This window comes from Mus musculus, chromosome X, assembly GCF_000001635.26.
Source record: "Mus musculus strain C57BL/6J chromosome X, GRCm38.p6 C57BL/6J".
In the NCBI taxonomy this organism is placed as follows: domain Eukaryota; kingdom Metazoa; phylum Chordata; class Mammalia; order Rodentia; family Muridae; genus Mus; species Mus musculus.
The window spans coordinates 135,519,077-135,643,812 of NC_000086.7; the positions used below are offsets into that span (position 1 = coordinate 135,519,077).

A 124,736-nucleotide genomic window follows, 5' to 3' on the forward strand; every position below is an offset into this window, starting at 1 on the left:
CTCTCCTGCAATGGCCTGGCTTTTAAGTCAAAAAAACGTATTCTCTCTCTCTCTTTTTTTAAAATTTCATATTTTTGGTTTTTGAGACAGGGTTTCTCTGTGTAGCCCTGGCTGTCCTGGAGCTCACTCTGTAGACCACACTGGCCTTGAACTCAGAAATCCTCCAGCCTCTGCCTCCCAAGTGCTGGGATTAAAGGCATGCGCCACCACTGCCCAGCTAAACATTTCTGCTCTTTTGTCCACTAGATGTGATCTTAGTTCTGAGTTTGAAGTCTCGCTGGGAGAAAGTCAGGCAGTGCTTAAGTCATACTCATATTTTCCACGTAACTTTTCTTGAAAAAAGATGTAGGCAGATGCGTAGGTACCTAAATGTGATTTGCCAGTCAGGACAGGGCCTCGTAGCCTCGAGAACAGCAGTGAGCTGAGGTGAGAGAGGTCAGCTGACCCAAGCTAAGCCAATAGGAATCCCCCAACTGAGCACTAAGTTTGAAAAGGAACCGTTGGGGTCCTCAGAGGGGCTTTTGAGGACCCGCGCCCTTGCACTTGCGCGTGCTTTCACACGCCCCGCTTTTGAGGATCTCTTGACTAGAAATAAGCTGCTGCCGTGCGACAAAGGTGCCGGAAAAGTCAGAAGATTCTCCCTTCCCTCTCACTGAGGTACATGACAGACATTTCTTTTTAAATTGAACTTATTTGGGCTGAATGACGTAGACACGAGGTTTGGGACTTACCGATTTTACAGGTTTTTACGGGTTCCGCCTAGGATGCTCGAAGGTCAATTTTGTGTTACCGTCTAGAGGCATTGGTTCCTGAGGTGTGGGTCACTTCGATTTTGGGACCAATCGCTTCACGGTCTCTATTTAAAATATTCCACACATCGTTTCACCTCTTCTTCAAAGATTTACTTTAGGCGAGGTGTGATGGTGTTCTGGAGGCTGAAGCAAGTGGATTTCGCGTTTTGGCACAGCCAGGGTACAGAGTTAGGTTTGTCTCAAAAACAAACAGACAAAACAAAAAACAAAAACAAACAAACAAAAACAAAACTTTTTTTCATCCTTTACTTGAGTCTAGTTCCACAGTGAAGCCTTGGGGGGGGGGGGAGAAAATCCCAGCCAAATAAATAAGTAAAACCAAAACCTACAGAACACCTTTTTTTTTTAATCTTTTTTTTTTTTTTTTTTGTATTGCTTTGCATCAGCCTGGGTTCATCGTAAGGCCTTGAGTTCCTGCCCTGGTTAACTTGTAAACTAAAATAAACTCTTTCCTCCAAGAGGAAAAACTAACCAAGAAACAAATTAAAAAAACTCACAAAAAACATTATTTTTTTTCCATTGAGTCAGTGTGGGTACATGGTGAAGCCTTGTCACAAAGACAAACAAACAAAAAACAAAACCAATTTTTCTTCCTTTGCCTCTTAGTCTTACTAGTTTTATATGGCATGCTTTTTAAAGTAGTAGAAAAGTGAGCAGTGGAGATAATTTCATCATTTCCCTTTTAGTTTATTTAATTTGTATTTTAAGATACTTTTGCATCTTAGACATATATCTGTTCATTTACCTGTTGGAGAGAAGTGTGATTTCATTTCCAAGGCATTTTGAATTTGTTTTCAGTGCTGTGCTGTGACTGGTCAGAAACTTTGTGATCTTTTATCTCTGCATTCTGAGAGTAAGAGTTACAAGGATTTTCTTCCATGCCTGACTTTTATCTTTAAAACATTTAAAAATAATTTTAGGGTTCTAAAATATGTTCTCTCAGACATCTCTACAGATATCTCAGACATCTTACAAATATCAAATCTAGGAGATTAGCATTGAAATACAAAGCTATTATGGATTTCATTTTAATTTTTCAGTGTTTTTTATTTTATTATAAATTTCCCCTATGGAGAATTTTATATATGCGTGCAATGAAATATGACCATATTCACCCCCCATTTCTCCTCTCCAAGTCCTCCTACATTCCCTCTCTAGCATGTCCTCTTCCAAACTTTGTCTGCATGTCTTTTTTTTTTTGATAACCCACTGACTCCAATTAGTGCTGCATATATGTTATTCTAATTTATTCACTTTGTATTTCAGAACACCATTCGGAAGACTTCGCTGAATTTAGTTGTCATTTCTCCATAATCCCATTCTGCCGTATAAGCCTGAAACATTTGAAGAGGATTGGTAAGAATTTTTTTCAAGTTGCTGTGGGTTCATCCTTTATAAATATTATACAACGTGTTGTTATATTATTACATTTTCAGTATGTATATCCTGCCCCTTTGCTCCTGTTCTCTCTCAGTGCCCACTCCTTCATTATTCTCCTTCCTTCAAACAGACTCTGTTTTGCTCTCGTTGCATATTTTTGTGTAAGTATGAATATATAATAAATCTAGGTTCTTCCTTAGAGAAAGTATGTAATATTTATCTCCTTTTCTTTTTTGAGACAGGGTTTCTCTGTGTAGCCCTGGCTGTCCTGAAACTCACTCTGTAGACCAGGCTGGCCTCGAACTCAGAAATCTGCCTGCCTCTGCCTCCCGAGTGCTGGGATTAAAGGCATGCGCCACCACACCTGGCTGATTCTTACTCCTATGTATTTTCCTACAAATGCCACCATTTTGTTTCTCTTTCCCACTTGGTTTCAACTCCAGTGCATGTGTACACCTTACTTCTAGAATCTGTTCACAGTTGATAGAATTCTAGGATGACTTCTCTCCTGGATTATTGTAAAAAGCAACATAAGAAAAGTGAATGTGCAGGTATTTCTATGGTGTGTTCTTTTAGATTTCTTTGGATGCTGTGTGGGGAGAGTAAAATAGTTCTAGATTTCCTTTTCTTCAGGAGCCTCAATAAGGATTTCCATATTTTCACCAGCATTGTATAAGAGTTCTTGTTCCCCACATCATCACTAGCATTTGTTGTCACTTAGCATCTCAAATGTACTTTTGATTATCAGTTTTATTGGGGCTAAGGAAGTTAAGCATTTATGAATACATTCATTAACTATATTTCTTCTTTTGAGCCAAGTCCAGTTAATTTGTCATTTACCAGTGTGGCAGCTTCTATATTTGATATTTAATGTTTTAGGTACTTTAAAGTGTCTATTAATTCTCTATAAAATATTTATAGCTAGAAAATAATATTCCCGTCATGTTGCTTGTTACATTGCTGTTTCTATTGCTGTGCAAAGCTTTTAATTTCATGCAATTTAATTTGTCAGTTCCTGCTATTGTTTCCTGAGCTGTTTCCAGAATGTATCTTAGGGAAGCTTTACTATGACTGTGCCTTAAAACTGTTTGTCTTGTACGTATTCTTTTAAAAGTTTCAAGATGCTGCATCTTACATTAAGAATTTTCATCCATTTTGAATTGATTTTTGTAAATAGAGACGGGGATATGAGTTAATCTCTCCACATTTAGATAGCTAGTTTCATTAGCTCTTTTTGTTTAAAAAGGTTTTCTTTTCTGTCATTGTATATTTTGGACACTTTTTCCCACAAATCAGGTGATTGTGGATGTATAGTATTATTTCTGGGATATTTATTCTATTCTAGTAACTTGGACATCTCCTTTTGTGGCACTAACATGCTATTTTTGTTTCTATTGCTCTAGGATATAATTTGGACAGTCTTACTTTTATTCCAGTGAAGAAATTGAAGAAGACAATAAAAGAGGAAAAGACCTTTTACATACAAGAACCAGTGAGTAAATATTAGCTGCTTTCAAACTATATCATAGAACAATAACAACAAAACAGCATGCTACTGCAATGAAAACAGATGTGTAGATCTGCATAAGAGAGATCACCAATAACGTGACAGAAAATACTGGGTTGTCTTGAAATCTTCTCTGTCAACACTACTAGTCTAACACTCCTCAATGTAGCCTCTGGCAGGTTATTTGGACAAGAGCAAAAAGCAGCCACATTCTTTGCCAAAACATCTTAAGTGTAGTCTCTAGGCTAGTTGCTATTTTTACCCTCTCAAACCTCTCCAGCTGAGACTATTTTTCTCTTTCAAGTTTCTACTAAGATTCCCATTGAACCTCACTTAAAGAGTTTAACCACTTTCCTAATCGAAAACCCCAAAGTACACATTGGATCCATAAATAGCATGGTCAGGCCTGTCACAGCAGTATAGCATTGTCTGGTACCCACTTCTTAGTTACTTTTCTATTGTTATGAAGAGACCCTATGATCAAGACAGTATAAAAGAAATTCACTTAACTGGGGCCTTGCTTATAGTTTCAAAGGGTTAGTTTTATGACCATCATGGTAAGGAGTATGGCGGCAGTAGGCAGAAAGACAGGCATGGAGCTGGAGGATTATCTGATAGCTCACATCTGAAATTTGCAGGCAGAGAGAGGGGGAAAGAAGAGACAGAGACTGAGACTGGGTCTGGCATGGGGTTTTGAAAACTCAGAGCCAATGACACTCCAAGAAGGGCAAACCTCTTAATCTTTCCCAAATAGTTGTACTAATTATAGACCAAGTATTAAAATTTATGATTCTGTATGGGGCCATTCTTATCAAAACCACCATTTTATTTTAGTCTACAACTTATGAATGTTGGTTCCTATAATTTTTACCCTTTCCATTTGAGATATGAGTTTGGTTCACAGATAACAATTAAGCTATGGCAGCAAGACAACTCAGCAGGGCTTTTGTTGTTTTCTGTAGCCAGGGCATACTATCAAAAACTGTTAATAAGTCACAGCATATGCAAATGTAAGTCATGGAGAGGGCAGGTTTTAGCCCAAGCAAGCGGAAGTTGTTAGCTTAAGCCATGTGGCTGTGGTTTTATGAAGGAAGATATGAGCAGAAAGAAGTTTTGGAAGCTTGCTGCATCCTTAAGGAAAGCTGAGGATATAGTCAACAACATGTGGAATTGTGGGATATATAAAGATCCATCCATCTAATAAGCCCTTTAACATCAGACACAGAGATAGCGAATTTGCACTGCTAGGTTTCAGTCTTTCTTTGATCCAGTATTTCCTCACCATGTCCCATTCCTCCTCTCTTTTGGAATAGTAATGTATATTTTGTGACATTATATGTTAGAAGTATGTGATTTGAGTTTTGGGTTTTGAATTTACAATGGTTACTGTTCAGAGGTCGCCTTGAGTCTCGGGAAAAAATAAAACCTTTAGGCCCTCTCCTCTACTTTTAAGCAGTCTTTAGACTGTGGAGACTTTTGAAGTTTGACTGAATGTATTTTGCATTATGATATAGCTCCAGGCCTATGGGAGCCAGGAATGGAATGTAGTGGTTAGGATGAGAACAGCCCCCATAGACTCAAGTATATGAGTATTTCTTTCCCGTTGGTAGACTGTTTAGGAAGGATTAGGAGGTGTGGCCTTGTTAAAGGAGACTTGTGTCACTGGGGAGTGAGTTTTGAGGTTTCAAAAGCCAGTGCCAGGCACCTTCTCACTTTCTATCTTCCTCCTGCCTGCAGGTCAGGAAGTAAGCTTTCAGCTACTCCTCCAACAACCATGCCTGCTTGCCTGTCACCATACTCCTCACCTTAATGGTTATGGACTAAACCTCTGAACTGTAAGCAAACCTTTTATTAAATGGTCTTATATTTTTCCTTGGCCATGGTGCCTCTTCTCAGCGATAGAAGTGTAACTAACACAAGAAGCTTAAGGCTACTTATAACTATTGATTGCTTTTCTCCCTCACATTGTGTACACCATTGAATAAGAACTCATCCTTAGGGAAGTGACCTGAAGGCTGTTTCAAGCTCAGTTCTCTAATTCCTGTGCCTGAAATGTGTGTTGTCTTCCAAAATAGGTTCATAACTTTAAGTCCTGGTAGTCAACTGTGGGTAATGACAATAGCATATATTGCTTGTGGAATTTCTTATACTCCCCTAAACTGATATCAGGAATTTTCAAAATCCTCCCTGATCTCTTCACAGAGCTATTGATCTTTAGGGTGTAATGTTTAATTTTATTTAGATTGTTTCATTTCTGCGATTTTTCTTTATGGGGATTTATAGTTTTACTGCTTTCTGATCAAATGAGATCAAAAATATATTTTTTAATTTTATATATATTTTGCCTGCTCATTGACCTAAATTATCATCTATATCACAGAATACCCCATGTGCTGTTGAGAAGCTGTGTATTATGTAGCTATTGAGTATTCTATAGATATTTGTTTCTGGTTTGCTGCCTTGTGATGAACACCATAACCAAAAGGAATGTGGGGAGGAAAGCGTTTATTTCACCTTCTAGCTTTTAAGTCCATCATCCAGGGAAGTCAGGGCAGGAACCTGGAGGCAAGAACCATGAAGAAATGATGCTTACTGGCTTGTTTCTCCTGGCTTACTCCAGTGCCTTTTTATACAATCCAGGACTACCTGCCCAAGAGTGGCATCTCCATCAGAGAGCTGGGCAGGCCCTCACACATCAATCACTAATCAAAAATATGCTCCACAGCCTTGCCTATAGGCAGTGTGATGGAGGCAACTCCTGAGTTCCTTCTTCTCATATGACCCTAGCTTGTGTTAATTTGATAAAAACTAAACCAGCATAATATCTAACTCTATTGATCAATAGTGAATTGTGTCTACAGTAAACTGTCAAATTTATGTTTGGCTTATTTATCATTTGACAAGATTTGGGTATTGTCATCACCCACTGAGTAGCTACAGGATTGTTTGTTTTATATTATATACATCAATATTCAGTGCTTACATATTTATATTGATAATAGCATATTGGTGGGTTGTTTTCTTTATTAATATTTCTTGGCTGTCTGTGTCTTCTGAAAAATTTGTTTTGACTTGACATCTATCAGATCGGAGCATAGTCCTGGGTGTTTCCTGCTTCCTATAGCTTAGTATATTAACTTCAGCCCTTTCATTTTCAGTTTTTACTTTTTTGACCAAAAGGTTGATTTCCTCCAGGCAGCAACCATCTATGCATATGTGAAATGCAGTCAGTCAGTTTACATCTTAAATTCAATATTAAGAACTATTGTAATTAAGATTATTATTGAGAGCCTTTTTCATTCAGGGAAATCTTTTGTTTATTTCATGGTTTATTCAATTGTCCTTGTTATTCCCTCCCCCCTCCCCCCATTGTACTGGGCACACGATGGTTTACAGAATTGTAGGGCTTTTTCTACAGTCTTTATCTCATACGATCATGAAATTTTAGTCTCTTGTTTTCTCACAATTAACACTGTATTTATTCCTCTCTTGTATGTATTTCCTTAAATGCACTTCGTATATGCCGGCTTAGTAGCATATATAGCTTATGCTATCAGGAAAATCTTTATTTGTTCATTATTTATTTATTAGGATATAACTCCTAGTTATAATTACTCTTGACATTTATTTACTTTAATGCTTAAAATACATCATTTGCTATTTTCATGGCTTTTCAGTTTCAGCCAAGAAGACTGGTGTTACTAGGTTTGGTCTTCATTTTTAAGTGAAATAGATGGCTTTTTTTCAGCTTTTAATGTTGTGTCTTTGTTCTTTTGTCTTAGTATACTACCCATGGTTTTATAGCCTTACATTTTATTCTTAAAACATAATACAAAAGTTATTTTCTTGTCATGCCTGTTTTAGAGTTTAGGTGCCTCTTGTGCTTAAAGTTCATTTCTTTCTGTAGAATCAGGAAATTTTCTGGTATAATTTAAGCGACTATATTTTCTATACCTTGAGGTTATATTTTGTCTTCTGGTCATATTCCAGAGCCTTGTGCTAAAGAGTTTTTTTTCTTTATTCATGTATAATTGTGTAATTTCTTTCACCTTTTCTTCAAAGCTTAACTTATTAATGACAGGCTCTGTGGTTTTTAGCGATTGGAATTTCAGAATTTCTGCTTGTTTTCTTTTAAACCCCTTAAGACTTTCTCATCTATGTTTCTCACCTATACACACATGTTCTAAGTTGATTTCTTCATTTTGTTCATATGTGTGAAGGTTTCTGAACTTTTTTCAAGTATACTTTCCTTTTTTAATAATTGATTTAATTTTTTATGTGCATTTGGTGTTTCCCTGCATGTACACCTGTATGGGGGTGTCAGATACTCTGGGAGTAGAGTTACAAACAGTTATATAGTACTGCTATGTAGGTGCTGGGAGTTGAACCTAGATCTTCTAGAAGAGCAGCCAGTGATTTTAAGTGCTGAGCCTTTCTCCCTCTAGCTCCCTCAAGTATTCCTTCAAACTATTTGTCCAGCATTTTAAACACTTCCGTATTTTTTTGAAATGGTGTATGAGTATTTGTATTCATTTGCCCAGTTTTTCATAATTTTTATATTTTTGTGTTATGACTCCTATACTATTTTGGATGTGGATATCTTCAAGTTTACCTTTCTCACAGTGGAGGGCTCATTCTCAAATCCAAAAAGAAGAAAAGAGGCCACTGTAGTAGCTAACTAAACTATATAAAGAAACACAGAGAAAGTATTAAAGCCAGCTAATGTGCCCCAACAAATATGAAGCAGATACTGACAGAAATTATTATTACTGTACAGTAAACTTTGAATTTAAACTCAATTTGGTTAAAAGTAGTTTTCATTGCACCCAATGGCTAAGAAAAGGAGCACATAGAGTTGGGAGGAGTTTAGAGGTGGGGTAGATCTAGGATTTGGGGGCAGGAGTGGTGTCAAATATGAACAGAATACACGGTATGCATATATGAAATTTTCAAGTAATTAATAAAAATGTTCTATTTTAAAAGTAGAAGTAATAATGAACTATAAAATAAAGAGTACAGACTAGGGGAAGGAAATAGAGCACTGAGATTTGTGTTGGAATTTTGGTCTCAGAGAACGCATTTCTCACCCAACAGTAGAGCATCTGTGAGAGGAAGGAGGCTGCTGCAACCTAAGGCCTTTGTGGGTCTGGAACTCAGGAATCTCAGTTTCTGCGATCTTGACCCTTACTGAAGGTAAGTGGCACTACACGTAGAGCTGCTCCGTGGTCTCAAGCATGGGATTATCTGAGTCCTCAGGTGTTACCTGGTGGTGGGGTTTACTCATTGACACACTGGTGGTATGGCGTCTGAGCTGTGGCTCCTGAGAGTCTGCTGCCAGCACTGTTTTCAGTGTGTTCTTGTCTGTCATTCACCAAACCTCATCACTGCCTTCTACAGGTGTCTACCACAAAGCCAGTCTTGCAGCCTCTCTCCAGTCCTCATTTTGCAATTGCTCTTGGTTTCTTATTTACCAGAGTATTTTGCCCCAAACAATTAGCCTCTCTCAAGATTGCATCTCTGAAACGCTAAAAACAGGAAACATACGGGTTTTTTTCTTTATTTTGACTAGTGCCAAGAGCAGCTTCACTGTCGATACATTTCTGAGATTGAGTTAATGCTTATGAGAATCATGGGCTTACCTCGGGGCCAGAGTGTCCATCTTGTTCTGTTTTGTTTTTATCAGAAGCACATTATATTTGGAAGTGAATTTTCCTCAAACCAACTACCCCCACCATGGAACTAGTGTTGGAGTTTTGAGAGCTTGCTACTCTTGGATGAATCACCTTTCTGTGTCTCAAATGCCTTTTAGTTGTCCTAGCCCTTCCTGGTGTTTTAATGCTTGTCCATTTCAATAGTCTTATCTTTCCTTACCCTGACTTCTCTTTTGTTTCTTTGTATAGATTTGGATTTTTAAAGATAGGATAGCATGCAGCAAAGTGAATTTTTAACTCACTGTATGGTTGTGAACACCTTGAACTTCTTAGTCCATCTGCTTCTGTAAGACTCTGATAAGCCTTAGCTTACCAGGAACCCCCAGAGTGAACAACATGGAGCCAGGGATTGATACAAAAGCAAGAGGAATTTATTGTTACAGCTTGCTGGAGTCGTCATCTTGCACCCAAAAGAGGCGTGGTGACCCCAAGCAGCCTTTTCGGCAAGTTTTTATATGGTTTCCAGGAAGAAAATAGAGCATCAGCAACTAGGCACAGTATGAGTGTTGGAACAGTGCACCCAATAAACTGATTGGTCTTTAGGGGCTGAGGCAGTAGGGGCTTCATTAGCCTCTTCCTTCCTGCCCACATCCTCTCTGACCTGCATCTTCCAGGAGGAAAGGAGTATCTGTGTGCTCTCTGGCCTGTCTCTTCTAGGAGGGGAGGGGTGTGATAAAATTTTCCATCTGCTCTGAGCTGACCTCTTCATTTTCCTCTTTTTCTTGTGCTTGCTTTAATCCTGAAGCTATTGTGGAGAGCCATGCAGCTCATATCCCTGGTCCTCTGTACTTAGCTCTTGATATTTTTGTCTCAGGACCATCAACTGTACTTACCTATATGATCTTTAATAAAAGCAACTAAGAGATTTAGAATGTAGGGGCCAAAGGTCAAAATGATCAGGGGGTCCTAACAATGCAGAAATCCATGTAATAAACCAGGGGGAGCTGTTAAACCAAGACGAGAACCATCCCTTAGCCCAGTCCCATTTCCCAGCCAGTGTTTCTTGCAGGCCCATAACCAGGATAGGCCTCCTGCATAGCCACTTCAGGAGCCACTTGATCTGCCTGGTTATTTCCTTGGGCCACTGAGTCCCTTCCATTCTGATGTCCTGGGCAATGACTAATACTCACAGTTGCCACTTTCTTTGGGGGATCCAAGAGATTCAAGATTTCCTGCTTGGTTTTTATTTCTTTTCCCCGTGATGTGAGCAGTCCTCTCTCTAGGTATATATCCCTGTGGATGTGGGCTGTGGCAAAGGCATACCTGCTATCCGTGTAGATGTTGATCTTTTTGCCTGCTCCCAGGTCCAAGGCCTTGGCCAGAGCTGTTAGCTCTGCCTTTTGGGCAGAGGAAGTGGTTCCGCCCAGACCACCTGGCACCCATCCACAATGGTGCCCCTCCTACCTGGTGTTGTCCCTGTACCAGGTAGCTGCTGCCATTATCTAACCAGGTCGCCTCAGCACTGACGAGTGGTTATCCAACAGGTCCTTTCGCCATCCCTGATCCTCAGCTAGAATCTGCTGGCAATTATGAGCTGGTAGATAGAGGTGGAGTCAGGTAGCTGAGTGGCTGGGTTGAGGTCCAATTGTGAAGTGAAGTTCATGTGATCTAAGTTTAGCGACAGTGTGTAATAATGAGTCATGTGGGTGTTAGTCAGCCATTAATCCAGAGGCTGGTGAACAACACTCTCCAAGGCATGGGGAGCTCACAGTCAGGGTCTGTCCCAGAGTCAGTTTATCAGCATCTTTAACTAGAGCTGCCACCACTGACAAGCTCTCACACACATAAAGGTGGAATGGTCTACTAGCATCAGGCAGGCCTAGTGTAGGGGCCTTGAGCAGAGCCTGCTTAATCACATCAAAGCCTGTTTCTCTACTTCCTCACAATGGAAGGGCTGTCCATTTTTATTCAGGGGGTAGAGGGGAACAGCCAGAGAAAACCCTGGGATCCATAGCTCGCAGAACCCAGCCATGCCCAGGAATTCCCATACCTGCTTGGGCCTCTGCAGAGGAGGGGTGTGCAGGATGCTCTCCTTTCAAGCATAGGAGAGCCAGCACAGCGGGTAGCTCAGATAATCTTTTCTGGCAGATTTGGATTTTCTTGGCTGAGGATCTGTATCCAAATCCTCCCAGCTCCTCCAAGAGGAGTTTAGTCCCCTCTAGACAGTCAGTCCTTCTTAGTCTTGGGTCCCAGGTATCTTCACAGTCAGGAGGGAAGAATTCCAAGCTGATTGTTACTTCTGCAGGATCCCTTGTTCTAGGAGCCCAGTAATGTTGGCCCTGATTCCATCCTGGGCCTCCCTTGGCATTGGGTATTGACACACAGACACGGGGGAGGCTTGGGCTCTGAGCTCTACATGGATGCAGGGCTTTGTTGGTGGCCCTACCCATCCCTTCTGTCTCAGCCCAGGCCTAGGGAAAGGCCTTGAGCCACCAGACTGGGTTCTGGGGTGCCCTCCGGATATCTCAAACAACTTGTTTGCATCCTCTAGCCTGGGTATCAGGACTTGGAGTTGTTCTCCCTGACTTTCTCAGCAACCTACACTAAATCCCTCAATGGCTTATCCTGTAGTCCCCCTAGCCTCTGAAGCTTTTTCCTGGTATTTCTACTGGTCTGGTCTATAAATGCCATAGTCACAGTAGCTTTCTTTGTGCTCATTGCTGCTGGTGTCATTGGGTGTATACTGACAGAATGTCTATGGGTCTCTCTAGAAAGGCAGCAGCCAACTCCTCTGATCCCTGTCTAAACTCATATACCTCGGTCAAAGTTGTGGATCCTCATGTGCCCCTCTTGAGACCTGTCAATGGAGTCTGGCGGTAGACCTTCGGGTGCTCCTTATCTTCTGCATATTGTAGTCTCAGTCAGGTTTGATCAGAGGAAACCTGCTATTGATGACAGCCTGGTCAATCGATGGTGCCTCTGTGTCTGAGGAGACATTCTTTCTGGCTTCCTACATTATAAATTAAACAGTCTCAAAAAGATTAATTGGCCCCTTGGAAGGGGGTGGGGGGCCGGGCCTTCCAGTTGTTCAAGTCGTCCAAAGAGAAGGGCCAATACATAACTTGATAGCCCTTTTCTAGAGGACCATATGCCCTCAGTGTGAGAGCCACTGTGGTATCAGGGGACGTAGCTCTCAGACTTCAGGTCCCCATGACGGTACCAGGAAGTTGGGGAGGGGTCTCCTCTGGCTTCTCCCTCTTGTAAAGGGGGGTACAATGGCTCTGGTCCCACATGGACTGAGGATCCTGGATCCAGTGCTGGCATTGTCAGGGCCATGGAGCCAAGGGTAGGGGGATTTGGAGGAGGAGGGTCTTGGTACAACAGGTTCCCTCTTGAAGTGTCTCGAAGGATCTACCTCTTCTCAGGTCCCCATCCCCCCTCCTCTGTTTTCTTTTCTTCCTAATGGCCAGAACCTATGAGGTGGGTCTTGGGGAAAGAAAGATTTCTGTCCATGAGGAGAGGGTCCTCCACTAGAGTCTTTCAGGTAACTATATAGGGTACTTGGTCTAAGTGCCTGAGGAATCCTGGCCTAAAGACTCTTCCCTCTACTGCTTTGATCATCTGCAAGTCGAAGGTCCCTATGGGTGGCCACCCTACTCAGAAGGTGGGACATTCAGAGAAGCAGAGAGTAACTAACTTTCCCTTCTTTACTACTACTGAAAAGTTTCCTAGTGGTTATCTAGGGTGTTTAATGGGGTAGATTCAGTCCAAAAAAATATCATCAGTTCAAGTCTAAGAACACAGAACGAGATACCAACAAACACATAGAAAGATAATCAACACAGACAGTTTGTCTCTGCCACATATTGACACAGACAAGGAGAAAGACAGTTAACATGTTCCACAGGCACAAAAACCAGGTTATAGCAAGACTCAGTCGGCTCCCACAGCTAATGTGTCTTGCTGATTACAGACAGTTCACCCCTTCTATGTATAGTAACCAGGTTATAGCAAGACTCAGCTCCCACAGATACTGCCTTGCTGTTTCTAGAAGGAGCAGAGCCCTTCCAGCTCCTTCCATGGTCTCTGGAGTGTTCCCCAGATTTCCCGTGGTCATGATTTTAAAGCACATCTGCGTGCTGTACTTGACTGCATCAAACACCGAAGGCTCTCTGAGCCCCCAGACACTTCTAAGCAAATCAAAACTTCAAACAGACTTACAGACTCAGACTTTGACAATCAAGAGCCAAGGTACCTGCTTGAGACCTCTTCTGATCCACTGCTCTGGTGTGTCCCCACAGGGGATCGAATTCCCAGCCAATGCACCAAATGTAAGACTCTGAAAAGCCTTAGCTTACCAGGGACCCCTTCCCCCCACCCAAGTGAACAATGCGGAGCCAGGAATCAAGGCAAAAACAAGATGAATTTATTGTTCCACCATGAAGGTATCGTCATGCTGTACAAAAGGAGAGGCAGCAATCCAGTGTGGCCTGTTTAGTGAGGTACATACATACACACACACACACACACACACACACACACACACACACATATATATATATATATATATATATATATATATAATTTCCAGGGGCAGAATAGAGCATCAGTAACTAGGCACAATATGATTCATGGAACAGTGTGCCCTTTAAACTGATTGGTCTTTAGGGAATGAGGTAGTAGGGGCTTAATTAGCCTCTTCCTTCCTGCCTACATGCTCTTTGATCTGTCTCTTCCAGGAGACAAGGGGTGTGATAGAATTTTCCAATGGCTCTGAGCTGACCTCTTAACTTCCACCTCATGAGTCCTGAGATTGCAGGCATATGCCATGACACCTAGGTTTTGCTCTAACTCTGTGTTTACCATGCAGTATGTATATAGCTGCTAAGGTTATTTTACTTGAAATTTCACGCTTTTTTATGACTGTATTGAAATTAATACATTTGTGATAAAAAAAATACCTGCTCTAATGGCATTCATATTCCCCTATGCTCATTTTGGTGTGAAAATTATATTCACCATAATTTTTCAACAATGGCTTATATATGATACCTGACACTAGACATGAAGCCTTCAAAAGATGCAAGACTGCTATTATAGAAATCCAACTGTGTTTACATTTTGCGTATGGGAAACATTATTATCACACGGATATTCCAATATAAACATGTGTCTTTGGAAAGGTACCATTTCTTCCTCCTTTTCTGTGCTCTGTTCTCATTTCACATTTAGTTCTCAGCCTTCATTACAGGAATAACATACCCCTGTTTTACACAAAGGAAATGTAACATGTTTTCTTACATTGCCTTATCACATGAGAGATACCATAGGATGCACATTTTTATTTTTCGTTTAACAGCACTTCTTTTTTCATTGAAAATAGTTTTTTAAATACAATTATTATGATTTTAGTTTCCCTCTCCCAACTCCTTCCAGATCCTCTCCACTTCTCTGTCTACCCAAATCATCTCTTTTCTTTCTCTATCATTAGAAAACAGATATCTAAAAGATCAGTAAAGTAATTAACCTAACAGAATAAAACAAATGTTCGTACATATTTGTCCAGTTGTGTGGCTCTCCAGTTTCTGGGATCTCAGTTCCTGAGAATTTGCCTGTCTCAGGTTCAAAGTGATGGCAGTGCTGAGATGTTAGAGTACAAATTTAAGAAGCACTGCTCACAGCCTACGTGTTCAGTTTGGTGACATTTTGGAAACCCTTGGGCAGTTTATAAAGCTGTCCTGATGTTGGGTCTCATCCCCAGAATTATGGTCAATGTCAAACTCTGCAGGTTAGGACATACAAACAGGCAAAAAAGAAAAGCAGAAAAAAAGGGACAAGGAACTCATAAATGCAGACACACACAGAGACACATACAGAAAACCCATTTAAAAAAAACCTGGAAACCATAATATACAAGCAAAAGAACTGTAAATTTTAAAAAGAAAAGACCCCAGACAAAGCATTATTAGACAAAACAAATAAAGAGAAAACCTTCAAATTACCATTGTGTTAATTTTCTGTTGGTCATCTACTGCTGGCTTACCCTTAAATCTGGTTTGTATAACCAGTGAGACTCTTGGAGAAAAATATTTTTTCTTTGTGAGCTGTTATCACTTAAAAAGCCTCTGAGTTAGGAATGGGAGCTTGCTTCCAATTCTGCAGGCCCCATGCATGCTGCCACAGTAGCTGTGAGTTCATAAGTGCATCATCAGTCAGCTTGTGTCTAGAAAGCCTTGTTTCTTTCATGTCTTCATTCCCAGTGTCTCTTCTAATCTTTCTCCTTCATCTTCTGGAGTGTTCCCTGAATCCCAAGAGGGGAGGCATTTGATGGAGACCTCCCATTTAGGACTAAGTATACCAAGTTAATAACTTTTCTTAAAATACATCGCTAACATTTCTTTTTTAAAAACATTGTTGTTGTTGTTATTATTCTTTAATCTTTTTTTACACTCCATTCGATATCCCTGTCCCAGTTACCCTTCCAACAGTTCCTCATCCCATTCCTCCTACTCCTGTCTCCAAGAGGATGTCCCTCCCCACCCCACCAGGCTTCCTCATTCCATGGGGCCTGAAGTCACAAGCGTTAGGTGCATCTTCTCTCACTGAGGCCAGACCAGGAAGTCCTCTGCTGTATATATACCAGGGGCCTCATATCACCCAGTGTATGCTACCTGGTTGATGGCTCAGTGTCTAAATGATCTCAGGGTTCCAGGTTAGTTGAGACTGCTGGTCTTCCTATGGGGTCAAACTTCTCCTTAGCTTCTTCCAGCCTTTCTCTAATTCAACCACAGGTTTCTGTCCATTGGATGGGTGTTCAGTATCTGAGTTTGACTCTGTCAGCTGCTTGTTGGGCTTCTCCAAAGGCAGCCATGCTAGGCTCCTGTCTGTATGCACACCATAACATCATTAATAATGTCAGGCCTTGGACCCCCACCCCTTGAGCTGGATCTCAATTTGGGTGGATCACTGAACCTCCTATCCCTCTTGCTCTTCTCTATTTTTGTTCCTTCAGTTGTTTTAGACAATTCTGGATCAGAGTTTTTGACTGTGGGATGGCAACTCCATCACGCCATTCAATGCCCTGTCTTCCTAGTGGAGATGGACTCTACAAGTTCCCTCTCCCCACAGTTGGGCTTTTGACCTAAGGTTCCTCCCTTTGAATCCTGAGCATCTTTCACCTCGCAGGTCTCTGGTACATTCTAGACGGTCCCCCCACCTCCTACCTCCTGAGGTTGCCTGTTTCCATTCTTTTTACTTCTGGTCCTCGGGGCTTCACTTCTGTCACAAACACCCCCCAATACCTGATTATGTAACCCCTTCTCCTCCCTGTTGCATGTCCCACCCAGGTCCCTCTCTTGCTCTGCCCAGACCCCTGTGATTGCTTTCTTCTCCATCTCAAGTGGGATTGAGGCATCCTCACTTGGACCCTTCAGATTGTCAGCCTTCTTAAGTTCTGTGTATTGTATCCTAGGTATTCTGTATTTTTTGGACTAACATGCACTTATTAGTGAGTACATACCATGTTTCTTAATAGATTTTCCTTTTGCTGTTTTATACTTGCAACAGACACATTTCTATGGCTATAACGTGACATTTTAAATCAACTTATGTGTGGTTTTAAATTGTTATATTTTGACATTATATATAATTGTTTTGGGGTGTTTTTATTAGATATTTTTCTTTATTAACATTTCAAGTATTATCCTTTTTCCTTATTTTCCCTCTTAAAATCCACCATCCCCTCCCTACTCCCCAAGCTCCCCAACCCACCCACTCCCATTCCAGGTCCTAGATTTACCTTATACTGGGGCATAGATCCTTCACAGGATCTAGAGATTCTCCTCCTATTGATGAGAGACTAGGCTATCCTCTGCTACATCGACAGCTACAGACACAAGTTCCGCCATGTGTTTTCTTTGATTGGTGGTTTAGTTCCAAGGAGCTCTGGGGGATATTTTTTAGTTCATATTGATGTACCTCCTATGGGGCTTCAAACCCCTTCAGCTCCTTGGGAACTTTCTCTAGCTCCTTCAGTGAGTACCTTCTGCTAAGTCCAGTGAATGATTGTGAGCATCTACTTCTGTATTTTCCAGGCACTGGAAAAGCCCCTCAAGAGAGAGCTATATCAGGCTCCTGTCAGCAGGTTCTTCTTGGAATCTGCAATAGTGTCTGGGTTTGGTGGTTGTTTATGAGATGGATACCCAAGTGGGGCAGTATCTAGATGGCCATTCCTTTAGGCTCTGCTCTGAACTTTGTCTGTGTAACTCCTTTCATGGGTGTTTTGTTCCCAATTTTGAGAAGGAACGAAGTATCCTAACGTTGGTCTTCTTGAGTTTCATGTATTTTGTAAATTTTATCTTTGGTATTCTAAGTTTCTGGGCTAATATCCACTTATCAGTGAGTGCATTTCATGTGAGTTCTTTTGTGATTGGGTTACCTCACTCAGGATGATATCCTCCAGATTTATCCATTTGCCTGAGAATTTGATAAATTCATTGTTTTTAATAGCTGCATAGTCCTCCATTGTGTAAATGTACCACATTTTCTGTATCCATTCCTCGGTTGAGGAACATCTGGGTTCTTTCCAGCTTCTGGCTATTATAAATAAGGCTGCTATGAACATAGTGGAGCATGTATGTGTCCTCATAAGTTGTAACATCTTCTGGGTATATGCCCAGGAGACATATTGCTGGATCTTCTGGCAGAACTATGTCCAATTTTGTGAAGAAATGCCAGACTGATTTCCAGAGTGTTTGCACCAACTTGCAATCCCACCAGCAATGGAGGAGTGTTCCTCTTTCTCCACATTCACGCCAGCATCTACTGTCACCTGAATGTTTGATCTTAGCCATTCTGACTGTTGTGAGGTAGAATCTCAGAGTTGTTTTGATTTGCATCTCCCTGATGATTAAGGATGTTGAACATTTTTTCAGGTGCTTCTTAGCCATTCAGTATTCTTCGGTTGAGAATTCTTTGTTTAGCTGTGTACCCCATTCTTTAATAGTCTTATTTGATTTTCTGGAGTCCAGCTTCTTGAGTTCCTTGTATATATTGGATATTAGTCCCCTATCAGATTTAGGATTGGTAAAGATCCTTTTGCAATCTGCTGTTGGTCTTTTTGTATTATTGAAAGTGGCCTTTTGCCTTGCAAAAACTTTGCAACTTTATGAGGTCCCATTTGTCGATTCTTGATCTTACAGCACAAGCCATTGCTGTTCTGTTCAGGAATTTCCCTCTGTGCCCATATCTTCAAGGCTTTTCCCCACTTTCTCCTCTATAAGTTTCAGAGTCTCTGGTAAAATGTGGATTTCCTTGGTCCACTTGGACTTGAGCTTTGTACAAGGAGATAAAAATGAGTCAATTTCCATTCTTCTACATGACAACCGCCAGTTGTGCCAGTACCATTTGTTGAAAATGCTGTCTTTTTTCCACTGGATGGTTTTAGCTCCTTTGTCAAAGATCAAGTGACTATAGGTGGGTGGGTTCATGTCTGCATCTTCAATTCTATTCCATTGATCTACCTATCTGTTGCTGTACCAGTACCATACAATTTTTATCACAATTGCTCTGAAGTACAGCTTTAGGTCAGGCATAGTGATTCCACCAGAGGTTCTTTTATTGTTGAGAATAGTTTTTGCTATCTTAGGATTTTTGTTATTCCAGATGAATTTGCAAATTATAACTCTGTGAAGAATTGAGTTGGAATTTTGATGGGGATTGCATTGAATCTGTAGATTGCTTTTGGCAAGATAGCCATTTTAACTATATTAATCCTGCCAATCCATGAGCATGGGAGATCTTTCCATCTTCTGAGATTTTCTTAGATTTCTTTCTTCAGAGACTTGAAGTTCTTATCATACAGATCTTTCACTTCCTTAGTTAGAGTCACACCAAGGTATTTTATATTATTTGTGACTATTGTGAAGGATGTTGCTTTCCTAATTTCTTTCTCAGACTCTTTATCCTTTGTGTAGAGAAAGACCACTGATTTGTTTGAGTTAATTTTATATCTAGCAACTGTAATGAAGCTGTTTATCAGGTTTAGGAGTTCTCTGGTGGAATTTTTAGGATCACTTATATATACTATCATATCATCTGCAAATAGTGATATTTTAACTTCTTCCTTTCCAATTTATATTCCTTTGATCTCCTTTTGTTTTCTAATTGTTCTGGCTAGGACTTCAAGTACTATACTGAATAGGTAAGGAGAGAGTGGGCAGCCTTGTCCAGTCCCTGATTTTAGTGGGATTGCTTCAAGTTTCTCTCCATTTAGTTTGATGTTGGCTACTGGTTTGCTATATATTTCTTTTATTATGTTTAGGTATGGGCCTTGAATTCCTGGTCTTTCCAAGACTTTTATCATGAATGGGTGTTTGATTTTATCAAATGCTTTCTCAGCAGCTAAGGAGATGGTCGTGTGGTTTTTGTCTTTGAGTCTGTTTATATAGTGGAATACGTTGATGAATTTCCATATATTAAACCATCCATGCATCCCTGAGATGAAGCCTATTTGATCATGATGGATGATCATTTTCATGTGTTCTTGGATTCCGTTAACGAGAATTTTAATGAGTATTTTGCATTGATATTCATAAGGAAAATTGGTCTGAATTTCTAATTCTTTGTTGGGTCTTTGTGTGGTTTAGGTATCAGAGTAATTGTGGGTTCATAGAACTTATTGGATAAAGGACCTTGTTTTTCTATTTTGTGTAATAGTTTGAGGAATATTTGAATTAGATCTTTTTTGAAGGTCTGATAGAACTCTGCACTAAACCCATTTTGTCCTGGGCTTTTTTTTTTTGATTGGGAGTCTATTAATGACTGTTTATATTTCTTTAGGGGATATGGGACTGTTTAGATTGGTAATCTTATCCTGATTTAACTTTGGTACCTGGTATCTGTCTGGAAAGTTGTCCATTTCATCCAGGTTTTCCCGTTTTGTTGAGTATAGCCTTTTGTAGTAGGATCTGATGTTTTTTAAATTTCCTCAGATTCTGTTGTTATATCTCCCTTTTCATTTCTAATTTTGTTAATTAGGATACTGACCCTGTTCCCTCTAGTTATACTTGCTAAAGGTTTATCTATCTTGTTGCTTTTCTCAAAGAACCAGCTCCTGGTTTGGTTGATTCTTTGTACAGTTCTTTTTGTTTCTATTGGTTTGATTTCAGCCCTGAGTTTGATTATTTCCTGCCTTCTACTCCTCTTGTGTGAGTTGGCTTCCTTTTCTTCTAGAGCTTTTAGGTGTGCTGTCAATCTGCTAGTGTATACTTGCTCCAGTTTATTTTTCGAGGCACTCAGAGCTGTGTTTTCCTCTTAGGAATGCATATATTATGTCCCATATGTTTGGGTGTGTTGTGACTTCATTATCATTAAACTCTAAAAAGTTTTTAATTTCTTTTGTTATTTCTTCCTTGATCAAGTTATCATTGAGTAGAGTCTTGTTCAGCTTCCACGGGTATGTAGGCTTTCTATTATTTACGTTGTTGTTGAAGACCAGCCTTTGTCTCTGGTCATCTGATAGGGTACATGGGATTATTTCAATATTTTTGTGTCTGTTGAGGCCTGCTTTGTGACAGAGTATATGATCAATTTTGGATAAGGTACCATGAGGTGCTTAGAAGAAAGTATATCCGTTTGTTTTAGGATGAAATGTTCTATAGATATCTGTTAAATCCATTTGTTTCATAAGTTCTGTTAGTTTCAGTGTGTCTCTGTTTAGTTTGTGTTTCCATGATCTGTCCATTGCTGGGATTGGGGTGTCAAAGTCTCCAATTATTATTGTGTGAGGCGCAATGTGTGCTTTGAGTTTTAGCAAAGTCTCTTTTATGAATGTGAGTGCCCTTCACTTGGAGCATAGATGTTCAGAATTGAGAGTTCTTCTTGGTAGATTTTTGCTTTCATAAGTATGAAGTGTTCTTCCTTATCCTGTTTTGATAACTTTGGGTTAAAAGTTGCTTTTATTTGCTATTAAAATGGCTACTCCAGCTTGTTTTTTTGGGACCATTTGCTTGGACAATTGTTTTCCAGCCCTTTATTTGAAGTGCATTTCCTGTATATAGTATAATGCTGGGTCCTGATTACATATCCAGTCTGTTATTCTATTTCTTTTTATTGGAAAATTGGGTCCATTGATGCTAAGAGACATTAAGCAATAGTGATTGTTGCTTCCTATTATTTTGGATGTTATTTTTATGTTTGGGTGGCTATCTTCTTTTGGATTTGTTGAAAGAAGATTACCTTCTTGCTTTTTCTAGGGTCTAGTTTCCCTCCTTGTATTGGTGTTTTACATCTATTATCCTTTTAGGACTGGATTTGTTGAAAGATTTGTGCATATTTGGTTTTGTCGAGGAATATCTTGTTTTCTCTGTCTATGGTAATTGAGAGTTTTGCTGGGTATAGTAGCCTGGGCTGGCATTTGTGTTCTCTTGTGAGGTCTGTATGATATCTGCCCAGGATCTTCTGGCATTCATAGTCTCTGGTGAGAAGTCTGGTGTAATTCTGATAAGTCTGCCTTTATATGTTACTTGACCTTTTTTCCCTTACTGCTTTTAATATTCTTTCTTTGTTTAGTGTATTTGGTGTTTTGATTATTATGTGACAGGAGGAATTTCTTTTCTGGTCCAAACTATTTGGAGTTCTGTAGGCCTCTTGTATGTTCATGGGCATCTCTTTGTTTATGTTAGGAAAATATTCTATAATTTTGTTGAAGATATTACTGACCCTTTAAGTTGGGAATCTTCTCTCTCTTCTACACTTGTTATTCTTAGGTTTGGCCTTCTCATTGTGTCCCGGATTTCCTGGATATTTTTAGTTAGCAGCTTTTTGCATTTTGCATTTTCTTCAACTGTTGTGTCAATGTTTTCTATGGCATCTTCTGCACCTGAGATTCTCTCTTCTAGTTTTTGTATTCTGTTGGTTATGCTTGCATCTATAACTCCTGATCTCTTTCCTAGGTTTTCTATTTCCAGAGTGGTCTCCCTTTGTTTCTTTTTCCAATTTTAGATCCTGAATGGTTTTGTTCAATTCCTTCACCTGTTTGGTTGTGTTTTCCTGTAATACTTTAAAGGATTTTTTTCTTTCCTCTTTAATGTAAACAAGCTGTTTACCTGTGTCTCCTGTATTTCTTTATGGGAGTTATTTCTGTCCTTCTAACAGTCCTCTATCATCATCATGAGATGAGATTTTGAATCAGATTCTTGCTTTTCTGGTGTGTTGGGATATCTGGGGCTCACTGTGGTGGGAGAACTAGCTTCTGATGATGCCAAGAAGCCTTGGTTTCTATTGCTTATGTTCTTGCCCTTGCCTCTCACCATCTGTTTATCTCTGGTGTTACCTGGTCTTGCTATCTCTGACTGTGGCTTATACCTCTTGCAACCCTGTCTGTCGTTATTCCTGGGAGACAAGTTCTCTCTGGGAGGAATGTGGGTATGGAGAGCTGTGGCACAGGGTCACCTTCGGGGTGCAAAAGAAAACCTGCTGTTACTTGGTTCCTGTGTTCTGATGGCTATGGGTGGATCCCTCCTGGGCCAGGAATTTGGACAGAAGTGTTGGCCTTACCTTTGCTCACAGGTGTATTGTCACTCTGGAGATACCAGCTCTCTACAGGAGGTATTCAATTGGGTATGGAGTGCTTTGGTACTGGATCACAGACAGAAACCGGAAGGATCCAATACTACATTTTTAAAGCACAGATCATTCATTTCTTGGCCTAGAAACGTGTAGTGCAACGAATTTAAGCTTATCCCCAAATAGCTTATAAATAAATGAGACTCAGACTATGTTATTTAATTTGGATTTGACAATTACTCGGCTGTAACTCCTAATCTATTCTTCTAATTGCTGGCATAGCTACCTCCTCAGTGGAACCCCAGGTACTTGCTCTTTCTCCTGGCAATGTGTTCATCATCAATCACCCCTGTGGAGGTTCCCTCTCTCCTCCTTGCGTGAACTGTTAATTTGTATCTTTTCTTCATTTTTATATCTTTTTGTCCTTTGTTTCCTTAGTTTTTGAATTCTCTGTTTAAGAAACATAATTTCAGCCAGAGCACCTGGGGGAGCCATCTTGGTTCCCGGATCCCTCCGAGACTAGTTTGCTCAGGTGAGAGTGTGGACTGCAGAAGCTAGCAGATTCTGGGACAAGTGGAAGCAACACAACTTCTGAGGCAGACCCCGTTTCTGGCTCCAGACAACCAGACACCTTCCCTGCCAGAGGAGAGGTGTCTGCCCCGCCTGGGAGGGCTCTGCCAGAGCACCTGGGGGAGCCATCTCTGGTCCTGGATCTCTCAGAGACTAGTCTGTGTAGGTGAGAGTGCCAACTACAGAAGCTACACAGCTTCTGGGACAGGACCTATTTCAGGCCTTCATCTTCTGCCAGGAAGAAACTAGAGAGAGCACACACTAGCAGCTTGACAACACACCTAAAAGCTCTAGAACAAAAGGAAGGAAATTCACCCAAGAATAGTAGTCGGCAGGAAATAATCAAACTCAGGGGCGAAATCAACTAAGTGGAAACAAGAAGAAATATTCAAAGAATAACCAGATGAGGAGATGGTTCTTTGAGAAAATCAACAACATAGACAAACCCTTAGCCAGAATCACTAGAAGGCACAGGGACAGCATCCTAATTAACAAAATCAGAAATGAAAAGGGACACATAACAACAGATCTTGAAGAAATCCAAAACACCATCAAATCCTTCTGCAAAAGGCTATACTCAACAACACTGGGAAACCTGGATGAAATGGACAAATTTCTAGACAGATACCAGGTACCAAAGTTAAATCAGGGTCAGAGTAATGATCTAAACAGTCCTATATCCCCTAAAGAAATAGAAGCAGTCATTAATAGTCTCCCAACCAAAAAAGCCCAGGACCAGATGGATTTAATGCAGAGTTCTATAAGACCTTCAAAGAAGATCTAATTCCAGTTTTTCACAAACTTTTCCACAAAATAGAAGCAGAAGGTACTCTACCCAATTCATTCTATGAAGCCACAATTACTCTGATACCTAAACCACAGAAACTCCCAACAAAGATACAGAATTTCCGACCAATTTCCCTTAAGAATATCGATGCAAAAATTCTCAATAAAATTCTCATTAATCGAATCCAAGAACACATCAAAAATCCATCCATCCATCCTGAACAAGTAGGTTTCATTCCAGGGATGCAGGGATGGTTTAAGATATGGAAATCCATCAACGTAATACACTATATAAACAAACTCAAAAACAAAAACCACATGATCATCTTGTTAGATGCGGAGAAAGCATTTGACAAAATCCAACACACATTCACAATAAAAGTCTTGGGAAGATCAGGAATTTGAGGCCCATAACTAAACATGATAAAACAATCTACAGTAAACCAGTAGCCAACATCAAAGTAAATGGTGAGAAGCTAGCAGCAATCCCACTAACATCAGGGACTAGACAAGGCTGCCCACTTTCTCCATACCTATTCAACATAGTACTTGAAGTCGTAGCCAGAGCAATTTGACAACAAAAGGAGATCAAGGGGATACAAATTGGAAAGGAAGAAGTCAAGTTATCACTTTTTACAGATGATATGATAGTATATATAAGTGACCCTAAAAATTCCACCAGAGAACTCCTAAACCTGATAAACAGCTTCAGTGAAGTAGCTGGATATAAAATTAACTCAAGTCAATGGCCTTTCTCTACACAAAGGATAAACATGCTGAGAAAGAAGTTAGGGAAACAACACCCTTCACAATAGTCACAAATAATATAAAATACCTTGGTGTGACTCTAACTAAGGAAGTGAAAGATCTGTATGATAAGAACTTCAAGTCTCTGAAGAAAGAAATTAAAGAAGATCTCATAAGATGGAAAGATCTCCCATGCTCATATATAGGCAGGATCAATATCGTAAAAATGGCTATCTTGCCAAAAGCAATCTACAGATTCAAGGCAATCCCCATCAAAATTCCAACTCAATTCATCAATGAATTAGAAAGGGCATTTTGCAAATTCATCTGGAATAACAAAAAACCTAGGATAGCAAAAACTCTTCTCAAGGATAAAAGAACCACTGGTGGAATCACCATGCCTGACCTAAAGCTGTACTATAGAGCAATTGTGATTTAAAAAAAATGCATGGTACTGGTACAGGGACAGACAAGTAGACCAATGGAATAGAATTGAAGACCCAGAAATGAACCCACACACCTATGGTCACTTGATCTTTGACAAGGGAGCTAAAACCATCCAGTGGAAAAAAAGATAGCATTTTAAACAAATGGTGCTGGCACAACTGGCGGTTATCAGGTAAAAGAATGTGAATTTATCCATTCCTATCTCCTTGTACTAAGGTAAAATCTAATTGGATCATGGAATTCCACATAAACCAGAGGCTCTGAAACTTATAGAGGAGAAAGTCAGGAAAAGCCTGGAAAATATGGGCACAGGGGCAAAATTCCTGAACAGAACAGCAGTGGCTTGTGCTGTAAGATCAAGAATCGATAAATGGGACCTCATAAAATTGCAAAGCTTCTGCAAAGCAAAAGACACAGTCAATAAGACAAAAAGGCCACCAACAGATTGGGAAAGGATCTTTACCTATCCCAAATCAGATAGGGGACTAATATCCAATATATATAAAGAACTCAAGAAGGTGGACTCCAGAAAATCAAATAACCCCATTAAAAAATGGGGCTCAGAGCTAAACAAAGAATTCTCACCTGAAGAATACCTAATGGCTGAGAAGCACCTGAAAAAAATACTCAGCATCCTTAATCATCAGAGAAATGCACATCAAAACAACCCTGAGATTCCATCTCAAACCAGTCAGAATGGCTAAGATCAAAAATTCAGGTGACAGCAGATGCTGGCGAGGATGTGGAGAAAGAGGAACACTCCTCCATTGTTGGTGGGATTGCAAGCTTGTACAACCACTCTGGAAATCAGTCTGGCGGTTCCTCAGAAAATTGGACATAGTACTACCGAAGGATCCCACAATACCCATATCCATGGGTAAGGGAGTGTGGAGGGGAGTGTATTGGGAACTTTTGGGATAGCATTGGAAATGTAAATGAAGTAAATACCAAATAAATAAAAGAAAGAATCATAATTTCCACTTATCTGCTATGTTACACTACATCATTTTAGTCTGTAAACTACCTTTGGTAATACTTGCATTTGATATTTTTTAATACTTTGGTTTTTGTTTGGTCAGATTGCATATTGCTTCTTTTCAGTACCTCTGGAATTTTGAGTGCCATTTAAAAAACCCTTCACTATAATAAGCTTAAAGAATACCTGTCATGTTTTCTTCAAGAAGCTGTGAAATTCAACATTTTGGTTAAGTCTTTAAATTTTCATCTATTTTACACATGGCATGTGTCATGGATTTACAAGTATTGTTCTGCACATTGCATGTCTGTCTTTCCTCTAATGATTTGTCCATTTCACCTTTATTTCTTTATTTATATTATTTTTTATGTGTATGGGGTTTTGCCTGCCTGTATGTCTGTGTAGCACATTTGTGAAATTCTCACAGTAGCCAAAAGAAGGCATTAGATCTTCTGGAATTGCAGTTATTGGTTGCAAGGATTGGAAATTGAATTTGTACCCTTCAGTAGATAGCCAGTACTCATAACTATTGCTAAGCCATTTCTTCAGCCCACTGCTTTTATTAAGCAATAATGTCCATTGGTGTGATGACTTCTATTTCTAGGATTTCTATCCTACTTTATTAAACTATTTGTCTATTCTCGTAGCAGTGACATGATGCTGTAATTACAGTTGTCCACAAAGTTTATGTTTTCTTATTATGGTATCAGAAGTCCCTACTCTGGTGTCTTCTTTCTTCTTAGCTATTCTTTTGTTTTAAAAAAAATGTTTTTATTTATTTACATTTCAAATGTTGCCCACCTTCCACGTCCCTCCTCCCAGAGTTTTTACCCCATCTCCCCTACCTTTTACCTCTGAGAGGGAGTTCCCCTACCCATGCCACCCACCCACCTCACAACCAACTTACACGCCCCCACCCCTTGCATCACCCTGCCCTCGGACATCAAGTCTCTACAGAATTAGGCACATCCTCTTCCACTGAGGCCAGACAAGCTCATCCTCTGTTGTATACATGCTGAGGGCCACCAACCAGCTCTTTGGTTGGTGGCTTAGTCTCTGGGAGCTCCCTGGGGTCAGGTTAATTGATTCTGTTGGTCTTCTTATGGGGTTGTCACTTCAATCCTTCCCCTAACTTTTCCATAAGGGTCCCCAATCTCATTCCAATGATTGGCCGTAAGTATCTGTATCTGTGTCAGTCAGATTCTTTCTCTGGTTAGGGCAGACCTCTTGTGTTCCTTGTTCAAGCAATCTTCCTGCAATCCCGTGTCCTTGGCTAGGGCAGACCTCCAGTGAGACAGGCTGACTTTGGTGTCCAGGAGCAAGCATATTGATCTGCCAGGGGTTCCATCTGAAAGATGAAGATGCAGACAGGAAGGATGATGGGTCTCAGGCAGAGCAGGATAGCTGAGTGGGGAAAGAGAAGCTAAACTGTATGGTTTAGGAGTCTTAAGTCTGATGAGGTAGGGGGAGGGCAGCTAGAGAACAGAGGTCCCCCACTCTGGGATGGCAGGCTGCTCAGGGCAGCTTAGCTTTACCTAGAGGGCTCAGCCAGCAGAGAAGATGGGTGGGGGAAGGGAAGCTTACCAGTATGGTTCAGGAGTCTGGTAAAGGTGGAAGAGAGTCAGGGAGAGAAGGGAGATTGGTGGTACCCCTAGGCTGGCAGTTGCTCAGGGTGGCTTATCTTCTTAGCTTCTTCCATACGGCTCATCTTCTTAGCTACTCTTATGACTTTGCAATCAGGCTGTCTAACGCCATAAAATTTTGTAGGTATTTTTGAAATTTCATTAAATTTATACATCAACTTACTCAGAGTGGACTGGTTGTGTTTGTTTGTTTGTTGTTTTTTTTTTAATGTTGAGTTTCTCAGGGAAAAGTCAAATTTGAATAACATTGCTCTACAATCTTTACAATGGAATCCAGAATCCTTATTAAATTATATCAGACACATTCACAAATAAATTTTAAACCAAAATATTGGAATATTTTCAGATAATCCTGGGAATGCAGTGACCTTGTAATATAGCACAAACAGCAAATTCTTGAATATGTTTTACTAACGTTTATAACAGTGTGTGAAATAAGTCACTTTGCTTTCTGAGACTGCCCAGTCCCTTTGTTTCAAGGCTTTTCGATTTTTCTTTTCACACATAAGAAAGTTTGTGACAAGTAGGTTGTAATTAAACTATCTTGCACATTGAGCTCTAACAAAAGACCATCTCTTAAAGACATGGAACATATTTTGAGAGCTATTGAAATGCTCTCTTCCTGAAATTGGAATCCCTGAAGTATCAAGAAAATGTAACATTTCTTTGTTTTTAAATATGATAATTTTATCTTAGTCATCAAGTTATTTTATCTAAGGACAGTGGCATAATATGTACTGTGGCAAAGTGCCATACTAGGTAGGTGATAAGTAACAATAATCTTATTTTCTGGTGGTTTAATGTCTCTGCCTGGAATTTTACTTCATTTTCTTATTCACATAATACTATATTTTATAGTCTATCTGATTTAATCATGCCAATTTCTGTTCTTCAGTGTTATCTAGGTATTTTAGAGGATTTGTTCTTGCTGCTGCTGCTGCTGCTACTGCTGTTGCTGTTGTTGTTGTTGTTGTTGATCCAGCAGTAGAAGAAAAAGGCAGGAGCATTTGGACTCTTTTATGTTACAAAATTCCCTCCTTTGGTGTCTTTTCTCATCATTAACAAATGTTCTTGAATGTGTTTCCTATCCACATTGACTTATTCTTCCCCTCAGTCTGTATGTTCCAGAGATAGCAGTTTTAAGCCATCTATATCACTTATTTGATATTAATTTGTTATTTAATATTTGTAATACGTATTCATAATACATCTTAAAGAGATTCGTTGTGATATGTCCATATTAGCTCTAGCTTACATGAATCATATCTAACTCTCTTTTTCCACCCTAACCCCTGGAACCAATCGCAAGCCCTAGAAGTCAGTAATATATTATCAGATTGACTATTTCTTACTTTTCAACATGTGATGCAAAATTTTGAACAATTTCTTTTACGTCTTTGCCCTAAACAGTATCCCATTCTTTGAATTTTCTGTATTCTTTTTCATCTTTGGGCTTAATTTTGACTAGACTAGTTTTATTGAATATGCTTAAGGTCAACTTTAAGTTCTTTTTCTTTTAACTTTAAGTTCTTAACCATCTTCTTTCATGTGTGTCTTGTGCACTTTTGGTGTATCTTCATCTGCTGCAAATATAGTGATGCAGATAAGCTAGAATGTCATTTTTTTCTCTTTAAAAACAATTTGGTATTTTAATATTTTCTATTGTACCACTTATGTGCAGATTTATCTTTTATTTCATTATGGCCTATATTCTAATGAAGAAAAATACTGGGAGCTCTGTACTCAGTGACCAATATTGATTTCTGCTTATTTATGACCCACTTTTAATTGTATTTTATCGTATACACATTTCCAATATACATGTGAGGGAGTAGATATTCTCCAAGGGGGTAAAGAGTAGCACATATCTAGTGCTACTATTACCTTTTATACTCATGAGTCAATTTCTAGTCTGTGTCTACAGTAGAAGTATATAATAGTGGCCATCTGATTCACCATTTAGTCTTTAAATATTTCCTATTTTGCTAACACTGTATGTATTTTCCCAGAACTTCTAATGTTTCTCATCCTGGTGCAGGTTCACAAAGATGGCTGGAATGACCCCAAACAGACTGTTGGATCTTGCTATACAGAGTCTGCTCAGCAACGAGTCTGCAGCAATTCAAGCTCTGGAGGACATTCCAAGAGAGCTTTTTGTTCCATTGTTTATTGCTGCCTTCAAGGGTGGGCATAAGAATACATTGAGTGCTATGGTGAAAGTTTGGCCCTTTTACTGTCTCCATATGGGGTCGTTGAGTATACAGGAGCCTCAAAATGAACTCCTAAAAGCCATTATTGAGAATCTTCCAGTACATCCAGCACAGACGTCTGCTTTTTGGTAAGACTGTATAGTAAAGTCATGGTAAGACACAGAAGGGCATACCACAGCCTACTACCCTCCCAGAAGTAGTATCTAGTGAATGTTGAAGATTTATGTGTGAGGCTGGTGTCCCAACACTTGAGTTGAAGACTGGTGTCTTCAATGTTTGTTATGAAATCTATTCTATTGAGGGTTCTCTTGATTGGTTTAGTAACAGGTGGTATTACATAGAGGAAAGACAGGAACTTTAAGACTGGAGACAGTTTAAGGTATATAAAGAATGGGGGAAAGGAGGTTGGATTTTCATGGGAAAGGATTGTTGGTAATTAGTATGAGAAGTGCCAGCTGTGGATACAAGGATTTGTCATCCTTGTGTCATTTGTATATACCATCATTGATCCTACTGGGTTTCATTACCATTTGCTATTTCTCATACATTCTATCTCCTCTTATCCTTACAGGAGACCTAAATTGAGGATCCTAGATTTAAGGCAAGACACAAACTGTAGGATCACCTGCCCTGAATTCAGCACCAAATCACCTTCGTGTTTTCATTCTTGTACTTATTCTGACTCCTCTATCACAAAAATAGAAAGACAGCTTTGTTTCATAAATTCAGGGTGTAAGACTCTCTTACCCAGGCCTGTAGAACTAATATTGGATCTTTCCCTCAATGGCTCCTTAATTGAAAAGGATTTTTTGATTTTGCTTATGCATAAAATTGAAGAGAGTTTAGGGTTTTTGCATGTGTGCTGTCGATATTTGCAAATTTATAAGTTGTGTAAATGCAAATGCACACTGAGATTTCTTGATCTCCAATGTGTTAATCAGTTGTCAGTTGATAGAGGCTCACTGAGTGATATCACCAGCATCCTGTGCCAAATGGGCCACCTAGAAAGCCTGAGTCTGTCTAATGTCACTTTTAGATCTCTGAGTGGGAAAGTCTTTAAAATTTTTCTCAGTCACTTGCAGCGTATGGAAAACCTTAAGGAACTCAGCTTCTCTTCATTCCGCCTCAAAAATCATCTGGACAGAGTGCTCAGGTAAGAGTTTGGGGTAGGGCTGGAGAGATGGCTCAGTGGTTAAGAGCACCGACTGCTCTTCTGAAGGTCCTGAGTTCAAATCCCAGCAAGCACATGGTGCCTCACAACCATCTGTAAAGAGATCTGACTAGCTCTTCTGATGCATCTGAAGACAGCTTAGTGTACTTAGATATAATAATAAATAAATCATAAAAAAAGAGTTTGGGGTAGGTCCCTGGGCTTCCTGTATAGTCTATTGAGACAGGATAGAAAGCATTCTCGGGTATTCCTAACTCCTCAAAACCTTTTATGCTTTCCACTTCCATCGCTTCTGAGAATGTGAAACTGGAGAAAGACAGGATTACAAAAATTAAGCAGCCAGCAATGCATAGATACTATAGTAAGTGCAGAACTATAAAGGTGAAAAAACTCACTAGCCCTCTAGATAGGAGGAAGAGGAGGAGGGAGAGGAATTGAGATGTAGGAAGACATTTTTTGCCACTGCACTGTTGTACATGATCTACAGGTGTCCATAGTTCATGATGTCAGAGTACTTTGCTGGTCTATAATCTCCAAGGTAAAGACTATGAAAGTAGAAGTAGTTATTTAGGTACTGGCCCAAAGGGAGTTTTCAGGTGCCTGCTCTTTCTGCTTCCTTCCCACTAAAAAGGAGAACTAAAATCTACAATGGATATTATTGTAAGTACTCAGTGGATTAATTTTTTCTTTTAATATTTCTTAGAATCATCTGGTATAATATATTGTACATGTTTTTAAGATGAAAAGAAATTGCATTTCAGTGTTGAAAACTAAACTTTCAACAGGGCCTGCTGGCACATGCTTTTAATCTAAGCACTTGGGAGACAAAGGCAGGCATATTCTGAATTCAAGGCTATCATGGTCTATATAGATCAAGGATAGCTATAGCTACATAATGATAGCCTGTCTCAAAAAAAAAGAAAGAAAGAAAGAAAGAAAGAAAGAAAGAAAGAAAGAAAGAAAGGAATGAAGGAAGGAAGGAAGGAAGGAAGGAAGAAATAAAGAGAAGAAAGGGAAAAAACAAGAAAACTAACTTTCTCAGAGTCACAAAACTATTAATTGAACTGAACATGTTGACACATTGATGGTTTATTCTAGATAAAACAGTATAGTGTTCCTAATACAATCTTCATTCTCCAGGAAGTATTTTTGTTTCTCCCTACAGAGTCTTACCACCTGGTTTGGATTTCTTGTATCTGCCATTCTGTGGTCTTTCATACAGAGACATCAAATTTATGTCCCAGAGTCCTCATGTCACTCACCTAAAGCTATTAAATCTTAGTAACAACCTGATGTATTGGGATGACTTTGGGCCCTTTCACAGTGTTCTGTCAAATCTCTCTGGTACTCTTCAGCATCTCGCGATAAATCATTGCCATATAAGTGATTCTGCAATCTCTGCTCTTATCCCTGCCCTGATTAGATGCACCCATCTCCGAGTGCTGGGCTTTGCTTGTAACCCCATCACAATGCCTATGCTTGTGAATATCATGCATCATTTAACACCCATGTTGGAGCTAAAATATGTGATTTATCCTATTCCTGTACATTGCTATGAAAGATGGCATTTTCATGGCAGTTTAGACAGACAGAAACTTGCCATTGTACAACTACAACTGAAAGCAATGCTACAACTTGCACAGGGAGAGGACATGAACTGGGTCACTTACTGTGAGTAAATGTCACAGTCCAACACATTTTTAAACTGATGTGTACCCTTTAAGTACTAAATGTTATTTCCTGGACCCATAAACTCGATCTATAAGGCTCTTACATTTACAGAATTGCACTTAGGAAGGATAGGTTTGTAGCTGAATCCTAAAGAGGATAACTTAGCAAAAACTGAGGGACTTCAAGAGTTTCTGAATATTTCTTGTCACTATTGCCAGATTACTGACAACAGTGGCATTTGTATTTTCAGGACGATCAAGTCTTGCTATGCTATATCCCTGGCCATCCTGTTTGGTTTGCTTGTGGGTACATCACACAAATCAAGACAATGACAGCCTTTCAAACTGTCTGTGTTTGTGAAAATGGCAGTGGAGTTTGAAGACTGTTAACATCCCATAAGTTAGTTTAGGCCATTTGGGGTTGCTTATGGAAAACTATCAGGATTTAACAGTGGACCAGGAAAGAAGATAGCACAGGCTCTGAGATTTAGATATACCCCCTCAAGAACATAAATACAATGACGTACTTCCTTAATGTAAGCCCATTGTAAAGTTTCCACCACTCACCATGAAGTCTTCAGCTGAGTATCCAGCCTTTGTCCCATAAATATTGTGGTAGTGTTTAGGATCCTTGTCACAATATTTCTCCTATTTCCTCTAGTTCTCTTGACACTGTACATTTAGCAGTATAAATCATTGCATATATATATATATATATATATATATATATATATATATATATATTCTGTCCCTCATTTGATATAATCATACTAGCCACGTGTAGAAACTGAGTACAACATACTTCATTCTCTGAAATATGACATAATTAAGAATTCAGTTTGCATATCCTAGACTTACTTAGAAATGATGTTTGCCACATCAGTAATTAGCAATTTACACAGGGCTAAGGAAATGCCTTATTTATCCTGTTGCTTCCCACACAAGCACACCAGTGCTCTGATGCCTAGCATACATGTAAAAAGATGAGCACCAAAGTCTACATTTGTCACTCCAGGACTTAAAGGGTGGAGGAATGAAGAGCCTTAGTTACATGACCAGACATTCTAACAAATTAGTGGATTCTGGGTTCAGTGAAAGATCCTGCCTCAGAAAACATGTTTAAAAGTGGTTTAAGAAAATACCAGATAGCAATGCCCTGCTCCCACATGCATATACAGAAGCATATGTATCTTCCCCCTCACATGAACATGGAATCAAAGAGATTTTACTTGTATCGTTAATTTCTTGAGACAACAGACTGCATTGCAAAGGCATGCTAAAGATAAAAAATAGCACTTGTCCCTTTCACATATTGAAATGCCAAAATGACTACATTTAAAGTACTGAGTAACAAAAAGAACAGAAGTAACAACTTATACATAATGTTTTTCTGCTGAAATATCCTAGTAAAAGCAATCACTTATATCTTTTTTTTTTTTTACTTTTTAAAGTGAAATCATACTCAGTTGTAGTCTGACCACAGACAAAAAACAATAGAATTTTGTTTTTAGTAGTAATACTGGCAGATAAGTCAAACTATATTTTATAGGCTTAACATAATAAGAAAACTGTCAAGGCAGTTAACATGTTTTTTGATTTTCCTTTGGTGGAAAGATATTGTATTTATATATTAGTAAGGAAAACATGTTAAAATATGCTATAATTTTGTGTCATATTTCCCTTGTGATACAACATTTAATTTTGTTCATGTTTTTTGTAATGCTTGCATTATGGGATAGTGCACAAAACTATAAATATCCATTAAAATGCCACCGTAATAACCAATTTCCCTTACCTTGTTTCCAATTTTAAAATTACAGGGTTTTGGAACTTTCTATTAAATAAAGTGCTGTTATTTGAAATTAACATTATCCGTTTCTTTGAACTTTTGTTTTTCGTTTTTACTTTTCCCCATCTGACTCTTATTATATATTCTCGAATAAGCTGGGTTCTTATGCTCTCAGCAGTGCAATCCTCACTAGTGTGATAACAGGAGCAGAGCACTGGGAAAGGTGCAACTCTGTCCATATTGGCGTAGTTTTGCCCTGTCCTCCATCCTTCCTTGGTGCCATGTTTCTGTCAGGGACTGTACCCTGATGTGAAAAACACACCCCAAAATGAAGAGAGAATTTGTATTCATTGTTGTATGACAATGTGAATGATATTCTAGGGAATTCCTATTGCGTGACGATGTTCTCGATACTCTGTTTTCAATAGATTTGGAATATAAGCTAAGTGACTGTTATAAAACAGGTCCAGATGCAACTGAGGGAGGAAAAGGTGTGTTTGGCTTAGAGTTCCAGTCCCAGCCCATCATTGGAGGAAGGCAGGAAACTGAACAGGAGCAGAAGCAGGAAAACATGGAAGAAAGCTGTTTAGTGGGCTTTGGTGGCTTGCTCAGCTACCTGTCTCATACAACTTGGCCCAGTAGCTCATAGTAGCCTGGGCCCTCCTTCACCAACTCTTAACCAAGAAAATGCCCTACAGACTTGCGCAGAGGCCAATCTGATGGGAGGTAGCTCTTCCTCCATGACTCTAATTTGGTGTCAGGTTGATAGAAAACTAGAAGTACAGTTGACCCCTGTCAACTTGACACACATAACTATTAAACTATAACCTTTGTTTATCCCCAATATATATAATATATACATATATTATATATAATATATATAAATCAGAGTATGACTTTTTAAAAATGCCAGTCTTTAAGTTTTTCAGTACATTAAAAGTCCGAGGTCTCTAAAAATTCAAAGCCTCTTCACTGTGATTTCCTATAAAAATGAAAAATAAGTTCTTGAAAATTCCATAATTAAATATATTATTTTGAGTGGTGATTTAAGTGTGTGTGTATGTGTATGTGTGTTTGTGTATGTGTGTGTGTGTGTGTATGTGTGTGTGTGTGTGATTTTACCATCTATCAAAGTGTTTCAATACTTTGTCCCATTTTGTATGCAAGAATATACCATTTATTTAAAAGATATTTCTTTGAAACTTGTACATGTGTGGCCTTCAGAAGACAACTTGCAGGAGTTGGTTCTATCTTTCTGTTGTGTGACTTTGAGGGATTGATGTCAGGTTGTCAGGTGTGGCTGCAGGGTGTTGTGGGACTGGCTGTGGAGTTAGCACCCAAGGTCTGCTCAGGGCACTACCCCAGAAGAGCAGGATCCCGTGCCACTGGTAAGGCAGAGTTCCTGCCTGCCTGGGTCCCACTGGTCCCAGTTACTTCCGGTGTTGGTGCAGATGTTGTGTCCTCCTAACCTATGATCCTATGATCCTGGGCATGTTTGGGCACCTGGGAGTGCAGCTTCCTCTGGGTGTTGTGGGATTGGCAGTGGAGTTGGAACCCAAGGTCTGCTCAGGGCACCAGAACAGAAGAAATTCATTCCACTGGTTGGGTGGAGTTTCTGGGTGCATGGGTCCCTGTTTTGACATTTTATTTGGTATGTGTACATGGATATAATATGTTTGAAGTGAATGTATCCCCATTACCTTCCCTCCAGTTCTTTTCTCATGGTACTGTGTCCCTGAGTCTCCAGCGCTGACTGATATGGACAGGTTGACCCCAGGACCCATTTGCTAGGCACTGCAGCAAACATAGAGAGCTGTAGATTCAGGATGGGACCCTGTCTCACAATAAGGAGAAGAAGTGATAAAAGGAGACACCTTAGTTTCAGTTTCTAGCACAAACACTCACATGTATACATACAAGTGTATGAGAAAATTTTCTTTAAAATGTAGCCCTCTTATATTTGCCCTGGATTCCCAGAGTGAAACATGCACATAGAGATGTTACCCTTTAGAGTTGTCTAACCATCAACTCAGCAGAAGTATTTTTTAAAATAGCTTCCTGCAGGGCTTGGTGGCTCACAACTTTAATCCCAGTACACAGTGGGCAGAGGCAGGCACATCTATGTGAGTTTACTCTTTCCGTGGTTTATGTAGAGAGTCCCAGAACTCTCTCAAAAAATCTTACCACTGCTCTGGTGAAATGCCAGATGGGTGGCTTTTCCCAAATTTTGTGCCTACCTTGGTATTCCCTGTCTCTGGGTGATTCAAATCACTGTGAGTTTTGGTAGTGCTCTTTGAATCTGTTCTGATTTTTGTCTTCTCTCATTTTTTTTTCTGCCCCTTTATCCTCTGCCATCTACATCTCCAGACATGGGTCTTTTCTGTCTCTGTCCCTCTTGCACTCACTTTCTCTCATTCTCTCTCACTCTCTTGCTCTTTATCTCTCAGCCACTCTTGCTCATGCCCTCTCACTCTCTGTCTCCCAGTCTCGCTGTGTCTCGATGTGTGTGTCTGTCTCTCTCTTTCTGTTTCTGTCTATGAAGATACAAGATCAAAAATGGATTACTCGACTCTCTTTTGGGATTCTAAACATCCCAGCAACTCTCAACTCCACATCTGTCCCCCAGTTGCAAAGGGTGTTTTGGATTTGTCTTTGTTGTTGCTGTTTTGTTTTAAACTGTCTTTTCATGTGCTTATTGGTCGTTTTAATATCTTATAGAAGTGTGTAACTGAGTCCTTCATCCATATTTTAAAAATCACGTTGCTGGTCTGGGCCCAATGTGATCACAATGGGGAGGTGGCAGCTCCATAATCTTTGACATCTCTCCCTACAAGGATGTCTGATTGCATGAGTCCCTCCAATCCCTCTCTCCACACTCAACCCTCTGGACAAAATGGCTTCAGCCATCCTGTACCCCTCACACCTCCCCCCAAAAAACAACCCTAAAATAATTTCTTCACTGTTGATACTTTGTTTACACATTCTGGATATTGACAAGGAAAGGGACCTCAGAGCAGACACAACCAGATACAAAATTCTCAGCACAAAGGCCATTCATTTACTGAAAAGGGGGCAGGCAGAGGGAGGAGGGCTGCCTCTGGATCAGGTTAAAAACAGCAGGTGTCTCATTGGGAGCAGTTTGTGAGGAGAAAATGGGGAAGTCTGTGCTAAGATAGGTTTGTATGTCCTGACTGGACATTTTAGTCAGAGTACCCAAATAATGACATTTGATTGCTAGACCTTAGTGATTGACAGCTAGACCCTAGGGATGAGACTCAGGAATGCATTAGGAATAGGAAGGTTTCCAAATAAGGGAACAGACCTTGGTGGGTAATTATAAGAATGTAATCTAGTGCTGGAGAGATGACTCACTTGTTATGAGCACCAACTGCCATTCCAGAGATCCCGAGTTCAATTCCCAGCAAGCACACGGTGGCTTACAACCATCAATAATGGGATCTGATGCCCTCTTCTGTGTGAAGACAGCTGCAGTGTACTTATATACATGAAACAAGTAAATAATTCCTGTACAAACAAGTAAACGTTATACTAATAAATAAATGTAATCTGTTGATTTACCAGGGGAGAAGAACAGTGGAGGGCCTGCAGGCACCATGTTTGCAATGGTCTGGGCCTGTTAGAGACCCTGTCAGACACTCACTATATTAGACATATGGTTTACAAACACTTTCTCCCATCTGGTGTTGTAACTTTCACTCTCTGTAGCGTCATGTGAGGTACTGAGTGTACTAATCTATGGAGTTCAGCAGCAGATTACATGGTTTCATATACAGGAGAAGTCATTACCAAATCCAATGGGCAACTTCCATTTGTACATAGTAGGTAACATGGTTAAGGTATGCAATGCTTACACTATACAGCTAAAAATATTCTACTATTTTAAGGAGGTTTTTATTATATTATAGGAAGTTGTATTACATTTTATTGTATAAGGGTTGAGAACTTGAGCCTAATTTCATGAAAAGAATGGAAATCTGTGAAGTAGATGTCAGGAACTCTAATGATTTCAGTAGGCAGCAGGAGGCTGAGGTCCTGATGTGATGTTGCTTTGCTACTGCAAGGGCTGAGGAGTCCCGTACTGGGGATTATGGGTGTGTTGAATCTACCTCCAGCATCCCATGCTGTGAGGGAGCAGCAATTAAGCAAACCCTGTGTTTTGTTTCTCAAGTGTGATCTGTTACAGAATGTGCCAATCAGGGTAATAGACTCAATCAGCCATGCTCTTATTTTGGGACCTTTACTTTGGTTTCCTCAGAGGGACTATGTGAAGGAGTCCTTGCCATGAACCCATGACTCAGAAACTTGGCTCCAAAACGCTGAATTCCAGACATCCAAAGGCATGGTGCTTTAGTGTACCAATCTGTGTTCTCCTTAGGAGAAAGAATAAGAAATGGAAGTCACGTGGTCAGCAGGACTTCAAGTCAGTACTAGTTAAGATTATCACGGGGTCAGCAGGACTTCAAGTCAGTACTAGTTAAGATTATCACGGGGTCAGCAGGACTTCAAGTCAGTACTAGTTAAGATTATCACGGGGTCAGCAGGACTTCAAGTCAGTACTAGTTAAGATTATCACGGGGTCAGCAGGACTTCAAGTCAGTACTAGTTAAGATTATCACAGGGTCAGCAGGACTTCAAGTCAGTACTAGTTAAGATTATCAGAATGAGGTGCTGATTTGGGGAAATTTAGCTCATTAGGAAAATGTGGGGTCTTTTTCTATCTGATTAACATAAGATTCTGGGCTTTTTACTCTTCTCCATTTAAATTGTGGTTTTTATTAATTTCTTGAGTTGTCTCAAGAATTTGGAGAAACTGGACTCACCCACACCCCCACCTCCTGGAAAGCTTTTTCGGACTTCCCTTCACTCTGGGCTCTGAAAGGAATCACAGCTGTAGGAACTACTAGTAAATCTCCCTTGAGGTAATATGAAATTTTTCAAAAGAAATCAACTTATAAGTTCTATGTCACAGTAGTAATATTACTGGAATTTAAAACTACATTCAAACAGTATAATAACTTTGGATTGTATCAAACAAGGGAAGCATACATGCAAGAGTATTCTAACTCCTGGGTTATTCTCTGTTATCTGTGGGATTCACTCACTAACAGGGAGGATAGGAAGTAATTTTATCATGTATTCATACAACATTTTTAGCATGTCAAAACACAAATACTGGTGAGTTACAGATGAATTGTGAGAATATTAAATGGAAAAGAATAACTTTGATGTTTGCTATGGTTCTCCTAATGGAAGACAGATTGGATGTGTGGAAAGACATAACTCTCTGTAGACTACAACACTGTATCAGAAGCGTGTGTGTCATTCTAGGGCAAGAATCACCTTTGACTCAGGAGGAGGGAACTGGGCCACTGAGAAAATGATTTCCCTCTAAGAGATCATTTTATCAGATTTTTAAACTTCTGTAGTCAAGAGAATCATAGTTTCACAATTTTAAAAAAGTCACAATATTGTGAGCAGATTAACACAAATATTTTGGATAAACAGACCATTGAAAAAGCATTCGTTGTAGTCAGTGCTATGGAGGAACACGTGTTTTATTAGCATGACTGCGCACATGCCCTCCTGTTTGAGCCTGTGATAGTGTCTCCTCTAGCATTATACACTACCAAGTACACTTTCTCTCATTACAGAAAGTGCTCGGCTTGCCCGTTCAGGCTAAATATCCTAGAAATGGATGGTCAAAAGCGATTTCTTCTAGTGATGAAAAACTTCCCTAAAGCTCAGACTGATACCATCCCCACATGTTCCTGGTCTTGGTCTCTGTCCAGGCTACAGTCAGCTGTGCAGCCTCGGAGAGGTAAAATTCTGACTCTGGCCACTAGGTGGCAGCACAGCTGATTCCTTGTAAGTTGTTTCCAGTTAATATCTGAAAAACGGTTTGTTCACTGTAACAGCGGTTCTGAGCAGTAAATCTTCAGGCACATTACCACAGATCTGTTTGCTGATGATCCCAAAACCTGCATTCCATTCACTGGTTCAGGCGCAGAGTGAGCTCTGCACACGGCAGAGATTTCTCTCTGGCAGTAGAGTGCTTGTTCTCCAACATCCCACCCTTTCACAGGTTGCTCCAAATTTCTGCAATCATTCCGAGTCTCTTCCTTTCTGGTATATTCTGCACACAGCTGCCAGGTCCTGAGCGAGCATCTCTACCTGCTCTCGCTCTCCTCCTGCGTTCCCTGACACAGGCTGCCATTTCCCAAGGGTCTCCAGGAACACCTAGTCTTTTGTAATGTGGACACTCAGCATAAACAACTCTAGTATATGTATGGGATTGAACCTTGGATATTCTCCAATGATCTATGTGTTGAATCTCTGTTGTCAAGGTAACACTTCTGGAAGAGGTAAACAAGTTATTCTTACTTGTCATAGGCAAGGCTTTGCCAGAGCCCTATGACATCAGACCTGTGCTTTTGAAGGGAAGGGCATAGGGACCCTGTCCTGCCTCTTTTAGCCTATGCTCCCTAACCATGAGAGAGAGTTTTGCTCTACTGTACACTCAAACCAAATGGTGCAATACCAATAGCCACAGAGTCAAACAGTTGAGGACTGGAGGTTTGCACACTAGGAGCAAAGGTGTCTCTTTTCTCCTTATAAGCAATTAGAATTAGATACTTCTTACTGCAGAGGAGACCTGACTGGATGGTCTTGCCTTACACCTATCGGGGTTTTGAGAATAATTAAATTTTGCACTAAGGTTTATAAACGGAATTATTAGACAGAGCCTTACTATGCCCTCAGTGGCCTGGAATTTGCTAAAGATGAAAGGCTGGCGTCAGATTCTCCAAAAATCTGCCTACTTGTCTATCGTGAGAGTTTAAATTAAAAGTGTGCAGTACCATGCCCGGTTAACTTGGTTTTTTAAGGAATCATTATACGTTCATGTCTGTGGTGTGGACAACATAAAACCTCAACAAAGTCTATGCTACTGAGGGACACTCCTATACCAGAACATTTTTGCTGTTACTGAGTCCATGCAAGAAGATAATTCTGCCACCCCGTACATACATCCCCAACACCTAGATCATTCTTTAGATCTTTCTGAACACTAAGCTTCTTCGTGCCTTAGCGCCACCTTGTGGCACAGCCCTGAAATGCACCAGAAGACAACAGCAATCCTGGATGGAAGGAAGGGACCTTGGTTCAAACCATTGAGAGAGGGGCTCATGGTGGCCTCTTGGGAGAACTTAAAGTCATTTTCTGTATCGAATAAAAATTTCTATACTACTGGAAGTGAAAGAGTTTCCTGGCTATTGTTGCTGTTGTTATCATTACTTTAAAACAGGTTTCACCTTAAAGGGATTAAAGAGTAGTTAATGCTGGAGCATTATGCATGACCATGGCATGGAAACACGTGTCTACCATATCTCAAATTCCGTGTTCTGGAGAAGAAACAGTGTCATGTGTGTATTGTGGGTGTGTATGTTGTGTGTGTGTCTGTCTGTCTGTCTGTATATGATTACAGCATGTGTGTGTGTCTGTGTGTCTTTCTGTCTGTCTGTCTGTATATGATTACAGCATGTGTGTGTGTCTGTCTGTATATTGTTACAGTGTGTGTGTGTGTGTGTGTGTGTGTGTGTGCATGCTTACAGCACAAAGAAATAAAGTCATAAATCAAGGCAAGTTTAAACTGCATTGGTGGGTAACCAGAGAAGCAGATACATAGAGATGGGAGAATGTTTATAAATGTCTGAGTCACTATCTGACGACATCCTCAGCTGTTGTTCTGGAGACAGCTAGTAGTCTGCTATGTTGATAGCTTCTGGGGGCGTTGTTTATTATTCCCAGATGTTAGTTCAAACTTAATAGCTTCTACAAAGCTTTTATTCTAAGAGGCAAGTTCAGATGCAGAGTGTGGCAAGGAATGGCTGTTTCTGAGGTTGAAAACCTGCCCATGATAGCTGGCCTCTGAACCTAGGAAGTTCCAATCTCTGCAGAAATGACATTCCAACCTGTCCCCCAGCCTGTGAACATGGAGGCTCCTTACAGGAGTCTTGTGTTTAACATCACCAGGGACTGTGTATTTATGGCTTCTAATCTGGTGTTTTCTTTCTCACAGCTGATAAGCTGTGTCAGCTCTTTACTTGACTACATTTACATGAGACTGGGTTTATATGGCACCATTTTAAATGTTGTCAGATTTTCCTGTTTGAGTTTTATGTCAACAAAGAGATCCAGGACAGGGGTGTGGTAAAATATATCACACCAGAACTCAAAGGATGGGAATTTAGTTCCATTGCCATGCTTTCTGTTGCTACAGCGGTACACCGCGTAAACAATTGTCTATAATGGAATGTTGAAGGTGTTCCTTCCAAATCATAAAATCTGTATTTTATATTAAAAGTTTGCATCAGAGAGCACACTGAAAAATTATATTCCAGACAAGACATTATGGAAGTGTCTACTCTCTCACACTTTGGAAATCATGCGAAGCTCTGATACCTTGCCTGGCTAATACTCATCTTCAATTAGTTTTTATTATAATGTGTTTTCAAACCGTGCCTAGAAGTCAATAACATTAGGGATGATACCAGGTTATTTAGACTATTCTAACTGTCTCTAGTAAGGATAGCATTTGGCTATCATCCTTTCCACGTCTGTACCCTCCTAAGAGCAGAGTTCATGCCGTCACTGACATCTGTGGGGACCCTTGTGTGGATGCCAATTTGTACTGAGGAAATCGGAGGTCCCTGTTTTGAGTTCTTAGCCTTGTTCATAAATTAACTGAGAAATGGAGTCAGAAGGAAGCTCAAGGACATTTTTTATTCAATTTAGAGGGGCAATCTTCAGGGGAGGCAGGCAGTAGATCTTGGCAGCTCTCCAGAAGAGGAAGCTAGAGAAGAGGGAGAGAGAGCCAAGTTGTTACAAAGTTGTCATAAGGCAAAGGAGGGTGGGACAGCTACAGAGAAACAGCAGGCAAGCCAAGGGCATCAAACAAACAGCACGCTTAGTGTTGGGGAGAGATAGGAGGCAGAGAGATGACAAGTTACACTTTTCTGAGCAGGTTCTGGAGTGCTGAGGGAAGAGAGCTCTGCAAGGCTCTGCAGAGTCAAGGGTGGGCTTTCTGAGAGCAACAGACACAGCACCACGCTAGAGGGTAACTGTTCTTATCTCCTCAGCATGGTTTCAGGAAAATGAGCCTGCTGGAAGTTTTGTCCTATTGCCAGGTGACTGACAGGCCCAGCTGATCTAACTCTTAGGGACAGGAAGGAACATTCCTTCTTAGAGCTGTTCACAAGGTCCTGTTGCAAGCCACACTCAGAGGTGGATTCCATTCACTTAATCATACAGAAATAGCTTTCCCTTAAAACACACACACACACACACACACACACAAACAAACCCATATCGTACAGTCTCTAATATTCTTTAAGAGAAGAGGGAAAATGGGGAGTGGATACATGCCTATTTTACCATGAAATCCCAGATCAGTTTCAGAGGTTATCCCTGCAGGATGAGTGTCTCCACAGGAGCCTCAGGCATGCCTTCCTTCCCTTACATATCCTTCAAGCAGGAGTGCTCACTTAGAAGGAGGGGAAAATCCCGAGTTTCGCTCTGGCATCTCTGGTCATTAGGACAAGGAAATTTCCTACTTGGAAAGGAGTAAGTGTATTTTCATTCACAACTGGCAGGTCACTGGATGTTAGGGCAGGAACTCAAGCAGGGCAGTCATCAGAAAGTGAACCCTGAAGCAGAGCCCATGGAGGAACCCAGATTCCTCCTCATGGAGTGCTCATTCCAGTGTCTTACACCACAGAGAACCACCTGTCCAAGGATGGCCTCTTCCAGAGTGAGGAAGATGCTCCCACATCAACTGTCAATCACGAAAATGCCTCCACAGACCTGCCTACATTTAGACGGGGACATTTTCTCAATTGCAGTTGGACTTCAAAGACAAATATAGCTCATGGCAAGATGACAGATCAAAACCAGATCATGTACAGAGAACATGATCTTAGTCAAAGTCATTTTTCTTACACTTGTTTGTCAGCATGCTCAAATACGTGAGGTCAGAGGTCACCGTGCAGGAAGTGGTGCCATCTTGACAACATATGGGTGCAGGGTATTGAACTCGGGTTGTCAGCCTCGGGGCAGTGACTTTACACATTGATGCAACTCTGGCCAGTTTCTAGTAGGGTTTAAGGAGTGAAGACAGCGTCTGCAGACAGTATAGACATACCTGGTGAGTGAAAGGTTAGTAAAATCCTAATTCTGTCTGGTGGAATAAGATAATCAGCTTCTGTGTTCATTGGCTGGCATTCATGTGGCTCCCTGCTTTGGAAACCTGGAGTGACTCTGGATTTTAGCTCTCAGCCTAAACTTCCAGGATTAACCTTTGAAAGTGCTCAACCTGGTACACCACGAGGGGGCTCAAGCTATTTTGGTGTTCACATTTCAGTTTGACCTAAGATAATGAACTTGGAGAGGAAAAACAAACACCACCACCAACAACAGGACAGGGTAGCAGTAATCCTGGAATTCCACTTAGCGTTGTCTTGAAGAGACATGTCAGGAATAATCTAAGTAGGCATGTCAGAGTAATTTTAGAGTGGTGGGAACATTAAACAGTCAGTAGAAACTAAGAGCACTGGCTGTTCTTCCAGGGGACTTGGGTTTCATGCTTAGCACACACATGGACCTCATACCCATCTGAAACCCTACTTGTAGCGATCTAACACCTGACCCTGGCCTCTGAGGGCAAGGACAGGGGTGACATGGTACATAAACATGCATGTAGGCAAACACCTATGCAAATAAAATAAATAAATCTAGAATAATGCACTAAAATGGCCAGGGTGTACATACATTAGTGATTTTGGAGATTTCTAGAGATACATTTAATTAATATCGTTAGGGCTCGTGTTATACGTATTCATTCACTGGAGTCCTGCACCTGCACAAGCCTGCTGGGCCCTGAAGTCTGCATTTCTGGGTGACTTCATCTGTGCCCTGGGACTCTTATGCCACATTCTGAAAGCAGCAGCGGGAGATTGTCTTCTGCAGGCAGCCAGGAGGGGGCTGTCACTCAACACTGAGTGGAACCTGAGCACTAGGAAACCTCAAAGCCCGCCTACAAGGAGACACACTTCCTGCCACAAGGCCACACCTCCTGAGTTACCCAAGTAATGACTGTTTGCCTGCTCTTCTAGCTGAGTCTCCTCACTGAACCTGAACACCCCACTTAGACTCTCTGGAAAAGATGAGCTGCGAGAAGAACAGCTGTCATAGGTACAAACAGAGCGAGTCACCATTGCTTTCTCTTTATGTTTTAACAAGCCTTCAGCACAGTTAAGTTACTGTGTTATTTTCTTTTAACTTCTTCTATTCCATTTCCCATGAATCATTTCCTTGTTGAGATCTAAGTTTCTATTCAATGTCCCTTCTGCCTAGAGAACTGTTCCCGATAATCTTGAAGAGGGCCTTCTCCAGTGTTCTAGTTGGCTTTTTGGTGCTGTGAGGAGACACTGACCAAAGCTAGCCTGGGGAGGAAAATGTCCATTTCATCCTATAGGCCCAGGACACAAGTCCTCATGGAGGGAGGTCAAGGCAGGTCTCAAGGCAGGAGGTAGGAAGTTAAGCAGACAGTATGGATAATACTGCTCACCAGCTTGCAGATTGCTGCTCCAGCTGCTGTGTTTGATGCAACACAGACCCACCTGCTGCTGATGAAACCTTTAATAGTGGACAGGATCTGCCACACCAATCAGTAATCAAGATCATTTCTCACAGACATGGCTACAGGACAATCTAATCTGGGTACTTCCAAAATGAGACACTCTCATATGACTAGACTATGTTAAATCTACAGCAGTAGCTAAGTGGAATACCTGGTAAAGAATTCTCCAACTCTTGTTTGAGAAAGAGCCTCATTCTCCATATATATATATATATGTGTGTGTGTGTGTGTGTGTGTGTATGTGTATTTATATGTATATGTATATGTACACACATAAATATACATATATGTGTGTGTTTATTTAAATTTGTGTACATGTTTATAAATGATTGTATGTTTTATTTATATATCTTTTTGACTGTGTTTGATGAGAAATCATTGAAAATTCTCACCATGGAAAAGATTTAGGCACAATCACAAGATGATAAACGGTGTAACTATCATCTCCACATCAGAATTCAGTCCATGTGCCCCCCTGTAGCATAGAGCATAGCGCTGCTCCTCTCTCTCTGTCTCTGTCTCTGTCTCTGTCTGTCTCTGTCTGTCTCTGTCTCTCTGTCTCTCTGTCTCTCTCTCTCTCTCTCTCTCTCTCTCTCCTTTCCTCCCTGCCTCCCTCAGAGTGTTAATAATGAAACATGCTGTGTTTTGAAACGCCTTCTTTATACTTGATTCTGCAAAATATGTTTATGGTCCTAAACAATACCTAGGAAACATCACAAGGCTGTTGTATTCCTTAACTCATAACAGCAATGGCTGCCTGCACAAGCCATAGCTAATTTTCGTTCTAGCCTAAGGGAAGACTCTTTAGTCCCACCACTGGATGAGGCCCTATTTTCGATTGTTGATGGCTTTTGGGGAGGCAGAGTCAATTAAGCTTAGGCTGTAGTCCCTAGTAAGTTGCCTTTGCTCAAGTGAGCAGTCTCAACCCACTGGATCTTACTGGGCACTTATAGGACTCAAAGGATTGTAGAAAGAAAGAGAGAGAAAAAGAGAGAGAGAGACAGACAGAGAGAGAGAGAGAGAGAGAGAGAGAGAGAGAGAGAGAGAGAAAGGGAGAGAAACAAAGAAAGAGAGAGAAAGGGGGAGAAAGAAAGAAAGAAAGAAAGAAAGAGAGAGAGAGAAAGGGAGAGAAAGAAAGAAAGAAAGAAAGAAAGAAAGAAAGAGAGAAAGAAAAAGAGAAAGGGAGAGAGAGAGAAAGAAAGAAAGAAAGAAAGAGAGAGAGAGAAAGGGAGAGAAAGAAAGAGAGAGAAAGGGAGAGAAAGGGAGAGAAAGAAAGAAAGAAAGAAAGAAAGAAGGAAAGAGAGAGAGAAAGAAAAAGAGGAAGGGAGAGAGAAAGAAAGAAAGAAAGAAAGAAAGAAAGAAAGAAAGAAAGAAAGAAAGAGAAAGGAAGGAAAGGAGGGTGAAGGGAGGAAGTGGGAGGGAGGGGAAAAGAAGGAGGGAGAGGGAGAGGGAAGGGAGGGTGGGAGGGTGGGAGAGGCAGGGGAAGGGAGGAAAGGGAAGGGACAAAGGAAGGAAGAAAGAGAAGATGGAGCCGGGCGTGGTGGCGCACGCTTTTAATCCCAGCACTCAGGAGGCAGAGGCAGGCGAATTTCTGAGTTGAAGGCCAGCCTTGTCTACAGAGTGAGTTCCAGGAGAGCCAGGGCTATGCAGAGAAACCCTGTCTCGAGAGAAAAAAAAGAGAGAGAGAGAGAGAGAGAGACAAGATGGGAGATTTGGACAGGAGTGGTGGCAATGCCACTGAACAGGGTCTAAGAAGGGAGTAAAGACTGGATATGACCAAATACAATGTTTGAAATTCTCAAATAATAAAAGTATAAGGATAATTTCCCTTCAGTGTATACTTATATAAATTGGACATGGTGTTACATGCAAATAATCCCAATCCCAGCCCTCTGAAACCTAGGGCAAGAGGATTGTTTGTTGAAGCCATCTTGGGCTACATAATGGACTGCTGTCTTAGAATAAGGAAACTCACACTGATACACACACACACACACACACACACACACACCTAACATATGCATGCATACACACTTGCACCTAACATATGCATGCACACATATACCCGTAACATATGCATTCATACACACACACCTAACATATGTATGCACACACACATCTAACATATGCATGCACACACACACCTAACACACACACACCTAACACACACACACACACACACACACACAAACCTAACATATGCACTCACACACAGACACCCACACCTAATACACTATACGCATGCTTTCCTGGTAGTTTCTCTCTTCTCCACTTCCAGGACTGCAGTGGTGAACACAGTGCTCTATGACTTGTCCACCAGGCTTCTTGATTCCACCCCCAAGAATCTCTAATTTTCCTCCGTTCCTCCTCTGATGCAAATGGAGCGATTGGGAATACTCTTCACCTATTAAGTCCAGTAGCTCTTTCCTTTTCCTTTGTGGAGACAGATATACAGCTCCTGGCTTCTTGTGTGGAGAGAAACCACATCATCACAAGCCACCCACCAGCCTGTGTGATTCTTAGATTTGGAGTGTGAGCAGCAGCTCATAAAGAGACCTTGAGCATTCCAGTGAAATTCTCATTTTGTTCCTTTTAGGATACTGTATGTGTCTGCTGACAGTCTCCATCCAGTCATGCACTGTGGACATCTAACAGTTGGTTTTGTATCGAATCTATTGGTAGCTGTTTCTTCTCTGTGGTTTTCTTGGTTCCCACATCTCTAGCGTGTATCTGTTGACAGACAGGTCCCTTCCTTAGTATGTGTCACAGTTTACTCAATCTCTACATACAAACTTTTTCTGACTATAAGCAATGACTGCTACTCTGTCCCACACAGTTTGTTGAAGTGAGCCCAGGCTGCTGAATGGGCTTGGCTCTCCACAAGTCCAGTTTAAACCTGTTTAAACCTGGTTGGCATGTATATGTGGTGTCCTTTTCTCTGAGGGCTAGAGGTCTCTTCCTGCCCACCTTCTTGTTGAGTGCCCACAACTTCCAGAATGTATTTATACACTTTGCTGCCTGAGTGGGAGGCAATTCTCAGCACTGAGGGACATCAGGGGTGTTCTCTGGAGACCCCAAGATGGCTTCCATTACACAGACAGAGCTTGGAGGTCTCAATGCGTTGTGCATTTCTGTATCTCTACACTGTGCAGCCTCTCTCCTCTGATTCTCTGCCACCAAGGTATCCACCTACCCCAGTCTCCCCAAGGAACACAAGGGAGAGACCTCTTGGCTCCATCTGGTGGAATTGAAACTCTGGCAAACAGAAACAGTGGAGAATGTGTGGCTCTTTGGGATAATACTGTGCTTCCTGTCAGCTGCTGCCTGCCCTGCACTTCTTGGGTTTGTCCGTTGCTAACTGCTAGTTCTGCTGGGGATGGCCATTGCTTGTGACTGGCAGAATGTAAGTGTGTATTTTCTCTTTCACAACAGGTTGTGTTCTCTAGATCTGGCTCTGCTGCTTTGTACCTAGGTCTTTAAATTCTTTTAATTAAAGGAGAGTTGCACCATCCCCCACTCCTCTCTCCAACCCCTGTCCTGTCACCTCTGTTCCTCCTAAAAATTGATAGCCTCTTACCTGCTGTGTGTTCTTAGTGCTGTTGTGGGTGTAGCTTCCCTGACATGGATAGAAGGTCCAATCTTGCACCAGACCTTCCTGGTATCTTACACTTTCTGCCTTCTCTCCCACTATGGTCTCTGTGCCTAGCATATTAGGGTTGTGTTGTATGTGGATGTATCAGTTTGGCCTGGGCAACCAAAATAAGTTTTTCTCTGAGTTTGGAGCACTACAGATTTCAGCAATGGTCTCTGTGTGAAAGAAAAACAATTTACATTTTAATTTTTTTTAGGTTTTGTTTTATTTTATCTTTTTGTGTGCATGGGAGTTAGGCCTGGACCAAGGTCTCTGTACTCTGTGCATGGACATGCAGTTCCCTAACATGCCAGTAGAGGGAGGCAGACCCCTTGTTGCTGCAATCTCACAGAGATGTTTGCCAACATATTGGAGCTCAGGCATTGAATACAGGTCTTCTGGAAGAGCTGCAGTGCACTGAACTGCTGGGCCATGTCTTTGGCTGCCATCACCCGAAGAGAGGATATATTTAATGAGTAGCGATATCAGCACTTGTCTGTGGCTATAAGTATTTGGAAAGCAGTGAGGAATTACCCTGATTCAAGAAGAACCAAGAGAAACAGGAGAAAGTGCCTGTAGCATGTTCTCCTTTATGGGGCATAACCTCAAAGGACAAGAGTAGTTGGCTAGTAGCACATGTGATCTGTCTCCTATTGATCAAGCCGTCAGTCCAATTGCTGCTTTTCCCCATGATTTAAATGCCACTATTGCACATTTAGGAAAATGCTGTTTAAATGCCGCTATTGCACATTTAGGACAATGCTGGTCATTGTTAAGATTCATAGGCAACAATGCTGGGGTTATTGCTTTCTGCACGTGGCTACTTGCATAGCACCTTCTGATACTGTGTCAGCTAGACCCACAGGAGGATGCTTTTAGTCAGACCTAGCTTGAGTCCTCGCAGCCCTATGTCCAAAGTGCCAGGTGTCTTCAACAATATGGGCTTTTCTTAAATTCTGGGAGGCAAAAAAAGGGGAGTGATGATAAATCATATTGTCTGTGGCCGTCTCCTGGACTCCTCTGAGCAAAAACTCGAAAGGAGATTATTCATGCCTGGTACTGTGCATTTATTTTTCAGCAGTCTATGGCTCTTAGAGGAAGAATTTTATTTAAAAAATGAATGTTCATATGTACATGTAATGTTTTGTAAATATAAAATAATAAGTGCACTGTGGATATCTCAAGTGTCCTTATTGCTATTTATGTCTGCTCCCTCTTTAAGCTCACCCTATTTTTTTTTCAAGTTTCCTTTTCATATTGCATGTTCAGCACTATGGTCCTTTATGCTTTCATGGTTTCTATGGTAATCCAAGACATATACTCACATCCAAGGCTCTAGAGTTAGGAACCACAGACAATTGGGAACCTGTGGCATTCATGTTTCTAGGTCTGGGCTACCTCACCCAATGCCTTTCTTTTCTAGTTCAGACCATTTGGCTGCAGCGTTCATGATTTCATTTTTCTTTCCAGCTGAACAGTATTCAGTACTAGCAGGCAAGTACCTGTAACTTCCCCAACTCAGCCTGATCAGGATTGACTGTTAGCACTAGGAGAGCATGGGGGTGGAGCCTGCCACCCTATCCATCTGCCACTCCCCCTGCTACTACCTGCTGCCTAGCTGTTCCGGAGACAAATCGTGGTCACCTGCAACTGGACTCCAAGGATGATTTGGCAGGAATGGGCCCCTCCCCACTTCTTCATAACCCGGTGCTCCGAATAGTAAAATTGAGCTTTGATCAGGACATTTGTTGTCTTAGCTCCCTTCTTTCTCTCGTCCATCTAGTTCCCTTTCTTTCAGCTCCAGTCTGCCACTTCAGCCAAACCCCATTCCTCGAGAGCTGCTGGACGGCACGCAACAAGTACCAAATCATCATTGTCCGTGGATCTGCTGAAGGACATTAAGGGTGTTACCTTAATGCCTTAGATAGTGTGAATCAAGTGGTAAGGAATATGGCTGAACAAATATCCGTGGGGTAGGATGTTGGATCTTTTGGACATGTGCCTGCCAAGGAGTGGAATAGCTGGATCAAGGTCACACAGTATATTCATATGTAGGTTGCTGAGAATTCTGAAACCTCACTATCTCCTAGGCACAACACAAAGGAACACAGCGAGCTTCCTGGTGCTTTATGACTATCCAGTGACACATTGTGTGCCTGACTCTTGGTTAAATCAGCTGGTGCATGGAGACACTGACATTATACTATCACTAGTGACACCAGTGGAGACACTCTTGGTCTCCTGTTCTTCCCATTTCTGTAAAGTCTTGATCCCCCTGCCTCGGTTTTCAAAGTGTTGGGATTAAATCTCTACCTCAGGGAAACTTGAAAGGACATGGCCAAAGAACATTACACATGCCCTTTGGTTACCTCTTGGACACTCTGCCCTTTGGTTACCTCTTGGACACTTCCCTTTGGTTATATATTGAACACTCCCTGTAGCAGAATACTGTCTTCCACGGGAGCTCGACCATTATTCCATATGCTGTCTGCATGAGTGAGAGGAGAGTCCTCTGCAAAGATAGGCAGAGTGAGCAGACTTGGGGTAGAAGGGACCACACTGAGGGAAGAATGCCACATTTCAGCAGCTGGAACACATGCATTTGCCTTCCTAGAAACTGGGCTTGGTCTATTTGACACATTCAGAGGCCACCTGCTTTTCCATGTTTCTCTTGCTGACACTGGGCTCCTTGTGTGTTCCTTTGGCCTAGCACTTTCCTTTCCTAGAAGGTCACACCGTCATCCAAGCTAGCCAGAAGCTCTTGATCTTCCTGCCTTTCTTGGTTTTTCAAGTGTTGCTGTTATAGTCTTCCATCACCACATCGCCACTATCAGATTTGCATCCTGTACACAGCTCCGTTCGTTGTATGTCAGAAACATGATATGAACAATACACATTCTCTCTTTGCCCGGTGCCTCTCTTGAATTTTCAATTTCCTTTCTGCTACTTTCTCAGACTTGTGTGTAAGAATATAAATTCATCTGTCATTACTCCCACCAGCTTCCTTTATGAGTTCTGGTTTTTCTGCCGTATATAGAAACCTTTCCCCAATGGCAGCTTACAAGGGACTCCCAATTACAAATTATCAAGTCAGTGTGTAGTTTCATTTGCTATGTACAATCTGTAACCTGTCGCTATTTGTTTGAGATACACCAGGAAGTTCAGATCGATTCTTCACCTTCAAATGTCTATGCCGTTTTCCCAGTACATTGGTCTTAACCTGCACCTAGGAAACAGGAGAGGCTACCCTCCCTCTCCCCTGTGTTCTGCAGGCAAATGACTACAAAGACTCTCTCCCAGTGACTTACAGCACACTGTTAACCCCTCCCACCTGACACAATACTAGACTCAGACCCTGCAAGTATAAATACTTAGATTCCCTGAAGATGAACTGAAGCTCTCCTTCCCAATGCATCATCAGAAGGAAACGGCTGTGAGCTCAACTCTGAGCCATCTCTCCTTCCAGGCCTTGAGAAGGGGCTCACTGGATCCTGAGAGCTACACCCCCAATGCCACCTGAGAAGAGGCTTCCCGAGGGAAACATGTCCTTCTTCCATACTGTCCTGAGATCCTTGATGCCGATGTCCCCACACTGTTCCTTTAACTGCCTGTTTATAGTAGGACAACGGCCTCCAGCTGGGAACCCAGAGGACCTCAAGGTCACAGCACTGGCCTAGGCCACTGACCCCACCTTACACAAGCCCCGCCCACTGCATCGACCTCTTCTTCTACAGTGCTCCCTCCACACTTCAGCATCTCCTCCCACTCCCTTACTTGCCCCTCCAATAAGCCACCACCTGTCCCCACTACAAGGATTCCTCCTGGCTCCCTTTAAATAATCCTCTCAAATGAATTCCCTCCTGTTAGCCCAGATAGCTTTAGTTGAGGGTAGTGCCATTTATTAAAGTTCTTCTCTCCCCAGGAACCCAATTGCCCTCCACAAATTGTATACAATTACCGCACCCCAGGCTTTGTTCTCATGTGAGCTTACCTGACTCAGTATAGTTTATGTACAGCACGTATCCAGAGCAGCACACGCTCCAACTTCTGCAGAAGGGTTTCTGGTACATTCTTTGTTTCTCCAACCCAGATGTAAAGTGTCTTTAAGACACTATTGTAGCTGGGCAATGGTGGCGCACGCCTTTAATCACAGCAATTGAGAGGCAGAGGCAGGCAGATTTCTGAGTTTGAGGCCAGCCTGGTCTACAGAGTTAGTTCCAGGACAGACAGGGCTGTACAGAGAAACCCTGTCTCGAAAAAAAGAAAACAAAACAAAACAAAAAACCAAAAAAGACTCTATAGAAAAGTCATGATCAAGTTGAAGGTGTCTGTTGATTTGTACTGTTAGTTGTGGGTGAGTTTAGAAGGTAGAATGGTGTTTTAATTGTTCAGAGTTATGTGTTTATCTCCTCTAATAGTTATCCTCTGTTAAAGAGTTTTCTAGAATGCCTCTGTTTGGGATTGAAGCCCTATAGAAGGCCATAGGAGATCCCTAGATGCATCCTACCTGGGGTGGTCTGCTGTGATCTCCTTACCCACTCAAGAGGAAGCCCCATATTAGAGGGTCTCTGGCAGCAACAGCTGCCCCTCCATCAGAATGCAGGTAAGGGGTAGCTGCCCCCCTCTTCCCCAACTGCTCCCCAGGAACTTGAGATGATTCTCCAAGGAAAGGGAGGCAGTGCTTGCTCAGGCTCTGTCCAGGAAGGGGGGGTGAGGGTCTTCAATCAGTGCTGTGAGTCGCCCATGCCTTTGAAATATGAGTTTCCTTGATAAGCATCAAGCAGTTTCATGGCTTTGTCCAGGCAGCCTGAGGCAAGCTTGCAGATGGACTCCAAGGAGGAATTGTTTGTTGAGTGTGGGCCTGCAGATCCTCAGTGACAGTCATTGTTGGGCTATCTGCAGGGCTTAGGGGGTTCTGGGTCATGGAGACTAAAAGGCTTTGCTGCTAATGTTCTCCAGAATTGCCATGAGTGTGATAAGTAAAACCACTTTCCCTGGCTGTGGGCAAGCTCTAGGGAGGTGGCTTGGCTGTGTGTGGAGTGAGTAACCTGACCAGTTGCAGTTCTTGCCCAGCCCCTTTGCAGACCACGCCTCCTGTGGCAGTCTTGCTCTGTACATTTGCAGACCCCACCTCCTGTGGCAGTCTTGCTCTGTACATTTGCAGACCCCACCTCCTGTGGCAGTCTTGCTCTGTACATTTGCAGACCCCACCTCCTGTGTCAGTCTTGCCCTGCCCCTTTGCAGACCACGCCTCCTGTGGCAGTCTTGCCCAGCCCCTTTGCAGACCACGCCTCCTGAGGCAGTCTTGCCCAGCCCCTTTGCAGACCACGCCTCCTGTGGCAGTCTTGCCCAGCCCCTTTGCAGACCACGCCTCCTGTGGCAGTCTTGCCCAGCCCCTTTGCAGACCACGCCTCCTGTGGCAGGAGTGCTTTCCAGAGAAACTGAAGCTTCTTGTCTCTCTTTTCTCCACAGCCCCTTTTATACCCCCTCCTCCTTACAGGTCGCTTTCCCACATTCATGCAGTCACGTCTGTTTTATTTCATGACAAAACCTCTGTTTTTGACCAGATCTCTCTGTGTGGTCAGAGGTTTGGCACTGTCCATTAATACCCGAGTGTGCATTTTCTGGTACACAGCCCAAGCAACAAGTGTCCAGTCCTGGAATCTTTCAGTTGGCCAAAGTTCACCCACGAGGGGCAGAGCCCCCTAGAGCAGTTCCTCATTCTCTGCTCTGCTGCTGGCAGGCCCTGCTTTGTACCTAACCAGTGAAGGCAACCGCCACAGCTGCTGTGAGTGAGAGCATGCTCAAAATGGCTGTGTGATAGCCTGAAGATAACATTTCACATCCCTCGCATTCTTTCCACTCCTTCTGCAGTGCTCTGTAAGCCTTAGGCTAGGGCTGATCTGTGAACAGCTTCACAGAAGGAAAAACAGGCCTGCTACTTTAAACACAGTCTAAAACCCAGGGGAAAACACCCATATGCAGAAGAGTTTTAAACTTTCAAATATTTTTGAGAAAATAACATGGAGTACGGTGGATGGTACCCACCGGCAGCTGAAGGGTCTGATACACAATCTCATTGCCTCCTTCTCAGAAGACTGGCTTATCTGCCCAGTCCTGACGCTGTTCTGTGTTGGTTCTGCCTTTCCTTTTGACCAGGCGATGCATTAGCTCAAGAAACCATCAAATCACCCTGGTAGCACGGGAGATTTTCAATCCTGGGAAACTACTACTCAGTAAGGGTGAATTTACATCCAAAGGGTAACCAGCAACAGAACAGTGGTATTGGTGTGAGTGTATTAAAATGTACCCATGGAATCTTATCAACTAGCAGAGCCCAAGTAGACTTCAGAGCATAGTGCCATGAAGGAACCACTGTGTGTAGAGTCTGAGGTGCATTGAGGAACCCTTCAGTATGACAGAGCTAACCATTGTGTCTGGGATCTCAGCTTCTAGCCCAATACATGGTTACAGAAGGGAAAAACAGATCCAGTTTTAGAAGGGATGAATCAATTCTATCACCACTGTTGGATCTGCTGAGTCCGTACATTCCATACTGAGCGGGAATTTTCAGGGTAATTGTGCTGTTGTGTGTGAGGGCCTGGTTCAGCTGTGAGAGCTTCATGGAGATGGCAGGGGAAGAAGATTGCTTGATGTTTTGGGCAGTGCTGATTGTTACCTTGATAGACTCTAGAATCACTTGGGAGATGGGCTCATAAACATGCCTTGTGGTACTATCTTGATTACTTTAATTTGTGTGAGAAGAATCATCTTAATTGTAAGTACCACTTTGTGCCTCCAGATCTTAGCCTTTTGTTCCTGTACTGACTTCCCTGGATTATGAAGCAGACGTTATAAGATGAAAATAGCCATTATTCCCCACTTTGCTTTTGGTCACAGTGTTGTGTCACCACAATAAAAATCCAAACTAAGACATCAAATTTGCCACGCGTTTGTTGGCTTCATTTGTTCTCTGTAACAATGGTTCAAGACTCCATAACCCCTCACCCTCCCCCCCCCCATATTCCTTGTGTGAAAAACAGTGCCACATGTGACTCTGTCACATTTCACTGCTACCTCAGAACAGAGTCTTATCCCCTTGGATCTCAACTGCTTCCAGTGTAGCAAACTGGTTGATCATATATTCATTCATCAACAGAAGGCAGAGAGGGAGAACAGGAATGGAGTGAGGCTATAAGCCTTCAATACCAGTGGCATACTGTTTCCACCAAGGCACTACCTCATAAAAGTTTCATAACTTCCCCTGACGGAAGCTATCTAGGAAAGGCTATGGTAAATGAGTTTCCTGGAGATGACCCACCATCTTGCATGGCTGTGATGGGTGCACTCTGAAGTGGCACAGCCCCAGAGATTTGCAGCTGATATGCCTTTCCTGGTACTATTACCTCACCCAGTGATTCCTGGTCATCTGCCCACCCTATTGGGCAGATTTCCTGAAGAATCAATATGAAGACGTACTTTCATGTAGTAAGGCTGTATAGATGAATTGATGTCATAATTCCTGTTAGCAATTTTATAGAATTTATAAATTGATACAAGTAATCTCGGGCTCCCTATAGAATAAAATCGGCAAATAGAGCTCTGTAAACTTTCAGATATAAGCTAACAGACCTAGGGAAGGAAAGCAGACTTGTAATAAACATTTGATCAAAGAAAACATTCCTTCTAGGTTAGGAATGAAGCCACTGTCTGGTAACTAAAGATCATAAACTGGGAATGGGCAATTTACTGTAGGTGCAAGGACAGAAAATAAATGATGGACTAGTCTGTCCCTACAAGAGTTCAAAATAATAAGACACAAGGCAGATATTTGTCTCTGAACAAAGCTTTACTAACTCATGATATAAAATTATTGCTTTAAACTTATAATGAATGTATGGGGCTGGAGAACAAGTAATGAATGCTTAGTCAGGTTCTAGTGTTAACGGAAAGATGTAGAAAGAATTCTGCTGTAACTCCTTAAGTTTTATCAACCTACGACATAAAACTACTGCCTTAAACTTACTATTAATTTATAGAATGTAAAAGAACCATGTGATCAATTATCTTGAGAAGGTATAAAAACAAAGAACAACAATAAATTGGTGGTGTAGACTTTTTCTGATTAATCCAGTACATGCCTTGCCTTGCCTTACCTTGCCTTGGCCAGAACTTCTCTCGTTCATCAGTACCTGATGGTCAGGGGGCCCCGGCACACCCATAAACAGTGTCAACAGCTAAGGAATCAAGTGTTCAAGTACATGAGCCATCACATTCTGCCCCTGCATCTCATATGTTCATGGCCATCTCATGAGGCAAAGAGCACTTACAATTCTCCAACTTCAAAAGGCCCTTCAAAAGGTCTTTAATGCTCTTAACAGTGTTCAGAAGTCCAAATTCCACTGTCTCTTTGAGACTCAAGGTGATCTTTTAATTTTAACTCTCTGCAAAATCAAAAAATAAGCTACATATTTCAATACATTACCATTCCCCAAAAGGGGACTGAGGACATCATGAGCGAAGACTGGAGCAAAGCAAGGCCAAAACACAGCAGAACAAACACCAATTCCTGTAGCCCTATGTCTGGTTCTGGAGCTTAAGTTTTCAAGGGCCTTAGATGACTCTGACCCTTCGGCTTTTGCTATCCATAAAACACATCTCTCTCTTTGGCTTGTTGAACTCCCTGTATGCAGCTAACCTTGATAGATGTCACATAGTTCAAGCATCTCTATCAAACTGGGCTTCACCTTCACAACATCACTCAGTGTAATCTAAGGGATTCTGATCTTATCTCCTGTGTCTTGGCCTCAGTGGCTTTCTAAAACCATAGAGGAAGACTCCATGACAACTGTCCCCCCAACCTCGCCACATTGTTGCATCTTTCTGTTCTCCAAAACCAGTACCCTGTGAAAGAAACTTCCAAGTTTGGCTGCAGCATGGGATGGACCCTCATCACCTTGGGCCATAGTCACACTAGTTTCTGAATACACCTGCTTTATGGGAGCATGAAACTAATTAGACCCCTTTCCTTCCACAGTACTCAAATGAAAAACTACAAATGGTCAATAAACATTTTAAAACCCATTTAATATCCTTAGCCTTAAGGGAAATATCAAGTTAAAATACCTTTTAGATTCATTTTCATCCCAGTCAGAATGACTAATATTAAGGAAACAAATGCATACAAGTGCTAGGGCAGATGTGGTGGTTGGAATGTAACATGCTTACTATGGAATTCAATGTGGATGCTAATTGCAAGAACTAAAAATGGAGAGGCCATGTCGCCAAACTCTTAGAGCTGAGCATAAAATCCAAAGAACTCTTAGGCACGATTCCAGATACACTTGCACAACCACATTCATCATTGCCCCATTCAAAATGGCCAAGAAACTGAGCCAGCCTAGATGGCGATCAACAAAGGAATCGGTAAAAAAGGGTGTAGCATATACACAGAATGGAAAATTTTCACACATAATGAGCAATAAAATCATGACATTGGCAGGAAAGTCAATGGAAATGATGTTATGTTAAACAACTTAGATTCAGAAAGTCAAGCAGCACTATTTTCTTTCACCTATCTATCTGTCTGTGTTTGTGTGTGTGTATCGCATCTAGAATAGTTGTTTTCCCTCCTTTTTCTCCTCCCAGTCACTCTCCCAACCTTCCCCCTCCCCCCATCCACTCCTCCTCTGTTTCCCTTCAGAAAAGGGCAGGCTTCTCAAGGATATCAGCCATGCCATATCACGGTATAGTAAGACTAGGCACCTCCTCTCCTATTATACTGGGACCAGGGCAGCATGCAGGCAGACATACTGCTGGAGAAGTAGCCTAGAGTTCTACATCCAGAACCACGGGCAGCAGGAATACAGAGACTGGACCTGGCTTGGGTTCTTGAAACCTCAAAGCTTACCATCAGTGACACACTTCATCCAAGGCCACATCTATTCCAAAAAAGGCCACACTTTCTAATTTCCTCCTGAGTAATACCACTCCCTGATGATTAAGCATTCAAACAAGTGAGCCTATGGGAGACAATCTCATTCAAATCACCACAGTGTCCATAGAAGCAAGCCCTGTGAATCTGCTTCAGGATGCCCAAGAATGAATGTGTTGAAAGTGGATGTGTGGAGAGAGGTGCAAGGTAGACGCTTTCATTCCTGTCCCTTCTGGCTCATGGCGACTACAGGCAAAGAAGAATCCAGGGAACAAAGTGCCAAGTAACTTTTATTATGAAAATAAACTGGCTTTTCTCAAGAGAAATACACAGAGCAAGTTACCTAGTTGGCGGGGGGGGGGGGGGGGATGGCCTATGTTGCCTGGCTTACATGATAACTTTGGCTTTGTGGTTAGCCAGGCTAACAGCAGGGGTCATAAGTAAGAAACAGAGAAACAAGAATGTGAACAAGAGGAAGATAACATCCAGCCGTGTGTTTTTATGTCATTGTTTGAAGAATTCCTTTGGGATCTTGCACTTGGTCTGGAACAATAGAGTTAGGATGTCAGAGGCGCTCACTGCCCTGAGTTCCATCCCCTGGTCACCTAAACTCTATCTTGTTGAATGCTTAGAGAGAACTTATCTGTTACCCACTTGATTCCCAGACCTCACCTGAAGCATAGTGAAGACTTCAGCAGCTCTGGCATAGTCCCACTTGTTATCTTCAAGGCACCTGGGGTGGAAGACAGACAGCTGACTTCCAATACTACTGTAGGAAAGATTCCCTGGCTGCAAGTGCCACCATATGACCTATGCTACTCACTATTCTGGAGTGTGTGTGTGTTTGTGTGTGTGTGTGTGTGTGTGTGTGTGTGAGAGAGAGAGAGAGAGAGAGAGAGAGAGAGAGAGAGAGAGAGAGATTTAGCACCATAATAATAGTGGGGAAAGTGCTGATAGAGATTAGGAGAATTTAAAGCAGACACATAAGGGCATTCCTATGAGCAACGAATATCTATCCTGTACCTCTTTTTAAAAAGAAGCTTAACATAGTTTCTAAGTCTAGAAAACCTATCTTAGACATGAAGCCACATGGACTTTGGAAAGAACTTCAATGTAAACATGTCTTAAGCATTGTTGTATTCACAGGGTTGAGTGAATCATTAACAGAAGAACTGTTTTTCCAAAATTGTGCTATGCTTAAATATGGAAAAAAATAAAATAAAATAAAATAAATAAGCTAATGTCAGAAAAAAATAAAATAAAAAGAAGCTTAAGAAAATAAAAAGTGGAAATTAAAAAGAAAATTCTCTACCACGGTTTTAAAATTAAGATGTATGACAGATCTCAGGATGTTTACTATTTCAAGTGCATGTGTCTCAGTCATTTTCTAGTAGATTCACAAGAATCTCTGCTAGCCCCAACTAATTCCAAAACTGCTCTGTTGCTGCAAAAGAAAACCCTCTACTAGCTGGAGGTCAGTCCCTACCCTCCCATGTCACCCAGTGACTGGCAACTTCTACTGTGCTTTCAATTGCTACTAATTTTCCCATCCTAAATATTTTTAATAAACAATCTTAAACAAATAAAACGGCCCTAGGTGACTAGGATTCGTCCACTGAGTCCAATTACTTCTAAGTTTCAACATGTCAGATCTCATGTTGGGTCCATATTCACTTTTATGACTGAACAGTATCCTACTGTGATGTATACCTTATTTATTTATTCATTCATCTTGGAAAAACAGTTGAGATGTTTGCCAAATATAAATAACAGTGCTATAAATATACAAATTTGGACTAAAGAAGTTTTTGTTCTTTGTAGCCTATATTTCATAGTGGGATTATTAGGCCATGTGGCAACTCCATGTTTAACATTTTGAGGACTGATATGACAGACCCCACCCCTACCAGAACCCCCAATCTCACTCTCTCCCTCGCTGTCTCTCTCCCTATTTTTATCTTTGTCTTGTTGTCTCTTTTTCTCTGTTTCTGCGTAAGTGTGTGTGATTTAGTAATCTAAGCATCTCTTAATTCAAAGAAGGTAGCACTCAAGATGAACCATGACATTCTGATTTACATTTCTCTAATGACTAATAATGAAGAGGAAGAAAATTATGTGCTTGCATATCTTCTTCAGAGGAACCAATATCTGTTCAAATCCTTTTCTCACTCTCAGCTGTGTTGTTTGCCTTTTTGCTGTTGTTTACTAAGTGTTCTTCCTGTGTTCTTATCTGATATGTGATCTGCATGTCTTGCTTTCATTCTGTCACATGTCTTTGCACTTCCCTGACAATTGCAATGCACTGATTTGAGATGGAGTCCAATGTGTCAGCTTTTCTTTAGCTGCTGGAGGGTTTTGCAGCACAGATGGTACTTGGCTGACTGATTCAAGGCCATATAGATCTATATCTATGTTTTGTTCTTTGGGCATTGTATTTGGGATAACACTTAATTTTTGGATCCTCAGTCTATGCATGGTCAGTGTTTACACAGGGTATGTGTAGGGAGTCAAAAGTCCCTGTTCTTGGAGTGAGTATCCAGCTCTCTCAGTACCCTATGCTCAAAAGATACTATTAGTTTCTGTGGAAATATGATAGTGGGACAGACTTGGTAATAAGTAATCAATCAACTGATCATCAGTGTGATAATGATATTGTTGAGTGCTTAATAATCCTGTGACACTGATGCCAGCAGCACATAGGCCCCTTTAACTTTGGTCTTTACATTTAATGTCATTTGGGGCAGTGTAGGCCCTAATGCATTTTCACATGAAGTTTGGGATCACCCGGTCAATTGAAAGCTGTTGAAATTTAAAGTTATTTTATGTATAGATGGGTGCTTTGCCTGGGTGCATATCTGTTCACCACTAGCCTGCAAGTACCCACCAAAGCTATAAAAGGGTGTTGGATCCCTTGCAACTAGAATGACATTCATCGGTGAAAAAGTGTGTTGGGGGTGGGAACTGAAGCCTGGTCCTCAGAAAGAGTACCCAGTGCCTGTAAGTGCTCAGTCAAATCTTTAGACTCTCTCTTTCAATTCTTGCAAAAAAACCATTTGGCACTTTGAGTAAAATTTCAAGGACAGTGAAGATTTCTCTGGACAGTATTTGCATTGTCATACCTGTGAACATGGAAAAAAATCCTTTCCCATTATTTGGGTCATCTTCCTTTTTTTAAGACATTTTTCAGACATGAGAGTCTGAGCTCTACGTATGCTGCAGGGGGATAGATGTGGGGGTGCTGAGCACACATAGCCACCTGTCTCAGTGAGTGCAGATGTGTGAGCACAATGGTGCATGTGTGGAGGTCATAGGGGTGTGGTCCAGACCCATGTGCAGCAAAGCAATTTTACACACAGCTACAATTCCCTGCTCTCTTTTGTTTCATTTATGCTGAAGTGTTTTCCTCATTTGGATGTTGTTGTAAATGGTCCTGCTTTTCTCAATTCACTCTTGGTGTATTTACTCCAAGTATATAGAAGCGTAACTGATTTCTGTACATTAATCTTACATCCTGAAAACATGCTGAACTTGCTTATTAGTTTTAGGGGGTTAATGTAATGAATTCCTTTGGATTTTCCAAGTGGAATGTAATGCCATTTGAGATATGGACTATTTTTAAAAAAATTCTTTTCCTACACTATTATAAAATGATGATATTTTTCAGTGTGCTTCCCCCCACCCCCATTTTTAAAGGGCAGATGTAAAATATAGTTTGGTTTTTACATGTTGTATGAGATTCTATTATTCTTTTCTAATCCCAGCCCCACTCCCATCCTGTCCACATTTATAGCACAAACTTACTTCTGAGACCATTCAAGTTTCATCCCCGACTGGGTGGAGAAAGCCTGCACCATTCTTTGCTGCTCTTGAGAAAGGACAAGCTTGAAGTTGGAGTATGATGTGGGCGAGGGTATGACAAAGGCACTATTGATCTCTTCAGAGCTTGGATTCCTCACAAAAAGCTGGTCATTCACAATATACATGCTGGAGGAAAATCAGTCCCTGAGACAACTGGATGGGTGGACACTCCACCCACATAGCCCCAGACAAGATCCTCTTTAGCCAGTGAGAGTTAGCAACTGGATTCCTCCTATGCGCCTGCTTAGTCTGCCTAGTGAAATGCTTTGCTGGTACCCAGAGAACACCACCCCTACCTCCTCCTAGGGAAGCATTGTCTCCCACCTTCATTGGATTTGGAGATTAATCCCCAAACATTTCTCCTACACAAGAGAAAAACAACCTGGTTAACCTCATTTCCATGTTTAGAGGAAAAAATTCAGTCTCCTGAAGAGATCAGTTAATTGGGTCAAGGTGACAGTGACTGTTCCACTTAGGAAGAAAACTGGGATTTCAACCCTGGAGCCTCTAATCTTAACTGCTAGGCTACATTGTTCCTTGGATCCACCTCTTTGGGATTTCCACCCACAGTACTGCACTTACTTTGAACTGCCAAGGAGAGCAATGAAGATCCTCATAAAGGCACGAACACATTCCTTGGGGGTGCCCTCTATTTTGTGGACCAAAAAAAAAAAATCCTTACTATAGTTACACACATGTTTTGCACCCTCACAAAACATTCCTCAGTCAGGGCCTTATGCTGAAAGGGCCCAGGACCACTCAGCTATTGGCTTGGAGTAAGGGGGCTGTGGGGGGAAGGGGGGACAGGCAACAAGGGGAATAATCCACTCATATTGATGGGTCTCCTGCCACATTCTGGACCCTGTGAAAAATAACTTCCAATGTTCACTTGGGCTCTGATTCCCATCTGTCTGGGGTGGAGGGCAATTGGCACCATTTGCAAATGGGGAAATGCAGAGGCTAAGCAACTGGCCCAAAGTCACAGAGTAAGGATCTGGACTGAGAGCCAACAAACCCTGCAGCCCATGTGCTCTCCCTCACCCAGGAGCTGTGCAGCAGACAAGCACAGACCTCGGTCAGACCAGGATGGTCATCGGGCAGGAGATCACCCAGGAAGGCACACAAGGAGGGGTGCTGGGGGATTTCTCAGAGATGCACATCCAGGTCAGGAAGCAAAAAGGAATCTGGAGAGAGGATTCTACAAGCACTCACCTTCCTTGAACAACCCACAAACAGAGAAGCAGAGCATCGTTTCCTAATAGGGAAGAAGGCACAGACAGGCTTAGGGTGCTGTATAACTTTCTAACCATGTAGGAAAATGTCTCAAGGCAGAAGCTATTGCTTACCATCTGAAAACAGATGTTCACTTGGAAAGAGCTGAAGGCATGTAGAGTTTGGGGAAATCCCCTCAGACACTCCACAATATCTTGTTTTGTGTACTTCAGTAGCTGCCTCTGAATGTCTACACAGTAGTGAAAACACAAAGTCTATTATGCTCTGTGATTACCTCCTTCACACCCCAAGTTCATGGACTCTACCAGGTCTTTGTCAGCACACACTTACGGAACTCCTTGAAATTCTTCATATCATTTTCATCCTTGAAGTAGACATACATGCTATTCCTAGAAGAAAAGAGCTTAAGGGAGGGGTCCAGCCAGTGCAGATACTTCCTGGGGGTCACTTGTGTCTACTTGGTACTGGGAGAGGGGACTGGATTCACAGTGCTCTGGAACAGAGCATCAAGTGTGATACTCACAGATCTGGATCATTGGGGTTGAAGGGAATGGTCAGGGAGAAGCAGGCCTGGTCATGGTAAATGTTCAGGAGACCCTGTCGCTCTTCAGAGTCGTACATCAAGTAATACCTGTGGAGTATAGACATGGGTAGAAGAAGCTATTTCAGTGGTTTGGACAACAGATGTGACCTAAAAAGGCCTCTGAGTAGATCCATGCTAAGGTGGCCCAACCCCTTCCCTTCCTCAAGGTCCCATGCACACTTACTCTCGCAGGAATCTGTGTACTTGATTCTTTATCACCTCTGAACCCATAAAGATGTCCTAGAACACAAAGTCATTTTAGACAATGCATCTACTAAGCTACACAGGCAATAGCATAAATCTCTCTTGGTCTTTCTTCCCCACCTTGCAGGGCTTCATTAACTTGCGTTCTTGAGTGTTCATTACAGTTGGAAGTAATAACTTCCTGCCATCCTGAGGAGAAGAGGAAGAGGAGTCTGCAATGCATGCCAGGGAGGTACCCCTGGATATCCATGGAGATGAAGAGACCCAAGGCGGTAACCTTGAGTCACAGACCATGTGTAAAGTGGCTAGGAAACTCCCTGGGCTGTGAGATTATAGTGGCTGTCTGAATTATGGGGTACTGCAAGCATCTTTCACATGTGGTTTGTAGGAGTATTTATGTGTGTGGTTGGGGGCGGTCTATGTGGGTCCTGTGGTTCGTTTCTGGGACAACATCCAAGTATTGTTTTTCTTTAGAATCTATGCCATTGAAAATGACCAGCTGCCTCAGGCATAGATTATATAGGCAAGATACAAATGGGGCTGGGATTAAGTGTGCAGCTCTATCATGTGAGGAAGACAAGACAATGATGAAGGCAGGAACATACCAGGTATGACAACTCCGGAAAACATTCCAGGACTGCTCTGTTAAAAAAAAAAACCACAGAAATGATTGACAGTTCAGATTTGTATAGCATTGCTTCCCTGCTCCTACCCCACCATTGGTTTTCCCTCCAGTTGTCTTCCAGCCCATTCCCGACCAACAGACCCCTGGGCAGCTTCTACCTACATCACACTGGCCCCCTCTCCAGGGCCATTAGAAACTCTCATTGAGAACCCAGTCTCCAGGGCTTCCTCCACCCCCTGCCTCCCGCCTCTTTCTCACTCTCCACAGAAGGCCCTGCCACTTTGCAAGGTGTGTAGGATTCTTAGAGATGCTGAGAGATGAAGGTGGGGGGGGAGAGTCAAGAATCAGGATGGAGAAAGGAGATGTCAGTGGGGTGGTAGATGGTGACAGAAAGGGAGTGAGGGGTAAGGGAGGTCTGTGAGAGACAGGAGAGAAGAAGAAAGGGCACAGAGGAGGCAGTGGGAATGAGAAGGTGCTGGCTGGTGTAGTGGGTTGAGATAGCAGGGGAGAAAGGGATTCACCTGCTGCTATGCCTTCCTTTACATGTGCCTGGCTAGCCCAGGGACCCAAAGCAGCAATGAAAACATGCAAGCTACTGAGGCTGGCATGAAGACCCATACTGCTCTCTGAGTGATCTGGGGACTGAGAGCTTCCCTGGAGGCAAGAGCCATTTCCCAGAAGCTGAAGAAGTGATAGATGAGTCCTCAACTCAGCATGCTATGGCTGGGCTGTGGGCTTCTCCTAGGAATCAAGTTGCTTGTTTCAGACTACCCAAGGCTCCTCTTATATGCTAGGTAGGATGATGATCAAGGAAGGTTGGCCCATAAGGAGGGAGGGACAGGAGGAGGAATGGAGGTTTCTAGGAAGCCAGGGGCTTCTTTCTCCTCAACCTCTTCTGCCCTCTCCCTTCCCTTCCTGCTCCAGGAAGCAAGCCTTCAGCTCCTCAGTCATGGCCCACTTTTGGATCCCAAATATAGAGAGCAGAGGATCCCCAATCCAAAGGAAGACAGAGATCCCACCAGTAGTCTAGAGGAAGTGATGTCCATATCAGCATCACCCAGGACCTCAGCCCTCAGCTGGAGCAGGACAACCTCTAGGGCATCCTGGGACAGATGAGGGGACCATTCAGGAACAAGATCAGAAGGAAGGCTCCTCTCAGGATTGGGAAGGAGGCCTGGTGCTGTTGAGATGCTCAGGAGGGCTTTCTGGAGGAGGCTGAAAACTCACACAAGTGAAACACAACACAACCCATGCTAAGTGAGGGGGTGCAGAGGATAGTCGCAAAAAAGCCTGTGAGCAAAGCTAGGAGTACAGAGACAGGGAAGACATCAGGCCCTGTGGTCCTCCCAGAAGACCAGGGCTGCCTCTTCCCACAGAGAGTCTCTCAGGCCACCTGGGGGCTATGGTATCCATGAGGGGAAAGAGATGTACCTTACACAGCAGGTATGTACCTTATATAGGAAGATCGGTCTGGGAAGGTGCTGCACAATGGGTTCCCTTCTAGCCACAGCTGCTCCAGCTTCAGCCCTTTCATCTTCTCCAACTCCCACACTGTTCTTAGCTGAGGAAAATGGGAGCGAACTGGTAAAGGTGTTCCAGGCCAAGACAGCCATTAGAAGTTCAGAACCCATACCTCCCAGCTCCCTCTCACGGTTTGCTTCGCCTGTCTAATGCTGTCAAGTACCATAGTCTACACTACTACCTATCCTGAACCCCAATCTCTTCTTCTCACCATGTTTTTGGAGAGGTTCAAGATCTTGAGTTGCGGTGCCTTCTTTACCACATCAATCAGGCTATCTAATTGGAACAGTTTGTTGCTGCTCAAGTTCAAGGATAACAGCTTTGGGGAGCAAGAGTTAAGAGTGATCTTTACTGTTGAGAGCCTTGGAGACATACTTGCACTTCACCCCTTCCTTTCCGTCATTCCACACAAACATCAACCAATACCTTAGGAAAATTCTCTTGGATGATCTGAAGGGTGGCAGCCATGCAGCTTCTGTGATTTAGGATCATGTGGATGTTGTTTTTCATCAAGTCTTCAGGAAGAGGAGAAAAAGGAATCAGAATGTAGAGAGGAGCTTGTCTGAAACCAGAACCAGCACAGTCCTCTTTCCAGACTACCACATGTATATCTTCTTCCTAGGTGGATCTGTGATCCACAAATATCCCTGTCAGCCATACCTGGATCAAAGCGGAGCTTTTTGAGGCAGAGAGCATGCTGGGAAACATCATATCTTTTCCTCATGGCCAGCTGCAGAGACACAGATGGAAAGGGTGGCTATGTGGTGTCATGGGTTGTGGTGATGGGAACATCATGGACTTGGGGTGGGGGGCGCAGAAGGGGAGACCTGGATCTGGGATGTGAATACACACACAGGGTCTTCAGACTGCTTTACCTTCAGCTGTTCCATTTCTTCTTTTGTGAATCTATTCTGCACAGAGTAGGGTGCAACCGAGGGATTGACAAAAATAGGAATCTATGGGGAGGAGAGATATAGTGAACATTAGGAACTCCAATCCCAAAGATAATTCTCCCGTTCCATGGCGTGTGTCAGGGCTAGGTACAGAGATTGCCTCCAGCACAGACCTTCTGAAAGTACTCATTATGTATCTTATAGCTGATATCCTTCAATGCAGAGGCAATGCGAAAGTCTGGGACAAAGAACTGGATCCGGTGTTTGTCACAATGGAACTACACAGAGGAAAGAGCAGATGCGAAAGTGTCAGAAGCCACTGATCCCTACAGAGCCTGGCCTCCCAGTCAATCCTCCAAGCCACCCCAGCTCTTACATCCACAGGTGTGAAGGGCACGCTGCAAAGGCTGTGGATTGAATTCATTAGCTGTGTCTTGTCATACTTCCTCCCACATGGAACCTAAATTTACAAATAAGGGACAAGAGAGAAGAGATACACCATGGAGTCTTGGAGGAGAGCAGACATACTCTGTTCTTTCCTGACCTTCTACAAAGACCTTCCACAGGACCTCTGACAGGGTTCCTTGTTTTGTGCCAAACAGAGTTCTAAATTCAAACACTCTTCACACAGTAACTCTTCTCCCTCCAGGTAATTGACTTGTCTTGCTTGCTGTGATTTCCTTCTCTTGGATTTCAGAAAAATCTAATGCACATATCACCAAGACACTCACCGTGACCTTGAACCAGCTCCCCAGTTCTCCGTCTTCTGTGAACTGCCCTGCTTCTCTCTGTTCAGGTTTGTCATCTCTCTGCGCCGTGACATGGATTTGGTCTTCCATATGCTCTTCCTCCCTACTCCTATGTTGCCCAACATAAGGTGTGCTATGAGAGGAATAGGGAGTGCCAGTAAATGCTAAGCAATTCGTGTATGCACCCATCCTTCCATCACTGGTGACACAGCTACAATTATAATCTATCAGCCTCTATTCCACATCTATAGAGCAACAGATCTCCAGTTTCCCAGTGAGAGGATACCATGAGGAAAGAGGAAGTGAAGGAATTGCCCAGTCCCAGTGACTATCACCAACTATAGTAACCAAGCTGCCTGGTAACTTACTGTCTTACTGACGGGTTCCAGAGAACAGCTCTCATCTCCAGATTTCCACCATCACTCTGGGCTTTGAAAGGCAGAATCGTGTGCCCAGTATGCTCATAATGATCGGTCCTCTTGCCAGCATAGCTCAGGGAAGAAACCCTGTCTTTCTTTCTTCCTAGAAGAGCACAGATTTTACCATCATAATATTATGAAATTGTAAACAATGCAAGTTTGGAAGACATATCAGTGATCCATCTACTACATACAATGGGGCGGGGGGAGGAACACCATGGGAGGGTAATTAAAGTGACAGTTTTCCCCCTAATGGACCAATCGTGAAAACCCAGTGGGCAAATTCCTGGTACAGTGGTAGAACACAGCATATAAGAAGAAGGGGCCATTTTGGCCCTTTTAAACATAGTAGAGGGGGATTTCTGATATATTCTGCCCATGGTGTAGACACAAAGCTTGCATGAGAAGGCTGACCCAACCTGGCCTTATCCTGGGATTCTGTAATTTAGCAGCCACACGATGGCTTGGAGTCCTACCCTCCCCACCTCACTGCAACATCCAATAATTCATTGAACTGACTGCTACAGTTAGCAAGCTGTAAAATTCCTTGTTGCTGATATCCACACTTTACTGACAGTGGAGACTAAGGCAGTAGCCCACTAATCTGTCACCAAATTACCTAATTATACCATCCACAACGCTCACATTTGAGCTATTCAGATCACATGTCTTCTCTGTCCGGCCTACAATACTTTCAAGTACAGAGGACTAACCTTCCTAACACCCACACTTGTGTTAAAAAGGTCTGAAACAAAAACTGGAATGGCAAGTGTCAAAACAGTTTCTAGTTGTACTGTGATTTGGCTGTAGTGATCCCTGGTCTGAGTTCATTACAGTCACAGAAATTACTATTTGGGATTGCACACTTGCTACGTGCTGAGGTCTGCTCCACAAGCTTGAAATTCTCTATGTTCACAAATTCTTCCAGGCAACTGAAAGCTAAGCCAGTGTATGCCTGTTCTTTGGTGAGGCATTCTGTTTATGCCATGTAGATCACGCAGTACAGGAAGCATTGCGAGCACAGAGAATCTTCAAGTTTGTGGAGCAGTTTGATGGGCAATGCAGCCCTAGTTGTGTTGGTGAACTTTTTGTTGTACATGCCTGTACATATTCACATCTTGGAGTTGTTTCCCTACCCCACCCCTGTCTCCAATCCAAGCCCTCCCACCAAGCTTTCCTGCTGTACATCTGATTTGGTAGTGAGTTGCTTGAAATGCTTTCTGTTTTGTGTTTGTTAGCTGTCTTAGTCTCTTTTGAAATAACAACAGCCTCCTGTTTGTCCCCCTTGGCTACCCTCAACAAAGGCATTTTGTACTATCCATCACCAGGTGCCAGCAGCAGATAATGTTGGTATATTTGCCCTTGGGGTGGATATGAATGCTAGGAAGAGACCAGCCTTCTCACGCACCTCAGTGTGATAGATTCTCTTGGTTTGTAAGTTGTAGATTGTGTTCTGCCATTATTCCACTTTGCCTCAAGGCATGTGTATGGATAAAATTTATCTCACTTGGAGTCGACTCATCACAAACTGATGATGACTACAGCCCAGATGAACATCACTGGAGACTCCAGGGTTTTCATCATGTGACCCACTCTCAGGAGCTTTTGGTCACACACTGCAATGCTTTCCCTGTGCCAGCACTGGTACTGGAAATGAATCTAAGGGTGAAGAGACTCTCTGGGATAGGCCTTCAGTTCAATGGGCTTTCTGTCTTTGTTTCACAGGTAACTGCTAAGGAAAGTCTCCTGGCTCTGCATTCAAAATCACACCACAGCCTAACTCACCTTTGCCCTGGCCAGGTCTCCTGGGTTACTCCAGGACTACCTTTGCTTTTTAATTTCCAGGCTCACTCAGACACTGTCTTCCACACAGCAGGAAGAGTGTTTGCGTTTTTGTAAAGCAAATATCAAATATTGCCTATCTCACTGCTCAAAGTCCTGCAACTGGGTTGCAGCCCAGATTAAAGATCTGTGAGTCTATGCTATCCAACCAAACAAAAACAAAACAAAATATAGCAATGAAAGACAACGTGATAGGTGGCATTAGGTAAATGTTAGCAAACCAAATCATTTTCCTGAAAGTTCAAAAAGCAAAAGAAAGCATACAATTTTAAAGTTGGAGATGGGGCAGAGACAGGAGATGGCACAGTAAAGAAAAAATTCAGCATCTTCTATTCCTGGGAGCCTGAAACTACACATCTCACCTGTGACTCCAGAAAGACTTGAGAACTGTGGTGGACTGAAGGAAATGGCATACAGTGAGAAACCCAATAGAAGTCCAGAAGTGCTGGATGCATGGTGTCCACATATGGAGTAGGACAATTCTAAACCATTGTATGGAATCCAAGACTACTTCCAAAACACTTCTACCATGGAATGGGCAAATCTGAGCTGCCTAATGACCATAGTTTCAGATCCCAACTTCTTCAAGGCCCTCTATGGTAACTCACAGAATACAGAGCACATAAAACAAACAGCTGCAGAGGGACTCTAAGGAAAGGGACAATGAGGACAAAGTACATATTGGTGCCCATCCACTTATTGAATGCCCTGGTACCCTATACCTGGCTACTCTTGATGCTACCAGAGTCAAAAGTAATAGATAGCAAGAGTATATTATTAAAAAGCAGTTAGGTGCCAGAGGGACACTCCAGTTGTTAGGAGACTTGATTTTTTTTTTGTGTGTGTGTGTGTGGAGGACCTGGGCCTGGTTCCCAGCACCCACATCAGTAAAGTGCTGCTTCAGGGATTCTGACACCCTCTTTTGGCCTCTGATGACACGTTCAAGCATGTGGCACACACAGAGACAGGTAGGCAGGCAGGCAGTCACACGGGTATGTGTCAATAAAAAACGAATGGAAATTTTAAAATATTTGATAAATCAGCTAGTCTACTTACCCATGGGGCTTTGCCAGGCATTAGTTGTTCCTACAACACCAAAGGAACAGTGAACCTCTTTCAGGATACCATGAATGTTCCTCAGCTCCTACCTGTTCTGAATTCTGAATTCTGTCTACAGTACTGGCCAGGCTGCTGATGACAAAGCATCTCTGCTACAGTAGGGTGAGAATACAGAGATAGGCGGACCAACATTTGAGCTACAGCAACAACTGTATAGGGCACAATGAAGACTTTTCACCTCCTAATGGAAGTCCCATGAGAATTGCATCCAGTGTTAGGTCTCCAACCTGAGACAGAGTTGAAATGCCTATTTAACATATCAAATCGGGCACTGGCTACCAGGTTCTCCCAGCATTCCTCACTCCCTACCTGATACAGGGCCCTCCTGGTTAGCATAGCCAGCCCCCTACCCTGAACTTCTCCAGCCCAGGCTCTGGGTTTCTCTATTCCTAGTTGCCATTCCTTATATAAGTCAGTCACTTTGGTTATCTGCCCTCTTTTGATTTACACTTTACTTTCCTGGACTCTTGATCTGGCTCTGCACTACCCCATCTCTCCTCTGCTCATATGGCTCAAGATAATGTCTCATCTGGACTCTCCCACATGTCTCTGCCCTGGCTACACTCTCCCTTTTATCTACCATAAATTTTATCCTACACCATACTTCGGAACAGTTATGTTCTTCCTTCTTTATTCCTTTTATTTTTTCACCCAGGGATCACTTTTGGATCATGAATATTCAGCTCAGTGATGCTGGGTGATTCTTCCAGAAAGTTTCATTCCCCAAAATGATAGAATTCGAGGTTTATATTCCACTGATTATTCTACCTCACTTCTCACTCTCATCAAGCACTCTTGTACTAACTGAACACTTTCTCCACTGGTCGTAAATGGTCTCATTTCCTGGACATACTTCCTGCAGCAGAGGAAGATGAGGCTTTGTGCTCGTCACACCTGGATGTGAGAACTGGGTATCTTGGACCAAGTGAAGAGAGCTGTCTTGGGTAAGCTGGAGGACTCCTGAACCCTAAGGTGCATGTATGCATGTATGACTGGAGATGCATATGATATACCCTTATGAAGAACACTAAGCTTAGCACAGTAGGGTAAATACTATTTTAAGCAGCCAGCTTCCTATGAGTCACCCTTGTCTCCTTTCTAACTTTAAAGATAGCTCCTATTTCACTATCAAGGATCACACAGAGGGGTTAGTCTCAAAGCCTGTTGTCAGTTGCCAGGAATTCATTTGTTTTTCTATTTGCAGAGACTACTGTTGTCACTGTAGCTGAATTCTAGACACTTAATGTACTGGTTGTCTTCTTCCCTGGCTTGTCCACTGTCCTTAGTAAACGAAACACCAGACATGAATTAAATGGGTAGAAGAATAGATTCATACCGTCTCAAAATATGTTCATAGAACATTAATACACCAGGGGCTCCTTAAAAAGGAATCCACTGCCAGGGAATGGGAGAGACCCGAGAGCTACATGTTGCTGTGAGCATAGTATGTAAGCACGAACACAGCAGCATGGAGGTGTGTTTACCTGTGTATCTGAAGGACCCCTGCTTCCTTTCATTAGAGCACATCTTTCTTGTCTTTTGGCCTTTGTAGTCTTCCGATGAAGCTTAGGAATAGAGAATTAGCAGGAAAATCGATTACTTAAATTCTGTCATACAAGGTATCACTTTAGTCTCCTGGAAAGTATGTTTCTCAACCCCAGGAAGGAAAGCACCATGTTGCTCCTTGATCAGCTTTACTCATTCACTATCACCCACAGGATGGACCAAAGGCATCAGTGGGAGAGGATGTACTTACTCCTGATGCTACTGGATGTCCCAAGCCAGTTGTGGTACCCAAGGGGGACTTCCCCTTCTTAGTGGGGAAGGGAAGTGGGTAATGGGAGAAGGAGTGTTTTGAGAGGGTGGGACTGGGAGAAGAGGAGTGAGGGGACTGCAATTGGGATGTAAAGTGAATAAGAAAAATCAATCAATGAATAAAAAGAGTCCCACAACAGAAGAATTGATACAGAAAAAGTGGTTGATTTACACAATGGAGTACTATTCATCTATTAAGAATAAAGACATCCTGAGTTTTGCAGACAAATGGATGGAACTAGAAAATATCATCCCGAGTGAGGTAACCTAGCACAAAAGAACACACATAGTATGCACTCACTGATATTAGCCCAAAAAATAAAGTACAGAACACCCAAGATACTATCCACAGTACTCAAAAAGGTCAACAGGCTGAAGGGCCCAAGTGAGGATGCCTCAGTCCCACTTGAGAGGGAGGAGAAAGCAATCACAAGGGGGGAGGGAGGAAGGGACCTGGGAGGGAAAGTGGATGAGGATTTGAGGGGAAAGGGAAACCTGATATGGTAGTGGGTGAGGGAAAAGGACTGAAGCCCTGAGGGCCAGCAGAAAGAATGGAAACAGGCAACATCAGGAGGGAGGAGGTTGGGGGGACCCTCCAGAATGTACCAGAGACCTGGGAGGTGAAAGACTTTCAGGAATCAAAGGGAGGGACCTTTGATGAAATTCTGGACAGTAGGGAGAGGGAACTTATAGAGCCCAACTCCAGCAGGACGACAGGGCATCAAATGAGGGATGAGGTTGCCATCCCACAGAAACAACTCTGACCCGTAATTGTTCCTGAGTGAAAGAATTACAGGGATGGAAATGGAGGGGAGCCTGAAGAAAAGAAGGTCCAGCGACAAACCCAAAGTAGGATCCAGCTCAAGGGTAGGTCCCAAGGCCTGACACTATTACTGAGGCTATGGAGCACTCACAAAAAGGGACCTATCGTGACTGCCCTCTAAAAGACCCAACAAGCAGCAGAAAGAGTCAGATACAGTTATTTGTACCCAACCATTGGACAGAAGCAGCTGACCCCTGTTGTTGAATTATGGAAGGCTAAAAGAAGAAGCTAGGGAGGAAGGTGACCCTGTAGGAAGACCAGCAGTCTCAATTAACCTGTATCCCCAAGATCTCTCAAACACTGGACCACCAAACAGACAGCATCCACCAGCTGATATGAGGCCCCCAACACACATACAGTAGAGGACTACTGGGTCTGGGTTCAGTCAGAGAAGATGCACCTAACCTCAAGAGACTGGAGGCCCCAGGGTGTTTAGAAGTCTGATTGGGTAGGGGTGGGGATAGGGACATCCTGCTGGAGACAGGGGCACAGGGAGGAGGTATGGGATGTGGAATAGTCAGAGGGTAGATGGGGTCGGGGGGGGGAATAAAATCTGGAGTGAATAAATAAATAAATAAATAAATAAATAAATAAATAAATAAATATTTTATCTGCATGTCTTTTGCATGTTCTTTGTGACACTGGAAAAGGGAGGCTGTAGCAAGGAATCTAAGGAACAAAACTTAGTACAGAAGAAGGAAATCTCAGTATGTTGCTGACCTCAGGAGAGCGTGAACGTAAGAGGATGGATGTCCTCCTGCCAACTGCCCCCCTGAAACCTGAAGGATTGCAAAGGAAGAAATTCAGAGCATCTACTTGTTCCCCAGGTTGACCAATTTCTTGAAACCTCAAAGTTTACAAAAGTATCCCCTCCCTTTTGCCTGTTTTCCCTCTTTTGACCACTCACTGCTTCCTGATAACTGCTCATCCCAGAGGAAGTGCTGGGGGAGAAATGAAGCCAGAGCACAGCAGCAAACCAAGAGGCTGCAGGGACCTGAAGAAGGCATTCAGAAATTAACTCTGTGAGAACTGGCTGATAGGAAGTCTCTGATATCCTTGAAAGAAACAGGCTGGATAAGAAATGGGTCAGATGGCTGGCAGAGGAGGGAGGTGCGTGATCTCACAGCTGAACAGGCAGAAAAATCTAGCAGGCCGATGACCACAGGCAGGGCGACAAGGAAGGGGAGGGTGGTCCTACTCTCATTTAAGAGTTTTGCCCTGCAGAGATGAATGCCAGTCTTTAAATCCTCATGATTGCTGCTCATTCTTAATGCCCCTGTCCAGCTCCACCCATTTGCCCTTATTGCACATCTGGTGGGTCCACTATCAGATGAAGACTTCCCAAACCCCTTGTTCTGGGTCAGGCTTTTCAATGTCTGGCCACTCTCAGAAAGTCCTCCTGCACCTCTATAGAAAGCCCTCTCCTAGGACTCCCTGTACTGTGCAGCAGCTACATGTTACACTTTAAAGCCACCACCCTACCCCACCCCACCCCACCCCACCAGACCCCTGACGCGTGCCCTGAGAAAAATCCCAGAGAACAGCTGGTGGGCCTCCTACCAGAAAAGTGGTCTAGGACAGTCAGCCTACAGTACCTTAGTGCTTCCTGGAAAAGTAGGGAGTCTAATCCAGAGTCTGATCAAGCTTTGTCCTTAGGGAGAACAACAACCCTGAACGCCTTCCGTGGGTGGAAACTCTGTGAGCTCACAGCAAACACAGAAATGGCCTAGCTTGATTCTTGATGTTGAGAGAAAGAGAGCAGTCATGTGACTGTCTGAACCGAGTGAGCAGGCTTTGTGAGGGGTTCAGGCATCCCTAGCTTGCTTCTGAGGTATTAGGGGAGGCGTTGCGCATGCACCCACATGCATCTTAGCATGTGACAGCAAGAACAGCAGTAACTGAGTAACTGAGGTAGTCCCGTGATGGCAAGACTTTTGCCTCAAGAAGGACTGAAGTACAAAATCCAGGAACGCCTAATCTTCTAACAAAGGCTACTGATAACGTTGGGGAGTTGGGGAAGAGTGTTTGTGCCTTGCAAAGGCAGAGGCAGGGGCAAGGTTGGGCAACAAACCCCGATTCCATCAAAAGCATTGCGAATTAAACAACAACATCAACAAAAACCTAAGACGGACAATGGTGGCAGATGCCTTTAGCCCTAGCACTAAGAAGGCAGAAGCAGGCCGATCTCTGTGAGTTCCAAGCCAGCCTAGTCAACAAAGCTAGTTCCAAGACAGCCAAGGCTACACAAAGTTACCATGTCTCAAAAAATAATAAAATAAAATGAAATAAAATAAAAAGCAAACACATAATAAGATTAAGTATTAAAAATAGAACTTAAAAAGTTTAAGATATGCATGTTACCAACAGAGACCATAGGTCTAGGTCAGCCACATAATTTTATTTTCTCCATGATGACAACATCCCTATGTTGTACAGCCATAGGATTCCATACTATCCTGATATCTGGGAGGGGCTCTATCAGCTCCTTCACAGTTTTGCCCATCAAACCTAGGAAAATAGCACTTAAGAAATTATAGCCACGGACCTAGGTCTAAGTCAACATTTCGTTAGATGTTGTACACCTTCAGGAGTCAGAGAATGTCAATAGATATCCTGCTCCATTACTCTGTAATTTATTCTCCATTTAGAGTCACTCACTGAAACTAAAGCCTAGATGAAATCCAGAAAAAAAAAACAAAAAAACAAAAAACAAAAAACAAAAAACAAACAAACAAAAAAAAACAAGACATCCTTCCGTATCTGACCTCTGGCCGGAGCAGAGCTGGAATTTCAAGCCTGTGTACAGCCACGCCTGGCTTTTGTCATGGCTTCTAGTGATTCAAGCTCAGGTCCCCATCTTTTACCCACTGAGCCACATTCCCTGTTCTGGGACCTATTCCTGAAGAAGAGAGGAAGCAGTAACAGAGACCATCACACAGAAGCAGGATGCAGTCAGAGAGCTCTGCATTAGGTCGACAGCCTTCTGAAGGCTTCGGGTCACAGCAGCAGTTTGTCTGTTCCCACAAAACTCAGGGTTTTCTGTAGGCCACTGAAGTAAATTCTTAAGCTGAGATTAGGTGAGCAGATCGTAAAACTTAACCCCTAACTGAGAATGCAGACCGTTCCCAAGATGATGCAAGGACAGTGCCAGAAGGCATTCGATGACGTCTGTTCAGGCAGACAGACGGCAGACGCCTAGGTAAGAGATAGCAACCAGGAAGTATGGATTGCTCGAAAAGCCGAAGCCCGGAGAGCTTTGGGGTGGAAGGCTTTTCCGTCAGGCAGCCCTAGTTACATAAACACGATCTACTGCCTACACGGTAGCAGCCTTGTGTGGGCTGTGCAGGGTTGAAGTGATGGGGAGACCCGATGCTTTCGCAGGATGAGTCTGAGTCAGTTCCATTGCTCCCTTTAGTGGAGCACAGGCTGGTGAGTCACATATCTTTTTACAGAGATGGCAGAGATGCTGAGGGGCAGAAAAATCCCCCTGCTACGGCCAAGCTCTTTCCCATTTGCCTGTCTACCTACATTCCATGTGGTTTCCATGGCCGTCTAAATGCCAGGCAGTCCAAGGCAGTGATTTTTTTTCCTAAGTCCCAAGTGGACTGGCATAGGAGCCCACAGGTAACTGTCTGTATTAGTCAGGGTTCTCTAGAGTCACAGAACTTATAGGTAGTCTCTATATAGTAAGGGAATTTGTTGATAACTTACAGTCTGTAGTCCAACTCCTCAACAGTGGTCAGCAGCAGCTGTGAATGGAAGTCCAAGGATCTAGCAGTTGCTCAGTCTCACAAGGCAAGCAGGAGAAGAAGAGGGCGTCTTCCTCCTTTCTACTTCCTTATGTAGGTCTCTAGCAGTAGGTGTGGCCTGGATAAAAGGGGTGTGCCACCAAGCCTGGATCTGGGTCTTGCTTTTGTTCCAGATGAACTCAGAGATCCCCTTGCCTTAGTTGCCTGGGATTCACAGCCACTATGCCTCAGGATCTCTACGCCAAGATCCAGATAAGAAAGCCTCAAGGTATGGACTACAGGTCAGCCTTCCATCTGGATTGCAGTTCATTTCATATATAGTCAAGTTTACAACTGGGAATAGCCACTACACTGTCACTCAAATGCCTTTAGCTCATGCTTATGTCGATCCTGTGAATATCTGCTTCACTGTGAGACACCAAAGTCTGACACAAACAATCCAAAAGAAAAGTTGCCCTACTGGTTAGGCTACTGGGGACAGAGGATCTTTATCTACTCTAGGTCCATCCCAACAGAATCATCACCTGTCTTCATACCTTAGGGGCTTTGCCAGAAAGGTCCTGCTTTCTGTCCCTGCTCCCAACTCCACAGCCACAATATACTTTCTTCCCATTCCTTTACAAAACAGTAATGACAACCATTTGTATTGAGGTGACCCCTAATTCTAAGAGGTGGGGGGGCTTGAGGCATCCCACATGAGCAAAGGAGCCCTGGGAGGGTTGATGGTCCTTGGAGCAATCCCATCCCCCCAGGTTGCACTTTAACCTAATTTTCCTACACTCTGCATTCTCACAGGGGCAGTAAGTCAGCTTCTCTGAGCCAGAAGGGCTCCCCACTGGGTCTTGCAGATAAGAGCAGTCTCTAAGTCCCCTCTTCCTGTCCTAGCCTGTCCCTCCAATCTGAGCTCCTGCCTGCCCATTTAGCCCCCTCCCCTCCCCTCCCCAGTGCACTACCTGAGTTCTCTCCAGAGAAACTGTTCAATCCAAAGGACAGCTTGTATACTTTCCATCTTTGAAGTCCACCAAGATTATATCACACACACACTTCAAGGGGCAGTGATACAGCATAAAGGAGGCTCCCCAGGGCATGACCATGGTGAACTCAGGCTTTTTCAGCTGACTAGAAAGTTTTTTTCATGTCCTGTCCAGCTGGATTTTTCCAGCTTGGATCATGTAGGAACAAAATGGGATACGTGGCTGACTATGCCCCCTTCCCACTGCTACCTTGATCACAGGCTCTGCCTGGATGAGGACCGAAGGACAAGCACTGGAGCAGAGGTAGTGAGGGCAGAAGCCATATTCTGCTGCTGCTTGACACTGTCAGGCAGGGTGATTTCCTAAGTACAGTTCTGCAATAGAAGCCTCCCTAGCAGAGACAAGAAGCTGAGGAAGGGGAAGAAAGATGGCTATTGTATCACTCTCCCAGAAAAACGACTGTGATTTTCAAGAGAATAGCTGGGACTGCTCTCTGAAGATCACCACAGCCTAGCTTGGTGAGTGCTGATGTTCTCTCTCTGGAAGAAGGGGTTAGGGATGACAATGGGACCCTCACCTGAGTACCCAACTGCCCCTGTGAACTCATTAAAGGCAATCTTGCTCCTCTAATTTCAGGCAACAATTAGATCTCTTGGCAGGCCTGGACTGTAGAGGTGAGAAACGATGAGAGGGGAAACTAGAAGAGGACACTCCAAGTATACATCCATAGTGGTGGGGGCAGGAATGTGATGGCAGGGTTCATGCATTCTACCCTTGTTACCTGATTCAAAGGGGGCTCCCTGGGTGACCTCTGGATAACTTTCCTGTGGTGGTTTCAATGAGAATGACCCCCAGAGGCAAAGACTATTATAAAGATTTTCTTATAATCAAACAGTCCACAGGCAGAGAGCAACAATGGGCCTCAACAAGACCAGTGTCTCCAAGTTATCCCCCCAGCAAACGTGTACCCCAGGTTACAAGTCCACCCCCTGCCTAAAGACAACCAATGCAGAGAGCAGCAGAAATTAAGTTTATAATATGACTCCCATCACCAGGCAATAATGTTGAAGGCTAAAGTTGCTCTCCAATTAGATGCTTGCACACATACACCCTGCTTGTTGTTTACTATAAAGTCTTGCCCTGATAGATATTTGGGGCTCCACCACCACCAAAACCATCCTGTGTGATGGTGGTGTGTTGCGGGGGAGGGTGAGATAGGTTGAATGGAATAAAGACCCTGCTGTGAGTTGCATCAGATTGGCACCTATCTGTTTTGGGGGTAGGGGTGGGGGGATCACAAACAATCCCTGGCACAACATTTTGGTGCATTGGCCAGGAAGCTCCCCATGACGCACAGGACTACTATCTGGAGGGTTTTGAAGCTGGCACAACTTGTCTAGGCATTTGTGGGGACATTTTGTTGTTGTTGTTTTATTTTGTTTTTTTGTTTGTTTGTTTGTTTTTTCAAGGCAGGGTTTCTCTGTACAGTCCTGGCTGTCCTGGAACTCACTCTGTAGACCAGGCTGGCCTCAAAGTCAGAAATCAACCTGCCTCTGCCTCCCAAGTGCTGGGATTAAAGGCGTACACCAACACTGCCTGGCTGTATTTGTGTTTTTATGTTTGGAACACTGTGTTAATCTTCCTGCCTTTTCCGTCTGAGAGCTGAAGTATCTGAGCTTTCTGTGTGAGATCTGCACAGCAGAATGGAAGCAAGCTTGTGTAAGATAAATGTGGAACACTTCCAGCTGTCCTGAGATGATTTATTTGTGTGGAACCTGGTGGCTTGTGTTGCCATGGTAATTCTTCTAGGTTTGTGCTGCACTGAGAAATCTGTCTGTCAGAAGCTTTCTATGTTGCCTGAGAAGGTGAGTACTTGCACAGTGGCACAAAACCTTGTGATTTGTGTGGCGGCTAATTTGTCTGAATGTTAGAAGCTTTCTGTGAGACCTACAGGTAGAAACAAAAACTTGTGTAAAGATAAATGACTTATGTTACCATGGTAAATTTTCCAGGTCTGAGTAAACATCTGTGAAGTACTGAAGGTTGTCATGTGTGTGAGCGCCACCTGCTGGTACATTCCTGTTACTACAGACTGTATTTTTTCTGGTTTTGTTTTTTGGCTGCTGGCTGTCTCTGCTCACAGATTAACTAGCACCACACCCATCTTCTGTGACTGCCACCCTCTGGTTTGTTCCTGTTACTACAGACTGTATTTTTTCTGGTTTTGTTTTTTGGCTGCTGGCTATCTCTGTTCACAGATTGACTAGTGCCACATCCATATTCTGTGACTGCCACCTTCTGGTTCATTCCTGTTATTACAGACTGTATTTTTCTGGTTTTTTTTTGTTGTTGTTGTTGTTGTTGTTGCTGGCTGTCTCTGTTCACAGACTGACTATCACCACACCCGTCTTCTGTGACCACCACATTCTGGTTGGTTCTTGTTACTACAGACTCTATTTTTCTGGTTTTGTTTTTTGGCTGCTGGCTGTCTCTGTTCACAGATGGAGTGGTACCACACTAGTCTTCTGTGACCACCAACTTCTGGTTCGTTCCTCTTACTACAGACTGTATTTTTTTACATGTCATTGTTACTAAAGGCTGTATTTTTTTCTAGTTTAGGTTGATTTTTGTTTCTAGTTGTGCCTTTTTCTGTTCTCTGATTCTAAACAGCCTCACATCATTCTGGGTACAAGGCCTTGAATTTGTTTTGGTGGCCAGTTTCGATTAGGATAGACATATCTGGGAACCATGGCTACAGAGGGGGCAGGAGACATACCGAGCCTCAGTTTGCATGGATATCAGCTTGAGGAGCAGCGGTATCTACCCAACTGGGAACAGGGTTTTGATTTCGTATGTATCCAGTTTCAGCTAGGATAGACATATCTGGAAGCTGTGGCTAAGGTGGGGCCAGGAGACAGCATGAGTCTGGGGTGGGCATGGGCTCAGGGGAGCCATGAGAAAAACACCAATCTAATTCTTTTCTGTGGGTGTGCGCCATTTTCTGGTATTTCTCATTTCTGCCTGACAGACAGAAAATGTTGGACTTATGTTTTGGGTGTTATAGGGAGGTCTTTTAAATGAGCACCACTTTCTGGTAGTTTTTTTGTTTTTGTTTTTGTGACAAATAGGGAAGGTTTTTTTTGTAGTTTTGTATGTTGTCTTTGTGTTTCTTATTTTAAAATAACTTTGAAAGATGACTTTGACAGATGACATTGACAAGGTGACATTGATGAGATAACTTTGACAAGATGACTTTGATGAAGTGACTTTGACTTTGCTGGACTTATTAACATGAGATAGGCTACCTCTATCACATTCTACAGGTTCCCTTCACTACAGAAGAGGCCAAGAAGCTGGTTCCTGGCCCCATAGTGTGTCCTCTCCAATATGCTTGCCTTCCCCTAACTCACCCAGATTTCAATACCATTGAAGGTAAGTGAGGCTCCTGGTGTACTGTCAGACTCAGTTGGTAGATCACAAGGTGACCACAAGATAGTTCACAAATTGGGCCAGAGTGTACAATATTAGGTAGAGAGAAAATAAAAGCCCTACAGCTTTTTTAGAGAGGCCAATGGAGGCATTTTGATAATACACCCTCATGGACTCTAAATCACCAAGGACAAAGGCAGCCATCACTCTAGCTTTATTAAGAAGGAAACACCAAATATTAAGAAAAACCTCCAGAGAGCTGAAAGATTAAGAGGAAAGAATTTGAGAGACATAATGATAGTGACAGGGAGAGTATTTAATAAAAGAGAGATTATAGAGGAAAAGTAGATGAGAGCACAGAAGCAACAGATTGGGACGTAATAAAGATCCTGTTGGCAGACAAGACCAAACCAGAAGACCACAGAAGACACCTAAAAAACAGATAGTCTTAGAAGAAGAGGATAAAGGGTGTCCTAAAGATCAAATGTGCCCTTCTCCAAGTACAGGATAACCTTAGAAATAAAAAAATGACTTCCCAGTGACAATAGAGACAAAACATGAACTCAAGATTACTTAGATGTCCTAAAAATTTGAAGTATTGAGCCTCCTATAAGAAGGCCTTGCTCTGTCAATGACAGGTGACCTCCCTAGACCTGGGGGATGCATGTTCAGACTCAGGGCCCTGGCATCAGCCAATGGCCAATGTGTCACCAATTGCCAGAAGCTCCCCTCTCCCTGTTTACACATCAGTGCAGCCGTGACCTCCTGGTTAAAGATGATGCCAGAAGGACTCATTACCAGCCTCTCTTCTTGAATGTCCCCAGGATAACTTTTCAGCTGCCTGACCCTGACCTCGATTGATGGGCCTCTGCATGGATGCTCAGATGGATGCAGAGGTCACATGGTTCACCAATGGCACCAGCCTCATTCTGGATGGACAGAGGTATGCTGTGGTAGCAGTGGACTCAAACACTGAGGTAATATGTGCAGAGCTACTCCTGGCAGAAATGTCAGCCAAGAAAGCTGGACTGGAAGCTCTGACCAAGGCTTTAGAGCTGAGAAAAGACAAGAGACACAGATGGTTGGTGTGTCTTTGCTTCTGCTCATTTCCATGGGGCTATTTATAGGGAGAGAGGCATTCTGATGGCAGAAGAAAGGACTAAACTCCATCCCAGAGGGCAGCAAGACAGTCCAGTGGGTGGCCACTAGAAATTAGGCCCCTCATGACCTTGATTGCACTAGACCCAGGAGACCCCATACTCTCTGATCAGACAGAAGTTGTGATCTGGGCCAAAAACCTGCCCATGTCTCAGTGTCATAAGAGATGACAGAGGACAGCTGACTACAAACTAATTGTACCAGAGAAAATGGGTCTACACATACTGAAAAAGATCTATGGTTCTTCCCACATGGGATCCCAATGAATGCAGGACTTAGTCTGCTGGTCCCACATCAAAATTAGAGATGCCAATTTGAAAATAGTTGAAATTGTTAAAGACTGTAAGGCCTGTCAATTGACTAATGCAGTTACCAATGAAAGGGACCCCAATAATCAATACTGGAGCACCCAGTCAAGAGTCTATCAGAAAATTGACTTCTTAGAGATAAAACCAAAAAAAAACTCATATACAAATATTTTCTCATGATTATGGATAACTTTTCAGGATAGACTGAGCCTTTCCCAATTAAACATGATACTGTGCAAAAGAAACTACTAAAAGAAATTCCTCCAACGTATGGTTTTTCTAACTTTATAGGGTCAGACAATGGACCTACATTTGTGTATCAGATACGTTATAGATTAGCTAATATTCTAGGGATTGATTGGAAATTTCATTGTGCATACAGACCCCACAGTTCAGGACAGGCAGAAAAGATAAATCTTAAAGGAGACTTTAACTAAATTGACCTTAGAGACTAATGGTGACTGGGTGACTCTTCTCCCCTTCATCCATTATAAAGTACAAAATTCCCCGTACCAGATGGGATTCACCCTTACTAATGTTATGTTTGGTTCACCTACTGACAGAAGTTATTACAGAAGCAGATGACTGCTAATTATTACATGGTGTCGAGGGTGTCCAAGGGGTACACAAATGTGTTTGGCTTAAATTTTGTGCTTTCCATAAAACAGTCCACCTCTGGAACTCCACCAACTTTAGCCCTGAGATTGGGTCCTAGTCAAGAGACACTGCCAGGGGTCACTAGAGTCTCACTAAAAGGGTCCCTGTGCTACAGAATTACAGTGTGGATCCATCACACATCCATGTGCAGTTGAAGACCCTGGCTAGCAGGAGAAGAATTCAGCCTTAAGACTCCCTCCTATCTTCCACTAATGGGCCTCTACCCATGCCCCAGGGACACCACAAAGACATAGCCCTGTTACTGTTTTCTTGAAGCTTCAGGAAGTCCCATGATCGGGCCTTCTAGTCACAGAGAAAGGGGTGGGGGAGGCCAATGAGAGGCCAATGCTTTTAAGTTCAGACTCAATTATAGAGAACCTGACCTAAGTTTGAACTCAGGCAAACTAACAGGCTGGTACCTATCATTAGTTTACAAGTTGTCTCCCGACAAAACCAGAGCCTAGCTCCAGTATCTAGGCTAATCCCCAACAAGACCAGAGTTTCCAGGTTACAGCCTCAATAAGACCAGTGTCTCCAGGTTATTTCCTCAACAAACCTGCACCTAGAGGTTACAAACCTACCCCTGCCTAATGACCACCAATGCAGAGCGGAACAGAAATTAAGTTTGATATGACTTAAGTTTATGACTGGCACCAGCCAATTGTGTTAAAGGCCACATCAGCTTACTATAAAGCCTTGCCCCGATAGACATTTGGGGCTCCTCCCCACATGCCCATCAAAACCATCCTGCATGACAGTGGTGCACTGGGGGGTGGGGGGGAAGCTTGAGCTAGCTCAAATAGAATAAAGACCCTTCTTTGCGTTGCATCAGATCAACTCTTTGTGTGTTTTGGGGGGATCACTAACATTTCCCTGGCACAACACCAGGAATAGATGTACCATATTAACTAGGTGTACCACCCTTAGGCATATACTCAAGGACCTTTATGTCTTACTATAAAGGCACTTGGTTCATCCATATTCATTGCTGCTCTATTCACATTATCAAGGGTATGCAATCATCCTAGATTTCTATCAATTGATGAATGTATAATGAAAATTTCTAAGCTGTAAAGGCAAGTGAAATGAAAGTTTCAGTTAGATGGATATAACTGGTAAACTACACAAAGTGCAGTTTCTTATCTCCCAAATAACAAAGAACTCATATTCTTCCTCATCGGAGAGACTTATCTTCAATTTGTTTATGTATACAGGGACTACTTATGGAAACTAACAAAATAGAAATGGTTCATTGGCAAGGGTGATGCATTTAGTGATACAGATATAGGTGAAGTTAAAAAGGGGGGGAATACTGGAAGCAGAAGGGTTCATATAGATAGTAGAATGGTGGTAATGGGTAAATATGGGACCAAGGAAAGATGCAATACAAATGTGCTGATTAGGTTTTTGCCAACTAGAGTTGCCACAGCTAGAGTCAAATTGGAAGAGGAACCTCCATCTGATTGGCTTGCAGGTAAGCCTGTGAAAGATTTTTTAATTAAAATTGAAATAAGAGGGACAACCCTACCATGAGCAGTGTCACCCCTCAATCAGCAGCCTTGAATTGTATAAGAAAGCAGGATGAAGAATCTATGGAGAGCAAAGGACTAAACAGTGGTTCTCTGTGGCCCCTGCCTCATTTCCTGTCTTCTGTCTTCTACCTTTAATTTCCTGATTTGAGTTCCTGTCCTGTCTTTCCTTCTTGATGAACTGTGGTTGGCATTTGAAAGTCAAATAACCCTTTCCTCCTCAAGTTTCTTTCCATCATGCTGTTGTGATCACAGAAATAGAAAGCAAACAAACACAAAAAATGGTACCATAGATTGTGCTATTGCTGTGACAATCCTGCCCATATTGTTTTTGACAGGATTTTTGAAGTGTTTAGAACTTGGGCTAGAAGATCCATTAGTGCTCAGAGATTAGTTGCTTGTTTGGAAAATTGGAAGAAAAGAATGTTGAGAGCAATAGAGACAATGGAGTCTTGACTTGTGATGTTTCAGAAGTAATCTTGAGAGTCTTTCAAAGGTTTGAATCAAGTGATTCTTTGTATTAATATTCTATAGTTTCTGGAAAGTTTGAGATGAAGAATTGGCTGTTATTAACAAGAGACTCGCACTACTGAAATGAATGATGATGATATTTACTGGTATGATAGATAGTGATTATCTGGAGATGAAATAAATCAGTTGTGAATAAGAAGAAATCAGCATCATTGGAGAGAAATAATCCAAGAGTATTTTTTTCAGTGTCAGCCCACAGAAGCTATGACCCAGTGGGGGTTCAAGACTGCATGTTAAGCTGGAAGCCAAATGTAGTAATGTAACAATCGCCCATATAGTACTAGCTTTTGGTAACATTAAAGTTATAAAATAGAAACGGCTTATGAAGAGCACCTGCAGCTTCACATTTTGAGAAGTCAGTAGAAACCATTGGTGAAGGTGCAGCTTCAGTTCCAATGGATGCCCCAGTATTGAAAGGGTCATGTTTAAGACTTGGCATTATGTGGCAGAATTATGGTCCCTGAAGAGAGGCCAGGAGAGGCTGTTGGTGAAAGTATAGCCTGAGTTGAAATGGAGAACCTAGGATATTGGAGATGCTAGGACTATATGCTGTCCACCAAGGACAGCAGCAGAGGTGCAGTAGAGCTAGCCTGTGCCCATGAGACATGCCACATGTGCTGTAGATTACAAAGACAAAAATGGGACTACCCAAGACTTTTGAATCCCACAGGAATATGAATAAAGTCCAGATACAGGATACTGAATTATTTACAATGTTGAAGTTTAGATTTGCATTAACTTGATTGCAACACTGCCGTTACCATTCTCTTTTGCAATAAAAGTATGTAACTTATTTTTAATAGGATTTTACAGTTGAGAGACTTCAGAATTGTAAAACCATGTTGACTATTTGAAAGAGAATGAACTTTTAATGTGTTTGAATTTTTAAAAAAACTTTGGGACTGTCAAAATTACACTATTTTAAAGTGTAATATTAACATAAGATCTTGAGTACAAAAAAGAATGTGAAAGTTATGGTTTAATAATGATGCATTTGTGTGTTAGCAAAAGATCAATTATTCTTGTTAGATTTTCTCAGCTTGACACAAGTTGGTGTCATCTGGGAAGAGGGAAATTCAACTGAGAAAATGTCTCCATCAGATAGGCTAATAGGCAAGCCTGTAGGACATGTTCTTGTTTAATGATGTGTAAAGACCCAGTCCACCCCTTGGTGCATGGTTCTGGGTTGTATAAGAAAGAAAGCAGAGTGAGTCATAAAGACAAACTAGTAGGCATCATTCCTCCATAGCCTCTACTTAATTCCTGTCTCCAGTTTCCTGCCTTAAGTTCCTGCCCTTACTTCCTCGTGTGGACTGTGATTAGAAGTTATAAGCCAAATAATCCTTTCTTTGACCAGTTGTTATTGGTCATGGTTTTATATCACAGCAACAGAAAGCAAAGTGGTACATCAGGTAAAACAAATATAGTAAGCAGAATAGTAATACATGATAGAGCAGGAGGAGAATGCAAAGAGCGATAAGTTTAAGAGGGATGGAGACAGGGAGGGGGAATAATGAGGATCAGTTAACCAAAACTAAGGATAAATGAAGAAGCCTTATAAAACTTAACTAATTTGTAAGCTAATTTAACGATATAGTTTTTTAAGCCATTTGAATAGAAGTCACCTGCATTTGTGAATAATCCTGTTCCCAAAAGACATGGGTTATGGAATAAAAATTTCAGTAATGCAAACAATCAACTGTGAATGTTCAACTATAAATGGGACATCTAATATCAATCTACACCCTAAATGTTCAGGGAACATTATGGACTAGAACTAGAAAACAAACAAAACAAAACAAAGCAAAACGTAAGAGCTGAATGACGAGAAGAGTGAAGTCTCCTCTGGTGCGTGTCATGGCTGTTGCACGCATGAACCCACAGCAGCCTACCACTGCAAGTCCTCCCCAAGATCAAGCCAGTTAAAAAGTCCATCATAGATGGGGGAGGGATTCCTGAGCTATTTAGAGTTGATGGCTGTTGAAGAAGGCAAAGTCAGTTTTGTTCAGAACTAACAGGTTCCTCATGCCCTAGTGGATGAACCCACAACCATGTGTGTATATGCAGTACTAATTTAATTTAGTGGGTCAAAATAAACACATAATTATAAGAGGATCGGAAGTTGGAAGGGAGATTTGTTTGGGTCCTGGGTGAGGGAGTTCAATGATGAAGTGAAGCATGGGGTATGCTCAAGACACATTATACACATGTGTGAAATTTTGGAAGAATATATAAGAATTATTAAAAATAGGAAATAAAATGTTTTAAAGTCAGCCATCATTGGAAAGAGGGGCCCCTAGGTCTTGCAAACTGTATATGCCCTAGTACAGGGGAATGCCAGGGCCAAGAATTGGGAGTGGGTGAGTAGGGGAGCAGGGCGGTGGGGGGAGGGTATAGGGAACTTTCAGGATAGCATTTGAAATGTAAATAAAGAAAATACCTAATTTTAAAAAAAGAAGAAAAAATATTCTAAAGTGACAGAAATAAACCATAATATACAATCAAAAGGCAAAATATAATAAAAGTTCATTAGATTAAAAATGTTTCATCATTCAGCATTGTTTACATGGCAGAATAGATTTGAGTTCTTATCCTCCCTGTGAGGTTTTATGTAGCAAACATTTTCACTATTAGAGCCATGATGAAATGACTTTGAACTCCATATCCTGTTGTATTGACCTACTGAGAGCCAGGGTTACAGGTGCGTGGCATCAAGCCCAGCCTAAAAGCTTTCTCTATAAATTGGTCTTACTACAGCCTCCCATTTGAGCCATGTCTTTACAACAGACTGTTAAAGTACATCCACACCTCTCTCATTAGTAATCTTCTAAATGTATAGCAGTTGTTATTGGTCTGTTATTAATGAGCAGAACATTCTGCCATTCTATGTTTCCATCTTAAACAAGCTGTGTGTGTGTGTGTGAGAGTGTGTGTGTGTGTGTGTGTGTCTGTGTGTGTGTGTGTGTGTTTCTAGGGAATGAATGATCTAAGCTCACTTCCCTCACTAACATGAGGCATCGAAACTCAGCTTTTATTTGGTAATTTTGTGTGAATTTCACATCTCCATGTTTTCAGTAGTGTAACTCTGTAATGTTACTGCTAAAGGTTGTATTCCTATGACTCTGTCTTACTGCTCTCCTTATTGCAAGGTCTTTTTTCTTTCTAACTTTTCCATCCTTTGTAATTTTACCCTTGACTTTGGGTACTAAAGTCCAATTAATATTTTGATCCCTTTCAGGAAACTGTACAGACAGGGGATCAGAATTTGCTGGGGGGTTGTTAATTGTTTGTTTGTTTGTTTGTTTGTTTGTTTGTTTGTTTTCTGTAGCAGTGATTGATTCATTACTTCTCATAGGCATGTACTAAGCCAGTTCGCGCTGATCTTCCATCCTGGTTTTCATATGTGTAGTAGAGGTACACCATGTTGAAAAAACTGAGAACAAAAAATTGAGAACTCCCCTTTGTCTGAAGCTTCCAGGGTTCTCTACTGCCATACCTGATCATTAGCAATTCATAGCTGTGGGGCTTTCCATGCACCCCAAATCTCAGCCTCCTCATTCATTCCAGTGCTCCAACACTATTCTGACAAGGAAAGGAAACCACTAAGTTCTTCAAACACATGAAAGTCACAACAACCTTAAAGCTACTGATGCTAACTGCCACATGTTCCAGTCTGTAACTCTAGCAACAATATCAAAACCCATCGTTAAACAGCTGTTCCCACTGATCCTTGCTCTCCTGACTAGGTAGCTTCAATATAATGACAGCATCATCAGTAAATTACTAATTGCTGACTTTATATTATGTGTTTCATCATAAGTCTTGGATATCTAGAATTCTAACACACATGTGGTGAGAATGTAGCATATCCAATAAGGCTGTTTTCATGGAAAAGCAGCAGTAGTGAATACTCGGGGCATGGTCCATTATGTTAGAAAACATACTTGATGTGTTAAGTGATGGTGACAGCTAGAAAAGAAATCAATCAGAGGAAGCATAGAAAGTATTCTGGGCTGGCTCCTAAATGTTTCCCCTAAAATTTTAGGTGATAAACCTTGATCCCCACTAATGGCTTTCTGGGATGTAGTGTGAGGCAGTGAGCTTTGCACAGGCAGCCTGGTCCCCAGTTGAGCTCGGGCTTTGAACCCCGGAGACAGGACAGGTGACTTATTGCCTGCAAGGGATGGAAAGTGTTTGGCCATGCCCCTTGAGCCCCTGGCTCCTGTCACAGCTACAGCCTCCCACGGATGCCACACAGAGAGATGCGTGGCCATCAGTCACATAGGAGCAGCACCAAGCCCTCCCACATGCAAATAAGGTTTCCCCAAGCTCTCAGACCAAGCTATTGAGAACTACCTCTTGTCAGACCCTGACCCACCCCAAAACTGTATATAAGAATCCTATCCAGAAGGATTAAAGGTGTGTGAGAACTACTGCATTGTCTAAGCCTTCTGTCCTTAGAGCTGTAACACTTGGGAAGAAGTCTGCTCTCCCAAAACGCCACCTGTAAATCCACTGCACACCTCAATGGATAGTCAGCCTCTTGTCTGCCCAGCCCGACAAGTACAAGGCAGTGTGGAGACTGCATGGCAGAGACAGAGGTGGAGCCAACTGCAGCAGTGAAAGAAGTGGAAACAACTTCACCTTCCTGCTTGCACTCACTCCCCTTTGCATGAACTCTCAGACACAGCCAGGCAAGAGATCTCCATGAAAAGCCTCTGGTACGCAGGCCCACAATGTAGTAGAAGCTTTATAGTGGGCCCATTCAAGGAAATAATTCATTGCACTTGTACTCTTGACTGATATGCTGGAACCCTAGAACTCACATTTTTCTCTCTGCTTCTTGGCCTTCATGAAGTGAGACTGTATCTCTGTCCCACAGACTCTACAATGCTCTATATACCTTGCCAATGTCCCAAAGTGATGGGACTAAGTAACCATACGATGAAACCTCTGCAAGTAAGAAAAAAATCTTTTTCTCCCTAAAAGTCAATTATCCCTGGTATATTGCATGTCAGAAAACAGAGTAACAGACAGAGAATAAGCTCTTTGAAGAGATGATAGTTAAGCCATGCACTTTTGAGTAGATATCCAACAATGTGGAGTTTACTTGCTATTGAACAGAGTATAACAAGAAAAAGAAAGGGAAGATGTGGTGGTCCAAATGGATAAAATAACATTGCTAAGTGGTAGCTTAAGAAACAGTAGAGGACAAATCAAACATATAAGCAAATGGACTCTAAGTAGTTTCATAAAGGAGATTAGTCTTATCTGCATTTTAATTCTTAGTACTTAGAATAATACCCTCAATAGCTATGTGATGTATGAAATAATCTGAAACCTGGGAAAGGAGGAAACCAAATAGCTGAATGTGTCAATGTGTTATGGGAATAGGTTATTTTCCTCACTGATAATTCCAGATAGCTTCTCATAAATAGCTCAAAGAAGCCTAAAATATGAGTAATTTAAATTAACTTGAGGTGGAGGGTCAAAAGCCTTTTTCTTCAAAAACATCTCCCACACTACAAACAAATCCAGGAAAAGTTGCAATGGTATTACATTATTTTAAGTATTTATGAGTGGATGAAACATACAGCATACCATGATGTAGTCATTGCATATCACATATACACAGCACTTTAGCCAGTAAGATGAAGATCAACAACAATAAACAGACCCTCAAAGTTCTCCATTTTCTTAGAGTTAATGTTTTTGATCAGTTTCTAACTTTAATCGTCTATAACGTACGAATTCTTACATCAGATTCTTGAAGCTCGAGAAAAGAACATTGAACAGATAACAGGTCAAATTTGGAGCTTGAGATGGAGTTAAACTTGGAAGTTTACTGAGAATAAGTGATCCAGTTCATGTCACTCCTTTTTGCTGCTTGTAGCATTGCCTTCAGTTGTGCTTGGACATCGGTGAGCTTCTGCCGGTCTAATCTGCCATGAAATTGCCATTGTTCATAGCAATGTATAGGGATAGGGTAAATCACGTATTTCAGCTCCATCAAAGGTGTTAAGTAATGAAGAATTTTCAGGAGCATAGGCATTGAAATGGGGTTAGAGACAAAGCTAATCACACGGAGATGGGAACACTTAGATAGTGCTGGCAGAATAGCAGAGAGTATGGCATCTGTTAAATGGCAATGGTTTATGGCCAGATGCTGCAAGGTATCTGAGAGCTTCTGCAAAAGAGTCTGAAAAGGCCCACAATCATCCCAATACATTGGGTTGTTACTAAGATTCAACAGCTTTAAGTGGGTGGCCTGAGCACTCTGGGATAGAAATTTGAGATCTCTGTAAGAAATTTCACAGAACGGCAGATACAAGAAATCCAAATTAGGTGGTAAGGCTCTGTGGAGAGAAAAACAAAGATAGGGTGAATGTCAGAGGAAGCAAAGCAGCCTGAGGAGTCTAGAATAAGCAGTTTTGCACACATACATCGCAGCAACTAACAATAGGGGCTTTAATTCACTTCATAGATGTGCGACCTGACCCTAAGAGGTTACTTTTCTATTCTCAGAATTTGTATCCTGGAGAATTTTCACAGTATGTTATGATACAGGTTTGTGCTAAAGATTTAGTGGAAAATCTTTAATGGAAGATAAGTTTAGTGGAAAATTAATCTACTTTGTAATTACAACACAGGCAAGTGTGGAACTAGTTCACCTGCTTGGAACAGATATGACAGAAGGAGCAACCAGCTGGAAGCTCCCTTGGCCAATCCATAAATGGCAGCCTCCACATTCACAGCCTGAACCTTGGAGATAGCAGATTAGGAAAATCTTCTGACATCAGCCTATGGGTATATGGCTATAGTACGTGCACCAGTGCCACAACATAAAGTCTTACTTTCAGTTCCCCCCTCTCTTGACTGCTAGAGAAGGACTGCATGCAACTTTTCCCCTTTATATTTCTGGACTGAGCACAGTGCCTGGCCATGCTTAGCTGGCTAAGGTTTTTGTGACCCTATTGTCTCAGACTATGAGAGACACTTTCTGGCATGGCTACTTTCAAACTCTCAAGAGGACAGAGATAGAAGGCATAACGAGTTTTGAGGCTCTCAGGAACCCCTAGCAATGATATCCCCTCTGTGTTAACAGGCATTTCAGGAGCCACAGGTACATATTCCAAGTCCTCACCTGAGGAGGCTATCCAGATGGTCTGTGAGGCTAAAGGAAGACAGGTTGAGCTCTTTCAGGCAGTTCATCCGCCCAAGATAGTTGAGGAACACTCGGAAGACTTTCCCATGCAAAGATCTATAAGTGATTTTAGAGAGACTCAGGCTGTCCAGATAGATCATGCGAGCCAGAAGAGTGGTGACTTCACTCAGTGAAGCCTGATCAACTGTCAGGTTCTGAATGCAAGTTAGATCGAGGAACTTCAGAGCGTTTTTGGCATAAGAAAATCTATCAATTTGTAGATCTCGGCAGCAGAGGTGCAAAGACCCTGAGCTCTGCTGTACTTTATTCAGAAGCAAAGCAAAAAATTCCCTTTCTCTCAAGGTACCATCAAGGGAAAGGTCTACTAGTAGTTCCATAGGCTGGATTGCAGACTGACTCTCGGGCTTTAGATCTACAATGCTGTACTGGCTTTCTAACTTCAGAATAGAGTGTACAGAGTGAGTACAACCATGAAAACAAGTTGGAGATCTGGCACCAAAATCAGGGCATGTTGTCTTGCAGTCAACACCCTGCCTTACATCTAGGATCCTCAACTTAGGGCCCCTGCAGGGAAAAGAGAAGATAGAACATCTAAGAGATATGCAATTTTAAAAGATATATTTATTTATTTTCTGTATGTGAGGACATAAATTTTAATATAAACTCACAGGATCAACAATGGCATGTGGGTACTTGATCTGCACTCTTTATGCCAAATACCAACAAGTCTATCCCATGAAAATTCAACTTCCTTTAATTGTTTTCTCCCTCTTTTATTAACCTCAATCCCTCTCCAGTGCTTAAGTGAGTGTTTTTCTCTCATGTAATAACACCTGCTATGTAAACCCCACCAATTGTATCCTCAATAACATAGATTTCACAATGAACATTGAGTATATTACCCTTTAATATGTTACCAAGTGTTGAGCCAACAGTTTGGCGTGTAAATCTTCAGCAGTCACTAGCTACTACCTTTGGGAGAGTGTCAGTCTGCAGCATGACCTCCTGTGTCTTAACTATTTGTCTATTATACTGGGTCTTACCCAGAAGAACAGTCCTGGGCAGGAAGAAACTGAAGACTCTCAACCATGGCTTTCAGGAGTTCACGCTGGGGTTCCTGTACACTTAATGTTCCAATGTGGAGACAGGTAAAAGGCCAAATCTTCACCATTGAAGTCAGTATCTTCCTATATCCTCCCGTGAAGGCAGCAGAGAACAATGGAACAAAAAGCTCCCTTGGGATCTCCCCCAGAGAATGAATTGCTACAAGCTCATTACTTAGTAGACTCTGTATAGCCAGATCCAAAAGCGAGGATGGGTCTCTTTCATCCATCATCATAAACCTGTATCAGGATGAGAGATATTTAGAAGTCCTGAGAAAATATTCGCAGACTCTTCTTTAAAACGAATTGTGAGCCCTTTCCCATTCTGGCATGAACAAAGCAGGCTGGTGGGTCAGTGACACCCAGAATTTAAGAGGATTTTGGAACCTGTAAGGTCGTAGAAAGCTGCTCCAAGACTTTCATCATCCCACAATATGAATATATTGAATTGTACCACAAACAACATGGATATTGTTTGGACTGCCATGACAAAAAGAGAAAGAAAGAAGGTTGGGAGGCCCATGAACATTCAAATAAGGCAAAAAAAATTGTCCTGAAGGCTAAGCCATGTCAAGAAAATACAAATGAAAAAGACTATTAAGATGCATGAAAAGAGAAACAGCAAGCAAAAGGATGATGAGCCAACTCCACAAGGACCATCCCCGCCTATCTGCTGGACAGAGAGGGGCAGTAGAGAGCAAAAGTACTTTCCAACATGATTAAGCAGAAATGAAAAGAAAAGGTGGGGAATTGGAAGGTCTCTCTACCTAAAGTTTGTGCCCAAGGAGAATCAGAAGTATCGAAAGTTATTAGAACAGGAAAAAAAAAAAGCATGGAAGAGAATGCTCTGTTGGTGATGGCTTTACAAGAAAACCACCTATATATGAAAGGTTCATTAGGCCAATGGATCTACGTTTCAAAAAAGCCCATGTCACGCACCCTGAGCTGAAAGACACCTTTTGCTTCCCAATACTAGGTGTGAAAAAGAATTCATCATCCCCATTATATACAACCCTGGGTGTGAGTTCCAAAGCTACAGTGATTGAAGTGAATGTGAGCGAGTTGGGCCTTGTGACACAGGAGGCAAGGTGATTTGGGGGAAGTATCCCCAAGTTACCAACAATCCTGAAAACAATGGGTGCATAAATGTGGTCTTGCTGGTTTAACAGTGATGTCATTCATACAAGTCATTCCACTCACTACCAAACACTAACCATGGTCAAGAAACTACCATCGCCGGGATCTTTCTGAACCATCAACCAGCCTTACCCCATGTGCAGTCATCAAGAAGTATTTATTAAATTATAAAGAAAAATAATACACTGCTCAATTTAAAAAAAACAAATGGAGAAAAAATATTAGTTGTACAATAAATTTGTGATGAAGATGGATAGCTATTTCTAGAACATTCAACTGTATGAATAGACTAGAAGCTGATTTTTCTGAGTGTGCAAAGGTTTGCATGTGTATATACAAACGTGTATGTATGTATGTATGTATGTATGTATGTATGTAAGACTACCATTAGAAATCAACAGTTAGTAGACGGCAGTGTCAGTTACCTACCTACCTGGCACCCAGTATGTCCTCTAGAAAGATACAAGGCATTAATAATGAAATTGTAAATATACATGATATTGACATAATAATCATTATTTTGGAAACAGAGAGTAACAAACCATCAAAACATCAGTTATTAAAGAGAAAAAGATTGAAATTTCAGCAAGTCCTACTCCATCACCACACATTTTGGGTAGTGAAGCAGATAGACACAAAACTGCAAGAGATTCAAATAAAGAGATGTGCATATACATCTAGGGACTTCAATTTGACATAAAAGTACAGGCAGAAAGATTGTGTTCAAATCAACCTAATAAAAAGAAAACTACATCCCAATACTAAAAGAAACAGCTACCATTTAGAGAAGGGACTCCATTAAAAAGTCCAATTAAAATAGTTAATGCTCTCTCCCATATTTCAAAACCAAAAAGTAGTCAAACTGAAAACAGACTAGTGGATCCTCTTGGCTCTGGAAAGAATGCAAAGCTGAGAAGTGAGGGTAAAACAATCATAGTTGTATATGATAAATATAAGTCTGAGACAGCTATGAAATGACACAGTAGCTCCCATTGAGACATGTGGTTACTACAAGATGACAACTAAATGAATGGCATTAAGTAATGGATATGAATGATCTGAAGCTTCATTGTTTGAGCAACAGAGCTTATGGGGAAAGATGAAAGCAGAGATGAAGAAAAGACACAAAAGCAGAAAATAAGGCTCTTGGAATATTTAAGAAATTAAATCAGAGTATTCATAACCTTTCTCTCTACCACAAAAAAGATGGACAAGTGCCAGAACATAGAATGATAAAAATATGTATAAATAATGAACTATCGTACAAATGAGAAAAATTCCAAGCAAAACTATTAAAACCACCTGAAAATAAACATTCTGTTTCTTGTCACATACCTAGTTTAGGGAACTTTACTATTAGCCGGTACACACTCAGACACCGTCCTTGGATAGAATAACTTGCCACTCAGACACTGTTCTTGTTTAGAATAACTTGCTGACTGAAATAAATATTACCCTGGACAAAAGCAAAGAAGAATTACATTAACTTGAGACTTCTTGGGATTGCAATTCCAAAAGTCACAACATTCAAGCAATCCTGAAAAACATGTTTCAAAGTTGTATAACTGGACTTTTTTACAATTTGTAAAGCAAGAGAGTTTAATTGTGTCATCTTTGTCAAAAGCTGTGATTATTTTGTCTGAAGTAAAAGTCAAACTTGCTTGTAAGAAAGGGGCTGGGCAGCCTTATGAAGCAAGGGTGATAATATCACAAAGCATTACAAACTCTAGTGACATTTGTTTCAAAAGTTGAATTTCATGTAATGTGAATAGTCAAATGTTGGATATTCAAATATTCAAACAGAGTAGTTCAAAATATTAGTTGTAGATGTGCCTGAAGTCCGGTTTAACAAGGCTCAAGATTCCATTTTAAGGGTGCCAAAGCAATGCTGCTATCGTGACATTATTTTTTCCCCACAATCTCAGTATCAAAAATATGTCTGTTCTCCCTGAGTAGATATATAAATCTAGTTCAATTGCAAAATACCTGCAAACAATTTATGAAATTAAATAACATGATGGCAAATTTCTCACATGAAAGAATGTGCATGAAGAGATAAGGGCAAAGGAAGGCATAGGAGAAAGGACTTATTCCAGACCAATCACCCCCAAACTTCAGAAAATCTCTGAATTGACAATATCATGTTACTTCTGGAAGAATAGAAAAATGGGAAGAGGAGAGATGGTTTGGCTGTTAAGTAAGAGAATTGGCTTCTCTTTCAGAGCCAGGTTTGATTCCCAGCATCCACAAAGTAGCTTGCAGCCATCTGTATCTTGAATTTTAGGGGATCCAACACCCTTTCTGACCTCTATGGGTACTACGTATGCACAAGTGCACAGGCGCACAGGCATACATGCAATCAAAACACTCAGACACAAAAAGTGAAATAAAAAAATATATAAGAATAGACAACCCAATGGAATAGCCAAGAAATAAAAGTCAACATTAATGGAAGTAAAGGGGGGCAGCAAATGCACTGAAGTAAAGGGAACGATGATATATTTAGAATAAAATTTAAAGTAGATCCATAAAATGTGCCATCTACATTACATAACATAGGTTAAAGACCTAAGAGAACAGTAAAACCAAGGGTTAGAGAGTTGGTTCAGAGATGGTTAAGAAGAGACTGAGTTCAGTTCCTAGCACCTACATGCTCACAACCACCTATATAACTCCAGATTCAGGGATTCCAATGTCTCTCTTCTGGCCTCCAGGGGCACCAGGCAAATACATGTTGCACATACATACAGTCAGGAAAAAACACCCATAAACATAAAATGGAAGTAATTTTAAAAGAAGTCAAACCGCACAGCTTCTTGAAGAATACAGGACAGCTCTTCATTAATCTCACCGTAGCAAAGGGCTTTCAAATATCACTCAAATTCTAGAGGCAATGAGAGAAAGCAATATGTAATTTGGTCACATTAACATGAAATCAATTCAAAATATATTTTAAAAAATTACAATGAAATCAAAAGGCAACAGAAAAGTTCCAAAGACCAGTACATATCTCAAACAATTGGATAATGAACTAATTATCCACAGAAATCGAAAACTGAAAGGCAATGGACCAGAAAAATTGGTACAAAAATCTGGAAAAGAAGTGAATTTTTAATTATACAATAATGTAAAAGCACAATCCACAAACAAGAAATGCCAAATTTTAATGACAATTAGATACATGTACAGAAAAACAATCACTTTTGGCAAAACCTTTAAAAGTAAGGCAGCATATTCTGTGCATGGGACTATGAGAAAAGAGTAGTTCTCATACATTTCTAGCACAAGTGAAAAGTAATAAAATGTTTCCAGGAAAAAATCTGAACTGCCTAACAAAACTACTGCATATGATCTTAAATTTGACCCAACAGTTCTACAAATGGATATATCCTATAGAGATCTGCTTCCATACAAAAAGATACATGCCTAAAGATGCTCATAGAAATATTACTTATAGCTTCAAAATATTAAAAATATACATAGGTGAATATTTAAGTAAAAATACACTATGGTCAAACAAATGTTTCTGATTCAAATTTGAAAAAGAATAATGGAAATCTGCATGAAATGGCAGGGTGTCATTCCTATAAATGTTGTTAAACAAAAAATTGAAAGTAAGAAGAATAAATAATACGTTGCCTTTAATGTAAGAGGACAATATAGCAAATTGCGTAACTTTTCTTTTTTGCAAAATAAGTAGAGGAGAGAATAGTCCTGAAACTGAAAACACTGGTTATTTCTACAGGGGAAGAACAGGAAGAAAATGAGAAGTAAGAGCAGGGTAGAAGGGAGGGGGAAAATGGTACTTCTCCAAGTTCAGCCTTGTATCATTCAAGTTTTTTGGATAATAGTAATGTTCATGTAACCAAAACATCCCTTTGTCCCGTGAACAGACTCTCCCTACCACTGACAGACAATATCCTGAAAAACCTGTCTGTAGTAAATATGTACAGGATGTCTCCTTGCCTTTATTCCCTAAGTATCACAGCACAGTAATTTACATAGCATTTACACTGAATTAGAAGCTGTACATAATCTATAGATGAATTAATGTATAATCAACAATACAGTACATTACATGCCAATACTATACATATGATACAATGATCATCAACTTCCATAGAATTTTAGTGAAAACTCACTGATGGGTTCCTGGAACCGGTGCACTGTTGACAGCAAGGAAAAAAATAAAACAATTAAAAATAACCAGAATACGGAAGTGACTGAATAACTAACAAAGGAAGCTAACGATACTTTTAGTGGTTGTTCATGCACGTGTATGCATGTGCATGTGTGTGCATGTGGAAGACAGACACTGACATCAGTTGTCTTCCTCCATCTCATCCCTCCCTGTCTTTGGATTTAAGATTTCTCACTCAGACTGAACCTCAGGGATTTGCCAAGATGGCTGACCAATGAGTACTGGGATTGTGTTTATCTCTGTTTTCTCTTTTTTTTTCTCCCAGCACAGGGATTACAAATGTTCATAGTCATGCCTGAATTTTCCATTCATGTTAGAGATACAAACATAGGTCCCTTTCATGTTTGTGTGGCGAGAACTTCACCAAGGGAGCCACTTGCCACTCCCTAGACTAACTGTATATCAGGTAAATGCAACTGCAAGGGAGGCGTGGCTAAGCAAATGGTTTGTGAAGGAAAGTTGGAAATCAAGTTAACTTCATTCCTCAAAATAAAGACTAAAAGAATTATACACAAGCATGTGCCAATAAATCATTTTAACAGGGATTTTGATTAGTAATTTTGAAGCTACTCTCTGAATATGCTGACTAGGAATGAAAAAAATATGTTACAGATGATGTCAAGTACATCAGAAAAATGTAGCTAATAGATAAAGCTAGAATAGATCAGAATCGCTTGCATTTGAGTCCTAATTTTAGTAGGACCAGCAAAAGTGATACCAAATTAATAATAAAGATACCCAAGACATTAGTTTCTAACTATTATTCTTATGGGGAGGACAAGCCTCCTTGAGAAAGTGGTCCTACTTGAAAACTTTATAGTGTCAGAAAATGAGTGTAAGGGAGAGATATGTGTATAAAAGCAATCCCAATGTCCAGGCCTAAAACAGTTTAAGTAACACAATTATATTTTAATCTGATTATAATATAAGGTATATTAATTATTCATAACCATATATTAATATAAATAAAATTGAAAAAATTAATGAGGGGTGAGGAAAACACAGCTCCTCCTTCCTAGGAATTCCAGTCAACAGATGCATCGGTCTTGCAATCTTTATATGCCCCAGTACAGGGGAACGCCAGGGCCAAAAAGGGGGAGTGGGTGGGTAGGGGAGTTGGGGGGGAGGGTATGGGGGACTTTTGGGATAGCATTGGAAATGTAAATGAGGAAAATACCTAATAAAAATATTTAATTAAAAAAAAAGAATGAGGAAGCCTGAAGATCACCATTAGGTAACATGTTTCAAGCTAGTCCCCAGAAAAGTTCTAAATGAAGTGAGTCAAAGTCTGAGAAGACAGAGGATAATTTATATCCTAAACTGTTCCCTTCACCGTGATTTTAAGGAGGTGACAGTAGCACTGCACTGGAGCAACATAAATGTTGTAATTTATAATTTAATGACAGAACTGAGGGAAACATCCCTGGGAATGCAACATATGTATACAATGTACTACCCTGACAGGATGCAAGCCAGGGAACAAAATCATTTTGTGTGTGTGTGTGTGTGTGTGTGTGTGTGTGTGTGTGTGTGTGTGTGTGTTAATGTGGTATGAGATTTTTAAAAAAATAAAAAATATGAATGCTTTGACATTAGGAAGGAAAATGAAGTGGACTTCTGCTGAACAATGAATGAGTTGTCCATTTATCTGTTTTTCGCATGGAAAGAGCATTCCTAGCTCAAGTAGCCTCTTTCTTTATTATGTGGACTGCAACCCACTGCCTGTTTATGACTTAGTGACAGATTTCAATTTTCCACAAGTCCATGGTATTATTCAAGCAGGCAAATCATCTTTGTCCTAACAAGGTTATTCCAATTGCCTTGTTACTCTAAGGTCGCCCACATAGCAATTACTTGTTCATTTTCCTCCATGGTGACACCATGTGGTTCTTCTTACCCTGTGATATTCCCCAGTCTTATTTAGCAACCAGTATGTGTTACTAGTAAACGTCTGTGTGTTGCATCTGTTCACTGTTGGGAATCATACACCTACCCATCTTGAAACATTATGGAAGGTATAATGTGCATCAGAGGGATGAATAAGAAATCAGAAAAACAGGTAACTTTTGCCAGAAATGAATAATTTCAATACAATCATTAGAAGATATGAAAATCAGGAGGAAGCTGGCAGAATAGAAACTCCCTCCATATCAAATGTTGAATTAAAGGAACCAGTATAAAAGCTGAGTATGGTGGTCTATATTTATAATCACAGCATCTGGGAAGTAGAGACAAGAGAATCAGGAGATAGAGGTCATTGTTGACTACATAGAGAGTTTGAGGCCAGCCTGGGCTACATCAGACCTTTGATCTATATAACCGAGTCAGGAAAAGAAAAGATGGACTCTATTTAAAAACAAAAAAGGACAAAAGAGCATTGAAGTATCAAAAAATCAGGGTAAATGAATGGAAGAACAGAAAGGCCATGCAAGCCAAAGAAGTTAGCACCAGAAGACTTCAACATCAGCTCCCTGTCAGGACTGGTGAAGTAAAGGTTCATCCAAAAATGTAAAACAGTGAAGAGACTGATATTTCTATTTTATTTTATGTTGTACATGTCTGTTCTGCCTGCATAAACAGCACATGTATCGAAGTACCTGTGGAGTTTAGCAGAAGGTGTAAGATGCCTGGAACTAGAGTAACTGACAGTTCTAAGCCACCATATAGGCACTGGAAACCAAACCCAGGACCTCTGGAAGGGCATCTTTTAACCTATGAGCCATCACTCCATCCAGAGACTTGGATTTCTATGGGAAGGGCATGCCTACTATTTTCACAAAACCTTACATTAAATTGGTAACTCTGGGCTTACACTGATTCCACAGGTTTAACAAATGATCATGAAGAAAGAATCTGAACTTTTTTTTAACTCCTATTGTCTCGGAGGATTGTCCATCCAGGTGAAACTTTCACAAAGGCCAAATATTTAAGGCCAAGGAACTCTGGTAAATGAGGACTGGAGAGAGGCTGCCAGACTGGCTTTGTGGTAGACACCTATAGAAGGCAGTGATGAGGTTTGGTGAATGACAGACAAGAACACACTGAAAACAGTGCTGGCAGCAGACCCTCAGGAGCCACAGCTCAGACGCCATACCACCAGTGTGTCAATGAGTAAACCCCACCACCAGGTAACACCCGAGGACTCAGATAATCCCATGCTTGAGACCACGGAGCAGCTCTACGTGTAGTGCCACTTACCTTCAGTAAGGGTCAAGATTGCAGAAACTGAGATTCCTGAGTTCCAGACCCACAAAGGCCTTAGGTTGCAGCAGCCTCCTTCCTCTCACAGATGCTCTACTGTTGGGTGAGAAATGCATTCTCTGAGACCAAAATTCCAACATAAATCCTGGTGCTCTATTTCCTTCCCCTAGGCTTAAAAGACACTTGTAACATATACCCTGACATAGACATTAGCACACTCATACTTTATAAAATGGAGAGTCTTGATATGAGGATATCAAAGTAACTTGTGGGATATAAATAAGGAAGCTCCTAACAGACAGCTACATTAACCAACTGAAGTTTGACTGCTAGGGCCTCTGTCACCAGCCTCAAAGTTACTAATGGTAAGAAAATCCAAAGCCTGAACTGATGAGATGGCTCAGTAGCTAAAAGAAAGAAAAAAAAAAAGATTGCTGCCACAAAGAACCAAGGTTTGGTTCATAGAACCTAGCTGGCAGTTCAGAACCATTTGTAACTCTAGTTCTAATCTTCCCAGGCTCTAGGACACATGTGTTTCCCATAAGCTCATGCAGTGAGGCACACACTAAAAATAAACAATTTTTAAAAGCGAATCCAATTTTAGTTCAAGTCCAGCTGGCAAGTTCCAATACTAGTGGACCCAGAAATAAGCATCTCGAAGACTGGGCACTTAAAACTGTGTTGGTGTTGCCCATTGTGCTTCATTCTTTTCTCCCTGCTATGCTTTTGCATCATCTAAAACTTTACAACGTTTTAAACCTTCTATTTTTTATTCCTGTCTTTACATTTACCTAGTTTTGTTCATACATATCTTCTGATTAATGCACTCTTTTCCTCCTTCCCCTCCTCTTTCTAACAGGCTTCCATTTTTTCTTCTCCACTTTCCTTTCCTTTATTCAGCATTACTTCTTCTGAGGTTCCTCAACCCATCTAATTAACTTCATGCATTTACTATTTCTACTCTGACCCACATTCAGTTTTAACTTTACGGCTCACTACACACTAGTTTTGTACTTTCTGCTCTATTCTCATTTGAGCTGAGGTAGTTGGATTTAATCAACTTTATGTCTATTACAGACATGGTCTGTATTGGTGTTTCAGCTGTTATAGTGGTTATTTCTGTCCTCTGGACAGTACTGAAGATTTAGCCTGGAAGAGGAAGCTGTTCACTAACATTTCCAAATAAAACTAGAAGAAATACCAATAGCGAGTGATGTAGAAATGAGAGCACAGAAGCACAATTACTATGAAAACCTGGAAATGACCATAACCCCTCAAATGTAACTGCTGAAACTAGAGACAATGAAGTGACTGGAAAGCTGCACTGAGAATTCAAACTCTGCACAAAATAAGATTCAGTGGTTTCAAAGAAGATACAAATAGCAGGTGAAGGAATGTAGCTAAGGAAATAGAGGTGCAAACTAGAAACATACATGAGAACATCAGCAAGAAACTGAATTTGAAAACAAAAAATAAAAAAATAAAAATATTAGAACTAAAAATCAAACAAAAAAACAGGTAGAAAAGTTCACCGGCAAACTGCATCATTTAACCTAATGAATATTGGGACTAGAAGGAAGAGTCAAGGAAACTCTCCATTTAAACATCAATATCATACAAAGAAATAAATAATAAAGTGAAACTCTGAGAAAACTTAGCTCAGGTTAGGTCTTGCTCACAGCATGCTCACAGCCTATAGCAAAATTATTATGATCAAACTGGTTTCCTATCAGTGCCAAAAGGAGCTTCATGATACAGAAATCAATAGAGGTAATACAGCCCTTAGACACATTTAGAGGAGAGATTGTAGGATTATATGAAAAATGAAACAGTGCAGAAAGTTATGCTTGCTTAAATATGTCGCATTCCTAAAAATGGAAGGATGCACTGAAAAGGCCTTGAGAAAAGCTAGAGATCTGCTTGTGACAGCAGCCCTGAAGAGTCTCAGAGCACACCTCAACTTAAAATGGTTCTATATAACAAACGTGTAGTGCACATTATACTAAACTGTGAAAGCAGAAACCATTTCATCTAAAGTCAATGGATAAGAGAATGGGACCTGCTCTCTAAACCCCTTTATTCTGCTTGAAGGCTTTGCCTACAGCAGTAATGCAAAGTGAGGAAATAAATGGGCTATAAACATAAAGGAGAAGGTTAAATAATCTCTCTATGGGTAAATAATAAGCTCCTACAATTAAGAGTACCAACAGTTGAACACAAGCACTAAGATGTGCTTTAACATGTTCACCAAGAAAAGCAGTATGCACAGCAACATAAAAAACTGTCCAGTTCATATTCACCAGAAACATATGTGTATGAATGTCATATGAAAACCAGCTTTGTATACATTATGTACAAACTTTAATGAGGCAAATTAAAATTGTCAGAATTTTGAAAATAAGTGACTGACCAAGAATCTTCAAATGTGTCTGAGTTGTGAATCCAGTGAAGATCTATCTCTCTGGATGAGACTATGGAAAAACGCTGATCAAATTCAATGAAATATTTGAAATAATGTCCTGGAATACAAGGAAAAATTTTCTGAAATTACTCACCAAATGCAAATGAATTTTGTAGTTAACGTATCAGTGTATCTGCAATGCTAATCTCCTAGTTTTGGTAATCTTATACTTCTAGTTCCAGTAATCCTATACTTCTAGTTTCTAGTAATATTACACTCTTATTTCTACACACTAGGAAAATCTTTGTGCACACCTTCTTACAAGTCTAAAATTGTTGCAAAAAAAATCAGGATTAAGATGTTAGGTATGGAAGCATATATCTGAAATTTCAGTATCAATAAGGCAGAAAGAGAAAGTTCACTAAATTTGAAGTCAATGAGCAGTTACACAGTGACAGTGAAAACAACCATCTGCCTTAAAGAGCCCATTACAAGAAATGAAATCACCCTGATTTACAGCAGGTATGTGATCATGTATTTGCTCTTCTGGCGTGAAAAACATTTTTGTTTGTTTGTTTATTTTACAGTATTGAATACAGTAGAAGTGGAAAAGGTATCTATACATTTCAGTCTTTGCTGTTTTTAAAAGACTAGCACATAAAAATTAATGGCATATGAAACTATGATGTAAATACGGAATATGATTCTTTGGAGTTGACGTCTCACCACTTTCGTTATCCCAGTTGACGCAGACCTCGAAATTCCTCTCACAGCCCAGGAATTGCCACCACGAATGGTTCAGGAATATAAATCTTGGAAGAGGGAGTGAAAGGATGTAATGAAGAACTTTAAAGAGAAAATAGGAAATGGTTAGTTACATACTTGAAGCTACCTCCACCTCGGAAGAAATTTATGCATCGCCCAACATGGAACCATTGAGTCCAGATCACAGATTAATTCCTCTACCCTGGTCATTTAGTCCCAAACAAGTTTAGTAGATTATTATGGGTCACCTACGTGGGCGGACTTGGAGATTTTCTTTTCGTTTTTTTTCTTTTCTTTCTTTTTTTTCCTTTCTTCTTATTTTTTTTAACTTTTCCACTCCCTCAGCAGTGTTAGTCGTTCATTTCTGGAGAGGAGTTCGAGGTGGTGGGCGTGCCATAGTCTTTGGTGGAAGCTGCCCCTCAACGGTCCCTGCCCAATTTAAAGCAGCCGCTGGTAATTCTGATTGGCTTTGAAGAGTCAGCTGACTTGTCTCGGACCCACCCACGTTCTACTCTACCTCGAGACCCGTAACTTCCATTGTACCTCGAGACCAATGACCTGTTGGCGCAATATCAGTAGGTTTAGATTATGTGCCTAACCACCTCTACCTTTGGGTTAGGAATTGGTGATTAGGGGTTAGAGATAAGGTTAGGATTACTTACCAATTAATGGAAAAATAAACTCATATAAGTGAGATATAGCCATTATCTGGCTATAGATTTACCAAGCCAGTCCATAACTTATTGTCGGATTTAGCTGACAAAGCCCTAATTATTTGTTCAACTTTAATCCCACTATACTTTTTTATTCTTTTCTACACTACCATCCAATCAAATATAACTTTCATTATCGTCATCAACAACAACAAAAACTAAACTAAAATTCCAGGAGAATAAAAGTCTGTGCCTACCTCTTATTTCAAATTTGTAGCAAATGTGCACACTTAGTCTTCATGTGGGTCCCCTAAGAATTGGAGTCAGGGGTTGTCCTTGACTCTGTTCCCTGCGTTTAGATCTCTTTCCCCCTACTTGGACAGCGTAGTTGGGCCTCAGTGGGAGAGAATATACCTAGTCCTTTGGACTAGATGTCCCAGGGTAGGGTGGGGTGGTACCCAAAAGGGGCTTCCCCTTCTCTGAGGAGAAGGGGAGGGGCCAAAGGGGAGATGGATTTGCAAGGGCGGGATTGGGAAGAGAGGAGGGAGGGCCTGCAATTGGGATGTAATGTGAGTGAACAAGTAAATTATGGAAAAAATATAAACTAGACATATAAATACATTCAACCCACAAGACTGTGGACACATTTAGATAATGAAAACATAAGGCTCAGCACAACCACTTGACAGTGTTGAAATGTTGCTAATTATAATAATTATCACTGGGTACGTGTTACCAAAATGCTGAGTGAGAAAGTCTGGCTTATTTCTCATTTTTGACTTCTTGAAAAAATGTTCTTTTTATTTCCACATAGTCACCTTCAACCTAAGCATCAAACTACGGTCCTGTCAATATTAACTGCCAGACGAATTATGAACAAAATATATAAATACAAACCGTCATGAAATAGTATCACGCTTTTACTTAGTGAACTGCTTATAGTGTCCAAAAATACAAATCTCTTTAAAATATTTTTAAAACTGGAAGGTGAGCTGGCAAGATGGCTTAGTGGATAAAGGTATTTGTTGCAAGCCTAATGACCTGGAGTCTCAGGAGTGGAAGGATAGAACGTGCTCGCTCCCACCCGCTGTCATCTGACCTACCCCCGCTCACCCACCCACACATGCACACACGAATGTCTGTTTTTAAAGAAGGTATAATTTGTGCTCTCCCTCCTTCAAAAGAACAGACACTGGACAAACCTAAAGTCACTAATTTCCCTAATGAACTCTGAACAGAAAAAGAAAATGGGAAGGTCCGAGTAGAGAACCATTTGTGCTGTGGTCAGTCAGAATCAGGGAGATAATATGTTTAATGGTATTTTTAGGTGGATCACTGCTTGGTGCAAATTGACTAACACAGGAAATTTTGAAAAATTGGGATTTCCTTCGTCTATCTATGAAGACCATATCAGCTAATTGCATAAATAAGCTATTGTGAATGATTTCACAAGAAACTTACATGTACAAGTATTTCTGAAGGGTATTAATTTGATGTACCTCAGGTTCATACTTAGGAATGTATATTGATTCAATTATAAAGAAAGGATTAAAGCAGGCCAAGTGTAGGAAAATGTATAAAGCCTGGATATAATCATCTTAAATAAGGCAGACAGATATCCTGTGTTTGTGTCATTTATGGATCCTATAGATTTATGGATTTTATAGAGATACATAAAATTATATTTTGCAAGTACAAGTGAGACTGTCTTAGGGAACCAAAGATGGAGGTGGCAAGAGAAAAGGGGAGATGTGGAGGAAAGAGTGTGATTAAGTCAAGTAATATGCTCATATGCCATGCCTCTGTATAACCCATCACCAAGTAGAATTACCACATGCCAGTAAAAATGACATTTAGAAAGAGCTACAAAGCTACCCCTGAAAAATAAAACACAGTGAAGTTTAATAATAGTCCCTTGTTTTCATGGCTCTCAAAATAAGTTTTGTAGAGTGGGCAGTGGTGATGCACTCCTTTAGCCCCAGTGCTTGGGAGGCAGAGGCAGGCAGATCTCCAAGTTCAATGCCAGCCTGGTCAACAGAGTGAGTTTCAGGTAGCCAGGGACACACATAAAAACCCTGTCTCGGAAAAAAATAAGTTTTTTTTTTCTTTCCATTTTTTATTAGGTATTTAGCTCATTTACATTTCCAATGCTATACCAAAAGTCCCCCATACCCACCCACCCCCACTCCCCTACCCGCCCACCCCCCCCCTTTTTGGCCCTGGCGTTCCCCTGTTCTGGGGCATATAAAGTTTGTGTGTCCAATGGGCCTCTCTTTCCAGTGATGGCCGACTAGGCCATCTTTTGATACATATGCAGCTAGAGTCAAGAGCTCCGGGGTACTGGTTAGTTCATAATGTTGATCCACCTATAGGGTTGCAGATCCCTTTAGCTCCTTGGGTACTTTCTCTAGCTCCTCCATTGGGAGCCCTGTGATCCATCCATTAGCTGACTGTGAGCATCCACTTCTGTGTTTGCTAGGCCCCGGCATAGTCTCACAAGAGACAGCTACCTCTGGGTCCTTTCGATAAAATCTTGCTAGTGTATGCAATGGTGTCAGCGTTTAGATGCTGATTATGGGGTGGATCCCTGGATAAGGCAGTCTCTACATGGTCCATCCTTTCATCTCAGCTCCAAACTTTGTCTCTGTAACTCCTTCCAAGGGTGTTTTGTTCCCACTTCTAAGGAGGGGCATAGTGTCCACACTTCAGTCTTCATTTTTCTTGAGTTTCATGTGTTTAGGAAATTGTATCTTATATCTTGGGTATCCTAGGTTTTGGGCTAATATCCACTTATCAGTGAGTACATATTGTGTGAGTTCCTTTGTGAATGTGTTACCTCACTCAGGATGATGCCCTCCAGGTCCATCCATTTGGCTAGGAATTTCATAAATTCATTCTTTTTAATAGCTGAGTAGTACTCCATTGTGTAGATGTACCACATTTTCTGTATCCATTCCTCTGTTGAGGGGCATCTGGGTTCTTTCCAGCTTCTGGCTATTATAAATAAGGCTGCTATGAACATAGTGGAGCATGTGTCCTTCTTACCAGTTGGGGCATCTTCTGGATATATGCCCAGGAGAGGTATTGCTGGATCCTCCGGTAGTACTATGTCCAATTTTCTGAGGAACCGCCAGACGGATTTCCAGAGTGGTTGTATAAGCCTGCAATCCCACCAACAATGGAGGAGTGTTCCTCTTTCTCCACATCCTCGCCAGCATCTGCTGTCAACTGAATTTTTGATCTTAGACATTCTGACTGGTGTGACGTGGAATCTCAGGGTTGTTTTGATTTGCATTTCCCTGATGATTAAGGATGTTGAACATTTTTTCAGGTGCTTCTCTGCCATTCGGTATTCCTCAGGTGAGAATTCTTTGTTCAGTTCTGAGCCCCATTTTTTAATGGGGTTATTTGATTTTCTGAAGTCCACCTTCTTGAGTTCTTTATATATGTTGGATATTAGTCCCCTATCTGATTTAGGATAGGTAAAGATCCTTTCCCAATCTGTTGGTGGTCTCTTTGTCTTATTGACGGTGTCTTTTGCCTTGCAGAAACTTTGGAGTTTCATTAGGTCCCATTTGTCAATTCTCGATCTTACAGCACAAGCCATTGCTGTTCTGTTCAGGATTTTTTCCCCTGTGCCCATATCTTCAAAACTTTCCCCCACTTTCTCCTCTATAAGTTTCAGTGTCTCTGGTTTTTTTTTTTTCCTCCATTTTTTATTAGGTATTTAACTCATTTACATTTCCAATGCTATACCAAAAGTCCCCCATATCCACCCACCCCCACTCCCCTGCCCACCCACTCCCCCTTTTTGGCCCTGGTATTCCCCTGTACTGGGGCATATAAAGTTTGCAAGTCCAATGGGCCTCTCTTTCCAGTGATGGCCGACTAGGCCATCTTTTGATATATATGCAGCTAGAGTCAAGAGCTCCGGGGTACTGGTTAGCTCATAATGTTGTTCCACCTATAGGGTTGCAGATCCCTTTAGCTCCTTGGCTACTTTCTCTAGCTCCTCCATTGGGAGCCCTATGATCCATCCATTAGCTGACTGTGAGCATCCACTTCTGTGTTTGCTGGGCCCCGGCATAGTCTCACAAGAGACAGCTACATCTGCGTCCTTTCAATAAAATCTTGCTAGTGTATGCAATGGTGTCAGCGTTTGGATGCTGATTATGGGGTGGATCCCTGGCTATGGCAGTCTCTACATGGTCCATCCTTTCATCTCAGCTCCAAACTCCGTCTCTGTAACTCCTTCCATGGGTGTTTTGTTCCCAAATCTAAGGAGGGGCATAGTGTCCACACTTCAGTCTTCATTCTCCTTGAGTTTCATGTGTTTAGCAAATTATATCTTATATCTTGGGTATCCTAGGTTTGGGGCTAATATCCACTTATCAGTGAATACATATTGTGTGAGTTTCTTTGTGAATGTGTTACCTCACTCAGGATGATGCCCTCCAGGTCCATCCATTTGGCTAGGAATTTCATAAATTCATTCTTTTTAATAGCTGAGTAGTACTCCATTGTGTAGATGTACCACATTTTCTGTATCCATTCCTCTGTTGAGAGGCATCTAGGTTCTTTCCAGCTTCTGGCTATTATAAATAAGGCTGCTATGAACATAGTGGAGCATGTGTCCTTCTTACCTGTTGGGGCATCTTCTGGATATATGCCCAGGAGAGGTATTGCTGGATCCTCCGGTAGTACTATGTCCAGTTTTCTGAGGAACCGCCAGACTGATTTCCAGAGTGGTTGTACAAGCCTGCACTCCCACCAACAATGGAGGAGTGTTCCTCTTTCTCCACATCCTCGCCAGCATCTGCTGTCACCTGAATTTTTGATCTTAGCCATTCTGACTGGTGTGAGGTGGAATCTCAGGGTTGCTTTGATTTGCATTTCCCTGATGATTAAGGATGTTGAACATTTTTTCAAGTGCTTCTCTGCCATTCGGTATTCCTCAGGTGAGAATTCTTTGTTCAGTTCTGAGCCCCATTTTTAATGGGGTTATTTGATTTTCTGAAGTCCACCTTCTTGAGTTCTTTATATATGTTGGATATTAGTCCCCTATCTGATTTAGGATAGGTAAAGATCCTTTCCCAATCTGTTGGTGGTCTTTTTGTCTTATTGACGGTGTCTTTTGCCTTGCAGAAACTTTGGAGTTTCATTAGGTCCCATTTGTCAATTCTCGATCTTACAGAGCAAGCCATTGCTGTTCTGTTCAGGAATTTTTCCCCTGTGCCCATATCTTCAAGGCTTTTCCCCACTTTCTCCTCTATAAGTTTCAGTGTCTCTGGTTTTATGTGAAGTTCTTTGATCCATTTAGATTTGACCTTAGTACAAGGAGATAAGTATGGATTGATTCGCATTCTTCTACATGATAACAACCAGTTGTGCCAGCACCAATTGTTGAAAATGCTGTCTTTCTTCCACTGGATGGTTTTGGCTCCCTTGTCGAAGATCAAGTGACCATAGGTGTGTGGGTTCATTTCTGGGTCTTCAATTCTATTCCATTGGTCCACTTGTCTGTCTCTATACCAGTACCATGCAGTTTTTATCACAATTGCTCTGTAGTAAAGCTTTAGGTCAGGCATGGTGATTCCACCAGAGGTTCTTTTATCCTTGAGAAGAGTTTTTGCTATCCTAGGTTTTTTGTTATTCCAGATGAATTTGCAAATTGCTCCTTCTAATTCGTTGAAGAATTGAGTTGGAATTTTGATGGGGATTGCATTGAATCTGTAGATTGCTTTTGGCAAGATAGCCATTTTTACAATGTTGATCCTGCCAATCCATGAGCATGGGAGATCTTTCCATCTTCTGAGATCTTCTTTAATTTCTTTCTTCAGAGACTTGAAGTTTTTATCATACAGATCTTTCACTTCCTTAGTTAGAGTCACGCCGAGATATTTTATATTATTTGTGACTATTGAGAAGGGTGTTGTTTCCCTAATTTCTTTCTCAGCCTGTTTATTCTTTGTGTAGAGAAAGGCCATTGACTTGTTTGAGTTAATTTTATATCCAGCTACTTCACCGAAGCTGTTTATCAGGTTTAGGAGTTCTCTGGTGGTATTTTTAGGGTCACTTATATATACTATCATATCATCTGCAAAAAGTGATATTTTGACTTCCTCCTTTCCAATTTGTATCCCCTTGATCTCCTTTTGTTGTCGAATTGCTCTGGCTAATACTTCAAGTACTATGTTGAAAAGGTAGGGAGAAAGTGGGCAGCCTTGTCTAGTCCCTGATTTTAGTGGGATTGCTTCCAGCTTCTCTCCATTTACTTTGATGTTGGCTACTGGTTTGCTGTAGATTGCTTTTATCATGTTTAGGTATGGGCCTTGAATTCCTGATCTTTCCAGAACTTTTATCATGAATGGGTGTTGGATCTTGTCAAATGCTTTTTCTGCATCTAATGAGATGATCATGTGGTTTTTGTCTTTGAGTTTGTTTATATAGTGGATTACATTGATGGATTTTCGTATATTAAACCATCCCTGCATCCCTGGAATAAAACCTACTTGGTCAGGATGGATGATTGCTTTAATGTGTTCTTGGATTCGGTTAGCGAGAATTTTATTGAGGATTTTTGCATCGATATTCATAAGAGAAATTGGTCTGAAGTTCTCTATCTTTGTTGGATCTTTCTGTGGTTTAGGTATCAGAGTAATAGTGGCTTCATAAAATGAGTTGGGTAGAGTACTTTCTACTTCTATCTTGTGAAAAAGTTTGTGCAGAACTGGAATTAGATCCTCTTTGAAGGTCTGATAGAACTCTGCACTAAACCCATCTGGTCCTGGGCTTTTTTTTGGCTGGGAGACTATTAATAACTGCTTCTATTTCTTTAGGGGATATGGGACTGTTTAGAAGGTCAACTTGATCCTGATTCAACTTTGGTACCTGGTATCTGTCCAGAAATTTGTCCATTTCGTCCAGGTTTTCCAGTTTTGTTGAGTATAGCCTTTTGTAGAAGGATCTGATGGTGTTTTGGATTTCTTCAGGATCTGTTGTTATGTCTCCCTTTTCATTTCTGATTTTGTTAATTAGGATTTTGTCCCTGTGCCCTTTAGTGAGTCTAGCTAAGGGTTTATCTATCTTGTTGATTTTCTCAAAGAACCAACTCCTCGTTTGGTTAATTCTTTGAATAGTTCTTCTTGTTTCCACTTGGTTGATTTCACCCCTGAGTTTGATTATTTCCTGCCGTCTACTCCTCTTGGGTGAATTTGCTTCCTTTTTTTCTAGAGCTTTTAGATGTGTTGTCAAGCTGCTAGTATGTGCTCTCTCCCGTTTTTTCTTGAAGGCACTCATAGCTATGAGTTTCCCTCTTAGAAATGCTTTCATTGTGTCCCAAAGGTTTGGGTACGTTGTGGCTTCATTTTCATTAAACTCTAAAAAGTCTTTAATTTCTTTCTTTATTCCTTCCTTGACCAAGGTATCATTGAGAAGAGTGTTGTTCAGTTTCCATGTGAATGTTGGCTTTCTGTTATTTATTTTGTTATTGAAGATCAGCCTTAGTGCATGGTGATCTGATAGGATACATGGGACAATTTCAATATTTTTGAATATGTTGAGGCCTGATTTGTGACCTATTATGTGGTCAATTTTGGAGAAGGTACCATGAGGTGCTGAGAAGAAGGTATATCCTTTTGTTTTAGGATAAAATGTTCTGTAGATATCTGTCAGATCCATTTGTTTCATCACTTCTGTTAGTTTCAGTGTGTCCCTGTTTAGTTTCTGTTTCCATGATCTGTCCATTGGTGAAAGTGGTGTGTTGAAGTCTCCCACTATTATTGTGTGAGGCGCAATGTGTGCTTTGAGCTTTACTAAAGTTTCTTTAGTGAATGTGGCTGCTCTTGTATTTGGAGCATAGATATTCAGAATTGAGAGTTCCTCTTGGAGGATTTTACCTTTGATGAGAATGAAGTGTCCCTCCTTGTCTTTTTTGATGACTTTGGGTTGGAAGTCAATCTTATCAGATATTAGGATGGCTACTCCTGCTTGTTTCTTCATACCATTTGCTTGGAAAATTGTTTTCCAGCCTTTCATTCTGAGGTAGTGTCTATCTTTTTCTCTGAGATGAGTTTCCTGTAAGCAGCAAAATGTTGGGTCTTGTTTGTGTAGCCAGTTTGTTAGTCTATGTCTTTTTATTGGCGAGTTGAGACCATTGATGTTAAGAGATATTAAGGAAAAGTAATTGTTGCTTCCTGTTATTTTAGTTGTTAAAGGTGGCATTCTGTTCTTGTGGCTGTCTTCTTTTAGGTTTGTTGAGGGATTACCTTCTTGTTTTTTCTAGGGCGTTGTTCCCGTTCTTGTATTGGTTTTTTTCTGTTATTATCCTTTGAAGGGCTGGATTCGTGGAGAGATAATGCGTGAATTTGGTTTTGTCGTGGAATACTTTGGTTTCTCCCTCTATGATAATTGAGAGTTTGGCTGGGTATAGTAGCCTGGGCTGCAGTTTGTGTTCTCTTAGTGTCTGTATAACATCTGTCCAGGCTCTTCTGGCTTTCATAGTCTCTGGTGAAAAATCTGGTGTAATTCTGATAGGCTTGCCTTTATATGTTACTTGACCTTTTTCCCTTACTGCTTTTAGTATTCTATCTTTATTTAGTGCATTTGATGTTCTGATTATTATGTGTCGGGAGGAATTTCTTTTCTGGTCCAGTCTATTTGGAGTTCTGTAGGCTTCTTGTATGTTCATATGCATCTCATTCTTTAGATTTGGGAAGTTTTCTTCAATAATTTTGTTGAAGATGTTTGCTGGGCAGCACCCTGTGTGGGCCGGGGACAGCCGGCCACCTTCCGGACCGGAGGACAGGTGCCCACCCAGCTGGGGAGGCGGAAGGGGAGGCGACCTAAGCCACAGCAGCAGCGGTCGCCATCTTGGTCCGGGACCCGCCGAACTTAGGAAATTAGTCTGAACAGGTGAGAGGGTGCGCCAGAGAACCTGACAGCTTCTGGAACAGGCGGAAGCACAGAGGCGCTGAGGCAGCACCCTTTGTGGGCCGGGGACAGCCAGCCACCGTCCGGTATCTCTTTCTTTATATTTGGGAAGTTTTCTTCAATAACTTTGTTGAAGATGTTTGCTGGTCCTTTGAGTTGAAAATCTTCATTCTCATCCACTCCTATTATGCGTAGGTTTGGTCTTCTCATTGTGTCCTGGATTTCCTGGATATTTTGAGTTAGGATCTTTTTGCATTTTCCATTTTCTTTGATTGTTGTGCCGATGTTCTCTATGGAATCTTCTGCACCTGAGATTCTCTCTTCCATCTCTTGTATTCTGTTGCTGATGCTCAAATCTATGGTTCCAGATTTCTTTCCTAGGGTTTCTATCTCCAGTGTTGCCTCACTTTGAGTTTTCTTTATTGTGTCTACTTCCCTTTTTAGGTCTAGTATGGTTTTGTTCATTTCCATCACCTGTTTGTATGTTTTTTCCTCTTTTTCTGTAAGGACTTCTACCTGTTTGATTGTGTTTTCCTGTTTTTCTTTAAGGACTTGTAACTCTTTAGCAGTGTTCTCCTGTATTTCTTTAAGTGATTTATTAAAGTCCTTCTTGATGTCCTCTACCATCATCATGAGATATGCTTTTAAATCTAGGTCTAGTTTTTCGGGTGTGTTGGGGTGCCCTGGACTGGGCGAAGTGGGAGTGCTGGGTTCTGATGATGGTGAGTGGTCTTGGTTCCTGTTAGTAAGATTCCTACGTTTACCTTTCGCCATCTGGTAATCTCTGGAGTTAGTAGTTATAGTTGACTCTGTTTAGAGATTGTTCTTCTGGTGATTCTGTTACCGTCTATCAGCAGACCTGGGAGACAGATTCTCTCCTCTGAGTTTCAGTGCTCAGAGAACTCTCTGCTGGCAAGCTCTCTTACAGGGAAGGTGCGCAGATATCTTGTTTTTGGACCTCCTCCTGGTCGAAGAAGGCCCAAAACAGGGCCTTTCTCAGAAGCTGTGTTGCTTTGGCAGTTCCCAGAAGCTGTCAGCTTCAGTGGTGCAGACTCTCACCTGTGCAGACTAAATTCCTAAGTTCCAGGGAGTCCTGGAACCAAGATGGCGACTGCTGCTCCTGAGCCTGAGGCAGCCTCCCAAGCCAGGCGGACACCTGTCCTCTGGTCCGGATGGTGGCCGGCTGTCTGCGGCCCGCCAAGGGTGCTGCCTCAGTGGCTCTGTGCTTCTGCCCGTCCCAGAAGCTGTCCGGTTCTCTGGCGCACCCTCTAACCTGTTCAGACTAATTTCCTAAGTTCTGCTGAGTCCCGGAACCAAGATGGCGACCGCTGCTGCTGAGGCTGAGCAAAATAAGTTTTTTTTTTTTAAATTTTAAGCTTATTTTATTATGTGTATGGGTGTTTTGCCTACATATGTCTGTGTACTGCATGCATAACCAGAAGAGAGAGTTAGAACATAAGAGAGAGCTAGATACTCTGGTTTTTTTTGTGTTTTGTTTTGTTTTGTTTTGTTTTGTTTTGTTTTGTTTTTCAAGCTAGATTCTCTGAATAGGAGATATAAAGACACCAGGTGGGTGGTAAGAATCCAACTTTGGTCCTCTGGAAGAGCAACCAGTGCTCTCACCTGCTGATCCTTCTCTCTAGCCCCTCAAAATAGTTTTAATAGCCATATGACCTCTGTCTCAAATATTATGTATGTACCATAAGATCCATATTGCACTTGTCTGCTTTCTCTCTCTCTCTCTTTCTTTCTTCCTTCCTTCCTTCCTTTCTTTCTTTCTTTCTTTCTTTCTTTCTTCCTTCCTTCCTTCCTTTCTCTTTCTTTCTTTCTTTCTTTCTTTTTCTTTCTTTCTTCCTTTCTCTTTCTTTCTTTCTTTCTTTCTTTCTTTCTTTCTTTCTTTTTCTCCTTCTCCTTCTTTCTCCTTCTCCTTCTGCTGCTGCTTCTTCTTCTTCTTCTTCTTCTTCTTCTTCCTCTTCTTCTTTTTCTTCTTCTTCTCCTCCTCCTCCTCCTCCTCCTCCCTCTCTCTGTCTCTCTGTCCCGTCTCTCTGTCTCTGTCTCTGTCTCTGTCTCTCTCTCTCTCTGTCTCTCTCTTTCTGTTTGTGTGTGTCCCTCTTTCTCTCCCTCTCTCTTGTGCCAAGGATAATATCATGTATATTTTATGTGACTTCATTATACTTTTCTTTATATCTTTCTGCGAAAAATATAGTCCAATCGAAAAACTGTCAACAGATTGTTTTTATTTTATTTTTATTTTTTTAGAAAGCAGAGACAGCCTGCCTAGCATGTGTGAGACCCAAAGTTCAATCCCCAGAATCTGAAAAAAAAAGTAGCAATATACAGACAATTAAACGGGAGAAGCCTACTTTTCCTGCTTCAAAATTGCTTCTTCAAAACTGTGATTCTATGCAATCAGTAAATGATAATGAGCTGCCTAAGCCTGCATCTGTAGCTTCAGGGCGTCCACTGTTTTACAATAGAAAACAAATTGTTTTAATTGACTAAGCTGAAACCACTGAAAATCTTGACCCTCTGCTTGCCACTAACATGATGAAATCATGGTCCGGAGTTTTATAAACCCTACACTGCCTAGCCAAGAGTTTCTTGTGGCAGAAGTCTACTCTCAGTCACCAGCTTAAATAAAAACCATTAACTTTCTAATGTGGATTGTAATAAGCTGGAAGTTCCCCCCCCCCAGGAGGAATTCACCATAGTTTCAGGATGAATGAGATTTGTATTTTTTTTTCTTGCCTTTAAATTTTGTTTTCTAAGTTTGAAATATTTGCAAATCCGCATACATAAGAAACATCACATAGAAATTCAATGTGCCCTTCACCCAATTTTGAGAAATGATAGTATCTTTCGAAATTATTGTATAACAACCAGGACATGGATACCAATAATGGATATTGATCTTAGTTTAGACAGTTTCAGTTTTACCTAGGTATACCTGCAGCATTAGTTCCATGCTGTTTCAGCATATGTGCAGGTACCTGTATCAACCATAAAGGATGCTAGGCTAAGATCCATTACCAAAATTATCACTCACAAGTCATTCTTTTACAAGTATACCCATCTTCTTCATATAACAACTCCTCATTCCTAACTACTGGAAACTACTAAACTAACTTGATTGCTAAAGGCTCCTCATTTCAAAAGCACACCAATTGAGTTTTTTAATACTGAAATTAGTTTTTCATTTACTTGATGTCCTAAAGAGACTGTTGCTTTTTTTGGAAGTATTTCTACTCTACTATGGGTTGTTTAACCATTCACCCAATAAATAGCTACTGTGAAAAATAGTTTACAAGTAACTATATGAATTTATTCTTTCAATTCTATGATCTAAATGTTTGATACTGAGAATTTTGGTCTATATACTGAAGTGATGTTTATTTTTGTACTTGTATTGGGGTTTGGAGACCAGGAACTTCCATGCAGTCCAGGCTGGTTTCAAACTCAGCTTGCTGGGTGATTAAATTACAGACTTGAACCAGCAGATCTCGTAAAATCCAATTTTAAATATTAAAATATTGCTAAACCACATTTCCAAAGTGGTTAAAACATTTTACATTCCCATTAGCAATGTAAGAATAATTTAGGGTTTTTTTAATGTTTACAAAGCTTTGATGCTATTATTTTGAATTTTTTCTACCCTAATATGGGCAATCATCTCTCTTTTCCCATGGTATTAATTTGCATTACTCTGATGCTCAATAATATCACATAAATTTTTGGTGTTTGTCAACTATATGTCCTCTTTGGTAAAAACTTTAGTACTATCTTTTGTTCACTTTAGTCTTGTATTGATTGTTTATTGTTCAGGTTTGAGAGTTAATTTTCTATATACTCATATTTTTGTTGGATGGGTTGTATGCCATGTTTCTCTCAGTCTGTAACTTGTATTTTCGTCTATTTTATCAAGTATTTAGCAAAGAAAAGGACTGTAATTTCAGTGTATTCCAGTTGACGTACTTGCTCTTTATAACATGATTTTTGAGGCCAAGTCAAATAATTTTGCCTAAGCCTAGATTCCAGAGTTTTTCTACCAGGTAGACTTAGTGTGTGTGTGTGTGTGTGTGTGTGTGTGTGTATCCATTAGAAGCATTATACTTTATCCTTTACATTTAAATCACATTTAACTTACTTTGGTTCAGATTTTAGATTGTTTGTGAGGTATAGATCAAGGAGTTTCTTTTATCCCACACTATGAATATCTAAGTGCTTTACCATCTTTACCATTATTTGTTGAAATTTCTATCCTTTCTTTAGGAAGTAATTTTGTATTTTCTCAAAATTCAGTTAGACATGTGTATATAGATGCATTTCTACATGCCATGTCATTGATGTGTATGTTCATGTACATTATTCTGTCTTGATTTCTATAATATGTGCTTAAGTTATGTCATATAGAGTGACTTCTTACACTTTATTCTTTACCAAATATAGTTAGCTAGGGAATGTTTGCACATTAACATAGAATAAGATTGTCTATATCTACAAATAGTCAGTAGATATTACATAAGATATTATAGATTTTGATACTTTTGACATCTTTCCCACATTGAATCTTCTAATCCTTGGACGCATCACGGTGTGTCTCAGATTTGGGTTTGTGATATTTTCCATTTTGTATTTAGAAATGCCCAAATCACAGACATGGCTCACATTTTCTCTGACACATAGTCATACATAAACATTTTATACATTTTCAAATGGTATGTTACTTTCCATTATGATTTCAATTTATATTGCTATTATACAGAAATAAAACTCGTTTCTGTGTGTTCATTTTTATTCCAATAGTTTTATGTAATTTTTATGAAGTAAATGCTTATAAATCGCTGAAATACTTTATGTAGACAAGCGTATCATTTTAAGATGAGGATAGTTGTATTTTTAAAATATTTGCATTTGTTTTTGGAGAATTTCATGCATGCATACAATGTAGTTTGATCATATTCAGATCTCCAGTTCTTGCCTAAAACCCTTATATCCATACCATCTCCTCTCACGTCCCTTTTTGAAATATCAAGCTCCACTATGTCTTGTCCATGTATGCATGGGTGTAAGAACATTCTCAGGAGCATGGTCAACCTACCAGCATGCACATCCCTAAAGATACATATTTTTCCTCCTTTTCCAGCCATCAAATATCAAAGGCTCTTCAGGTACTTCACAAGCATCTCCCAGCCGCCATGCTAGAATGCTGACTGGCTTGAATGTTTTTTTTTTAAATCTGGAGAATAAGTTTATTATGTTTTTAAAGAAAAAAGGTCTTTAAGTTTCTGGGCTAATATCCACTTATCAGTGACTGCATATCAAGTGACTTCTTTTGTGATAGGGTTACCTCACTAAGGATGATATTCTCCAGATACATCCATTTGCCCAAGAATGTCATAAATTCATTGTTTTTTTCCAATTTTTATTAGGTATTTTCTTCATTTACATTTCTAATGCTATCCTGAAAGTCCCCCATACCCTCTCCCACACCCGCTCTCCTACCCACCCACTCCTACTTCTTGGCCCTGGTGTTCCCCTGTACTGGGGCATATAAAGTTTGCAAGACCAGGGGCCTCTCTTCCCAATGATGGCCAACTAGGCCATCTTCTGCTACATATGCAGCTAGAGACACAAACTCTGGGGGTACTGGTTCGTTCACATTGTTGTTCCACCTATAGGGTTGCAGACCCCTTTAACTCCTTGGGTACTTTCTCTAGCTCCTCCATTGGGGGCCCTGTGTTCCATCCAATAGCTAACTGTGAGCATCCACTTCTGTGTTCACCAGACACCGGCATAGCCTCACAAGAGACAGCTGTATCAGGGTCCTGTCAGCAAAATCTTGCTGGTGTATGCAATGGTGTCAGTGTTTGGAGGCTGATTATGGGATGGATCCCCGGGTGCAGCAGTCTCTAGATGGTCTATCCTTTCGTCTCAGCTCCAAACTTTTTCTCTGTAACTCCTTCCATGGGTGTTTTGTTGCCAATTCTAAGAAGGGGAGAAGTGTCCACACTTTGGTCTTTGTTCTTCTTGAGTTTCATGTGTTTTGCAAATTGTATCTTGGGTATTCTAAGTTTCTGGGTTAATATCCACTTATCAGTGAGTACATATAATGTGAGTTCTTTTGTGATTGGGTTACCTCACTCAGGATAATATCCTTCAGATCCATCCATTTGCCTAGGAATTTCATAAATTCATTGTTTTTAATAGCTGAGTAGTACTCCATTGTGTAAATGTACCACAGTTTCTTTATCCATTCCTCTGTTGAGGGACATCTGGGTTCTTTCCAGCTTCTGGCTATTATAAATTAGAATGCTATGAACATAGTGGAACATGTGTCCTCATTACAAGTTGTAACATCTTCTGAGTATATGCCCAGGAGAGGTATTTGTTGGATCTTCCAGTAGTGCTATGTCCAATTTTCTGAGGAACCGCCAGACTGATTTCCAGAGTGGTTGTACAAGCTTGCAATCCCACCAGCAATGGAGGAGTGTTCCTCTTTCTCCACATCCTCGCCAGCATCTGCTGTCACCTGAATTTTTGATCTTAGCCCTTCTGACTGGTGTGAGGTGGAATCTCAGGGTTGTTTTGATTTGCACTTCCCTGATGATTAAGGAACTTAGAATACCCAAGATACAATTTGCAAAACACAAGAAAATCAAGAAGGAACATCAAAGTGTGGATACTTCATTCCTCCTTAGAATAGGGGGGAAAACCCATTGAAGGAGTTACAGAGACAAAGTTTGGAGCTGAGATGAAAGGATGGACCATCCAGAGACTACCCCACCCGGGGATCCATCCCATAATCAGCCACCAAACCCAGACACTATTGCATATGTCAGCAAGATTTTGCTGAAGGGACCCTAATATAGCTGTCTCGAGTGAAGCTATGCCAGTGCCTGGCAAATACAGAAGTGGATGCTCACAGTCATCTATAGGATGGAACACAGGGCCCCC

At 41.4% G+C, this 124,736-nt stretch overlaps 2 protein-coding genes and 2 pseudogenes across 6 annotated transcripts; 2 read left to right on the forward strand and 2 right to left on the reverse strand.

Moving 5' to 3' along the window:
- Window positions 30,133–33,144, forward strand: Gm6228 (predicted gene 6228; annotated as a pseudogene).
- On the reverse strand, window positions 60,479–79,705 carry Nxf7 (nuclear RNA export factor 7). 4 transcript variants are annotated; one of them, NM_130888.2, is made up of 23 exons: window positions 79,602–79,701; window positions 74,737–74,817; window positions 73,190–73,219; window positions 70,241–70,394; window positions 69,855–70,005; window positions 69,500–69,583; window positions 69,297–69,401; window positions 69,106–69,186; window positions 68,891–68,960; window positions 68,657–68,745; window positions 68,442–68,549; window positions 68,161–68,270; window positions 66,690–66,726; window positions 66,205–66,273; window positions 66,065–66,120; window positions 65,821–65,928; window positions 65,628–65,686; window positions 65,411–65,526; window positions 65,277–65,319; window positions 64,647–64,713; window positions 64,008–64,190; window positions 60,879–60,939; window positions 60,479–60,749 (listed from the first exon to the last, which is right to left on the reverse strand). In NM_130888.2, exons 2-23 carry the CDS (start codon window positions 74,777–74,779, stop codon window positions 60,711–60,713), a joined length of 1,863 nt encoding a protein of 620 aa, NP_570958.1. In that variant the 5' UTR covers window positions 74,780–74,817; window positions 79,602–79,701; the 3' UTR covers window positions 60,479–60,710. The 4 variants fall into 4 exon arrangements, with proteins under 4 accessions (NP_570958.1, XP_006528572.1, NP_001366606.1 ...); XM_006528509.3 differs by lacking the exon at window positions 79,602–79,701 and adding an exon at window positions 77,486–77,805; NM_001379677.1 differs by lacking the exon at window positions 73,190–73,219 and having other exon boundaries at window positions 79,602–79,705.
- Window positions 79,706–93,877: 14,172 nt separating this feature from the next.
- Prame (preferentially expressed antigen in melanoma) lies at window positions 93,878–108,629 on the reverse strand. 2 transcript variants are annotated; one of them, NM_029459.2, is made up of 10 exons: window positions 108,451–108,629; window positions 108,160–108,279; window positions 107,443–107,551; window positions 105,030–105,128; window positions 101,773–101,796; window positions 100,441–100,514; window positions 98,966–99,086; window positions 96,434–96,733; window positions 95,370–95,954; window positions 93,926–94,581 (listed from the first exon to the last, which is right to left on the reverse strand). In NM_029459.2, the coding sequence occupies exons 8-10, from the start codon at window positions 96,727–96,729 to the stop codon at window positions 94,068–94,070; spliced, it is 1,395 nt and encodes a 464-aa protein (NP_083735.2). In that variant the 5' UTR covers window positions 96,730–96,733; window positions 98,966–99,086; window positions 100,441–100,514; window positions 101,773–101,796; window positions 105,030–105,128; window positions 107,443–107,551; window positions 108,160–108,279; window positions 108,451–108,629; the 3' UTR covers window positions 93,926–94,067. The 2 variants fall into 2 exon arrangements, with proteins under 2 accessions (XP_017174123.1, NP_083735.2); XM_017318634.2 differs by lacking the exons at window positions 101,773–101,796; window positions 108,451–108,629 and having other exon boundaries at window positions 93,878–94,581.
- On the forward strand, window positions 96,785–97,826 carry Gm15021 (predicted gene 15021; annotated as a pseudogene).
- Window positions 108,630–124,736: the final 16,107 nt, after the last annotated feature.

Bases quoted from the DNA above. Each gene is read 5' to 3' on its own strand.
- Nxf7 (NM_130888.2), bottom strand. From the start codon at position 74,779: ATGTGCTCTAATGAAAGGAAGCAGGGGTCCTTCAGATACACAG. The intron at 69,402-69,499 runs GTAAGAGCTGGG...TCCTCTGTGTAG, and splicing joins TGCCCTTCACACCTGTGGAT to TTCCATTGTGACAAACACCG. The intron at 68,961-69,105 runs GTAAAGCAGTCT...GTGTCTCTGCAG, and splicing joins AAGAAATGGAACAGCTGAAG to CTGGCCATGAGGAAAAGATA.
- Prame (XM_017318634.2), bottom strand. From the start codon at position 96,729: ATGATGATGGATGAAAGAGACCCATCCTCGCTTTTGGATCTGGCTATA. The intron at 95,955-96,433 runs GTAAGACCCAGT...TTTTCCCTGCAG, and splicing joins GCCCAGGACTGTTCTTCTGG to GGGCCCTAAGTTGAGGATCC. The intron at 94,582-95,369 runs GTGAGGACTTGG...TTCTCTCCACAG, and splicing joins CATCTGGATAGCCTCCTCAG to AGCCTTACCACCTAATTTGG.